Raw genomic sequence first — 144,179 nt, forward strand, 5'->3', positions numbered from 1 at the left:
CATACCTCTTACAGTTCTTAAGATATAAGATGTGACAGACGGACATACAGACAGACAGACACCGGGTAAGGTGATCCCTCTGCAGGCGAAACAAAAAAAAAATATTCATATGTTTCAATTATTTTATCTTTTTCATCGCTATCGAGTTAGAAGTTTCGAAAGCAGTTTCACTGAGACAGAAATATGTAGGCAAAATCATCTCGCCATATAATTCCGTCACGCTTTGACCTCTGACCCCCTAAAAAGTTCTTACAGAATTGAACATCTTTTCTCTTCAATAGGTTCCTTCAAGAAAAAAATTGGCAAATGAAAATATAAAGACTTAACCATAGTGTTCAAATACCTGCATTAAGTTCATATTCAAAGGTTAGATGTTTTGGCAGAATTCTTCTACATCAAAAGTCAAAGTTCCTTTAGAAAATTCCATATTGTTGCAATCAATGAGCATATCATTTACCTTTCAAATTTTATAGCGTTCAGAAAGTCTTGACCTTTTTCCCCCTCTAAATTATCTGTTGAAATAAGCATTTGTATAACTGACTTGAGTCAACATAACTCTGAAGAATTTGGAATTCAAGTTCCAAGATGAGAAATGGGATGTCATATTGAAACCCAAGGAGGAAAAATATAAATGATTTGTTAAATATTTATTATAAATATAATCAATTAATATTCACAGGAGGACACTGTCATAGTAAGATGGAGTTAAATTTTTATCAAATTGATAAATTACGGGTTTAATCAAGAAACAATGCGTACCATATCTTAAACAAGTAATTATGACATTTTGGTCATCGTAAACGGGTAAAAATGAATTAGAATACGCTCAAGTATACAGACAAACAGAGGGCTGATGGCCATTACCTCAGTTCAATCTCCATCAAGAAGTTAGCGATTGTTATTCAAATTGTAACCAGTGCCATCTCTATATAGCGATAAAGGTTCACTTAGCTGTAAATATTCCATTATAACACTTGCTTGCAGCCAATCGATGCCTTATTATTTCGCTTTTCGATTACATGCATCTCTCGTTGTAACATGCGCGTGCTCTTGGCTGCCCAAGGATGATTGGCAAGTACTTCCGTTTTTGTAAACTACTGGTCACGCGCTTTCAGAAAATATCAACATCTTGAATAAAACAGGCGATTATCGCGCGTATCTCATAATTCTTAAATCAAGCGTTCTCTTTCTTCGAGGATTTTCGCTTTGTGATTTTTCTTCCGTTTGCTTGTTTTTATCTTGGATTTAAAATTAATTTTCTTGAAAACTTTCTGTTTGACGAAACCGTTCACATTTATTTTCAATACTGGTCGTTGAGGATCACGAATTAGTATTTGGACTACGTGTGAAATGAAACTCTCATTCTCAAAAGGTAGGTTTTGCAACCTTTAAACTCATTATTTTTTTTCAGGAGAAATATCGTAATTAATAAATTCAGGACAACTGGAAAATTACAAAACATATCTATTGAACATTTGATAATATTTTTTTTATTTAGGTAATTTATTAGAGGTTAGACCAGCAATAAGTGTGATCTAAGGATCTTGCTATATCAAAATGTTAGCTTACAGGATTTGGGGTTAGGATTTGTAAATGGAATGGACGCTTAAGGGAGCCGACTGGGGTTTTATTGTGTGAAAACTACTACAGAGAAACTTTTTAATTTTGTACCATATGTACCTTACATTGACTTCGGTATACATGCCAAGTTTAGTGAAAATCTACCGTCTGGTTATTTTTAGGGACCATCTCAAAATACAGGTACATTTACTATAGGATTATATAGGAAAATACCATTTTTTCGCACTTCGGAGCAAATTATACAAATGCTACTATAGACTTTTTGCTCAAATTATATTATTTGATGGGTAATACTATATTGTACATTTTGTGCAAGAAACACAAAATTCTACCGTCTGGTTTCCAGAGGGGGATTCTCAAAATGTCAAAATTCATGATATTTTCCTGTTTTTATGGAGTACAACAAACCATGACAGATACCACAGTTTTACATAAAAAATAATAAAAATGATTGTTAGATTCTCAATTTCCTATGTTAAAAATTTCAAGAGCATGTATTTTATACTTTTTATTTTATGGCATAATTAATTACCCCGCTTAAAGAACTTCGGATATTCATAACGTCAAAAACACACTATTACGACGTCTATATCTACTCATCATTTGAAAAATCGTTTAAAATATCAGTAATTTAAAAACTTAATTAGATATTTTAACCTGTGATTTCCTAAATTTGTTAATTTTTATAAATTATGTAAAAATAGTTGATTTAAAAGGGTAAATACGCTTTATTTTACTATGCTGCGCGAAGTATTGCGCAATGAAAACCCCAGTCGGCCCCCTTAAAAGCGTATTTTAAGATATTTTATAAAACATTAAAATAAAGTTAACGATAAGGGTAATGTTGCTATCAAAATTTAAACTTATAGGCATGGATCAAACGTGGTGTGTAAGCAAAAAAGTAATTTTGTTTGTTCTTCAATCATTTTTATCCAACTGGCTCGTTTGCATTTTTTTTTAAAGGTTATCAAATTCGAAAAACAATCTCTATATTAAAATGTTTTATTGAAGAAACCGATCGATTTCAAAGAACAAAACACAACATAAACAAAAAACTCAAACAAAAGGAACAAAAGCAAAAAGGGGGTTTAAAAAGTGTCACTGTAATAATATATTAAACACATGTCTCTCATACTCTCTCTCAAACTCTCTCCAACAAAGGCACACCCAGGGGGATCTGAGGATGTATTTGAAAAAAGTGAAGATATTCTGCAGTCGTCTTGGATATCGAAGAACTTTTATTGTTGAAATCCATACACTTGCAAATGGAATCTAAAACAAGTTTTAAAAACTTGCTCGATCAGAAATTCAGAGAACTGCTCTGCGGTCTGGTTACACTCCAGTCAAAACAATTAATGGAGATGTTAACAATAGGGCGCTAGAAAAAGGAGATGTGTTATTGTTTTTGTTAGCACTACGTAAAATAATAATGATTGCTTATAAGAGTTGCTTGAAGAACATTATTATCAAACTGTTATGGTATATGTTTGGCGTAATAATCATTTGAAGTTAGAATGAACACATATGCGTGATGTTACATGAGGATGTTACATTGAGGGTTAGACTTAGAATGTAGATTTTGGTGTTATGATCATGTGAAATTAGAATGGAAACATTTGTTTTATTTCCAGATCATCTTTTGAACTTGTGTTTTTATATTTAATTTTAATATCAAATATTGACTTATAGCCTTATGTTTAGTATCAAGGTATCAAAACTCACGTTTAGCTGTTAAGGTTGTGTTTTGCCATTTGGCAAACCTTAAAGACTATACTTGAAAAATCATTACATTTGTTCGTTCCCCGGTTTATGGCTTGGTAATGGTATGGTTGATGCAGTATTGGTGGGCGATTGAAGTTCGACATTTGGAAGACAGCAATGTCACTAATAAATTCAATCACCGCAAATATATTGCTTATTTAAAAGCATTGAAATGTGATCTATTTCAATATTTACTTGGAGGACAGACAGTTATGTCTTTATATTGATTATTGTGAATGTCATACATGTTTTATGAAGTTTATCTTACGGAGAAAATAGACCGCCTGTAAGATTTCGCCAACAATAATTCAAGTGAATCCAAATAAGACAAAGATCATTTTCTTATTGTGTAAAGAAATGAGAGGATAACAAATAGTAATCATGCTCAAAAATCTATTTAAACAACAAAAATTGTGAGCAGAGCTATTACAGACCTCTGATAACAGGGATAAGATCACGTGCCATAGACGAGTAAGCAAACCCCTCATGTGCTCCTTGTCATGATTGGGAAAACGAAATATAGGTAGACAATTCCGTGTGAAAATATTAGCCTAACAATTTTGTATGAAAACTTCAGTAAACATTCCACGACAGATTGTATTTCCAAACAAGGTCAATGTATCAACCATAGAATATACGACATGTTGACTTTAATAGAGATTGTTGTATCATCAGCTTTTTTGTCAATAGCCTGTCTCGTTTTAGAAAATTTGTACACAGAACATGTTCTTGCGCATCGAATCAACTGGGATATATAATCTTATTATGCAGGTAGCAATGATATATTCCTACATGAATAAGGGAGGTTGACGATAGAAAATTAAAGTCATCTTATTTATTATCAAGTTTAGTTGTTAAGTTGCCATCAAAGTCTTTCGGTAGTAAAATATCCATATATGAAGCAGATGTGTCCGCTTCTGTGGAGTCTTTTTATGCCGAGTTAAATGGGATGTATCAATCAACGTAGGAATGAAAATGAACATTGTCAATTTATAAAACGTCATATAGCTAGATGTTGAATTGAACGTCACAGCAAGAGACTTCTTTTCAAGTAGAAGTTTTTAAATAAATTCTGCTTCATAAGAATACAAAACAGGTCTGCAAATATAGGAGCACAATTGTTACCCATGGGAATTCCCACAAATTCTTGAAATACCTGGTCTCCAAAGAAAACTTAGGTATTGTCTTTGAAAAACTCAAGAATATTTTGAATATAAACTTCAGAGTACTTGTCTTTAGAATCAAAATGATTTCTAATAAAATACGTCTGCAGATGACCAATATCAAGGTAAGTAAATTACGATTTCCATTTTATTAAAAATGTAGTTATCTAGGGCGACAAAAACCTGGTCTTTAATTTATATGGAGGTGTTTTATAAAGTGATGAAAAGTCGTATGTTTTGAAGCTATCGTTTCTAGTATTAATTTGAGATTTCGAATTCTCTTTTTTTAATGGAATTATGTATCCACATTTGATTAACACAACTTCTACAGAAATCTTTAAGTTTTTTCTTCACTGTTGTCAATATTTTCGTGAGGAGTAAAGACAAAGGTTTGGTAGAATATTTACTAGAACCCACTATGTTTTTGTTTGTATGGAATTTTATGAAGTTAAGGAATCCATTATAGGTATGGTAATTCGTGTTTAACTTTTCTAAGTTACAATTTTTTTCTCTATCATAGGGTATAAATAAGTACGTTTTCATCGGGTATAACTACTAGTATATACGTTCATATAGATTAGATCTATTATTATTTCACATGACTGTTTACATTGGGTATTACTATAGACATTAGGTTCAGTGGATTTATGAGGTTGATCACAGTTTGTTATCTTCACCTTTTACACATTGTATGTATTACAAATTGATTATTATTATTGTTTTAAAGTTATCATTTTGGTATAGCTATAAACATTCACATTTGTGACAATATCAATCGCTTAATACTTTATGATACAACAGATCATTTTCTCATTTTGTCTAATTATTTGAGTTGGGTTTAAATAATTACGTTTTCATTGGGTATAACTACTTATATTTTCATGGGTTATAACCATTTACGTACAGTGTTACTATTGACGTTTAATGTCATCAAAAGGAACAAAAACGGAAGAAAGTGTAAACACAAAGTATTGATGTCAGATGGGTCTAAACAGTAAACCTGACTTAAAGTTAGTAAATTTAACTGTATCAGTCAGCAGTAAATTGTAAAAGTCAGCAATAGCCACGACCAGTACTGACTTAAAGATAGTACTGTAAACTGTAACAGTCAGCAATACAGTAAGAGAAATAGTCACATACAGTACTGACTTAAATTTAGTACTGTAAACTGTAACAGTCAGCAATACAGTAAGAGAAATAGTCACATACAGTACTGACTTAAAAATAGTACTGTAAGCTATAATAGTCAGCAATACAGTAAGAGAAATAGCCACATACAGTACTGACTTAAAGATAGTACTGTAAACTGTAACAGTCAGCAATACAGTAAGAGAAATAGTCACATACAGTACTGACTTAAAGATAGTACTGTAAACTGTAACAATCAGCAATACAGTAAGAGAAATAGTCACATACAGCACTGACTTAAATTTAGTACTGTAAACTGTAACAGTCAGCAATACAGTAAGAGAAATAGTCACATACAGCACTGACTTAAATTTAGTACTGTAAACTGTAACAGTCAGCAATACAGTAAGAGAAATAGTCACATACAGTACTGACTTAAAGATAGTACTGTAAACTGTAACAATCAGCAATACAGTAAGAGAAATAGTCACATACAGTACTGACTTAAAGATAGTACTGTAAACTGTAACAGTCAGCAATACAGTAAGAGAAATAGTCACATACAGCACTGACTTAAATTTAGTACTGTAAACTGTAACAGTCAGCAATACAGTAAGAGAAATAGCCACATACAGTACTGACTTAAAGTAATTAAAGTAAACTGTAACAGTCAGCAACACAGTAAGAGAAATAGCCACATACAGTACTGACTTAAAGTAAGTAAAGTAAACTTTAACAGTCAGCAACACAGTAAGAGAAATAGCCACATACAGTACTGACTTAAAGTAAGTACTTTAAACTGTAACAGTCAGCAAAACAGTAGGAGAAATAGCCGCATACAGTGCTGACTTAAAGTTAGTACTGTAAACCGTAACAGTCAGCAACACAGTAAGAGAATTTAAATAGCCACATACAGTACTGACTTAAAGTAAGTAAAGTAAAAAGTAGCATTAATCAATAAAATTAAAAAAAATCACATACCACTTATATATGTGAAATACGCACATACCACTGACGTAGTATTGGCAGTTGGCAATGCAGTAAGCGAAATATTCACATATCACTGATGTAGTGATGTGGTATTAGCAGTTAGCAATGCAGTTAGAGAAAAATCACATACCACTAATGTAGTATTAGCAGTTAGCAATACAGTAAGAGAAATAATTACATACTACTGATGTAGTATTAGCAGTTAGCAATACAGTAAGAGAAATAATTACATACCACTGATGTAGCATTAGCAGTTAGCAATGCAGTAAGAGAAATAATTACATACCACTGATGTAGTATTAGCAGTTAGCAATGCAGTAAGAGAAATAATTACATACCACTGATGTAGTATTAGCAGTTAGCAATACAGTAAGAGAAATAATTACATACCACTGATGTAGTATTAGCAGTTAGCAATGCAGTAAGAGAAATAATTACATACCACTGATGTAGTATTAGCAGTTAGCAATACAGTAAGAGAAATAATTACATACCACTGATGTAGCATTAGCAGTTAGCAATACAGTAAGAGAAATAATTACATACCACTGATGTAGTATTAGCAGTTAGTAATACAGTAAAAGAAATAAACACATACCACTGATGTAATATTAGCAGTTAGTAATACAGTAAAAGAAATAATCAATCTTCTAGTACGTTCGGGAAACGTATCCACCTCTAATTTCCTGCCTTGTGTAAGCCGTAAATATTAGGTAGAATTTAATATGTTTCTTCTTTTTTTTTTCTTTTTTTTTTTACATAAATGGTATTTACTGAGTTGAGATGACATTCCCTTAGTAAAACTTGTTATATCCCAACAGTCCTTTTCTCGTGATGTGTTGTTATGGCGCTGCCGTCTAAATTTTTAAATATGTATGAAAACAATTAGCAAAACAGAACAAAATTATTTCTGTAAAAGTCACAAAATACCGGCTACATTTGTCTCCTGAGAATAAGTACATGTACCTAATATTCTCATTTCTAGAAGATAATTCAATACGTCTTCGCCATGTTTAAACTTTCCATAGATTGTTATTACAGCACTGATTGTCACGTAATATGGTTTGTCTATTCAGGGAGTGACTCATATAAACAATTTGTGTAATTGTTGGTTTTTTTTTTTTTTTTTTTTTACATCAGCATAAGCTGCTTAAATAAATATCTAACCATATTGTATTCATGTTTACAAATAAAATAAACACTGAAATAAAGAAGTTTGAAAAAAAAAATTATTACATAAACACCTAAAAATCTTAAGTCTGCCTTGTATGATATGAGTAGCAGTTTAAGAATTTCTGTCTGTTAAAGAAAATTCTGAACTTTATTTTTGGTAATGGACGCGCTATTTACCTTGAGAGTGTGTTTCTGAGTTAACATAAGAAACGGCAAATACATGAAAAACGAGACACGAAAAGGTCTAATTAATGTAACCAATTACTCCAGTAGATTATGAAAATCGAGAGAATTGATTTCATGCGTTCTGTAGAGGCATTTTTATATAGGTGATACATTCCTTTTTGATTTGTGTGAGAAATTATCCAATTCAGATGAAATGCATATCGGGATATTGATGACAGCACGGCCATTTAGCGGCGGATTTATAGTTCCATTGTGTTTGTACGGGACTACTCTATAGGGAATGGTAAACACCTAATTTATAAAAGGAATGTATAATATTTCAATTTTCTGTGACATTTGTTATCATTCTCTCAAGCAGGAACAATTCTTTGGACCATGATAAATGTTATCCAAGGCCAAATGTCCATTTAATCCGCGAGATTTTTCATGGAAGCTAACCGGTGGGAAATCTGTACAATTGTGATATCCTCACGGTTACCGAGTGCAGTATGTCTCCACTAAAATGATGAACATTAATATTTATTAATCATACTTCACTTGGTTAACATTACACATACTATAATTATGTTTTTCAGTAAACATCATCTCTGGTACTCTGTATCCTGTTACTATCTATAAAGCATAAGTAGATTTTAAAATGTAAATTGAACTTGAAATTTCATAGTTATTTTCTTTATTGAGTTATTTCCATAGCATAGAATGCAACAACTCTTTTCAAGGTAAAAGACTCTGTTTATCATTTATTCAAGTGAACGTAACTTTATTGAACATACCTCAAAACATACAGGTAGAATCACAAAAATAAGACACCTTAACACAAGACAGATCTTTGATATTTGTTTGGTACAATAATGCACAATCTGTTGAAGAATACTTACGTGCATATGATACTGAGAAAGCAAATACGTCCCTCTGTTGATATTGTTCTGACTTAGATTAAGTGAAGGCACTTTCATACTATTTGGTCTAGCAATAATGACACACAAAACAATAATAATACTATCTACTTTTACATATCCGATGTGAAAAAGCAAACAATTCCATAAATGAATAAAGCAGGCAAATTTTATACAGTGTAATTACAACTGGGGTTTTGATCAAAGTATTTACGTCTTTATTTACTTTAAAAACATGCGGATCATTAAATATCAATTGTTGAAATGTAGCTAATATTCAATAAATAAAGTCTGTTGCATTAAAGGACAATTCATTTATATGATGCATTTTCCTAAAATCTATACAGTAACATCATAATTGATCTTATTTTCTCTTCCGAAAAGAACTGACCATAAATCTGTATTATGTTAGGGTTTGATGCGTGCTTGACTGCTTTCGATCTTGTTTACCCGATGTGTATGAGTTGTCTTTAATTCATATGTCATTTCTCTTTGAATTAAAAGCATGGCTCATTATGGTATACACAAAATCTCACAAACACTTTCTTTAATTAACAAACATCCAATAAAATAGTCTACTTAACGATATAAGATAATAATTTGACCTTCGTTTTAATGATAAAAGTCAGCTTTGGACCAGATTATTCAAAAAAGCATTTCTTTGTCACACAGATAAGCCTGACATAGTGACATACATGACAGAAAATTCCATGGCTGCCGTGTAGAAAACCTATCACCTCTCCATTCTCTGTGTAATCCATAGCAGATCCAGGAGATTAGGTCGGTCAGAAACAAATGATTATTACAGAGGCATGTATTTTGCCTCATAATGGACTAAATTGTATTTTAATCTGACGTTATTTCACGTCATTTTATCGTCAATCCCCGCGTGTGATTACCCAATGATTTGATTTTGACGGAGACAAATACCCACAATTCCTCGAGGAACAAAAGATGGCGGTCCCATGATGTTCCTTGTCATAAAGATTATATTTAAATGCTGCATCGGCGACGAATCATAACCAACCAAATCAGAATGTGATTTCTAAAAAGGATTTATTAAAATTGATTCCCCATGCCTTTTATTGAATATCAATTTAAAGTATTTTAGAAAGCAGTCATTAAAATTCCGGCCTTTATCACGATTTTAATGGAAGTATAAAGACATTTTTCTTCTTAGAGAAAGGGGGCTTAAAGAGGCTTTCACTACCCACAAATTCTTACCAGATCCATCGTGTTCAACTAATTGGAAAAATTTAAAGTGAACTTTATTCCACATAAGCAGGGAATGATACTGATAAATTCGGGGTTTTTATACATGTGTCTTATTCAGGTGTCTTATAAATATATTTTTTATCACGAACAAGGATGCTAATATTTGCACACCTTAGGTAATTTATATCAGTGTATCGTCCACTTTTGTTCTGTTCGCTCGTCTTTGTGACAGGGATTGAAGATTTTGAAGAATGTGATGTTAATAACTTCATTAAAAAATAAAAATAAAAAAGTCAGACAATTCCTGATTTTCGAAATGATTACCGAAACAACCGTAATAATATAAAAGAAGTCAATATTTTTTCCCCTGGATGAAAATAAATACCTAACTTACAAAGCATCGTTATCCAGATGTACAGACATTTTATTTTATTTTTTTTAAATGTTTTATTTGCCAGTAGATTTCACATGGAATATTTCTGTACATTTTCAACACTTGTTAGCAAAGTCTTTTTTGAATACCTAAGACTAGAGATGTCAACGAGTCCCCGGTTAACCAGTTACTCGATCGAACGTCCGAGTATCGAATGCTAAAATTTGTTATTCGAATGTATGTTTTTAGGTCACCTGAGTCACTCAGGTGACCTATTGCTATCCGTTTTCGTCCGTCGTCGTGCGACGTGCGTTAACATTTGAACATTTTTAGCTTCTTCTCTGAAACCGCTCAACCAATTTCACTAAATTTGGTATATAGCATCTATGGGTGAAGGGGAACAAAAATTGTGAATTTCATGGTCCCTGCCCCCCCCCCCCCGGTGCCTGAGGAGTGGGACTAAAACCACCAAAATTAATGCAATCTTTAAAAATCTTCTTCTTTACTCCCGGACATCAAGCAGTCAAACTGTTGGCATGATTGTAATAAGCATTGAGCCCTCTACCAAAATTGTGAAATTCATGGCCCCTGGGTCAGGGGTTCAGGTGTTAGGGTGGGGCTCTATTGATTATTTGCATGAATTCTTTGAAAATCTCCTATTCTGCTCCTGGGTATTAAATAGACTAACTTAGTGCATAGTTATGATGAGCATGGTTGCCTCCTCCGGAATTGTAAATTTCCTGGCCCCTGGGTCAGGGGTTCTGGTGTCAGGGTGGGCTCAAATGATATATATAGTGAAAATGCATTATTTCTTTGAAAATCTCCTCTCTCCTGGATATTAAATAAACTAAGTACATAGTTATGATAAGCATGGCTGCCTCCTCAGAAATTGTGAATTTTGTGGCCCCTGGGTGAAGGGTTCTGGTGTTAGTTCGGGGCTCTATTGATTATGTAGGGAAAATGCATAAATTCTTTCAAAATCTTCTTCTCTGCTCCTGGGTATTATTCAAACAAAGGAAGTGCATGGTTATGATAAGGAAGAATGCCTCTTCCAAAATTGTGAAATTCATGGCCCCTGGGTCAGGGGTTCTGGTGAAAGGGGGGTATATTGATTTTATAGTGAAAATGCATAATTTCTTTCAAACTATTTTTTCTACTACTGGTAATAAAGCAAAGAAACAAGTGTATAGTTATGATGAGCAAAGTGCTTCTTCCAGAATTGTGAGTTCATGGCTCCTGGATAAGATGTTCTGGTGTAAGGAGGGGGGGGGGGCTTTATTTATTTAATAATGTAGTGAACATGCATTTCTTTGAAAATCTACTATGCTTCTGGACATAATCGAGGCAAACAGAGTAAAAGTTTTAATGTGCAATGGTATTTTTACCAGAATTTTGAACACATGGATTATTTAGTCAAGTGTTCTGGTCCTGGCAAGGGCTCTATGAACTTGTATTCTGCTGAGCAAAGTTATTCCCCTTTGCCATTCAACTTTGATAATTAATCACTGTAAATAATGTATTTGAAAGGTTAATAGAATAAGAGAATTACGCAAGAATATTTATTGTTTAATACAAAAAGTACTTTCATAGTTTTAATGATCAGGTAGACTTGGAAATAATAGATGAATAAAAGTTAGGCAAAAATAACTTATCTTTTTCAATGTTCTTCAAAGGACAAGAGAGACCAATGTGAGAATTAGTAATATGGGGTTAAAAATAGACATTTTGATAATAGTCTGCATGGTAATAGTGATAAATAGGGGACAGATAGATTCTATACCAATTATTTTGTTGATGCTTATCATACTATTTTTCTTGCTTTTGGGCAACGAGGCTTTATCTATCAGTTTTTGGATCCTCTAAATTATTGTATTGTACTCAGGTGACCGTTAAGGCCCTTGGGCCTCTTGTTCATATTTCAAAGTACATATATTTATCAAAAACGTATCAAAAATAATTTAAATATGCATTGTCCGTGTCGATACAATAATTAACGTGCCGACTCCTACATGTACGCCAGTAAAACCCGTTATAGCCTATGGCTAGGTATATACCGTGACTAATCACCCGAGGCCTGTTCAACAGCGCGAACGTTCGCGAGCGCTCGCGAACATTTCTGTTGGAGGGATAAGGGATTTTGGCGAGCGCTTGCGAACGTTCGCTCTGTTGAACAGGCCTCAGGTACATAGTTGTTCTCTGCATACAGGGTTTACATCCCTCAGTTGACGTTTTCCTGGCAAAAATCGACCAAGCATCCGATTATCAAATATAGACCGATTTGACATCCCTACCTAAGACATATCTAAACTGGTCCCTACGATCTTGGCCAAAATTATTCTATTTCCTAGTATAAACTACAATATCATTAATGTATTAATCACAGTAACTCCATTCTAAAATAAATCAGAAATTTACTCAGATTTAGAGAAAATTGTTTTTTCCAAAGGCCTCAAGTTCATTGCATAGTTAGCTTTATAATATGTCATCATAAATTTCTAAAAGGATCAAATAAAATTCTTTGTTAACTAGTTTTTCACTTTTTTAACACTTAAAATCCATTTTCTTAAAATAAGATATAATTAATGACATGCTTTGTGCCTGAGCATCTGATTTCATCTCTGGTTATCTCGGGGTTCGTGTTTTGTGTCGTTTTTACACCGTTTAAGAGATTGATCACTGTTCTTTATCTAAATGATCACATTAGCTGTTAACGTGTTCGTACAGTTAGCTTTCTAATATCTCTTTACATTCTTCTATCAATATCAAAAAACACGCAATAAAGGAATCTCATGGCGTCTTAGAAACACTGCTACTGTACAGTACCGTATGTCTTCTTTTAGCTGCAATAATGTAGCCCTCTCCCTTTTTTTTGGGGGGGGGGGAGGGCTACAACTCCTAAGGATCTCCGTAATGGTGCAAGTGCGGGAGTGATTCACTCCTGCACGAATTTCGGCTTAAATTATCAGTAAATGGCTATTTAATTGACATTTCTTACCTGAACTCCAAAAATGTAGTTATGCAAAACATAAATCAATCCAAACATACACAGAACAATCCATATATCGGTTATTTTTCGTGTATGTCAACATCACAACTTGAATTTATCCGCCATGTTTACTGACCTTGATCGATTTTATTTTGGGACAGCCAATGAGACTAGGGATCTCTAGGGAGCGGATCTCTGTAGGAATTACCTTATTTTAGGCATAAATATCGCTGTTTACGAAAAAATGTCACATGGAATAGTTTTATTTATAAATATTTAATGATGCCATACAGCATAATCATTTAGTAACCCCGAAAATCTACTTTACAAAGTAATTTATAATTTTCAAGCGCAAGTCTCAGTGCATCACGCGAGAACTGTCATGGCTTCTGATGAGAGCGACTGGTAAACAAGCAGATTTATTTTATCTGGTTTTCGCGTTTAACGGGCTATGTTGTTGACAGTGAATAAAAATTTCGCCTTTATAGAAGTAAGTTGAATGTAAAAACAATTTATTTTGCCTGCAGTCGCCCGTATTTAAAAAATATATTTGCACCATTACAGAGATGCTGTGGAATTGTAGCCCTCTCCAGAAAAAATCAGATAAAAAAAAATCGGAGAGGGCTACATTATTGCAGCTAGTCTTCTTTAGAAACACTTCTACTGTACAGTACCGTATGTCTTCCTTAGAAACACTTCTACTGTACAGTACCGTATGTCTTCTTTAGAAACACTTCTACTGTACAGTACCGTATGTCTTCTTTAGAAACACTTCTACTGTACAGTACCGTATGTCTTCTTTAGAAACACTTCTACTGTACAGTACCGTATGTCTTCCTTAGAAACACTTCTACTGTACAGTACCGTATGTCTTCTTTAGAAACACTTCTACTGTACAGTACCGTATGTCTTCTTTAGAAACACTTCTACTGTACAGTACCGTATGTCTTCCTTAGAAACACTTCTACTGTACAGTACCGTATGTCTTCTTTAGAAACACTTCTACTGTACAGTACCGTATGTCTTCTTTAGAAACACTTCTACTGTACAGTACCGTATGTCTTCTTTAGAAACACTTCTACTGTACAGTACCGTATGTCTTCCTTAGAAACACTTCTACTGTACAGTACCGTATGTCTTCTTTAGAAACACTTCTACTGTACAGTACCGTATGTCTTCTTTAGAAACACTTCTACTGTACAGTACCGTATGTCTTCCTTAGAAACACTTCTACTGTACAGTACCGTATGTCTTCTTTAGAAACACTTCTACTGTACAGTACCGTATGTATTCTTTAGAAACACTTCTACTGTACAGTACCGTATGTCTTCTTTAGAAACACTTCTACTGTACAGTACCGTATGTCTTCTTTAGAAACACTTCTACTGTACAGTACCGTATATCTTCTTTAGAAACACTTCTACTGTACAGTACCGTATGTCTTCCTTAGAAACACTTCTACTGTACAGTACCGTATGTCTTCTTTAGAAACACTTCTACTGTACAGTACCGTATGTCTTCTTTAGAAACACTTCTACTGTACAGTACCGTATGTCTTCCTTAGAAACACTTCTACTGTACAGTACCGTATGTCTTCTTTAGAAACACTTCTACTGTACAGTACCGTATGTCTTCTTTAGAAACACTTCTACTGTACAGTACCGTATGTCTTCCTTAGAAACACTTCTACTGTACAGTACCGTATGTCTTCTTTAGAAACACTTCTACTGTACAGTACCGTATGTCTTCTTTAGAAACACTTCTACTGTACAGTACCGTATGTCTTCTTTAGAAACACTTCTACTGTACAGTACCGTATGTCTTCTTTAGAAACACTTCTACTGTACAGTACCGTATGTCTTCCTTAGAAACACTTCTACTGTACAGTACCGTATGTCTTCTTTAGAAACACTTCTACTGTACAGTACCGTATGTCTTCCTTAGAAACACTTCTACTGTACAGTACCGTATGTCTTCTTTAGAAACACTTCTACTGTACAGTACCGTATGTCTTCTTTAGAAACACTTCTACTGTACAGTACCGTATATCTTCTTTAGAAACACTTCTACTGTACAGTACCGTATGTCTTCCTTAGAAACACTTCTACTGTACAGTACCGTATGTCTTCTTAGAAACACTTCTACTGTACAGTACCGTATGTCTTCTTTATTCTCGGCATCATAATTCAAATTACTGATATGTTTTTGTTCTCTGTGTACTTCTGGTCCTCAAGAATAAGCAAATTTGTGTTCTCAGTGTCAAGTTTATTTCTAGCATTATAGGGTTATCAATTCTTTGTTCTCAGTGCCAGGTCTTAGTGCTATTTCTTGGGTTTTTAAAACTACAGGTAAACATGGAATCTATATGATAATATATATAATACATGTATGTACTTGTATATCTAAAAGAGGGTTTTTCGTTATGAATAATATTCTTGTATTCTACAGGGTAAAACAGATGTTCTCAGCTTTCATCTATCTAATAAGGTTGGATAATGGATCGTTCCTCAAAATCAGAATTCTACTAGACAAATAAGTTAGGCAATCCCTTATCTTCATTGCCAAGTGTAATTCTACTCAAAAGGGCAGAAAATTCTTTGTTAAAAATGGGATATTTACTTCAAATTTTTAAGAGCATACCTTACTTTTTTCCCGCGTTTTTTTTTTTTTATACTTTTGTATCCAAGAAAAGACCGTTCTTTTTTCTTAACTTAGTGTATCTTTTTAGCTCACAAGGATATGGAAATCTTTCTTTCCAGTATCAGGTATTCTTCTAATTAACAATAAGTCTTTGTTCTAAGCTAAAGAATATACTTCCAGTCTACAAGGACAGGAAATCTTTGTTAAAAGTGTCAGGTATACTTCAAATCAATTCCTTGATATCTAGAGTCAAAAGTTCTCCGTGTTTTCATAGGCAGATGTAATTTCTTCTCAGTGTCAAGGATACATGTCGTTTACAGAGGAACGTATAACTTACAGAGGAACGTATTACGCATATTGGCGAAAACTGGTCTCTGGTGGGATAAGGTTTAATAACACAATATGTGAAATAAGAATCCGTTGTGCTGAAAAAGGTGTGGTTAAAGCAAAGGCTCCTGATCATATCTATCATATAATCAATACGTGTTTATGTTTCTGAAAATAGTCATATTTCATTGCAATTGCAGACAAGACAATTCAAAGAACTGTGGTCCCCCGCTTTCGGTGTCTGGGTGGTTGGAATGCAATTTTTAAGGCATACTGTAAACTGCCTTGTTTGCATTTCCTGTCTTGTCTGTCCATCATACAAAAAAATATAAAATTTTGAATCGATAAACTGAAGCGTCTCAAAATAGCTCAAGATTAAGGTCATGAGGTCAAATATCATAAAACAATCCGAAAGGTCTTGTCACATGTGATGCAAATTTGAAAAAAAATATGATACCTCTTTCTCTTCTGTAACAATAGTTAATATTTTGATAATTTTCCTAAACTTCTAGGTCAACGTCATGAAGTCAAAAATGATAGGTTTTTTTTTTTCCGTTTTTTCTAAAGGGGATTTCATAAGTATTGTACATGAAAAATATGAATGCCCTATCTTCTCTCATTCAAAAGTTATTACCAATGTGAATGTTTTTTTTTTTAAAAATCAATGTCAACTTCAAGGTCAAGGTCACAGAGTCAAAAATCACAGAACCTTTAAAAAGGCCTTGTCACAGTTAATGCACATGCCAAATATGAAAACCCTATCTTTTTTTCATTCAAAAACTATAACCAATGTCATAATTTTGGAAAGTAGGTCAAACTTCAAGGTCAAGATCCTGGAGTCAAAACCATAGTGTATTTGGAGAGGTCCTCACACAGTTAATGTACATTTGAAATAATACCCTAACTTTGCTCATTTAAAGTTTTGAACAAGGTAAAAGTAATGTTAAAAGTTATAAGTCGGTCAAAGTTCAGGTTCATGGTCACGGGGTCAAAAATCATAGTCTATTTGGAAAAGTCTTGACAAACGTAGTGTAAATATGAAATATAAATGCCCTGTCTTTTTTTATTCAAAAGTTATAACTAATTTAACATTGTTGGAAAGTAGGTCAAGCTTCAAGGTCATGGGGTAAAAAGTCATAATGCATTTGAAAAGGTCTTGTCACGTGTAATGTATATTTGAGATATGAACACCCTATCTTTGCTCACTCAGAAGTTATGACCAAGGTTAAAATAATGTTAATTTTTTTTAAAAGTAGGTCATGGTATATTTGAAATGATATTTCCACAGGGTAATGTACACGTGAAATATGAAGCCCTGTCTTTTTTCATTCAAACGTTATGGCCAAGGTTTAAGTTTTTGTGACAGACGGAAAGACTGATGGACGAATAAGATTTAAGCGGGGGCCAATTATCTACGGTCAATTTGTGACCGTACAATATGGAAATCAAACCAACTTTCAGCAATTATTCAATTATTTTTTGGGGGTTTCTAAAGCAGAAGACATTAGAGGGTTTCATCTGATCAAACTTTGTTACATTTTCTTCCGTTAGAGATTGATTATCTTCGTTTGTTTGACCTCTGTCCTACGTCATTTATTTACAAACATAGACGCCTATTAACGCAATAAGATTTCTTTTTAAAGCAGAAAACAATAGCTTTGATTGGCAGATACTTGAGTTTTCAAGCAATCAATTTCTATATCAGGTTCCTGTCTCACTGTCAGGTTACTGTCCTGTCTTTAACTCATTGAATGGAACGGACAGCGTAATAAGTAAAATCTGATCAGATATAAGCTTAGGCTAAACGAAGGTCGTAGGAGGGCTGAATGTAATCATCTACTGCCGTCAAACAATCTTAGTTCGAAAGCAAGTTCTTTGCTAAATACGAAGTATAATATATATATACCTAATGTAAATCAATTATTCGTACAAGACTTTCAGAAAATCATACGTTTCCTTGATATAATAGACCAGCACCAGAGACGGATAGGCTATATTTGGGGCACTATCTCCAGAACTACCTATTTTCCCGTTATTCTTTTATACTTTATATTACTGATCTCATTGGAATTATTTATCGAAAATTCAAATATTGATCATGACTTATTTGCCGACGATGCTACTTTAGATTTGAGTCTAATTCTGACTTGTGTTCCGAAACACAAAACTAAAATATTTAAAAATTCTTTTCAATTTTCTGGAGCAATTTCCTTTGCATATAAGAATGTCTCCAACACTTCAAGATTTTAAATCCAAAACAAGAAAACTCATAATAGACCAACGATCAACTTAAATTTTAAAAACTGTAAATCTGTGTATGAACTGCACATATTCTAATGTAATGTTGTTTATGCCCTGTACACAGATTTGTATTGTCTGTAGGTTTTTTCAGATCGATCACTGTTTGTTATCTTCACCTTTTTTCATTTGTAAACTGAGGCAAGCTACTGACAAATAAGTTGATATTACAAGGATATCAATAACCCCGTTTAAAGTTAACTTTTCGAAAATTTTACGGTTGTCATAATGGCTTTGTTTCTATGTTGTATTTTGTCTGATATGTTTCATACCATTTGTGAGGTCATTGCTTTTTTCCTTTTGTAATAAATTTAGCTACGGAGTACTCAGTCTACCTGATCAATACATAGGACTCCAGCGGATGTGACCGGTACAGGGCATGTTTATTCCTCTTAGGCACCTGATCCCAGGGGTCCGTGTTTTTGCCCTTTTCACGATTTATTTCGTTTACTGGATTTATTTTCACTTTTAACCTAATGAGAAATTCACAAAGCAACCAAATTATTTTTTGATGTTTGTTGCAATTGCATAAAATCGTCATTTGGAAAATCATCGTCTTTAAAAATTATATGACCAGATTTTATTTGTGAGATTTCAATAAGAAACGTTATACAAGGCGGCTGTTTAATATAAGGTTCTTTTGCTTTATTGCTGCCTGGGGTAAAAGTCTAGCAAAGCTAGCTGTATTTCACAAACAAATAATAAATGCGTAATAAGATATCAAATGCTTATCGACAACTATAGAAATTGTGAAATCCTGTAGCGTTTTGCTAAGGATGTAAAAATACTTGGTTGTGATCACGTCAGAATGAGCCAACTTTGAAATTACTTTTACTATCTTTTATAGTTGAAAATTGGGGTCACCTTTGGCTTTAAGCTCTGTCGTTGAACAATGTCTTAAACCATCTTCTTTTATTGTCGCTAACATATGGAAACAGATGTTTTTATTCAAATGGTTAAAATCATTTACTAATGAAATAAAATTAACTACATATTTTACTTATGAAGTTCAAAAGTAAATACCAAATCATTTTTTTTGGAATACCTTCTAAATACACGAACAAACCTAGGATTTTTTTTACAAAAAAATCAGAAGCTCCTTTCAAAAAGTTGTTAAATTGTTATTCGTCTTTGGAGAATAGTCTTTCAAACGATCTCCAGTAAAACATTTTCTGCAATAGTTTGAATACCTCTTGATTTTACTTTGAAATGGAATAGAGTAAGTCAATTTACTTCCCGAGGTAATGTCGAAGGACAAGTCTTTCTATGAAAGGGTGTATAAAGAAAATTCTCATTTATTTCGATTTTATACACTCTGTATACTGTTAACTCTCGTATAAACTTGACTGTGACGTAATCATGATTTTTATTTAACTAGTATAATGTTCTAAATTTACAAACAATCCAATATGCTACTTTACTTACCATAAATTAGAAAAAACTGAACAAGATCTAGAATTGATATTTAAAAAGATAAAATATCACATGGAATCCTACATATAATATGTAGCTGTAGAGACGTAGTTCATATTGAGTTCGACAACCAGAGTGCTACTGTCGGTACCATTAAAATGTGTATACTTTATGCCCACAAAATGCGCACGATTCAGAAAGAAGTCATACATTTTATGTCCGCAATTTTAGCCTGTCATTTCTGAATGTCACTAACCGAATGTTCCTAAAATTAATTCTTGTCCAGTTCTGTTTTTGTTGTTGGATTTCCAACACTATGGTAGACAATGGCATCAGTTTGTAGTGAAATACCAGCTTTGGTTGTTGCTTTCAGAAGAAGGGCTCATAGTCCTATACTGTTCTAGTATCCTAGACATTCTTGTCTCTCTACCATATCGCTATAGGTCAACGATATTGTGGAACAGGTTTTTATTTTCCTTTTACATACCCTAAAGAAAAAATATTATATATAATTAACTATAGCTTACTATAGATAACTATAGTTAACTATAGTAAATCAAAGTGTCAAAGTGATCACTGTAGTAAATCAAAGTTTTCAAAGTTATCACTATAGTGTCATAGTTATCACTATAGTAAATCAAAGTTTTCAAAGTTATCACTATAGTAAATCAAAGTTTTCACCATAGTAAATCAAAGTTTTCATAGTGATCACTATTATAATATGAATCAAAGTTTTCATAGTGATCACTATTATAATATGAATCAAAGTTTTCATAGTGATCACTATAATATGAATCAAAGTTTTCATAGTGATCACTATAGTAAATCAAAGTGTCAAAGTTATCACTATAGTAAATCAAAGTGTCAAAGTTATCACTATAGTAAATCAAAGTTTTCATAGTGTCAAAGTTATCACTATAGTTAACTATAGTTAACTATAGCATTTTTTGTCAGGGCACTGGCAAGTTTCCTTTTACATACTGACAAGTTTATTGTTGAGGGTCTGCTTTGGCCAATTGTTTTGCCACAAGTTTAGCAATTTCTTCATCCAGGGTCTTTTTTGCGCTATAATCTATATAACATCCTCTTTAATTACAACATGCAGAGGACTTGGGATGGTAGGGTGTCTTGGTGTGAAAGACGGATGACCATTTAACATATGTTGTAGAGGTGTTTGTTTGTTTGTATGTTGTTTAGCGTCCCTCTCGAGAGTTTTTCACTCATATGGAGACGCCACCATTTGCCGGTGGAGATCTGCAAATTTTGTCCTATACTCGGCACTTACGGCGATTGAGCAGTGAGGGGTCTTTTTCGTGCCACCACCTACTGCGACACGGGACCTCGGTTTATACGGTCTCATCCGAAGGACCGGTCTCCACGTCCCACAGTGGGATTCGAACCCGCGACGTAAGGATCAACTCCTTACTTCGCGACTCTAGAGCAGACGCTCTAACCACTGTGCCACGCGGCGACTTATAGAGGCGTAGACAAAGCTTAAGATGGAAAAGGATGGGTCTGCACTGACATTACAAGGACTGATAGAAAGAAAACCCTCCCTTTGTTTTTAGAGGAGTTTGTAGACTCCGAGTCTGATTGAGACTGTGCACTAAAATTTCTATTGTTGGTTATATAGTTATTATTACATAATGCTGCGTTTGTAAAGACCTAGTACTGTTTGGTATATTAAATGTTACACTCAATGTGACGCAGTAATTTTTTATCACAAAGTAAGCTCAGACCGTAAAAGATTGAATAAAATCTATCTTTATGTAAACATGAAATATCTGTTAATTGGACGGGGTACTCTCAGTAAGCCTTCCTGATAATGTTTAAATAGGCGAAACTACAAAGTGTCGTACTTAAGATTTATGAACTGAATGTACTGACACTGACATTTAATACAGGAAGATCTCAGTAGACGGTAACTATGCATAAAAATTAATTTCATTAAAATACTGTAATTATAAGAAATGATCACCATTATTACATTTTCAACAATGAAATATTGTAATTTATTTATTGAATAAAAGTGATATTCTCTAACAGTGTGAAAGAATATCTAAGTGATATTCTGTCACAGTGTGAAAGAATATCAAAGTAAGTAAAAATGATTTCTGGCTTCTAATAAGATAGAGATAGTAACTAAACCATCTTGATAGAGACTAAAACTGCCAATTTCTTCCCAAATATGCCGCTAAAATCCATGTTACAACATTTTCAATCTCACAACTGCTAAGTAATGACCTTTCAACTATGACGTCACAGCCTATGACACTGTGTTAAGAAAAGACAGAAACAAAGGTAAAAACAAAGGAAATGTAGAACCCCCCCCCCCCAAAAAAAAAAAAAAATTCAATGTTTTGTAGCTGAATATGGAATTTATTACACTCCTGAGACAGGATTTTTGTTTTTATTTTCATTTGTGCTTCGCACTCGTGAAAATATCAAAATATTCTGTCCCACTCGTGAAATAAATTCCACCTCCAACTACAAAACATTGAATATCCTCTATATACTTCTCTCATAACTGCATACTACGGCCAATCACCTGATGCCATGCTTAGAATTAACTCCAATTGACAGAATATATACCACTCAACGAAGGCAGCGAACTTAACATATGACCCATCACCAGAAACCAAGCACAGAATTAACAACAATTGACGGAGTATCTACCACCTAACGAAGGCAGCAAACTTAAAATATGACCCATCACTAGAAACCATGCACAGAATTAACTAGAATTGACAGAGTATCTACCACCTAACCAAGGCAGCAAACTTAAAATATGACCCATCACTAGAAACCATGCATAAAAATTAACTAGAATTGACAGAGTCTATACCACCTAACCAAGGCAGCAGACTTAAAATATGACCCATCACTAGAAACCATGCACAAAAATTAACTAGAATTGACAGAGTATATACCACCTAACCAAGGCAGCAGACTTAAAATATGACCCATCACTAGAAACCATGCACAGAATTAACTAGAATTGACAGAGTATATACCACCTAACCAAGGCAGCAAACTTAAAATATGACCCGTCACTAGAAACCATGCACAGAATTAACTAGAATTTACAGAGTATATACCACCTAACCAAGGCAGCAAACTTAAGATATGACCCATCACTAGAAACCATGCACGAAAATTAACTACATTCGACAAAGTTGTACAACCGAGTAAGTCCGACCTAACAAAGGCAGCTAACTCAGAACCACACTTTATGGTGTCAAATATTTTAACAAAAGAAAATATGTCGCATCAAATAAGTTTATGATACAAGGATATCAACAATCTTGTTTAAAGTCAACATTTCGCAAGTTCTATGGTCGATAAAATGACTTGTTCGCAAATAAAATCTGTCGTTAAGTCAACTGTTAACGGGCATCTTTCATACAAATTGTTAGACCATTATTTTTCGACTGAATTGTCCACAGATTTTTCTGTTTACCAGATATTACAAAGGGCACTCGGCGGATGTGACCAGTCGACAGGGGATGCTTACTCGTCCATGGCTCCTGATCCCACCTATGTTTTCAGAGGTCCGAGTTGGCTCTGCTCATAATTTGTTTTGAGTAAATTGACTTTTGAGAATGATCATGTTCGCTGCTTTCGCATTTTATTCATAAAAATTTTTGTGATGTTTCTTAATTTTGATATCATTATGCACTTGACTTGTTCATTGATAGAATATAGGAAACCAAATAAAAAGAATATAGGAAACCAAATAAAAAGAATATAGGAAACCAAATAAAAAGAATAAATAAATAAAGATAAATAAACAGCCTCGAAATCGATCAATGTGCAAAATAACAAGATGTTGTCCACATGCAGGACTATATCCAATGATACGATGGAAATTATGTTTTAAGTAGAAGAAACTACTAAACTGCTCATTCAGTGACAGACATAATGGAGAGTTTCAAACCTCTTTATTAATGAGGTACATTTTATAGATTTAATTTAAGGTTAAAGCTGGTGACATGTGCGCTTTTTGAAGGATTTAGAAAGAACTCATAGCGTTTTATTGGCATACACTGTGAGTAGCCGGTGAGTTGTTTAGTAATTTGTTCTGTTTTCCATATATGTTACAGATAAGATCAAGTCCCAAACTGGGAATTCTCAGTCCTTGATCATGTAAAGTACAATTTTCCCATTGTCCATATTGATATTTTATAATCTTATAATGGTAGAAAGATTTCAGATTTCTATATTCCCACGTTGATCTATGACCTACAACATGATAGTTCTGATTCCAGGAAGTCCTTGATTTCCCCAGATATAACAATTATACAGAAGATTTATGGTATATTAATGATCGCTCTTGCGGACAAGTTACAGAGGAGAAAACTCGTAGGGATTTTTTAAAACTAATAGATAGTTTCTTTTTTTATTTTGTCAAAATAAGAACGCACCAGATCTCTTACCGCCCACCTCATACTATGCAACCAAGGAATACGTGTAGAAAATACCTCCTATATTACAGTATACATGAAATTTGATAAATAGCATGGCAGATATATTCCGCCTACATGATTTTTCTTAGGGTATTCGGAATTTCAAAAGAACTGGCCTATATATATAGTAAAGAGCAATGTTCTGGAAAAAGTCACATTTCAAAATTATTTCATTGGCTATTTTCTACCGTATATATATCTAAATTTTTAAAATTTGCATTTTGAACCATAATTTGTAATTTCAAAATTAATTTCTCCCGTAAATCACAGATTTTTTTTTCCATGAGTTTCGACCTGGAAGCTCTTCAGGGCAACCCTCCCCCTAAATAAAATAATATGATGATAATATTTTGATGTGATGTGATCTAAGGAGTTATCTGATGTAGGATGTATTTAGTGGCACATTTGCCCTAGGGTTAAAAATCATTCAAAAAATCTACAATAAGTAAAGAAACTTGTTTTTTTGACAACCTGGTTTGTATTTATACCGATTTATCATATAGTCAGAATAGCTCAGAAGGTAAGGCTGGCTCGGCTCTTATAGCCGAAGTTACTTTTTTAGGGTTGTGGTTCGAATCCACCTGGCGCCACACTTGATGGTTTTAAAAACTTGCCTTTTCAAAAACTATTTTAATTTTTTAATAGGAGTTTGTGTATTTTACTTTATAATTAATTAATTCATTTTTTTATATAAAAGACATTAAAGCTGAATACTACTCATAAATAGGCACCGTCACACAGGTATATAAACCCCTCGATTTCTTTACACCCGACTGCACACTTGAAACTCGTGGCCGACTCGTAGTTACTGTATTCCTTTCATAGTCTTAGAATTTGTGTGTTTATTCCTTGTTTTATGTTCATTTTCTGTTTGTAAATTATGCACTGAAAAAATGTGTAAAATTTGATAATTTCATCGTGACCGAGTAACACGGCAATGCAAGATGTACGTCCGCACTGGTTACACCTCTACAACAAAATACTTTAAACTGTTAAGGGGTCTACGGCTTTGGGGTTGTAGGGATAGCGACAATGAAAGGGAAATATGGCGGACAATGCCTTTTAGGAGTAGTGTTCAGCTTTAAACAGTTAAAGAGAAGCAAATCGTAAATTCCACGTAATTTCTATGTAACTTAAACGGAGTCAAGTGGAACTACAACCTCACTGTAACCTACTTTCTTCGAGGTCAAATGTTCATTCTGTGTTACCCGAAACAGGTGTTCTCGTCTGCAATGGGCTGCGATGGATTTCTGTTGTATATATATTTTGATTCATTTGATACCTTAATTAGAAATTCACCAATTCTACTGTACTACTGGTACTTTTCTATTGAGGTGGAATGAACATGTAGTGTTTATATTAATATTTGAGTTAAATCTAGTATTTTCAACTTTTGAAGTTAATGGTCTAAATTCAGATCACAATATTTAAACGGTAGGTATTCTGTCGCTCACTTCGAATAATTACAAGTTTCAGCAGATAGATAACGGTTTATTACAATCCGTAAAAGCTACAAACAAAATACAAACAAACATTAAAAAGTGCGATAACAAAATAAACTGAAAGTAAACACACGTGAATGTACAGATGTAAACATTGGTTATAATATTTATCGAAGAACACTGCTATAAATTCACTTAAACAGATGAAACGTGATATACAAAGGTTTCTTTAAGTTATTCATACTAAATTACTTACACTGTGAGGGCACAGGCACTTGTTTCAGTAATAAATTTTTGACCCATAGTATAATAATAACAAAACTTTATTACAGAAACAAGTGCCTGTGTGTGAGTAAAGTGCAAGAAATATGACAAAGAAGGGGTAAGACGATGCCTTCTAGAATTTGGCGCTAGATTGTCTGATTATGGAAACACATATACAGTCATGTACAAACATCGTGATAAAGCTAACAATGCGGATATAAACGGACCTGACAGGAACGGAGAGCATTCCATTACAGTAGGGCTACGTATAAGGAACTGCACTCCCTTGGATTTTATCTATTTAATTTGTATACATCAATGATATGTTTTTATTATTTCCGTGGAACTGAGTTGTTAAATACACGCGTATCAAGAGGAGAATTATTACCTTAGACATGCTCATTAAAATAAAAAGTAAAGAATAATATAAAGAAAGCTTTTTAAGATAACAAGCTCAAATGTGTTAACAATATAAAGCTACACAGTAAAGTCTATGAAAACATGCCTCCTGTCTCTACAGTCTATATGCATTGACTAGAAATAAAATGATCTATCTAACTACAGGTATTTAGCCTTAAGTCATTGACCGGAACGGAAATTGATAGTAAGATTTTTACGTCACCTGAATCACTCAGGTGACCCATTGCTATCCGTTTTTTAACTGTCGTCGTCGTCGTCCGTCTTGCGTTAACATTTGAACATTTTCACCTTCTTCTCCGACACCGCTCAACCAATTTCAACCAATTTTGGATATAGTATCTATGGGTGAAGGGAAACACAAATTATGAATTTCATGGTCCCTGCTCCGCTGGGGCCTGAGGAGTGGGGCTAAAACCACCAAAATTAATGCAATCTTTAAAAATCTTCTTTACTCCTGGACATCAAGCAGTCAAACTGTTGGCATGATTGTAATAAGCTTCCCTCTACCAAAATTTTGAAATTCATGAACTCAGGGTCAGGGGTTCTGGTGCTAGGGTAGGGTTATATAGATCATATAGTGAAAGTGCGTTATTTCTTTGAAAATCTTCTTTTCTCCTGGGCATTAAATAACTAACTAAGTACATAGTTATGTTGAGCAAGGCTTCCTCTTCCAAAATTGTGAATTTCATGGCCCCTGGATCAGGGGTTCTGGTGTTAGGGCTGGGCTCTATTGATAATATAGTAAAAATGCATTTTAAATTCTTTGAAAATCTTCTTCTCTGCTCCTGCGTATGAATAAAACTAATTAAGTACATAATTATAATGAGCAAGAGTGCCTCTTCCAAAATTGTAAATTTCATGGCCCCAGGGTCAGGGGTTTAGGTGTTAGGGTGGGGCTCTATTGATTATATAGTGAAAATGCATTAAATCTTTGAAAATCTTCTTCTCTGCTTCTGGGCATTAAATAAACTAAGTACATAGTTATGATGAGCAAGAGTGCCTCTTCAGAAATTGTGAATTTCATGGCTCCTGGGTCAGGGGTTATGGTGTTAGGGCGGGGCTCTATTGATTATATAGTGAAAATGCATTATTTCTTTGAAAATCTTCTTCTCTGCTCATGGTTATTAAATAAACTAAGTACATAGTTATGATGAGCAAGAGTGCCTCTTCAGAAATTGTGAATTTCATGGCCCCTTGATCAGGGGTTCTTGTGTTAGGGCTGGGCTATATTGATTATATAGTGAAAATGCATCAATTCTTTGAAAATCTTCTTCTATGCTCCTGGGTATCATTTAAACAAAGGAAGTGCATGGTTATGATGAACAAAAATGCCTCATCCAAAATTGTGAAATTCGTGACCGCAGGGTCAGGGGTTCTGGTGAAAGGGGGGAGGAGACACATTTGATTATATAGTGAAAATTCATAATTTCTTTCAAAATATTTTTCTACTCCCTCTATAAATCAAAGAAACAAATGTATAGTTATGATAAGCAAGGATGCTTTTACAAATTTTTTAAACTTGTATTCCCATGGGATCTGTTGATTCTCCGAGGGAGGGGGGTCTCAATTGATAATATAGTGAAAATGTGTGAATTCATTGGAAATCGTCAACTAATTGCATAGTTATGATGATTAGGGTACCTCTTCCAAAGGTGTAAATTTCATTACTTTGGGTCATGGTTTCTGGTGTTAGAGTAAAGCTGTGTTAAATCTGTAGTGAAAATGCATTATTTCTTTGAAAATCTTCTCTGCATGCTCCTGGGCCTATTGGAGGCAAACAGAGTAAACGTTTTAATAAGCAAGGGTATTTTTGACAGAATTTTGAACATCTGGACCATTTAGTCAAGTGTTATGGTCCTGGCCAGGGCTCTAGTAATTTGTATTCTACTGAGTGAAGTTATTTCCCTTTGCCATTCACCTTTGATAATTAATCACTGTAAATAATGTATTTGAAATGTTAATAGAATAAGTGAATTATGCAAGAACATTTTTGTATAATACAAAAAGTACTCTCATAGTTTTAATGATCAGGTAGACTTGGAAATAATAGATGAATAAAAATGAGACAAAAATAACTTATCTTTTTAAATATTCCTTAACTTTAAGCGAGGCCAATGTAAGAGGTAATAATAAGGAGTTAAAAAATAGATACTTTGTTAAAAGCCTGCGTGGTAATAGTGATAATAGGGAACAGATAGATACTAGACCAATTATTTTGCTGATTTTAATGGTACTATTTTTCTTGCTTTTGGGCAACAAAGCTTCGTTTATCAATTGATGGATTCTCCAAATTGTTGTACTCAGGTGACCGTTATGGCCTTGGGCCTCTTGTTGTAATGACTAAAACCAATGCCGGCCCTATTGGTCTGGTGTCCATTTAAAATGATGTGATGCTTTTGCGATATTTTTAGACACAACTTTGGTCTCTGCCAAATAAAGTTTTTAAACATACAAAGTATATGCATGCGCAATGGTTATTATTCGGCAACTGTTGCTTTAGTTTATGCTTTAGGTTTCGGACTGAATTTTAATGAGTGGTTGATTGTTAGCCATCGAGTAGCTGAATGTTTAGGGTTTCTATGGAAACTTAAAAACACGTATATTGTAGTATATTGTAGTGAGTTTTTGAGAAAATCTTTCCTGAATCGGTCGTGTTTGTAAATATACAGTGAAATACGAAGTTTAAGTGTTGCTTCTATTTGTAACTTTGGTCTTGTGCTGATTACAAAAACTATTCATCCCATTTCTCTTGACTGATATAAGTTTGATTTCTGTACTCTGAAGTTATGTGAAAGGGATAAGATACAGGCAAGCCCTCTCCTCACATTTTCAGATTGCGACGTTTACATTTATGTCATGTTGTAAATATTGAATTTACTGGCTGGGAGTAAAATGTTGTAAATTTTGCATTTACCTCTACCCAGTGAATTAAGAAAATGATATTTATCCAATTTTTAAAATAAACTTTGCTATTTTATCCTCAGAATCACACATTTAGTATTTCTATTTATTTACTTATTTTTTAGTCTCTCTTTGTGTGTTGAATTCACACATTTAAAATCTTATTGAATTAAGCACCTAGTCTTGAGGCTTGTTTTTTTTTTTTTTTTAATTTTTATTCAGTAATATTTGTTACAATAATTTCCTGCTGTATCATTAAGAATCAAGACCGTATCCCGCGTCGACAGAAAGAAGTAAGTACTACTGTCAAAACACGGAAGTTACGATCAAGCTGAGAAGCGTAATGACGGAACACTGCGATTGTTATAGTTAAAGCACGACTGTGTAATTGACGGACACGTTCTGGGGAAGTTACTGTGTAAAACACCTGTAGATTCACAGGTACCATAGATCAATGCACTCAGATGACGATAATGCTAGGCACCTGTCCACCGACGTAACGCCGCGGAAATCTCCCTTATGTCGGGTAAGTCAAACTATTGCTAATTCAATTTATCTAAGAAAGGTGGGTATAAGAGGGAAGGGCAGAATCCTCCTCAATTTTTGTCTAATAATTGGAAAATGCATTCAAAATTTTAGTTCCTCGTCAATATAAACCGATATTTCAATAATCATACCATTTAAAGAGGGTTTAAGTTTTTGTCGGTCGCATTTGTCATATATGTGCCTGTATTATGTATATGAGCAAGATTTATTTTATTTTGAAGAAAATAATGTTTCTAGACTTAGACCACTGGATGATTTAATTTTTTTTCATTTATTCATTTATTATTTAACATTTCATTACCTCTTAGTGGTTTAGTTTCCTATAAAGTAGAGGATTAGATGGGATTGTTTGTGTACAAATTAACAACAAGTTTATAAAACACTTGTATTACCTAAAGCCTGTTTTATCGTATGTTTAAGAAAAAAAACAGTATCGATTAAATCCTGCATAAAACACGTTATCTTCCAATCAACTAACACAATGTGTATACAGAGACGAATAGTTCTAATGTTTTGCAGTTCTTTAAATTGCATAATGTTACTCTAAAGTTTTAAATATACGCTAACTGTACTGATTACTTTTATTAAAATGTTGGCTAATTGTAATAATAAGCTATCATATGTTTCATCTTGTCAATTTACAATTTATTTGCTATTATGGGTGTTATTACAGATGGGAGCAAACTTTTTTTTATTTTAATGAAATTTGACGCGCTGTGTCATAATCCCCTGCTTACATGTCACTGATGGTTTTGCAATAAGGGGGAAATAATTCTTACACAATGTGAAATTACGACGTTGGTTATAGATTGATTGTCTTTTATCATTAAAGTTATATTGTGTTACATAAATGTATGACTACCTATTAAACAATGGAATGAAATAAATTCTTTATCCCAGTTCTTTAATTTCCCCATTCACATTAACAGTGGGGATTTATTATATCTATAGATTACCAGAGCTTTTTTGTCACCAAAAAAGAGAGAAATTCATAGAATTATCCACCGAAGGCAGATTCCATTAAAGCGAAATAAATACGCAAGATATTTGAAAAAAAAAACCCAATAAGCCTCGGATGAGCTCGTAGAAATTTGACACGAGATGGAAATACTAACAATTTATAAGGAGTTTTAATGTAGTCTTATTTTGTTACCACAAAAAGGCGTACATATTCAGACTGATATTCCACGACCTATATATATATATATATATAGAAATAAATAAAAAGTTTAAAAACTTCTCTGGGAAATGAAGTGGGTCGGTCACGTGATCAAATCCTGTGAAGGCCGATGTAAAATTATTACAAAGCATCAAATCGGCCGCAAAACAAAATTAGTTTTATTTTAAACTACTTTCACAGAGAGGAGTCCAAGAAAAGCACAAGGTATGTTAGACTGTCTTCAACACGGAAGGCTATTTCTGTACTTCAAAGCAAAACAAGATGTGATTGTAAAACACTGAGCCCCGTATGGCAGCTTACTAGTAAATAATGCCCCAAAATGTTCGATTACGGGGGCATAAAAAAGGCACAAATTCACAAATTGCAAGATAAATAAAAATGGCAAGTGCTTTCAATACATTTGGAAATCAAATTGATTCATCGCTATGAAAATCAGGGATAAATGATACAAATGAATTGTTATATCGCGCTGATATCCTAGATCTTCGATGATGCCGATGATTTCTGTAGAATATGCAATAAATACAAAGAAAAACATCATTGTGTCATTCGCAGTTGTAACATATTCAAAAAAACATATTTTACTAGTTTTTAACAATTTTTCAATTTTCATTCATCCCTTTTGCCATTGTAGTATTAGTATCCGGAAAATCTGACTATTTGCGTTCATTTCTCACACATTCCAATGTTGGAGAGTACCTATTGTAAACTCTTTTTATAGAGTAAAAAATTAATGATTCTCTGATGAGAAAATGAAAATAAAATTGATAAATATAGCAAATAATTTAGGCTAATTTTCCCGTGTGCACATTTTAACACAACCACAAATAGATCGATGGCTCTTGCGGCCGATAATAAAGGAAACCTTCATTTGAAAGGAACACTAAAAAGGAGTACATGTAGTTCTTAAAAACCTATATAGGATCCACTTCACCAGAGTACACCCGAGAGACCGGACGTATTCCATAGCGGTCCGGATTTCTTTCTTTACAACTGAGTGCTACATGTAGTTGTTTTTGTTTTTCTATTTCCTTTGTTTTTATGACTTCTTAACGTGAGGAAGGGACAGGGTGTCCCAAAAATTTGACAATTTCTGTTGTTCGTGTCGTTGGTCACTTTTAGTGCTTTATATAATTTTTCATCCTTGACCTTGTATCTATTTAGTAGATCCGACACTTAGGATATAGTGTTGTTGGTTTTCGTAGTGCTCTCTCTCTCTCTCTCTCTATATATATATATACAAGGCCATCTTTAAAAAATTGTTTGGTTGCCCTCTCCCCACCAACTGGCAAAAAATGGCCCGACTCAAAAACGTTTTATGGCCTCCAGGAAGCAATTTTTTTATGCATTCCGGAAAATAGATTTTCAAAATTCAGCATTGATAATGAAATTTTATGGGGGGGGGGGGGGGGAAGGAATTTTTCATCTACCTACCGACCCAATTTTTTCATCCTGAGTCGGGAGAGGGTAAACAAACATTATTTTAAAGTTTGCCTAGAAAGGACAGAGAGATTTCCTTTATAAGAATACTGACTTTTGTGGGGTTGAACTCTAGACCTGCAGAATCTGTCTCCTAGCCATGCAGGCCTAGGAACAGCGCGCTAGACTACTTGGCTATCTAGGCAAGTCAAACGACTTGCTTTAGATGCCGATGGAATTCTCAAGGTGCAGCCTACTCTACACAGTCTTTTGAGAATGGAACTGAGAAACAGCTATTTGGACGTTAGTATTATTAGAAGAGTGTGGAGGGAGAGGGTGTTTGTAATGTAAAAACAGATACAAATCTTGTAAAGGGTTTATTTAGCCTTCATTTATACTGTATTACGGGATTATTTTCAATAATATCGTTAAAAAACTTTTTTGGTGAGGGAGGGGTGCTCCTTAAAATCAGCCAGTTAACTAGCAAATTCTTCACTAATTGGCGTACGATGGTATAAGGCATCACTGTACGTTTGTCAAACTGCTGATATCATCAATATGTGGTAATTTGCGCGTTAAGCCGATCCTTCTGCAGTCTGCAGAGATTTATAGATCTGGGAGCCATTGTATTAATGGACGGCTATTTATTTCTTATGATTTATGTAATATGGTGAACGATGTCTCATCTGTTTACTAATAATGAAACTCAGCACAGTGGACTGTAAATTACGTAAGAGAACAAAACATTGTTTTCAACTTTTTTCTGCTCGCTTTAACTGGCTTCACCATTCAATCAGACTTTGTTTTCTAGGAGTTCTTGGAAATAATTTTTCAGGTTCTCACCACGAAATTAAGGATGACGTTTACTCGGATGACAAAAAAAAAAATCCATTGATAAGAAAGAAAACTCACCTACTTTACATTGTAAACCTATGATTCTTGTGTTATTATTCACTTTCATATAATTAGGTCAATGACCTCCTTTTCATCAGGGCTGGGACGATATATCGAGATATCGATAATATCGATTCTGTGTGAGGATGATACGCATATCGATACGTAGGACGAAATATCGCAAAAAAAAATTCTGACTTATGTTTTTCTTTGTTTACTTCAAGTTTTGAGTTTAATATATAAAAGAAATATGCTAAATATGAATATAGATATGAAATACATAATCATGATAATAATGTACACCACTTGTGTAAAATAATTTTGTTTTACAACAAATATACAACTTCTTTGAATAAATTATTCTTATTTGTGAAAAAATATTTTGTTCATTTCAATACAAAAAGAAGATTTATAACCAATGAAACATACCGTGATACATATCCTATCGTGGCTCAAATATCGGGATACCGAGTTGTATAGTCCCAGCCCTACTTTTCATGCTAGTGGCTCCTGAGTATTTCTCGAAATATCACACTATGACCAATATTTTCTTTACTCACAAAATACTTGATACCTAAAAAAGACGTACCACACCTATATACACAAACTCTATATATAGGTGTGGTACGTCTTTTTTAAACGTGGTTTTTCTTGACTGAAAGTTTCAGAATCTCTATTTTAACAACTTTTAAATGTATTTAAAGAAGATTCAAGATTTTTAAAATTTATTTTATATTTAACAATCCGGAAAACAAGCCCCTATGGTTGTGTTAGGGTTTTTTTTCTACAAAAGAATAAATAAGAACAATATGTGGCTAAAAAGTGGCTTGTGATTTGTGAAACATACACGACTCTTTAGGCCCAGCGGCCTCTAGTTTCTTCGGTTTCTTGAGGTTTGTCTGTTAAGCACAAGAGGAATTTATTTATGATACAAAGTTTAACATCACTTCTGTCTAAACATTATATACACATGTATTTGTAAACTTTGTGGCATTTGTCAATAAAAAGAAGGGGTATTTATAACATATTACATTTTCCGAATACTTTTGTTTGGCCCCTGCCTTGTGACGGATTCCACAGTAGAAGGGTATCACGAGTCTTAAAGTAGTCATCAAGTGTCACGAATTGGTCCTCAAGGAGCACGGTTATATACCTAAGTTCTGTCAAATTTCTTATCTCTGCGGTAGTTTATGGGTTTGTACCCCTCAGCTCAGCTATGAAGTTGTATTGAAGGCTTTGTACTTTCTGTCATCCTTGAATAAAACAAACTTGAAAAATGAACTCAAATTAACATGGCTTTTGATGTCACTTCTCATCAAATTATACTGTATAGCTTTGTGTCAAATTCAGTGTCTCAATATGTGCAATGATATATGCTAAAAATATCAGTAAAATAAATCAAATAGAATCCAGAGAATCTCTCTCTCTTTCTCCCTCTCTCTCCTATTAAGTATTTTACAAGCAGATTAAATTTACTGAAGGTTTTAATTCTGTTATTTTCAAGAAGAATTTTCGTCAATGTACATGTGGGAAACAAATAAATCAATTGTTTTGAAATTCTTAAGTACGAGGGCCGTTCAAAAATTACGCGGACTCTGCTATTATTTACTCTTACAGACGTCATATAGAATTGAAGTTTCACAGGAACATATTTCTTAAAAATTCCAATAAATTCTTGGTAAAAATTTTTGATTTTATTTAATATCTCACAAAATTATTGCCGTTTTGATACTGCTGATGGTGATATACGGAGCACGGCAAAAATGTAGAAAAACAAACATGCGATATCCAAAATATTATTCATTTATTTTCCATATTTCACGATATTATTCAACAATTTTCTCTAAAATTTCTTTTTACTGTTTTATTGTTAAATATTTAGATTTCTGGCGAAATATTTGAAGTACTAAGAAAAATATTGTAATTTTTTTCCGATGTGACCCCTACGAAATCAACTGCAAAAATGACATCTCGTGATTTGACGGAGCAGCGCACTTTTAACAAATCATGAATCATGCTGGGAAAACGCAATAGAGACCCATAATAATCCTAATGAACATGTAGTAAACCAGCGGAATATCCGACACATCTCTACAAAATGTAAAAAAGAATTTTAGACTGAAAGACCTTAGTCAAAAGGCAATCCGGGAGGAATGGAAGAAGTTCATCGACAAAACACTGATCTGGGCTGTTAAGAATGTGATTGAGATCGACTGATGTCAAACTTTACTTCAGAAATATTTGCAGTTTTGGGGTTCAACACGAACTAAAACACACAATGATAGTTTTATAGTTTTTAATCTGAATCGGAAATGGTATATGGATGTTTATTCTGAGTAGATAAGGTAACCAGAACTATTCAGTATCAAATACTAAGGGAAAACATTGAGAAAATGAAGCTCCCATTTTTTTTTAAATGCCCGTGACGTTGAAAGTTTTACTGCGCCGTGACTTCTTGAGATGTCCTTTAAAATAACTTGAAATTGATACCAATTTACAATATTTTGATATGAAATTTTGAGGATCATATATGAAAAGATTCTTTTATATTATTTATGACCTTTTGCTTGATTATGTCGTCAAATATATTTTCTGTGCAACAAGTCCGCGTAATTTTTGAACGGCCCTCGTACATATACATTTAATGAAGCGCGAGAATCCACGAGATCTCTGATATAAGGTAATGTAATGCACCTTTATGGTTAATTTCCTCGTGTACTATTATTATCACTTAGTTGAAAAAAAACCCTGATCTTTAATTTCAGTATGAGCAGTTAAAGTTCAGAAAGGTAGCTTTTAAAAATCTGCTTAAAGTGCAACTTAAAAGACATCCTAAGTGATTTTACATCTAGTAATATTTGAATCATTAGAGAGTTATGTGATATATTGCATGATTTGAAGTGCATATTTATTAAGCAGATTTTCGCTACATGAAATCACTATTCAAGTAAGATATTCAATAAATCTGCATGTACATCAATGGGGAAAAAAATCTCCTTTTAAGCCAAAGTTAAGTGCTTCTTCGGAATTACAAGATCAGATCCCTGAATTTCAGGAAAAGGGGAATTTAAGTATAACGTCGTGTCTAGTATTATAAAGGGTCGAATCGAAGAAAGCCATACCAAAACACTGTTAGCAGAAAAAAATTCAAGTTTTAAGAAAATTAGAATTGAAAAAGCCTGATCGTTCACCATGTTTTAACTTTTCGTCGGTCGGATGTAATAGATATTGTCACGCGAGGTCGTTCAATATTGAGATCATGTTATGAGAAAATGAACCAATGAACAAGATCACGAACCGGCCTTCCAATATTAAAGATAAATTATTCGAAATTGGGTTAGGATACATGTGGACTGACCAAGAAAGAATTTGTTATAACAGCCATTTCTTGATTATAAAGCAAAGAATTATTGACACCTATATACAGAATCTCCTTGCAGATATCAATAGTTCATCTAGATGTATGTTATTTAAGAATATTATTGACCACTTCACACTGCAATATTATTTGGTAAAACCTATTCCTTCCATTTATAAAAAGCAAATTAGCAAGATAAGACTGTCATCACGTAATTTAGCTATAGAAAGTGGACGCCATAAAAATATATCACGCGAAAATCGAATATGCGAATTAGGTAGATGTGAAATTGAAGACGAATTCCATTTTGTTTTAAAATGTCCTCGGTATAGGGATTTACGAGCAAAATATATCAAAAAATTTTACTGGGAAAAAGCATCCATGTTCAAATTCATACAGTTGTTATGTGCACACAATGTTAAGGACCTTTGTAATTTTGGAAAGTTTCTGTGCCATGCTTTTAACTTACGTAATGAATGTCTCACTGTCTTATAAACAAATTGAATAAAATGGTTTGTACATTCTCCACCATTAAACTGATTGTATAATTATTATGCTGTTAAAAAAACCCTGCGCTATGCCTTACTGTTTTTATGTTATGAATTTATATTGTATACAATAAGAAGTATGTCTTACGTAATAAATGAATTGAAAATATGAATATTCATAAAATCTTTGTTTATCAAAATGCTTTGTATAATTCTTATCTGTATATGTACCTGTCGAAATGAAGGAGATTTGTTAAGAGAGTTTTTATCATACAATGTATATCAACCTTTTTTTCAACATAAGTCGCATTGTCCAAAATACACAAAATAAGATATTCATGTGCGAGTCACATCACTATAAGAATGGGAGTTTGGTTATTATGTGAGTTTGGTTATTATGTGAGTTTGTATATTAATTTATGGGGAATGTTTTTTTTTATTGCGATCGATGAGTGAATTACTGCAGATTTTATTTCATAATTTTTTTAATTAGATTTCAGTTATAATACATGATTTAATAGATAAACTGTTTGAGTATTTCAAATAAAACCATTAATTTCAAACTATACTCAACAAAAAAAGTTAAGGGCCACTTAATTTTTTTAAAAATTTTAAAAACTATTACTATATTATGTTGTATCTTTTGCCTTATTTGGGTTTCCATACATGTTCATGAATTGTTATTCAAACACACTCTTGAATTGTGCTCTTTTCTCGAGATTTTCGGTTATTGAAAGTTTGGCATTATCCACATTCCTGTGATATTGGTTGTCTTGTATACCCACTGACAAACTTCAAAAGGAACAAGATTCGACTACATGTATTTGTTTAATATTACTTGCTTTTTGCCCTTTAATAAGTTATCATGCCTCAAAGAAGACATCTGACAGTAGAGGAAGCCGCAAGGGCCATTGGAATGCTAGAATCTGGATGCTCACAACGTCAAGTTGGTGCGCAACTGGGTGTAAGTCATTCTGTAATCGGACGTTTGTTGGAACGATATGAACAGACTAATAGCGTCAAACGGAGACCTAAAAGTGGTCGCCCAAAAAGTACAACTGTCAGACAAGATAGACAAATAGCACTACTTGCCAAAAGAAATCGAATGTCATCAGCAGTTGCACTCAACAGAGAGCTGACAGTAGCAACAGGTATACGGATCTCCGCACAAACCTTACGAAACAGACTTCATGATGCGGGATTACGTGCCAAAAGACCTGCAGTGCGCCCACCTTTGACCGTGGGACATCGCAACCGTCGCCTCCAGTTTGCTCAAGACCATGTCAACTGGGACCATCATCATATCCAAGGAGTGTTATGGACTGATGAATCCAGATTTTGTCTAGATTTCAATGATGGCCGTAGGCGTGTGTGGAGGAAGAAAAACGAGCGATTCAGGGACTGTTGCGTTGCTGAACATGACCGGTTTGGTTGTGGGTCAGCCATGGTTTGGGCAGGTATAAGTTACGACGGTTCCACAGACCTCTATGTCATAAGGAATGGATCTCTCACCGGTGTCCGTTACAGGGATGAGATCCTTGCACCTATTGTAAGACCTTACGCTGGCGCTATCGGTGATAATTTCATTTTGATGGATGACAATGCCAGGCCCCACCGTGCGAGAGTGGTCAACCATTATTTGGAAGAGGAAACAATCGAGAGAATGGATTGGCCAGCAAAATCGCCTGACCTTAATCCAATGGAGCATACATGGGACATGCTCCAGAAACAAATTTTAGAAAGGCAAAACCAGCCTAACACGCTCCGTGAACTTGAGATTGCTCTTGTTGAGGAATGGTCAAGAATTCCCCAGGATAACTTCCGGAATTTAATTAACAGTTTTCCAAATCGATGCAGGGAAGTGATAAGGGCTAGAGGTGGTCACACAAGATACTGAAAAGAAAGTTTGGACTGTTCATGCATTAAAACCCTCACAGTCCTGTTTGGTTTTCCTTTTGAAATCTTGTGTTGATGGATATTCTCCTTGTTTTTCCAACTGCATGTTGTTCAGTTGTTCATTATTGGAAATTTATTATTGTTTAATGTTTAATGTATCATTTGTTTCCACTAGATTTACGAAATATCTTGCATAAAATAAATTTCTCTACTTCGCCCTTAACTTTTTTTGTTGAGTGTATGAAAGCTCAAATTCTCTCTCTCTCTCTGGCTTTTTTTTGTGCTGTTTACATTTATATTATAAGGGAACTAACAAAGCTAAATATGTAAAAAAAAAATAATAATCAAAGTATCATCAATAAATAAAATACTTTTTTAATAGCAAAATAACATGTTCTGCAGTAGAATATCTTAAAAGATACGCTATATAATTGTTTTCCTGGTAAATTATATTGCATACTTTTTTATTTCTTTTTCATCATTTCACCTCTCAATCAGAGTGTCAGCTACAAGGTTTGATTATATATATCTACATTTACTGATATTAAGTCAATGATAAACCTGTTAGACCTGAAAGTATGTAGAGATATGCCGAAAAGAGAGGGAGAGGAGGAGGGGTCAGAACTCGTGTGAATTACATCTTAGACATATTTATTATTGATGTACTTAATATCAGTTTTGATACCACATGTTATTACACAACGTATTATGTTTATAATAAATAAGACAATAGAGCTAATAATATATACCACATAAGTATCAAAATCATTTTTTAGTTGCCTGGATGCATATTTGTTTATACCGAAATGTATTTATTGGTCAATTTGTGATAGGGAAATGCAAGTAAATGTTTTAATTACCATTTCCTTCATTCATCTTTTATTTCCTCCGTTACAGAGATTAGAATTATACATACAACGAATAAATTACAATGAACAAAGAAAAAAGTTATAAAGTGGAGATTTATATATGTACAAATATGTAGTGAGAAAGAATGAATTACATGAAAGGTTGAAATTATTTAAATATATTTTGAATATAAGAAGGTTTTAAATAAAATGATTGGAGCTGTGAAATTGAGCTACCCAAGGAGTCTGACGATTCAATGAATAAATATGTTGACAACATAATTGTTCGTGGGGATATTAATTTTACGGATAAGGGTGACCTACGAAATCCACGAACATTTAACCCCCCCCCCCCCCCCCCCGATGATTCATTCACATTCAGTTGGGATGGGCAGCAAGTACGACTAATTCCTTTACTTAAGTTGGAGTTACTGCTCTTGGCACATTTCATGTTTCCGACGAAATCATTCCGGATTGAGTAGTTACAGCGTGAGTGACAGAAGACCTCTGTTTGGTATATTTAAATGCTCCCTGTATCCTCGCTGATAACGCCTCTACATTGTCTTCATTGTGTCTGATGTAGATAACGTACTAAATTGTCTCATTTTGATTTGAAACCTTTCTCTTATCAAAAATTAATAAAATTTACTGTGTCTCTTCAGAATAGAATGTATTAAATTATGTGAATGAAAGTTTTATGCAATTTTTTAGCTTAAAAAAATTAAAAGTTGACTTCTGATTTTAAATTCACTACAACTATAGAGAGCATAATAGTTAATTTCCCATTTGTTCGTAATATTATTATTATACTTCTGTTAAAATGTTTCCTATATAAAGTTAAGAAGGTAAAATTACTATCTTTATAGTCTCAAAATTTTCACACATAGCAAAGCTATACCCCGGGGTATAGTTTTTGCTATCCACCCCTAGGAAAATTTTCATGCAAATTTTGCCGCCAATTTTGATTTCCTGTAATCAATCTATAGATTTTAAAAGATGTCATCCTGACTTAAGTAGCATTGTGACATCATCAGGATTTCAGCTCATTCTAGCAGTGTTATCTTATTCCAAATACTTGTTCAAAACATTTATAATTTTTTTTTTTCATGTTTTTACTATCGAACTGTAGTATCAGGTAAATCCAACCCTCAGAAATTATGATATACATCAGTATAATAAAACGCTTATCCACTGGCTGTGAGTGGGATAGCTCTTTCATCAAACCCTTGACAGGAACTATTCCCCTCGGGCAAGCCCTCGGGGAATAGTTCCTGTCGCGGGTTTGATAAAAGAGCTATCCCACTCACAGCCAGTGGATAAGTGTAACTATACCCCGGGGTATAGCTTTGCTAGGCGTGAAATTTTCAGACTATAGAAAAATAGTTATTTTACCTTCTTAACTTTATACAGGAAATGTTTTAACAGAAGTATAATAAATCATAATAATAATATGAAACTATAGTATCAGGTAATCCAATTAAAACTCAGAAATTATTATTTACATCAGTATGATAAAACGCTTATCCACTGGTTGTGAGTGGGATAGCTCTTTCATCAAACCCTTGACAGCCAGTGGATAAGTGTATACTATATTATATGAAACATCTGCTTAATTTATATGCGCGGTCGCGACAGTTAGCTAAAACAAAATTACCACAAAGAACAAATATAAAGAAATTCTGCTACTTTTTTCAGCTTTGAGTTTCTCTGAGGCAGTCAGTATAAAGACGAATAACCCCCGAAAAATGACCCTTTTGTCTGTAGAAAAAGTGTCATCACCATTACAATCTGCATGCCCTACGTGAAGAAAAATGACCCCGTAGAAATGACCCCTTGTAGATCTTATAAAGGATTGCATTTTTCGTTTTGGCTAAAAAACTTGATAAATAAAAGGCTCTTGGGGCAAAATGCTCACCTGAGCTTAATTTAGAAATAAATAACAAGTTTAAAAACTTCTCTGGGAAATGAAGTGGGTCGGTCACGTGATCAGATCCTGTGAAGGACGAAGGCCTTCTCAGAAGATTTGATCACGTACCGACCCACTTCATTTCCCAGTGAAGTTTTTAAACTTGTTATTTATTACATATATATACATTTGAGACGGACAATCGAATATAATCGAATATAAATATTGCACTAACTGTTCGTCGTAGATTTTGACAAATTATGCAAGGTGTAAATCGGCTTGAAAAGCGGTTACGCTTCAAATTCACTTGGCAAAGGATTCTGTTTTGAAAGGAATATTCTGTGAAAGGCTACTTGTGATCAATTATAGTGAGCATATTGGTGTCTAGGAATTTTTGTATTCATGAGAACCCATATTCGATGTTTAAAAAACACAAGAAACACGTCCGATGTTTGATAATAAAAAATTGGAGGAATTTCGGTCGGAAAGGGATGGATGGAGACACTTGTCCGGACCAGGTTTACTTGAAATCAAGTTAAAAATTTGATCAGAAACATAAAATCTACAATTTCAGTAAGGCATATTTATTATGATATTGACACGGAGACACTGGCGACAGCTTAAATTGTTACATGTAAGACAACGATCTCGGTGATGGAGGTGCGCCTATCGAACTTCCGAAGTGTTTGTCAGCTGTTTGTGGCGTGATTGCATTACATAGATATTTTCCGACAGATTTTCAAATTTATTATGAGTACAGTTTGATGAAAAAAAAAAATTATAGCATTCAGAGGTCTACAAGAAAAATAACGTTAAACGTTGAGACTATGGAGCTCAGACATGAAACTTATAACACGTAGTTTTCTATTCTCTATGTAAAATCGATCAAGAACTGTATTAAATACTTGTTTACATTGTAAATAAAATGATTATTATTTTACTTGCGTATTTTGTACATTTTTGTACATGAAAAGCATGCTATATTGCTAAGTAGAGTAAGTCTTTTTATGTAGATATTACTGCGCTGTGTAATTAGGTCACGTAATGACCTATGACCTTCTAAAAACTGCATACAGGTATGAAGATATTTGCTCTCTGTATGTTTATATAATAGAGAGATACCACAAATGTATATATTTGAGAATACAGGGATGGAGTGTTGGTCATACATCCTCTGGCCACGGTCAAGTTTTAATAGCGTCTTTCTATAATAAATGATAATCTGGCGATTGTTCGTTTAACGCTGTAACATGGTCACGTGTGAACTGCACACTGAACTCTACTCACAATATTTTAAGAATGGCTAGGGAAGACCAAATAGACTGACCATTGAACACAGGTATGGACTTAAGGGGTTTATTTTGTCGGTAAATATATCAAATTACTTAATTTAAAGTACATTTATCATCTCGTAGACTATAGATGATATTTCGTCATTTTCAGGAACTCCCTTAATTCTATTCATTGAGGTTGTTGAAAACCCAATAATTTTAACTTATTTGTTTGTTCCCTGCCTCTGTTTAAAAGTTGTTCGCGATCGAAACATGCTCTGCAAAAACTGTAGTTGAAGTCATCCCAGTTTTTAAATATAGTTTTGTTGTTCGTTTACCATAATCGCCTTTAATTAGTAAAATATCCAAACATGAAACAGATGATCAGGAAGATTAACACTTGTAACCAATAGCCACTGTGACGTATCTATTGTGCGATTTTTGTTCTGTGCTGAAAACACGTCAGGGCCTTAGATAGAAACACATGTAATTGTAACAGGGTTTTCTTGTAAAAAGAAATAACTGTTGTGGCTCAGGCTCTGTCAATTTACTAGGTTGAATGCAGTATATCCGATTGAGTACCCGGCATCCGAATAACCGAGTACCGATTTTAGTATAAATTCAATACTCGGACGTTCGATATCGAGTACCTGCTTAACCGGGTACGCGTTGACATTCCCCATATATATAAATAATCCTTTAGCATATTAAATTGATAATATTATTCGATAATCACAATAAATGTATAATAGAACAGTAAGAGTTATTCCCCTTACATCACATACATATACACTCAACAAAAAAAGTTAAGGGCGAAGTAGAGAAATTTATTTTATGCAAGATATTTCGTAAATCTAGTGGAAACAAATGATACATTAAACATTAAACAATAATAAATTTCCAATAATGAACAACTGAACAACATGCAGTTGGAAAAACAAGGAGAATATCCATCAACACAAGATTTCAAAAGGAAAACCAAACAGGACTGTGAGGGTTTTAATGCATGAACAGTCCAAACTTTCTTTTCAGTATCTTGTGTGACCACCTCTAGCCCTTATCACTTCCCTGCATCGATTTGGAAAACTGTTAATTAAATTCCGGAAGTTATCCTGGGGAATTCTTGACCATTCCTCAACAAGAGCAATCTCAAGTTCACGGAGCGTGTTAGGCTGGTTTTGCCTTTCTAAAATTTGTTTCTGGAGCATGTCCCATGTATGCTCTATTGGATTAAGGTCAGGCGATTTTGCTGGCCAATCCATTCTCTCGATTGTTTCCTCTTCCAAATAATGGTTGACCACTCTCGCACGGTGGGGCCTGGCATTGTCATCCATCAAAATGAAATTATCACCGATAGCGCCAGCGTAAGGTCTTACAATAGGTGCAAGGATCTCATCCCTGTAACGGACACCGGTGAGAGATCCATTCCTTATGACATAGAGGTCTGTGGAACCGTCGTAACTTATACCTGCCCAAACCATGGCTGACCCACAACCAAACCGGTCATGTTCAGCAACGCAACAGTCCCTGAATCGCTCGTTTTTCTTCCTCCACACACGCCTACGGCCATCATTGAAATCTAGACAAAATCTGGATTCATCAGTCCATAACACTCCTTGGATATGATGATGGTCCCAGTTGACATGGTCTTGAGCAAACTGGAGGCGACGGTTGCGATGTCCCACGGTCAAAGGTGGGCGCACTGCAGGTCTTTTGGCACGTAATCCCGCATCATGAAGTCTGTTTCGTAAGGTTTGTGCGGAGATCCGTATACCTGTTGCTACTGTCAGCTCTCTGTTGAGTGCAACTGCTGATGACATTCGATTTCTTTTGGCATGTAGTGCTATTTGTCTATCTTGTCTGACAGTTGTACTTTTTGGGCGACCACTTTTAGGTCTCCGTTTGACGCTATTAGTCTGTTCATATCGTTCCAACAAACGTCCGATTACAGAATGACTTACACCCAGTTGCGCACCAACTTGACGTTGTTAGCATCCAGATTCTAGCATTCCAATGGCCCTTGCGGCTTCCTCTACTGTCAGATGTCTTCTTTGAGGCATGATAACTTATTAAAGGGCAAAAAGCAAGTAATATTAAACAAATAGTCGAATCTTTTTCCTTTTGAAGTTTGTCAGTGGGTATACAAGACAACCAATATCACAGGAATGTGGATAATGCCAAACTTTCAATAACCGAAAATCTCGAGAAAAGAGCACAATTCAAGAGTGTGTTTGAATAACAATTCATGAACATGTATGGAAACCCAGATAAGGCAAAAGATACAACATAATATAGTAATAGTTTTTAAAATTTTTAAAAAAATTAAGTGGCCCTTAACTTTTTTTGTTGAGTATATATATACATCCATAAGTTCAAATAAACCTTTTACCTTTTACCGGTCCTTCGGATGAGACCCGTGTCGCAGTAGGTGCTGTCACGAAAAAGATCCCTCACTGCTCAATGGCCCTGAGTGCCGAGTATAGGTCTAAATTTGTAGCTCTCTGTCGGCAAGTGGTGGCGTCTCCATGTGAGTGAAAAATTCTCGAGAGGGACGTTAAACAACAAACAAACAAAAAACCGCTTGAGGTTTTAATTAGAAAAGATAACCTACGTGAAATTGATATCTGTGTTTGTGAGGGAATATACAAAAACAATATAGAAACTGATTTGTCAAGAACCTGTGCTTTAATTCAAATCTACTGCAAAAATTAGGCTGATCTAACCACGGGATCTATAAAAATTATCACCATAGAAATATATAAACACAGTCACAATTTTCAATTTAAGGATACATGTATTTGTGCTCAGTTTTTCGAAATGTAAAATGTAACATTTTTTAAAAAAAAATCTTAAAGAACTTTACTCTGATTTATAAATTATGGATAGCTGAGATAATTATATCCCTTAACATAACAAAATGATATACCTGGACGTGTCTACTAATGGGAACATTAATACGACAGTTTTTGAATGTGAACATTTTGCCTATCAGTTAGGTAACATGAACATTTTTCCTCACGATGTATATAATGTCTTACTGTTTGAACAAACTCCTCAGCAGTGTCGTATGAATTTTACATTTTCTCTTACAGTGTCTTAGGATGTAAACATGTTCTCAGGCAGTGTTTCATGACGTAAACATTTTCTCTAGTGCCTTATGGTGTAAACATTCTCTCTTGCAGTGTCTGAGGATGTAAACATTTTCTTCTTACAGTGTCTTATGATGTAAACATGTTCTCAGGCAGTGTCTCATGACGTAAACATTTTCTCCAACAGTGTCTTTTGATGCAAACATTTTCTTCCACTGTGTCTTTTAATGAAAACTTTTTCTCTCACGGTGTCTTTTGGTGTAAACATTTTTTTCTTGCAGTGTCATTTTATGTAAACCTTTTCTCTCTTTTTTTCTTATGATGCAAATATTTTCTATTGTAGTGTCTTTTCATGCAAACATTTTCTCTTACATCGTCTTTTGTTACAAACAGTTTCTCTTGCAGTGTCTTAGGATGTAAACATTTTCATCTAGTGTCTTATGATGTAAACATTTTCTCATGCAGTGTCTTATGATGTAAACATTTTTTCTGGCAGTGTCTTGTGATGTAAACATTTTCTCTTGCAGTGTCTAAGGATGTAAACATTTTCTCTTGCAGTGTTTTATGATGTAAACATTTTCTCTTGCAGTGTCTAAGGATGTAAACATTTTCTCTTACAGTGTTTTATGATGTAAAGATTTTCTCTTGCAGTGTCTTATGATGTAAACATTTTCTCCTGCAGTGTCTAAGGATGTAAACATTTTCTCTAACAGTGTTTTATGATGTAAATAATCTCTTCTACAGTGTCATACGATGTAAACATTTTCTCTTGTAGTGTCTAAGGATGTAAACATTTTCTCTTAGTGTTTTATGATGTAAATATTTTCCTCTACAGTGTCATACGATGTAAACATTTTCTCATGCAGTGTATTATGATGGAAACATTTTCTTTTGCAGTGTCTAAGGATGTAAACATTTTCTCTTTCAGTGTCTTTTTATGTAAAGATTTTCTCTTGCAGTGTCTTATGATGTAAATATTTTCTCTTGCAGTGTCTTATGATGTAAACATTTTCTCAGTGTCTTAGGATATCGACATTTTCTCTTGCAGTGTCTTATGATGTAAACATTTTCTCTTGCAGTGACTAAGGATGTAAACATTTTCTCTTGCAGTGTCTTATGATGTAGACATTTTCTTTTGCAGTGTCTTATGATGTAAACATTTTCTCTTGCAGTGTCTAAGGATGTAAACATTTTCTCTTTCGGTGTCTTATTATGTAAACATTTTCTCTTGCAGTGTCTTAGGATGTAAATGTTTTCTCTTGCAGTGTCTTATGATGTGATAATCGTTGGTGTTGTCTGTGGCGGTGTAGCAGCTATAATACTTATTGCCTTAGTATGGCGGTACTGCACCCTAAAACGGAAGCGACAGTCAACCTACGAGCAGATACTTCCAGACCGGAAGCAGAGTGTTCACATAGAAAACGGAACCCTGGTAGTGAAGTAAGACTCTTTAACTTTATGGTAATATAAATATTATTCATATGTATTTGTCGTTCGTAATGGTATTGCTTAAGTTCGAAACTTTTGAAAATCCAATGAATTACATTTAATTATTGAATAGCAGTATGTAAGGAAATCCTTAGTACATACATAATGAATCCAGACGAGAGAGAGAGAGAGAGAGAGAGAGAGAGAGAGAGAGAGAGATAAATATACCTGTATACAACGGAGCCTCGTTTATCCGGACGTTTTTACCTTCCAGACTTCCTACTTTGCATTATACCATAGTAAACCAAATCTTTTTGAGTTTATGTAAAGCCATGTACATGATAAAAAAAAGGAAAAATTTCAGTAAGCATGGCGGATCTAGGATTCTTGAAAGGGGAGGGGGCAACCAGTTGGGGGTTGGAGTGAAACTGGGTCAAAAATATTGAAGAGGCAGAAAACCACATAAAGATATAGAATATGACAATAATAAAAGTAGCATACTATTGTATAGTGTAAAATAGGTGGCTTGAATACAGAGGGTACCAAGGGACGATGCCTGTGCACATGCAGTCAATCTGGCAAACCTGTACTCAAAGTATTCAAGACACTCATTCAATATACATTTAAAAGTGATAGAAAAAAATTGTAATTTACAAATAACTATATACTTTACATTAAATCGACCTTAATGAATTGAGTTACTGATATAAACTCTATCTGGACCAAAGTTTCATGGACGATGCATCTCGAGATAAACACTACCAAACACGCCTCAGATGCAGCATCTGACCTGGAAAATCTGATTTATATTTTCAAGATGACTGAAACAGATTAAAGTTTTGATACATTCACAAGACACTATAAAACCTATCCAGACCAAACGTGCATGGTTGTTGATTCAAGATATACAAACTACCAAAACATTTAATTGGTGAGAGACATAGCCTTCACTTATAGATAACATTATGTCGATTGATTGATTGTTTGTTGTTTTACGTCCCGTTCGAGAACTTTTCACTTATATAGAGACGTCACCATATACCGATGAAGGGCTTCAAATTTAGACCTTTACTCGGCACTCAGGGCCATTGAGCAGCGAGGGTTCTTTATCGTGCCAACGCCTACCGTGACACGGGGCCTCGGTCTTTAAGGTCTCATCCGAAGGACCCGCAACTTTCACTTCAAAGTGCCAAGCGCTCGGCGAAGGAGCAGCTGCTATCTTTTTTTATTGACTTAGGTCAGTAATGGCCGTGATTCGAACACACGACCTTCCGATCACAAGATAGGCTTTGTAATCTTTGATTACCTATGTTTATTTTTAAATACAGGTGTAGTATTTGATTGTTTTCATATACTATAGTACAACATACTTTGTTGTGCTTAAAGACAAATTGAATAATTTAGAAAGTGGTCTGCTAATATCAGGAATGATATTTTTAATACTTCTGAAGAGATTTCATCAGACTAGTTGGTCAAAAACGTTCTGAATTGAAACGCTAATAGAATTAATTTGGGGGAATAGGTTCTTGAAGAGGTAATTGGGGTTGTAACAGAATCCGCCCAAAAGAATCCGAATTTCAACTTATTACATTTCAATGTTTGGATTAAAAAAAAACCGTAGAGTATGCTTTAAAACGTGTAGGGCAATGGTCATGATGAGTGTACATTCAAAATTAAATTACAAAAGAAGATGGTAACGTGCATGATGAAGTACATGCAAAATAAAGTTGCAAAAAAGAAGATTTATTCTTTCACGGGTGCTTGTAGAGACAATCCCCTCCCCCGGTCAAATACAACCCGACACCCGTTATTTTTTAATCTATTTTATTAGAAATTAGGAAATAATTTAAAATGAACGTTATATCATAAACCATTCGTTGTTTTATAAATTTTTGTAAAAGATAGAACATATGATTTATTAATGAAAAATTCATCTACATTATTTTTTTCACAATTTTGATTTTCTTTATAAACTATTAAATTTTGTATTGTATTTTTAAATGATTTGTAAACATGTGCTAGAAAAATAAATAATAAAAATAAAACAATGAAAACTCCCGGGGTTGGACTAAAACCGGGGGGTTTTGTCCACAGGCACTTGTTTCTCTAATATTTTTTTTACCCATAGTGTTATTATTATTCCATGGGTCAAAAAATTTATTACAGAAACAAGTGCCTGTGGTTTTGTCCGCTAGCACCTGTTGAGGTACAACTACATTACTATCTATACTTTATGTTTTCCTGCTTCCAACCTAATGAAATAAAAATTTACATTTGTTGATTTTAACTGATAAGTTAACTAATTCTAAAGCTGCAGGTTTGGCCGATTTAGGTCATGTGACCGTAATAAGCCGCACTATAAATCAGTTTATCTATAATTGTAACGACCCCTTGGGAGGACTACCTCGAGTGTCTAACATTATTTTAGACATATTTCATGCGCTATATACCCCAAGTGGTTTGTTAATCACCAAAATTTGTAAATGTATTGACATGATGACTCTACTGTCAATCGATGTGAAACCGTCATAAAATGAAGTAATTGAATTCACAGTACCGATACCTGAGTCACAGCAGTACTGAACTACAACTTAGTCTCTAAAGCATGATAACGAAAAACAGGTTGTAGGGTTCGTGTTGATGTCAATCTAACATCACGCTATCATTCCCACAAAGGAGAAATCTATTCACTTCTATTATTGTTACACCAGCACTCTATCCATTTTTATTGCGGTATGTATATATCATGCAGTATGTTAAATGTACTTCTTATATACTTACATATACACAGTTCATCATAATTTACCTATAACCCAATTACTGCTTCATTCATTCATTGGTCTTCAATCTAAATGTATGAAAGTCTTGTCTCAAGGGTTCTTAAAAGGAAAACAATCTGCATAGATCCTTTTGGAGGATATTGTGTATTATGATAGATTTATGTAAATATCGGTAAACTCGCGGCCTATCGCCCCATCTCCCTGTTTGTAGATAAATAAGATCTATTCTTCTGACGGCAATTTGATTCCCAGGATGCCTAGTTGACTTTGTCCTCAGACACAACTCGATCAATCACCAGGCTTTGTTCATTTCCCTGTTTGACTTCTTGGTTTAGATTTTACTGAGGAACTGGGGGGGATTTAATTAGCTGATCTTTGTAAGACCCCTCACTGAAGGAGAGCTACCGCCTTTGTCGCTGTAATAAGATGTATGGATGAAAAGAAAACAGTAACTACCAACATGTAAATTTTAGACAGACATTAATTTCCACTGATACCCATGTCCTCCTCCATTACAATAATTGGATCCACCTCCAAAACAAGAATTTCCAACACCAACTGATGGTTTGCTTAATGTATTTTAAGTCTTTACTTTATTAACCTAATTAATAATTTCAAAATAGTTCGTTTAAATCACATGATATAAGTAACTATTTCAAAAGAAAAATGTTTAAGAAACTTTGTAAAAAGAAAATATTTGGTGAACATTGTTAAGAAATATTGAAATAAAATGAACTGATACTGTTGTGGGAAAATTCACCAAAAGACTGATGATATTCTGTATTACAGAATATTTTTTTATTACATTCGCATTTAATGATCAATATTTGAAAAATTGCAGTGTATTAAAAAAGTAAGTGTTAAGGTATAAATGATGAATTCGATTTTTTTCTTCATTTGATAAAGAAATTTAATAATTACATATGTACATTAAACTTTGACCTTTAAGAAAGAAAGAGAGGGGCGTGTACTTTCCCCTGTAAATGCACCAAACAACATTCTATGTATATGAAAGCTTTGGGCGTATTTTGTGTTCATCCACCCCTTCAGTAGCAAGATTTCTGGATCCACCCCGAATTCTTTCTCGTAAAGTTCTTAATAAAACTTAGTATATTCTTAACTTAGTTCTAGTGGGAAACTTATACACCTCGGGATCAACATCGAGTTGTTCCATTCATGAGTCAGTTTTGGGAAAACACCTGTCAGTCTACATATAATAAACTGGCATAATATACGTTTGTAAGCAGAGTTTTTATATCTAACAATTATATTATTTTCTACAAGCTACAGAATATTTTGTCTTTTTTAATTTGAAGTAAAAAGCATTTTTTTTCTTTTATTGTGACATGGATGAGGTAGGACTGTTATTGATGACGTCACCAAGTTCTTCTACTTGGCATAATAAAAGAGGTGTTTTGTCAAAATCTCAAAAAGTGTCCTCACAGTCGTAAATTAAGAAAATTAAAACTAACAGCTTCAATATATACATCTGAATGAGTTGCGATTGTAATTTAGTGTGCGTAATGACAAAAATAAAATAACCTGAACAAACCACACACTTCTCATTTGACATAAATCTAGTAAATCATCATTAGAAATATTTTAATAATAAAGATCCCGTTCAAATCTGTATCGATCACTTAGAGCCTTGTAAATAGTTCGACAGTTTTCCGTATCACTACTATTCATTTTGCCAATAAATAAATGTCTAATTTAATTGCTCATTTAATTATTTTCAAACATTGACGATTGATTTTGCTCATGAGACGCCGCGAACGGCATTAACAGCCGTATAATGGACAAACATAGCTACATACTCAAGGTCTTCGTCCGTCAGGTAAGAATAGAATATTCTAAGGTACAATGTCTGAGTACAATGAAAAGTACAATCACCAATAAGTGTCTAAATGTAAAGTACAAATACTTAATTAGTGTCCTAATAAGGAAATACATACTAGTTATAAAGAACAAACTAAGTCTAGTCATTATACAAGTCTGCCTTTCTTATCTAGTATCAGGTTAGTAATTTGGTATGTAACAAATTATTCTTGTCTCTCAGACATTGTAGACAAAGTGACGTCACACAATTAGAGACAAGGAGATAATGGACCTTAATTGTCAACTGACATTTATGATATAACTTTTCAGGAATATTTTCTTAACACGATCCCCTAAAATCTCTCTCTCTCTCTCTCTCTGCACAGAACAGAATTGCAAACTTCTCGTGACCTTGTCAAAACAATAGGAATTTCCATACCTTCTCTTGTCCTTGTCAAAACAATGGGAATTTCCTTCATTTTATTGACCTTGTCAAAACAATGGGAATTTCCTTTATTTTTATTAACCTTGTCAAGGCAATGGGAATTTCCTAAAATCAGGGTATGACTGTACATGTAGTCAGTTCTTTATTAAACTCATTAGTGCAACTAAATAAATAACGTACATGTACAAGTAGTCAAACAGGTGAATGTAATGGCGGTGTACATGTATATATATATACAGTATAAATACTTTTAAGATTTGCCATACCTTATCTAATTTTGATGCGAAAGTAGATATACCCAGCTTGCGTATTTCGTTTATATTTTTAGTATTGGATAGTTGCAACATTTTTTTTCAGTGATAAGATTTGGTATATTTATTTTAGGAATAAACTAAGGTAAATGATACTCGTCTTCAACATAATCTGGACACCAACACCAGTGTCTATATTGACTATCTCTGTTATTATAACGACCTGTTTCTATCGCTAATTGGTGTGGCGACAATCTAAATCTAGGCATGGGATTCCTCAAATAAATTTGAAGATTGCGAGTATGAAAGCAGACCTTTGTATGTAAACGCTTAGTATTTTTTGTATTTATAGTACTGTTCATACGCCCAACAGACTTACGTAATTGGGTTGTGTTGTGTAGTTATCGAATGCTTTTTATTAGGGGAAAACAAAGTAAATATTAGTATTCAAACACAAATCATTCCCACAACAACAAAAATTAAAATCATTTTACAACAGAATTTTGAACAATTTTCAACATATGGTCAATTTGGCCTCAACCTTTGGGACTCTTCGCCGATGACTCAAAGATATTAAAGTTTACATTTCGGCTGTCAAAATAATAATTAGTCCTTGTAGTCGTTCAAACATATTGTGTGCCGAATATTTACAATGAAAAAGAAAAGGACAGGATAGGCTAAGACCCCTTTTTGGCCCCTGGTTTGGAGTGTCTTGTAGAATGATGGAACAGTTTATCAATCAAAACCTGTTGTCACCCCTGCCACAAAAAGTATTGGATCTAAGTTATGGTATACACAGAGGTCACAGGAAGGTCAGAAAATATGCCATTTTCCGAATTTTCTCATTTTTATGCAGCTTTTTCACTGATTTTACAACGCATTTTGTTTCAGAAAACATAGAGCACAAGCTTGCCTATCAACCAAATTTATATATTTCATACACTAGTATGAGATGCATCTTATGTATAAAAATCTCAGATAGGCAAGCTTGTGCTCTATGTTTTCCGAAGTGAAAAGTATCTCAGAATTGACGAAATTCCACCAGAATTGAGGAAATTTGGGAAATTGTTCTACTTCTGCACCCTCTTGTGGCCTTCATGTAAGCTTTAAATCAAAAATTGTGCTGGTTTTAAAACAAGCATCATTTTAAGTTCCTAACTACAAACTATCACAATTTTAACTGTGTTCTAATTTTTACATCAGATAAGGGGCCAGATTCGGCCATTACCATACTTTGTCCTTTGAACGATGTAATGTATTTTCCAAATCTGATCAACTCAGTCTCTGTATCCAGGAACCATGATTTTTGACAGTTTGACTGCATGAAAGCCAGGAGTAAAGATACAAAGTATTTTCAATATTTGACGAACTTAGCCCCATCTTAAACAATAAACCCATGGGTCATACAGGTATTAACTATTAAAAAGCTAAATATTTCGTAGTTCAATATAAGTATGCATAACTTTGACTGTAAGGTGTCAAAATGCTAAAAAACTGTTTGTTTGGTCCTTCATTCATAGACATCATGCTATAAAAAAATGTCTGAAAACTGATTTGTGTGGCAATGTACAAGTTCAATCACATTGCTAATTGTAGCTAGCATTGGGTCACCTGGCCTAATGATAAAGGTCATAAACACATTATCAACATCCTTATAAAGGATCACTTATGTTCAGATATAATTCTAACACTATAAATAATGAAATACGTACATAGATTTAATAACGTGAAAAACATGATAAACAAGAAAGGAAATATTTTAACTTATTTCCTTTCAAATTAACTTATTTCAAGCAAATATTCATTTTTAAGACAATGAACTACTTTTTTGGGTTAATCAATACCGTAGACAAGGAAATTCTTAAATTTGTGAGGGAAATTTATTAAAAATAAAATGTTTGTAGTATTTATCAAATATTTTAACACATTGCAATAATATTTTCACAGTATCATTGTCTAATGAACAATGTTACATATACATGTATTTTAGTTTATCCTTTGGGATGTCGTTTTTTTGTAATCATTTCATATTTGTCAGTTTGTGAGCTATTTCGTTCTATTCTATTGCATCGTAAATGATATTCTTCCAAAATTGTTTCAAAATATACAAAGTATATTAAGACAACTTTTTGCCTTCCACATCCTATAAATATATAAGGAATACATTATTAAACTTTAGCATGACTTACGATGAGGCCCGATTTGGAATGACATTCTCTATTTTGAATTAACAGAATATAAAAAAATTTACACGACGTCATATGATACCAAATTATCCAATTGAATGAAGTCAATATTGTCTGAAGTTGAAGAGGTGTTAATTGATTATGGTTTTATCTGATCCCTATTATAATGTAAGAGACACGATCTATAATTAATTGAGTATGGTTTTATTTGATTACTATAATTGTAATACAAGATGTGTTTGTGAAACACTGATGCCCCCGTATGGCAACTCATAACAAAGATTAAAACTTTCTCAAATCAAATATGTTGGTACCCAAAGTAAGGTCTTGTCTCGAGGAATATACCTGTGAAATATGAAAGCCCTAGCAGCAACCATTGAAAAGATACGGAAAAGGTTAAAGTTTTTCAAAAGTAAGTCAGACATCAAGGTCAAGTTCAATTGGTCAAAATTAATGGTGCCCAAGGAAAGGCCTTCTCACAAGAAATACACATGTGAAATACGAAAGCCCTAGCACCAACCGTTCAAAAGTTATGGCCAAGGTTAAAGTTTTACAAAAGTAGGTCAAACTCCAAAGTCAAGGTCAAAGGGTCAAAGTTTTTGGTATCCAAAGGAAGGTCTTGTCACAACAAATTCATATGTGAAGTATGAAAGCCCTAGCACTAATCGTTCAAAAGTTATGGCCAAGGTTAAAGTTTTGCAAAAGTAGGTCAAACTCCAAGGTCAAGGTCAAAGGGTCAAAGTTGTTGGTATCCAAAGGAAGGCCTTACCACAAGGATTACATATATTAAGTATGAAAGCCCTAGCATTAACCTTTCATAAGTTATGAGCAAGGTTAAAGTTTTTTCAAAAGTATCAAACTCCAAGGTCAAGGTCAAAAGGTCAAAGTTGTTGGTATCTAAAGGAAGGTCTTGTCACAAGGTATACATATGTGAAGGTTGAAAGCCCTAGCACCAACTTTTAAAAGTTATGGCCAAGGTTAAAGTCTGAAAAAAATTTAGCAAAAGTGGGTCAAACTCCAAGGTCAAGGCCAAAAGGTCAAATTTTATGGTACCCAAAGAAAGGTCTTGTCACAAGGAATACACGTATGAAATATGAAATCCATAGCTTCAACCAATCAAAAGTTATGGGCAAGGTTAAAGTTTTTGCGGACAAACAGACAGACAGACAGACGGACGGACAGGACAAAAACTATATGCCCCCGAATCTTCGATTACGGGGGCATAATAAGAGACATGATCTATAATACGGATCAGCTGATACACTGCTGGTGGAAGAGGAGCATGATTTCCATTCACCAAGAAGGGGAGGGTTTTTTTTTAAATATTATATGTATCTGCTAATACTATAAGGTTATTGAGATATTGGTGAGTATTGGCACGAGCTGGCTGTACAAATGCACGAACTTGCTATACATGTAATCTTTAGAAGAGAGGGCGAAAGTTCTAATAAAGATCAGCTCATTCACTATAATATAAAACAGAGAAGATCGAAGCCCTGATATAAGCCAGATGATGTAGTATTATCATATTGAGGAGAGGGATGGTAGCTGAAATATAAATCAGCTGATATACTATGATATGAAGTAGGGAGGGGGTGGCCTTAATATATAAATCAGCTGATACAATATGATATGAAGTAGGGAGGGTGGTGGCTCTAGTAAATAAATCAGCTGTTACACTGTGATATGAAGTAGGGAGGGTGGTGGCCTTAATGAATAAATCAGCTGATACACTATGATATGAAGTAGGGAGGGTGGTGGCTCTAATAAATAAATCAGCTGATACACTATGATATGAAGTAGGGAGGGTGGTGGCTCTAATAAATAAATCAGCTGATACACTATGATATGAAGTGGGGTGGGGGGGGGGGGTGGTGGCTCTAATAAATTAATCAGCTGATACACTATGATATGAAATAGGGAGGGTGGTGGTTCTAATAAATAAATCAGTTGATACACTGTGATATGAAGTAGGGAGGGTGGTGGCCCTAATAAATAAATCAGTTGATACACTATAATATGAAGTAGGGAGGGTGGTGGCTCTAATAAATAAATCAGCTGATACACTATGATATGAAATAGGGAGGGTGGGGGCCCTAATAAATAAATCAGCTGATACACTATGATATGAATTAGGGAGGGTGGTGGCTCTAGTAAATAAATCAGCTGATACAATGTGATATAAAGTAGGGAGGGCGGTGGCTCTAATAAATAAATCAGCTGATACACTATGATATGAAGTAGGAAGGGTGGTGGCTCTAGTAAATAAATCAGCTGATACACTATGATATGAAGTAGGGAGGGTGGTGGCTCTAGTAAATAAATCAGCTGATACACTATGCTATGAAGTGGGGTGGGGGTGGGTGGTGGCTCTAATAAATTAATCAGCTGATACACTATGATATGAAGTAGGGAGGTGGTGGCCCTAATAAATAAATCAGCTGATACACTATGATATGATGTAGGGAGGGTGGTGGCTCTAATAAATAAATCAGCTGATACACTGATATGAAGTAGGGAGGGTGGTGGCTCTAATAAATAGATCAACTGATACACTGTGATATGAAGTAGGGAGGGTGGTGGCCCTAATAAATAAATCAGCTGATACACTATGATATGAAGTAGGGAGGTCGGTGGCTCTAATAAATAAATCAGCTGATACACTGTGATATGAAGTAGGGAGGGTGGTGTCTCTAATAAATAAATCAACTGATACACTATGATATGAAGTAGGGAGGGTGGTGGCTCTAGTAAATAAATCAGCTGATACACTGTGATATGAAATAGGGAGGGTGGTGGCTCTAATAAATAAATCAGCTGATACAATGTGATATAAAGTAGGGACTGTGCGGTGGCCCTAGTAAATAAATCAGCTGATACACTATAATATGAAGTAGGGAGGGTGGTGGCTCTAATAAATAAATCAGTTGATACACTATGATATGAAGAAGGGAGGGTGGTGGCTCTAATAAATAAATCAGCTGATACACTATGATATGAAGAAGGGAGGGTGGTGGCTCTAGTAAATAAATCAGCTGATACACTGTGATATGAAGTAGGGAGGGTGGTGGCTCTAATAAATAAATCAACTGATACACTGTGATATGAAGTAGGGAGGGTGGTCGCTCTAGTAAATAAATCAGCTGATACACTATGATATGAAGTAGGGAGGGTGGTGGCCCTAATAAATAAATCAGCGGATACACTATAATATGAAGCAGGGAGGGTGGTGGCTCTAGTAAATAAATCAGCTGATACACTGTGATATGAAGTAGGGAGGGTGATGGCCTTAATAAATAAATCAGCTGTTACACTGTGATATGAAGTAGGGAGGGGGTGGCCTTAATAAATAAATCAGCTGATACACTATGATATGAAGTAGGGAGGGTGGTGGCCTTAATAAATAAATCAGCTGTTACACTGTGATATAAAGTAGGGAGGGTGGTGGCTCTAATAAATAAATCAGTTGATACACTATGATATGAAGTAGGGAGGGTGGTGGCTCTAGTAAATAAATCAGCTGATACACTGTGATATGAAGTAGGGAGGGTGGTGGCCCTAATAAATAAATCAGCTGATACACTGTGATATGAAGTAGGGTGGGTGGTGGCTCTAGTAAATAAATCAGCTGATGCACTGTGATATGAAGTAGGGAGGGTGATGGCCTTAATAAATAAATCAGCTGTTACACTGTGATATGAAGTAGGGAGGGGGTGGCCTTAATAAATAAATCAGCTGATACACTATGATATGAAGTAGGGAGGGTGGTGGCCTTAATAAATAAATCAGCTGTTACACTATGATATGAAGTAGGGAGGGTGGTGGCTCTAATAAATAAATCAGCTGATACACTATGATATGAAGTAGGGACTGTGCGGTGGCTCTAGTAAATAAATCAGCTGATACACTGTGATATGAAGTAGGGAGGGTGATGGCCTTAATAAATAAATCAGCTGTTACACTGTGATATGAAGTAGGGAGTGGTGGCCTTAATGAATAAATCAGCTGATACACTATGATATGAAGTAGGGAGGGTGGTGGCTCTAATAAATAAATCAGCTGATACACTATGATATGAAGTAGGGACTGTGCGGTGGCTCTAGTAAATAAATTAGCTGATACAATGTGATATAAAGTAGGGAGGGTGGTGGCCTTTAGAAAGAAATCAGCTTATACAATACTGAGAGAACTGAGAGAGATGCTTTAGTAAAATGTGTTTTACCTAAAACAAGTTGTTTATTATAAGATGCACATAAATTGGTATCTTACAGTTGTGGTCTTTTATACAAAATAGCTGTAATGCTATTAACTGAGTTTGAAGTGGCATCTCACCATATGCTGGAACGAGGTCAAAACCAATCACAAACAAAATATTTTTTTCAATTGCATTTTTATGCTTGGACAAAACTTGTTCACTTATACGTTAAATAGAAATAGCAAGACGTTATGCTGAATCACATATTACGACTCATCGTTGTCAGAAAGTGCCAGAGACCAAATGTCAATTCGTCCGTAATATGGAGCTTATTATTCTGGAAATTGCAATTTACTTGACTTTCTTAAGGCCAAACAAGACGAAGATGAGAAAACCAATGCTTAATCGATTTTTCTATTTTTTGCATTTTTCTGAAGCAAGGAAGTTACAATGAAAGAATGCAACTGAGTACTGTTCGAAGTGACTGGCAATGCTTAGTTAAGGGTATTAAATGGCAATGCTTAGTTATGGGTATTATAATTAAATGATAATGCTTAGTTGTGGGTATTATAATTAAATGGCAATGCTTAGTTATGGGTATTATACTGACATGATAATATCCAGTTCTGGGCCTTGTACACACATGTTAATGCTCAATTTTGGATGTTATATTTACATGACTATGCTTATTTCTTGGTGTTATACTGGCATGGTAATGCTCCATTCAGGGTATTAATACTGAAATAGTAATGCTGAGTTCTGAGTCTCATACCGACATGGTAGCTGGTGTTATACTGACATGGTATAGCTTAGTTCTGGGTATTATACTGACATGGTATAGCTTAGTTCTGGGTATTATACTGACATGGTATAGCTTAGTTCTGGGTGTTATACTGACATGGCAGCTTAGGACGGGTGTTATACAGAAATGGTTTTGCTCAGTCCTGGGTGTTATACAGACATGTTATAGCTAATCTCTGTATGTTATACTGAAATGGTATAGCTCAGTTCTGGGTGTTATACGGACATGGTATAGCCTAGTTCTGGGTGTTATACTGACATGGTATAGCTTAGTCCTGGGTGTTATACTGACATGGTATAGCTTAGTTCTGGGTGTTATAATGACATGGTATAGCTTAGTCCTGGGTGTTGTACTGACATGGTATAGCCTAGTTCTGGGTGTTATAATGGCATGGTATAGCTTAGTCCTGGGTGTTATACTGACATGGTATAGCTTAGTCCTGGGTGTTATACTGACCTGGTATAGCTTAGTTCTAGGTGTTATATTGACATGGTATAGCTTAGTTCTGGGTATTATACTGACATGGTATAGTTTATTTCTGAGTGTTATGCTGACATGGTATAGCTTAGTTCTGGGTATTATACTGACATGGTATAGCTTAGTTCTGGGTGTTATAATGACATGGTATAGCTTAGTTCTGTATGTTATACTGACGTAGTATAGCTTAGTTCTGGGTGTTATACTGACATGGTATAGCTTAGTTCTTGGTGTTATACTGACATGGTATAGCTTAGTTCTGGGTGATATACTGACATGGTATAGCTTAGTTCTGGGTGTTATACAGAAATGGTATAGCTTAGTTCTGGGTGATATACTGACATGGTATAGCTTAGTTCTGGGTGTTATACTGACTTGGTATAGCTTAGTTCTGGGTGTTACACTGACATGGTATAGCTTAGTTCTTGGTGTTATACTGACATGGTGTAACTTAGTTCTGGGTGTTATACTGACATGTTATACCGGTAGCTAAGATCTGTATGTTATACTGACATAGTATAGATTAGTTCTGGGTGTTATACTGACATGGTATAGCTTAGTCCTGGGTGTTATACTGACATGGTATAACTTAGTCCTGGGTGTTATACTGACCTGGTATAGCTTAGTTCTGGGTGTTATATTGACATGGTATAGCTTAGTTCTGGGTATTATACTGACATGGTATAGTTTATTTCTGAGTGTTATACTGACATGGTGTAGCTTAGTTCTGGGTGTTATACTGACATGGTATAGCTTAGTTCTGGGTGTTATACTGACATAGCATAGCTTAGTTCTAGGTGTTATACTGACATGTTAGAGCTTAGTTCTGGGTGTTATACTGACATGGTATAGCTTAGTTCTGGGTGTTATACTGACATGGTATAGCTTAGTTCTGGGTGTTACACTGACGTAGTATAGCTTAGTTCTGAGTGTTATACTGACATGGTATAGCTTAGTTCTTGGTGTTATACTGACATGGTATAGCTTAGTTCTAGGTGTTATACTGACATGGTATAGCTTAGTTCTGGGTGTTATACAGACATGGTATAGCTTAGTTCTGGGTGATATACTGACATGGTATAGCTTAGTTCTGGGTGTTATACTGACATAGTATAGCTTAGTTCTGGGTGTTACACTGACATGGTATAGCTTAGTTCTTGGTGTTATACTGACATGGTGTAACTTAGTTCTGGGTGTTATACTGACATGTTATACCGGTAGCTAAGATCTGTATGTTATACTGACATAGTATAGATTAGTTCTGGGTGTTATACTGACATGGTATAGCTTAGTCCTGGGTGTTATACTGACATGGTATAACTTAGTCCTGGGTGTTATACTGACCTGGTATAGCTTAGTTCTGGGTTTTATATTGACATGGTATAGCTTAGTTCTGGGTATTATACTGACATGGTATAGTTTATTTCTGAGTGTTATACTGACATGGTGTAGCTTAGTTCTGGGTGTTATACTGACATGGTATAGCTTAGTTCTGGGTGTTATACTGACATAGCATAGCTTAGTTCTAGGTGTTATACTGACATGTTAGAGCTTAGTTCTGGGTGTTATACTGACATGGTATAGCTTAGTTCTGGGTGTTATACTGACATGGTATAGCTTAGTTCTGGGTGTTACACTGACATAGTATAGCTTAGTTCTGAGTGTTATATTGACATGGTATAACTTAGTTCTGGGTGTTATACTGACATGGTATAGCTTAGTTCTAGGTGTTATACTGACATGGTATAGCTTAGTTCTGGGTGTTATACTGACATGGTATAGCTTAGTTCTGGGTGTTATACTGACATGGTATAGCTTAGTTCTGGGTGTTACACTGACATAGTATAGCTTTGTTCTGGGTGTTATACTGACATGGTATAGCTTATTTATGGGTGTTATACTGACATGGTATAGCTTAGTTCTGATTGTTATACTGACATGGTATAGCTTATTCCTTGGTGTTATACTGACATGGTATAGTTTAGTTCTGTATGTGATACTGACATGGTATAGCTTAGTTCTGGGTGTTATACTGACATGGTATAGCTTAGTTCTACGTGTTATACTGACATGATATAGCTTAGTTCTTGGTGTTATACTGACATGATATAGCTTAGTTCTTGGTGTTATACTGACATGGTGTAGCTTAGTTCTGGGTGTTATACTGACATGGTATTGCTTAGGTCTTGGTGTTATACTGACATGGTGTAGCTTAGTTCTGGGTGTTATAATGACATTATATAGCTCAGTGTTGGATATTATACTGACGTGGTATAGCTTAGTTCTGTGTGTTATACTGAAATGATATAGCTTAGTTCTTGGTGTTATACTGACATGGTATAGCTTAGTTTTGGGTTTTATAATGACATGGTATAGCTTTGTTCTGGGTGTTATACAGACATGGTATAGCTTATTTCTGTGTGTTATGCTGACATGGTATAGCTTAGTTCTGGGTGTTATACTGGAATGGTATAGCTTAGTTCTGAGTGTTATACTGACATGGTATAGCTTAGTTCTGGGTGTTACACTGACATAGTATAGCTTAGTTCTGGGTATTATACTGACATGGTATAGCTTAGTTCTGGGTGTTATACAGACGTGGTATAGCTTAGTTCTGGGTGTTATACAGACATGGTATAGTTTAGTTCTGGGTGTTATACAGACATTGTGTAGCTTAGTTCTGTGTGTTATACTGACATGGTATAGCTTAGTCCTGGATGTTATACTGACATGGTTATGCTCAGTTCTAGATGTTATACTGACATGGTTATGTACAGTTGTAGGTGTTATACTGACATGGTTATTCTCAATTCTAGGGATTATACTGACATATTTACATTTGCAAATGTTTTCTTTTATATACAGTGCAGGAAACTAATTTTGTTACAGCATCGATGCTGATTTGAATGCTTCCTTTGCTTGCTGATTTGAATGCTTCCTTTGCTTGCTGATTTAATGCTAGTAATCCTTATCCTGATGCTGTTTTATAATTAGGTCAATGCTACCGGAAGTAGCATCATGCTACTGGAAGTAGATAATGAATTTCAGCATTGCCGTTTAAAGCAATAAAAGTGCCTTTTACAATTATTTGATCATAATATCTCACTATGTATCAATAATGTGAATACTTTAACCAACATTCTTTCTTTCTTTTTTGATTTTTTACTGAATTAAAACTCATTGATTTTCTGATGCTAGTAGGATAATGCTGATTTTATGTAGGTCAATGCTGGTTTTATCCTTTGCTTGCTGATGCTGATCCTGGTAATGCTGTTTTTTAAATGCTGATGCTGATGCTAGCTCGATCCTGATGCTACTAATGCTTATGCTGATGCTGGTTTTTGTAACAAAATTAGTTCCCTGCACTGTAACACCATTAAAAGCAACGCGTATATACATCCGTATAAACACTGGTTCCTCGCGTCATAAACGTTCGACGTTATTTCTCAGTGACGTCATAAAGGGTCGACGCGCAATCAATAGATCAAACTTGTGCCGTTGAGTTTGAAAAAATGAAACATTTCACGCGTTAAAGGTAATAATCAGGCTAATATATAATATGAATAAGTCACAAATGTAAATATAAGTAATAAGGTGTCATTTTGAAACGTCTATCGGGATATAAATACGGGATGGTACGAGATCAAATTTACCATAAAGCCCTTCGGGCTTTATGGAATTTGATCTCGTGACCAACCCTTATTTATAGCCCGATAGATGTTTAAAAATGATACCTTATTTCTTAAATGGTTATGCTCAGTTCTAGATGTTATACTGACATGGTACAGCTTAGTTCTAGATGTTATAATGACATGGTTATGCTCAGTTCTAGATGTTATAATGATATAGTAATGTTTAGTTCTGGGTCTCAGTTCTTTACTGTTTTTCTTTAATCTGACTGATAGGACATAGTTGCGTGACAGCTCATTACTTTTGTATCATATCCCTAACAATTTTTTTTATAGTTTACAATAGTTAACTATAATAAATACTTTGATACTTTGTTTTACTATGAAACTTTACTCTAGACCTTTTTGAGGTTTTAAAGCTTAAAATCTCTAAAATTCGATAACAGTGATGTAAAATTTGGAAATAATAAGTGGAAATGCAAGTAATAGTTCCATTTAATATAAAAAATATGCATGTATGAATTGGAGAACATAAAATATAACAATCTGAAATCCATAGTAAAAATATTTTAATTTATTATAGTAAAACCTTTGATTTACTATAGTAAAACCTTTGATTTACTATAGTAAAACCTTTGATTTACTATAGTAAAACCTTTGATTTACTATAGTAAAACCTTTGATTTACTATAGTAAAAACTTTGATTTACTATAGTAAAAACTTTGATTTACTATAGTAAAACCTTTGATTTACTATAGTAAAACCTTTGATTTACTATAGTAAAACCTTTGATTTACTATAGTAAAACCTTTGATTTACTATAGTAAAACCTTTGATTTACTATAGTAAAACTTTGATTTACTATAGTAAAAACTTTGATTTACTATAGTAAAACCTTTGATTTACTATAGTAAAACCTTTGATTTACTATAGTAAAACCTTTGATTTACTATAGTAAAACTTTTGATTTACTATAGTAAAACCTTTGATTTACTATAGTAAAAACTTTGATTTACTGTGGTAAAAACTTTGATTTACTATAGTAAAAACTTTGATTTACTATAGTTAAATCTTTGATACTATAGAAAATAAGGTCAATTATAGTAAACTATAGTTAACAATGGTAATTTTTGTTAGGGTATGTTGCTTACTGTTGAAAGCTCGTTACTTTTGCGGCAGACAGGTGCATATTTGCCTAAGGTGTTCAGGTGTATTTCTGATCTTTTCGTAATATCAAACTCGAAACATCTATCTACATGCATATTGTTTTCTTTCTGGCCAAAGTAATGGTGATTTTTGTAACTAAAAAATTGTAAAACGTCAAAAATCATGCAAAAAAAGGGGGAAATAATGAATTTTAAAACTGCGAGTATTATGTGAAAAGGAAGAAAAAATAATTTTAAAACCTGGAATGTCATGTAAAAAGAGAAATAGATTTAATTTTAAAACCAAAAAATATCTAGCGAAAAGGAGAAAAAAAAATTATTTTCAAATTATCCGTTCAAATTTTCAATTTTCACACAAATGGGGGAATTTTTTTTAATCTTAATTCCTTGAATATCATGCAAAAAGTAAATTAAATTTGAAAACCTCGAATGTCAGAGATGAAAAGGGGAAAGGACTTATGTTCAATTTGGTTATCGACGTACAGCTCTTGCTTTAAAATTAATAAAAAAATATTGGCAAAACAATGAATACATAGAAAAAAATACCACTTTGAATAAAAATAAAAACAAATTTCATGCGGCATATGCCATTCAAGTATACCCACTTGTCAGTTTTAAATATTCATAAGATATTTTCCAACATACTTGTAAAATGCATGTAAACCTGATCTACGTATCCAAATTAAAAAAAAATGTCAATTGTAAACATAGATAAACGCTATTTTCAACTTTAATTACAAAGTTAAAATATGCAATTTAATGGACAAATTTAGCAAATGATAAAGCCAGACTAACACATACTGGCTACGTCATTTCCTATCTGATCCTGTACATCAGTTGTTGCAGACATAAGAAATGCTGTGTTTGACATATTTAGGATACACAGAGGACGAGAGAAGTAATTTTAGTTATGTCGATAACAGATTTTCTTTTCTTGTATTTACCGCATTATAAATGTTATATTGATCACAATGACATAAATCCACCACAATTAAACAGAAAGAGAGAGAGAGAGTTTAAAATGTATGAAATTTATATACTATAAATCAGTATTTTATTTCCACTTTTCTATTCCAAGGCGAAGAAGTGAATACAACCGATGAATAAACTAACAATTAGTATTATGAATCATTATTTGCTAGATCTTAATGGTTAATATAAATGTTCCGTTAATCAAGCTCTTTTACCAATCGCTGGTAGCGATTCATCATTTCAAACCATGTACGACTCGGTATTTATTCTGGATTCCAGACTTGACGCTAAAACACTTAAATCAAACACAAAAAAATAAAAATGTAAAACAAGATGAAATATTACTGTGTCATAAGGCGAGCTAGGAAATCAATGCTGGTATTAATGGTGATGTTAGTATTACGATGTTTTATGAGAAGCAGCATTCTGTTTATGAACAATGTCAGTCGCTGTAGAAATTATAGCTAACTTTATGTAAAATAAACGTGAATAAATACAAAAATAATATATTCAAATGACAGAAACTCCAGCGTCCTGAAGCCTTGAGGAATTCTCTTTATTAATTTTAAGTGTTTTTCCAGGAAAGCGGCTTACAATTTGAGGCAATTTGTTTCCAATATTACAGATTAATTTTGTCGTGATTCACAAAAGGAGGAGAATCCTTATTCCAAAGAACATCATTACAGGCTAAAATATGTCCAATATCTGAATAATTGTCTTAGTAAATCTTATTTTGAAAGCTGAGGTCGGCACAGTCTACATACATACAAGCCACTTTTCATCAAAGACTACAGGGAAATGATTTCTGTGAAATCGAGTTCAATGTTTTACTGACTATTGGCAATAATGGCCAATTTCAAAATAACTAAACAAATGGGATGACTTCAGCTTTTCTGTCGTCAACTTCCCTTATTTATGTGGTAAAATTCTAACATCACCTGTATATCGTATTCATAACTCCAAACTGATTCGATACGCATGCCCTGAAAACAATCACTTAAAACCGAGGCAAGCTACTGAATAATAAGTTGATGTTACTAGGATTTCAACAACTTCGTTTAAAATAAGATTTTTGCAAGTTTTACTGTTATTATAATGACCTAGTTTGCATATACAACCCATAATTGGGTCGTATTTTTCTGACATGTTTAATACCAATTGTTGGGTCATTGTTTTTTAAAACCAGATTTGATTACGAATTACTCCTTCCACCAGGGTTAGGGTTACCCTACTCTACATGCACAGGTTACTGCATTTAAAAAGAAAAACAAATCAAATGAAGTAATGCCCGTCATACATGTATAATGCAAGTAATTATCCATTTGCCGTAAATTTCATATAAAAAAGTTAAAAATTTAAATTCAAGATGGAGTCGCTTCCTATTTATTAAGCATTGGAAAGACAGAGTTAAAAGTCACCTCTGTAGTATATTTTAGGTAATATCTTTACATTCAATAAAGTTGAGCTCCAAACTCTGCAGATAAGAGGTCTCCCTACATTTATTTCAAAATTTATGAAAAGGGGGGTTGTCATGGACGCCTACGTTACACATTCGAGGTTGTTTTTCCGCTTGTCGGAAAGGCCGGAGAAGTTTCGATTGCAGCAAAAATCAAGCATTTATGCCCGTCATATTTGTACAATTATCTGCATTTTGCCGGACATTGCATATCGGATGAAGTTTTGCAACTGCGCCCCTTTAATTACTTGTACACTACCGACATTGCAAATCGAACACAGCAGTACTTAAAGGTGCTTCACCATCTGCTGAATACTTGATGTCGCATCTTCGCACACATTCGCGACTTCGCTTGCGAAAGTGAGAAGTTGCTACATGTAGTGTCTCCATCGAAACACCAAGAACACTGCATATCGAACGACCTTAGTTATATGGTTTATACATTTATTGCTCTCGACCGTGTGATGAAGGTTCTATTGTTCATCCTATACTCCCCTATCCTTTGAGGTTAGGTTGTCTTTTTTGAATTACATTATACATTCTGCAGGAAAGTAGGATAATTTTTTTCAATGAGGTATTTCATATGTAATGTTTTAATTCAATGTGGTGTAATGTTAAAAAAAAGAAACAATAAAAGTATAACTCTCACTAAACATTTTTATCTTCTTCATTATCAGAAAATATTATTTTCTCCGACCAAATGCCAATAGTGGTGGGGAAGTCCATTGTTTTTGGAATTAGCCATTGTAACTCGTGGTTTAATTAGCATACACCCAGGGAATATAGCTCTGGATGAAGTAAATCCCTAGACTAGTATCACATTCTGTCTGCATCAAAGTCTGATCCAATATTGCCATATCGAGAGCCATTCTGTTAGACATTATTATTCCAATGTAATGTTTTCTGTAAATCTAATGAAGTGAACGCCATTAATAGCTTTAACAGAGGGAGGACACAGGAATGGTCCAAGTTTCTCCGAGCTTGAACTGTAAATTCGCATCGTCTTACTCTCCCATAATAGTCAGTAACTGTTAATTGTTGTAATTATACACAATCTCGCGAGAATTTCTGCAACAAACCCAGGCGCTTATTGTTCTTAATTCTCGCGAATTCTCATCACTGGGGACTTTTATGCCGGGTATCGAATTGAATGAATTGACTTTAATGGGAGTGCTTTGTCGGTGTGGTTTTCATGTCTTTAGTGTTTAAGCATCATTTAGTTGTGTTATCAGTGACAACAGACCTGCGAACCAGATCTAAAAGACGGAGTTTACAGACTGGACTAAAAAATGGACCGGTGAGTCTTCATTTCCCAATCATTTCACGGGATTTAAAATAAAGAGTATACGAATTAATGCGAATCCATCTTAAATGGCCATTGTATAGATATTGACACTCTACAGCCTTAATTTAAGTTTATTGGCATATTAGGTCAACTTTCTTTCGATCCTTTAATTCAATTCAATTTATTCTCGCATTGTGTTTGTGTTTCCGAGTGTTTACTTTTTTGGGAGGAAAGGGGGTGTCTTTAAGCAAATTAAATAACGTACTAAATTAGTATTTATCACAACATCTTTCTGCAAGAACTCTTCTAATGGATGGTTCATTATCAAGGGTACATGTTTAAGGATCCTCTTTCGTGTTTCCAAAGCAAATAATCCAGGACATAATATGGCATTTGTCTTCTTTCTGTATGAATTTGAAAGTGGTCAAACATTTTTAATCATATTTTTTTTTACAGAAGCTGAGTTGAGCTTAATCCTCCACTGTATTGCTTTTGACGCTATATTATAATAAAAACATTGTAATAATGAAATTAGGTTGTGTATGTCATTGAACTTTCTATACGAAACTTTGTATCTCGCATATTTTTATTCATTACATAAAAATTGTTTAATTATAGAGAATAAAAGAGTATTCTCGGTTAATTAAGATTTTTATTTCCCTTTTCCCATATCTAAAGCGCAAAAGATTTTCCATTTATATGGACCTATAAAATTATCTTATTAACACACACGGAGATATATAGTTGTTAATTAGTCAAAAATAATTAGTTAGTTCTAAACAGTCGATGCGTTGATTGCTTCATTAATTATTTACATCTATTCCATTTAAGATGACTATTTTCATTCATAAATGCAAGTTACCAAGTTCCTGTATCTTTAGATATTACTCTAGTTTTCCACGAATTCGTTTCTTTTACTGTAGTTTTAGTTTGTATTTTATACTTAAATCACTGTACCACATTACGGGATTTTTGTATTGAATCAAACCTCTAAAGATAATCATAAAAGATAGAGGATCTACGAACAGTAATCTACTTAATACCTGTAATTGTAGTCATAAATAATAGAGGATCTACGAACAGTACCTAATAAATGCACTTCGGTGTGCGTCTGGAAATATCTATGTTAATTCCATTATTTTTTTCCCATCAAGTCTTAACTCGAAATCTGTAAAATGGTTGTAATTCAAATCTAACTTTCAACTAAATATTTTTCCCCAAATAAATTAGGTTCATTATTTCGAAGGTATATATATACCTTTTTCCTCGCGTTTGGTCTTCTTAATCAAATTATACATTGTAGGTTTGCACAGCAATAAAGTACAATTTGATAACGGGAGCAGGAAAAAAAATATATATACCAAGCAGAAAGCGACACTCAATATATAGAATTACACCATTAGTTATATTTTACAAACTAGTTATTTAATAAAGCTTTTATGCGTTCTTTATATGTGTTTTCTATACAGTTTTAAAATGTTACGCCTATCAAATTTAGTTTGCCACTAAAATTCTTGAATTATAAAAATTCTACAAAAAGATCTCTTGGGAGAACAAGTGCTTATTGCAGCTGGGGTGCTCTATACATATAAATTTAAAGCAATATGAGCTGCATTTTTGAGAATTTTATTTTGATTTTAAAATGTGATATTATGATAAATTTATGTAATTTAAACCTTTTTGATCAATGAGACGGAAATAAAGTATCAAATTGTTTCAGAAAAAAGGATTCTGTTCAATCAAGTTTATAGTATTATACAAGAAATCAATATTGTACAGGACGACAATAATTTAATTTTGCTTCAATCAAAGCTTATGAATAGTTCTTCCATTGCAAATATGAACAACAGAAGTTTATAAAGGTTGTTTTTTTTTTTTTGGTCATTGAAATAATTAATTACAATTTTGCAACAAAAATTTCTGACATCAAAGTTGCAGCTCATATTGCTTTAAGTTTTGGTGTATGGGATTGAGGTGGGAGAAGTTATTCAGAATTAAAGGTTAACTATACATTAAAAAGATTATACATCAGAATGTTCTTTCCCTTTATAAATTATGAGATACGCAATACATTTACTTTCATGAAGTACATCTTTAAAAATATATATATATTTTTCATATGTAATATACAAAGCTGCTTTTCATTTACTATCAACAAAATGACAGGTCCTTTTTTTAGAACATTAAATTTTTCTTATCGCATAAAAACGTACGTTACACAGTTTGTGTTTTATATTCATTAAGTCAAATATATTTTTGATGATAGTGATACATGTGTCTGATTCTAATTTATATTTTATGCAGCCAACAGTTACTTGAGGAAATGATAAAGTTTGAAACGGCTTCGTTTTTGTTCGACTTTCATCGGATTAGAAGCTTTCAGTGAATCTCGACTATAGTCTTGATCATTCAGACGCATGCCTTTATCACCCTAATCGAAGCGGTTTGATGATCAAGACTAACTTCCATTGTTAAATATTCCACACATTTTGAGGTCTAAAGGTCCAGGGTATGTTTATACATGTATAAATATACATATATATAAATAAAGTAGTAATAGTAATTTCTTAGTTGTAAATATACAGGACTATATGAAATCAATTACATTCAATCTGGGAGATCAATATTCTTGATTAACGGGTGTTGACAGATTAACCTCTAGGACTATAAATGAAAAAAGACCATTCACTTAAGTTTTATTTTCACAAAAAATGATGCCCTTGGTACCTTGCCTCAAGACTAAATTTAAGAATATTGGAATTTTACTTCATTTATTTCCCGGGCGACAATTGATGACAACATCAATGTTTTCTTGTTTGTAATGTTAGAGTGGTAAGTCTATATTTGTTGTCAGAATCCTTCACAAGACTGGTTAAGTCCATTATCTTAATCAAAAGCCTGCACACTAGACAGGGAAGTCTTCATTCGTAGTCGAAAGCCTACACACTAGATTAGTAAGTCCATATTCGTAGTCGTAAGCCTACTAGACTGGTAAGTCTATATTCGTAGTCGTAAGCCTACTAAACTGGTAAGTCTATATTCGTAGTCATAAGCCTACCAGACTGGCAAGTCCAAATTCGTGGTCGTAAGCCTACTAGACTGTTAAGTCTATATTCGTGGTCGTCAGCCTACTAGACTGTTAAGTCTATATTCGTGGTCGTCAGCCTACTAGACTGATAAGTCTATATTTGTAGTTGTAAGCCTACTAGACTGATAATTCTATATTCGTAGTCAGAAGCCCACTAAACTGGTAATTCTATATTCTTAGTCAGAAGCCCACTAAACTGGTAAGTCTATATTCGTAGTCATAAGCCTACCAGACTGATAAGTCTATATTCTTAGTCAGAAGCCTACTAAACTGGTAAGTGTATATTTGTAGTTGTAAGCCAACTAGACTAATAAGTCTATATTCGTAGTCGTAAGCCTACTAGACTGGTAAGTCTATATTGATTTCGTAGTTAGAAGCCAGCATTAGACTGACTATTAAGTCTACATTCATAGTCGCACGCCTACACACGGATCTGGAATTTTTGTTCATAGCACTGTAGACTACAGTTTGATATTTTACCGATGCTTCAAGATGAGTCCCTATACTGGGTTAGCTATATTTGTCTGTCTGTCTGTTCATTAGATGAACGCCTATAGTGATTTAGCTATGTTTGTCTGTCTGTCTGTTCATTAGATGAACCCCTATTCTGGGTTAGCTATATTTGTCTGTCTGTCTGTTCATTAGATGAACCCCTATAGTGATTTAGCTATGTTTGTCTGTCTGTCTGTTCATTAGATGAACCCCTATAGTGATTTAACTATGTTTGTCTGTCTGTCTGTTCATTAGATGAACCCCTATAGTGATTTAGCTATGTCTGTCTGTCTGTCTGTCTGTTCCTTCACATTCTCAAATAGGCTATTGTGGTTTGGATGCCTACTAGTAATACCATTACAGGTTTTTTTCATAGAATAATGCCTTTCAACATGTAAAAGAAGATTTTTTTTATTCGGAAATAGTTTTGAAGCTTTTCTCATTGTTTCCTAATGATATGTAGTTTTCCTTTTGTTTCTGACGTCATACATTTAACTGCATTACAAAGGACCAAAGCTGTACAGGAGTCAAGTGTGAGTGAAATATTCCTCATCCGATCTTCATTGTTCTTGAGTCCACTCCAATGGGCTTTTGTCTCAGGGGTAGTGATTTTTGTCTCAGGGGTAGTGATTGGAACAGATTTAATTTACAGTAATAAAATTGACTACTTGTTATTTAGTTTAGAAAAGTGTTTAGACTGCGCTTCATATATTTTACATGACAACATGTGCTCTGCTTCCTACATGGAAACGTGTGCTATTGTCCCTAAATGAAAACATGTGCTCTGGTTCCTACAGGAAAACGTGTGCTCTGGTTCCAACACGAAAAGATGCGTTCTGGTTTCTACAGGAAAACATGTGCACTGGTTTCTACATGAAAACGTATGCTCTGTTTTTTTTTTTATGAAAAACATGTACTTTTGTTCGGCTTTGAACCATACTATGATTTTTTTTTTTAAATAATGTGCATTCATAAGAAAATGAGATATGCTTTGTAAACCTCTCCTCTACTCAATTACTCTGTCTTCGAGTTCGGAGATTTAGACTAGCTTTCTTGTTCTCGTCATTTTTCACTCAATGTTTCTTCATTAGATATTTTCCCCTATCTTACACTTTCCTTTTTAGACAAGTTCTGTATATTTTTTCATAAAAGTATGGATCTTATATCTTTCTATATGCAGTGTATATCTTCACTGATGAAGTGTGGCTTAGAGAAAACACTTTAATCTGAGTCTAAGATTTCGTGAAATACAGAAAGCAATTGAGTTATAAAATTATTGAATAAACATAACATATACCAATCTTTGTAGGCATTAAATTCCTTGTTACAGATTGGTTACTAATGTTTACCAGAAGAAAGCTTTTTAATTGGATTTTTACGAGTACAAATGTAATTCTGTGCCATTTTACGCCTTTAAAGGATAAAAGCAATGTTGCTTCTCTCCTTTCAAGTTTAAAGTCGACATTCCTCAGACTGATTTCTGTAGTTCGCGGCTTGATCCGTGTTTTTACAGCAATCTTAACTCCACCTATCGCTGGGTAGTGGTCGATATAGGATTAATGATGCATCGGGTGGTAGCAAGGTAGGTCATGTTTTCTTAGGAAACGCAAAGACCATTTAAAGATTTCATTTCTGTTCATAGCCGCTCACTTGATTTAAATTTATATTCATTATATACAATAAACGGAACTCATTATACTTAAAAATCCTAAAGACTCAAAATTTGGAATTCCAAACTTTATTTTATAAAGAGGTTTTATTTATCCAGGAAAGAGAGACTGCGGGTAAAAGAAAATGTGAAGAATTATTGGATATGTACAATTTAAATATATAAAGTGTCGAGTATATATGCCGGGATATTAGACAATGTAAATATATAAATAAACCGTCTCTTTTGTTTCAGTTCTTCGATCAAATTAAGCCACAAAGAAATCGAACGCAACGTTACAAATTTAATGTGTATGTCTGGGTAGAGAATAAGCAATACTCATTCATCCTTCCCACTTAAATGACCATTTGAATGAATATTTTAGAGAATTATTAATTTGTTTTATTCAATACTTATGTACCTGCGTATACTTGTCCATTTTGCTTTGGTAGTACAATGTGAAATAATTTAGAAATATTTCAGACTCTTTTTAAAATTTAAATTGTTTAAGATATTGGTAAAATTTACTAAAGTGCAATATCAATCCAATAAAAAAAAATCCTATCTATTTATGCTTCGTCAGATCCATCTGTACAATAAAAGTCGATATAAATCATACTCAGGTGTAAGCTTTAAATAAAGGAATAACATAAAAGGCGAGTTTAGGTAAGTAACATTGGATTTAAATAGTTGAATGAACGCTATATAAAACATTTTAAATATAAAAGGGAAAAAAAGGGGACTTTACTCCTGTTGTACCCAAAGATAAAATTCACGACATGTGCCTTAGAGAAAAGACGCTGATCTTAATGTATTTTCCCCTTCACGGGCGATTACGGCGCCGTCTCCATTTCACAGACATGTTTAAATACGACTTGTATAACAAGATAAGACAGCGGATTGTGTTTACAGATCTTTAATTCCTTTCGAGTCAATAGTAGACTCCAATCAAATTGATAACATGTAATTAGACATTGTTTACTGGTGTACCTGGCCGCAGGCTCTTTGATGGCTTTCTTTCTTATTTCTGTGATAAGTAATATTGATGTCTTATCAGAACTGCCTTCACTTAATCATAGATTTCATTCCTAGATTTGTTATTTTTTCATAGCACAAGAAATTCACAGCAGATTTTCGTAAATCTAGGGGTGGACCTAATTTGTTAAAAGGAAGTGTTTTGAAATAACCCCTATTTTATGATTTTGCATTAGATGACAGTTTAGATAATATTTACAATGTGATCCTTTTATGATTCTGCATTAGATGACAGTTTAGATAATAGTTACAATGCGTTTCATGATATTCACTTAAAGACTCCTTAATGACCGTTAAGTAAACTGAGGCATTATTTCTAATCTCTTTATACCAAAGATAAGAAAACTAATTCAGTGTGAAATAATTATACCGTAATTGATATTACTGATGTTAATGCTGCCTCCTTTGTAACCATTAATGACTGTTCACTGTGTAAAGCACTGCCACCTTCTAGATCATTAAGGTTGCATTTGCTGTGTGTTTAGCGTTGCTTCTTATCGTCTAATTAAGGTTCCTTCTTGACTTGTGATAATGTGTGATTACAATTGCCAGTATTTTGCTATATCGGTTGCTCCTTGCCACGTGATTAAGATTGCTTTTTGCCGTGTGATTAAGCATAAGGGTTGTTTCTTGTCTTGTGATTAAGGTTGTGATTAAGGTTGCTTTTTGCCATGTGATTAAGATTGCTTCTTGTCGTGTGATTAAGGTTGCTCCTTGCCATGTGAATTGCTTATTGCTGTGTGATTAAGGTTGCCTTTTGTCATGTAATAAGGCTGCTTTCTGTCATGTGATTAAGGTTGCTTCTGGCCGTTTGATTCAGGTCGCTTCTTGCCGTGTGATTAAGGTTTCTTGCCGTTTGATTAAGGTAGCTCCCTGTCATGTTATTAAGGTTAAGGCATTCTTAACGTGTAATTAAGATTACTTTTCATCGTATATTTAATGTTATTTCTTGTGATGGTATTAATTTTGATTTTTGTTATGTGATTATATTTGTAAACTTTTTGTGATTAAAGTTATCAGTATCTCTACTTTTAAGGTTGTAAGCGATTTAGTTTGACACATGGCCCAGTGAATTCGTTACATGCTTTGTGATTGATGAAGTTTTATGGTTCCTTTCGGAACCTTTGTTCCATGTAGATCGTTTTTCTTTCTATCTATAGATATCTCGAAAATCTATGTTAAGCAAAATACTCACGTAAGGCAATATTTTCCGTATTATTCCATCCGACTGAGGTTAGCATTGTGACCAATGGGTCACTTTTTCATTAATTTATAATCCGTGTGGTTATATGCATTCTATTTTCCAATCCATCACTTTAAAGCATCGTTATTTGCTATTCCCTATACATGAATTCGATATTGTATATATTAAGTATATATTAAGTAATCTATTTTAAGGACTTTTATGATGATTTGGTCCCTATGTATAAATTTGAAACGTCTTTCATTCTGATTATTTCACGAAAATTCATCTCACTTAAAGATCTGAAGGTAAGTATGATTAAAATGTAGTTTGTTCAGGAACCCAGATATTGTAGACAAAGTAACACTAAGGAGATAATGGAAGTCCTTTTGGCCATTTATGTCAAAAAACTAAGGACTTATGTCAGTTTGATTTACATTTTATAGAAAACTAAGGACTTACGTGAGTTTGATTTATATTTTATAGAAAGCTAAGGAATTATCTAAGGGCGCTAAGGACAGATTTAAAAAAAAACAATTTTTTTTATTTAAGGTTCAATTATTTTGAAATTCTTTTAAATCAAAGAATAGTTTAAAACTAGCTAGATCAAGACATGTCTAAATCTTTGCTTTAATATATCATAATAATTGAAAAAAATAAAATAAAATAAAACAACTGACAAAGGATAAAGCCACTTGGTGGCCAGTGATCGTGTTTTTTGCATATTATGACAAATGCTGAAGTGGGGAGTGTCTGTATTTAAGATGCTAAAAAAGTCAATGGCAAGGTCAGTGACCAATAAATCTTTGTGACGAACAAGCTATAAAGCCTCAAAGTCTTGGGTCTCCAACTTACAATGATATAGGGTATACACAAGGTATTAAATATTTCGAAGATCAGCTGCGGCCGTTTCATCAGTTTATTCCATTTAAGACATCCGACAGATATACCCATCTGCGCGCACTCGACGCGACAGGCTTTTTTCTGCGCGTTTTTTCCAGTATCATTTAAAGTATTTCATGTACAAAGGAAAGTGTTTCATTTCATTGAATATGTGTCATATATATTTTAAAAATGATGTTGAAATAAATTGTCTATATGTACTCTTTTTTTAAAATCACTTCTGAAGTGCGCGTCCAACATGAGTGAAAAATGTCCGATAAACTGAAGCGCGAAAGTACCTTACTGCGAAAAATATTCAGTGTGTTAATTTTATCCATATCTTACGAAGGATTTAGTTCATTCGTGATATATGGCTTATGATTCTTTGTTATCTCCTTAAGGATGTTGGGGAGAAGTACTAATACTGAGTTTTACTTGTTTTACGCTTTCACCGCATTTCCTCTTCTTTTGCTGAGGAAGTGTATCAACATTTTGTAAGGTCAAAGTCAGGTGGCACTCGTAAAAATAAGGAGAAAGCTTAATCTCAGTACATTGTCTATCATAGAGAATTGAAGATTAAGATCAATATATTGTCTATTAATGTTCAGAAGAGGCACGGTGTGACAGACAGACGAAACTTGGTATTACTTAACATTACGGGGATCACTGATACAGAAATGAGATCTGATTAATTCTGATTTATAACGTGGCTGTGAACTACAATTATGGCCTTTCTTTCTGACAAGAGATCGGTAAAAGGCCCTGTCAATGCTACAGGTAATAGAGATCAGTAAAATGCCCTGTCCATGCCACAGGTGATAGGGATCAGTACAAAGCCCTGTCAGTGCTACAGGTGATAGGGATCAGTACAAAGCCCTGTCAGTGCTACATGTGACAGAGGTCACTTTAAACCTTATCAGTGCTACAAGTGACAGAGGTCAGTAAGAAGCCCTGTCAGTGCTACAGGTGACAGAGATTGAAGACGAAACAAATTTAAGCCGTTAAGACTTTTTGCCGTGAGGTGAACACTCCATTGCATATCTCTTTTTTTTTTTAAATCCAATAAAATTTTAAGTGCAAATCATTTTTGATTTATACGTACAATAACTGGCTGGAAGAATATAGTTTTCTTTCAGACTTTGACTTGCTTTGCAGGATAGATTAAAGTACATTTTATCCCTAATTTGAAATTAGTGACACAATGCTGATATACATTAGGGAATTGATCGTTATCACCTACTAAAATTGATACCGGTAAACACTTTATTACACAAAAGAAATAAACGCCGTAAGAGCTGGCAAGATCATATGAAAATATAAAATGCAGGATTCATTGATATGTTCATGCCTACAATACTCTAGGTTTAAACCTGTTTATGAACAATAGGCCGAATGGCCTTACTGGTCCCAAGAAAGGCGTGTAGCTGTCATCCTACAATCCAGGAACCTTTCTAATGGCGTAATCACAAACTTGAAATATATGTGGGTGTGAATAGGGGACGGGAAGTGGATGAATCGAGTAAATGTTTCTCCTGAAACAGGAAAAAAAATATTCCACAAGGAAAAAAAGGGTTATTCAATAATCCTATACACTACGAGCGATTCTACATGCCTTATAACTACATGTATTTTGACCAAAGAGTGTGTACGGTAATTGTATCTTCCAGCATAGCTTTCTATGTTAACGGAAAGGACTTAGTAAAGCATAAACAATGTCATTTCCATCAAAAATCTTACATTGTTGGGATGTGTTTATTATCCCTCCACCCCGGTGACTTTGTCAATGAATCGTCTTGCTTCTTTTATTTGTACAAACCTTAAGACTTTTATCAATTTCAAAGTGACATTGGATTTGCTGTAATCTTCTCAAGCCTGGCAAAAAGCGTGATCAAGGATATTTTCTAAGCATGGGCCTTATTTTATTTGTCTACCTTGTGACACAGTTTAGTTAAAAGCAGACTTCCTATATAGATCCGTGCCGCATACACTTTGCGAATACACTCCTTGGTAGAGTGTATACGACGCGGATCTAAGAAGTCTGATTTTAATTAGATTGCCTTGTGACCCTTAGGTTTCAAACTTTCATTTCTTTTATTACTTTGACCTTCTCTTAAAGATCTTAGGTCATATTTTAGACGTGTCATCTTTCATTTTTTAAGTCGAAGGACAGATAACTCTAACTGCATAAAAATACCACAAAATTAGAATTCTTTAGTGTGAAGCGTTTAGAGGGTCCTTAAACATGAATGATTCCATGATTTTCAGTTGCAAGGAAATCAAGGCCTCCCCCCTCCTCAATGAAACAAAACTCCATCAATAGACACATTTTACTGAATTATTAGAAATTGTAATCACCAACCAAAGACCTGAAATATGATGACGTCATTGTGTTTGTTGGGAAATAGGTCTGTCAGTAACATGTCTGTTTCTCCACGTGAGGTCCGTGTTATCTGGTAGAAATTGACACGCGAGGAGTACAAGCAATATACATCTGTCTTCAGCACGCGCTCGAGTTTGTCGGCCTCAGAGACACATATAACTAATCTTAATTAAAATGTCCTAATGCAGATTTGTTTCTTATTTAAATCATTAACTTTTTTTTTACTTAATCATAAATGTTCAGAAGTTATACTCAAAGAATTTTGAATATATTAACATTATACCCTACAACAGTTAGTATTGCGGTCGGGCATTATTAATTTGCTAAAATTAACCAATTCATTTCAGATTAATAGAGGGTATTGTTTGTAATGTAGTTGGTTATCAAAATATATTCTAAAGACGTGTTATCTGTGACTAACCAGGTGGTAGGTTTTAATTCATGTTACTAATAAGCGTTCAAGGTTTGTTAAAAATAACACTTTATTAAAATATATAAATTCCAGTGACGTCATAAGATGAATGTCAATTGAGAGAATCAAGTGAGAGATAATGTCAGTCTCACAGAGGGATCTGCGCTTTTAGGTCATCTGAGTCTCTCAGATGTTTACTGACATCTCATGCAGAGGACGGACCAAAATCATCTTTTCATGCAATCTTCAAAATATCTTCTATACTTCTTCACGTACAACAGCCGTCAGATAAGCTCAGTTGGTAGAGCGCTCACTCCGTGATTGGAAGGTCGTGTTTTCGAATCACGGCCACGACTGACCTAAGTCGATAAAAAATAGGTAGCAACTGTTCCTTCGCCAAGCGCTCGCCACTTTGAAGTGATAGTTGCGGGTCCTTCGGATGAGACCTTAAAAACCACGGTAGACGTTGGCACGATAAAAAAAAAACTCTCACTGCTCAATGACCCTCAGTGCCGAGTAAAGGCCTAAATTTGAAGCCCTTCACCGGTATATGTGTGAAAAATCTCGAACAGGATGTAAAACAACATACAATCAATCAATCACATACAATAAGCGACTTTTTTCTTGATTATGAGAAATGAATTTTCTACTGAAATTAAGAATTTTTTTACGTCTGCCATCGGTGCAAAAGGCTCATGGCGGGTGTCCGGTCGACTCGACATGGGATACTTACTCCTCCTATGCACTAGATCCCACCTCTGGTGTTCCAAAGAGTCCTTGCTTGCCCTGTTCACGATTGGTTTTCTTTACTAACTTTATAAGATTGATCACTGTTTCCAAATGGGGTTAAGTTGGTTATTTGTTGTAAAATACATTGCCGTCGGAAGGAGATGCATTGGGTACGATTGACCCCCCTTTAGAAAAGTACACTCGAAATTTTTTTTAAAGAAATGCAGCAGAACACAACAAAATAGTGACAGGTTATACGTTTTTGGGCTGAGAGGAGGGGGTTCCCCTCCAACACCCTCATTCGTACCCCTTTTCCACAATCTGGCAACGAACCTGAACTTTGACAATCTTCTTCTGTACTTCCGGTCATCTAGCAGTCATAATACATGTAAGTAGCTACTTTCGGTAATCTAGCAGTTATACTGTTTATTTTGTAACAAGGAGCTACTTCTGGTCATCTAGCAGTCAAACTGTTTTTATATAAGGAGGAACTACTTCCGGTCATCTAGCAATCAAACTTTTTTATGTAGTAAGGAGCTACTTCCGGTCATCTAGCAGTCAAACTGTTTTATGTAAGAAGGAACTACTTCCGGTCATCTAGCAGTCAAACTTTTTTATGTAGTAAGGAGCTACTTCCGGTCATCTACCAGTCAAACTGTTTACATTGTAATAAGGAGCATTTATCCTCCAGGGATCATGAAATCAATGCACCCCCCTTGAATTAGGGAATCATTATTTACTATTCATACAAGTAAATTTAAGAATTCACTCAAATTTTTAAGTCTTTTCTCATGGACATCTAGCCATGCTGGCAGCATTATAATGAGTAAATCCTTTTCAATAATCTTAAATTTCATGCTACACAGGGCTGGATTTCCTTTCTCAGTTTGTGTGCATTTTGGACATATTTTTATCGACATATCGAACTTAAGAGATGACCTTCATGGACCTCTTGATCATTTTATCTTCAGAAAATCATCTTACTCCATGTTTTCAGTCGTATGCAGTGTCGCAAACCTTAATGGTTATTATTAAGTAACAAACTCAGTTCTTTGGACCCAGGATGTTTACTAAAACAATTAACATACCCATTCTTTGAATTAACTGGCTTAATATATATCCTTTAATTTCAAATAATGGATGTGAAGTCTATATTTTTGTGGAAAGAATACCGGGTATATAGTTCTAAAACGGCACAACTCTGAAAATTAGTGTGATGTTTGTAGATACATGTAGGAAAACTGAAATGCGGTTATAGTTAAAATGTTTAAAAGTATTATATCCTTCATCATTTGTGTTATTTCTTATATAAATTTATTTTTCTACTCTATTGTAATTTTTTTGCCTCTTTTCTTTTGAAATTATAGTTGAACCCTTAAAATAAATGTGGTGGTGCAGTGGTTAGAACGTTTGCTCTAAGAGTCGCGGAGTAAGGAGTTGATCGTTTTAAAAGTCTCGTGTTCGAATCCCACTGCGGGACGTGGAGACTGAGGTCCCGTGTCGCGGTACTTACTTAGGTGCTGGCACGATAAAGATCCCTCACTGCTCAATGGCCCTGAGTGCCGAGTACAGGTCTAAATTTCCAGCTCTCCTCCGGCAAGTGGTGGCGTCTTCACACGTCTTGACACACCTAGATCACTATTGTTTCCCTGATGTATGTACTTTGAGTGTTCTGTCTCCAGGTATAGGGCAGAGAACGATTATAGTTTTAATAGATGTAAAAAAAAAATCATTGGTAGAAATATCTCTGACATTTATTTTGTAACAGGTTATTTATATATTCATAACGTAGCATTAAGTGAAATCGTGACACAACGCAGACGACATTCCGCGGACGTGTCACCAGGGAAAAATCAGCTTCCGATTAATTGAATTCGCTGATGATGTTCTGATATGGAAACATTTACTCAAATCAACGCATCCATTTTCATATTTTTTTCACGGAAGTATCAAATGCTGTGTTTGAACCTATCACAGAATAAATACAACCTACTCTAGCCGTCATGTCTGCTAAAACTAAACATTGGAGTCCGTTGACTACTGGACGGATGAGAAATTGGTCGTTAGATTTTTTTTATATGGAGGTCAAGCTAACCTAATTTTTCCCTGGTATATACAGAGAATTCCTGTCCTGTGAGAGCTTCCCTGTGTCCGCAGTCAGTTCGATTAGGACCACTGTAGCGAACACTCGCAACATCACAGCGTGCGCCTCTCCCACTGCCGGCTGGAATTCTAAAGCATATTAAAACAGGATTATTGTAGTATTGATTCAGAGAAAAAACATGAATAAGAATTAAAACATGTTTACAAGATAGCTTCAGTGAAGTCTGAGACAGTTTTACGTAGAATGTTTCACTGAAGATTTTACTTAATTTTGTGACATGTGTGGACTTCACGGTGATTTGGCGATGAGGCGCTATCATTCTATGATACTTCTTCCTTGTAGCATGAAACAAATCCCCTTCACTGTGCCAACTCAGACCACGTTAGGGAGGAGAATAGAGAGGGGATCCTCCGAGGAGTTCCGGCCCGGGGGAGGGGGATTATCGGAACCCACGTCACCACTCAACGTCAAACGACCTTCCGTTGAAATACCAGGTATTTCTTAACTCTCTCTCTCTCTCTCTCTCTCTCTCTCTCTCTCTCTCGTATTATTTAAAACTATAGGAGGCTTGTGATTGCATGTTGTTTCAATCTGTTTGACTGTGTGTTACTGCTGTGCAACGAAAGGTCACAGTAGCCGAGACACTCTCTCTATGTACATGAACAGTGCTAAATTGTTACTCCACAAAATGAATTATTATTTTGATTTATATAAATTCTGCAGTAAATATAATCTTTACAGGAAAAATTTGTTTAATAACAAATTGTACTGACCAAATATTCAAGATTTCGGTTTCCTTCGGATTGGTACTATTTATCTTGAATATCATTATTCTACATCATTTGCATTAAGCTTAAATAAAGACAAAAAATAAAGAGAAAAGGATATGATCAGTCTGTCATAATTGATACTGCATGTTTGCTCAAAAAATACATATCACTAATTTTTATTTTCATCAATGCTTTAAGTCTTAAAGTTTCTGTAATAATCGTTCGATGTTAATCATAGATGGTCATGAAAACATTTATCACTGAATTTTTCGACCAAGGCCTTGGGTCAGATTAAAATGTACACTCGGAATTTTTTTATACATCAGTTGTTTGTGTTTCGAGGGAATCCATCATAATTAAGACAAGTCTCTTCCACAACAGTACCTCATGAGGGGAAAAAAGTAGGGATCGTATATCTCGAGGAACTAGTTCCGGTGTAATAGGTCTCTTCAATCTGCCTGAATAGACATGATTCGAGTCGTTAAGGCATTCATTTTTATGCTAGCCAAGACCTACTAATTGAAGATCAGCACAGACAGAGACCCTGGGATTTTTTTAATTTTTTTCTAGGACTGTCCAAATCTTCAAATGTAACCATTTAAAGGTACATGACGCAATGGACTACATATACTTCTGGAATTTCTGGGGGTCCGGGTTAAATATGCCCTGTTCACAGATTTGTATATTTTTTTGGAGATCCATCACTTGTTCGTTATCTTCACCTATTTCATTTCATATCATATAATCTGTGTAGTATATATATTTATATTTTGTAGTATATATTTTTAATTCATTTACTCTGTGATATTGGCTTTCATAATGTACAAAGCAAGTTTTCTATATGGAAGTAAGGTTTGTTTTTTCATTTCTGAAAGCAAAATAAATGCACATTTAGTTAATTTACTCGTGACTTTTTCGTACATTTTTGGCTACTTCGTACGTAAAAAGATTAAACATTAGAATATATCTTAATTTTACACTTGCTGATTATCAATCTCCTTGTAAGGAATACGTGGTACTTGTTACAGCTGCGTCATATCAATTAATGAATCTTCGATTACGGGAGACATAAAAAATCATTACAACTATGCAAGTAACGATATAATATGCATACATAGAAAAGATTTGTCAGTTTTAGATTTCAATCTTAAGAAGGCCATCATGTAAAGCAAATGGATATTATCTTTGTTATTATTTCCGGTATTTTGTTGTTGTTGTTGTTGTTTTCTTTCTTTCCTTTTTCTTTGTTGGTTAAACAAAACCTGTTTGCCCTTGTTGAGCATATTTTCAGAAATTAACAATTTTTGATTGAATTTTTTAACTTTGTTTTAATTTGTTGGAGCCAAATTTCATAAATTAAGGACACAGGTTCTTCTTGTATAAGACATGACCTATATTGAAACATTGGTTGGTTGAGATTGGAAATTCATGTTCACAGAATTGCCCGTGACGTCCAGGAAAATCAAATCCACTCCAGATGTAACAATTCTACAGTAATTTAAAAAAAACGCACTGTTTAATCTAAATTCTCTCTTTTTAATCTTTTAAATCACGATTTTTGTTTACTTGTTTAAGTGGTGCAGCGTTCAATTTCATGCGCCTCAAGTTGAAAATCTCGTTAGGAGATTTGGAGTCTAAATTACAGTGATCTTGAGAGAAAGTCATTTTATCTTTGTTACAGTGCTTGACATGGCCCAATAAAGAATTCTCTTGACACAAATAAGGCTCCTGAGGTTTATTGAGTAATTCACTAATCTTCATCTTCTAAGCATATCGGAGGACCCAAAAGATTGATGTATGGTCCACTTAAACTCGTTAGCTGCTCTGGGCAGTTTTCGTTCGTGGCTTCGCTTTCCAGAAGCTTAATCTATTGTCCACTGATTTTTTTTCCTCCCCAGTTTAAGACGAAGCATCTTCTTTATAATAGACGCTTATTTTTTCTATCTTCTATAATGAGGTCTTACGAACAATAACTAACGTTCTAGGTTCAACATCGTTATTTGTGTCTATTACTTTTTCTAAAACAGAGAATATTGCTGTTGATTTATTCATTAATTCGCTTAAGTGAATTATAACAGTAAGATAATTCACAGAAGAATTTTTTATTTATTTTTGACGAATTCATTTTTGGTTTGTCAATGAAATGCCCCCTAACCATGGGAGGGTCATATTTTAAAAGTAATTGACATGCTAACTTTAGGATATTTGCTATTGTGCAGGATATGAAGTTTAACATGCTAAAAACTTTATTGCCACCTATCATGCTATAGGCAAGAAGTGCCTCTTAATTATCAAATTATGTCGACAAGCCGCCAATCATCAATCACTGCAGCTTCATTCATTGGTTTCTACTGATCGTTTGTCAGTATAACGGATAGACTTCATCTTGTTGATATGTATGCACGCAAATGTACACATTGTATCTCAGTAAACTTTGTAGGAACTTTTAATAATAAAATGAATTACAACAAACATAAACTGGATATTTCCTGTTTTTTTATCATTATTATTCTCGTTGTCCTCACTGACGTAACGTTTTGTTATCTTGATCGCTTTCAGACTCCTCATTTGTGTAACATGATTCATCCCCTGTCCTCACTTGTGTAATCTTTTAATTTTGTAATTTTTCTGACTCCTCACTTCGGTAACTTGATTCATCCCCCGTCCTCACTGGTTTTGTAATGTTTTGTAATCTTGATCCTTTTCTTACTCCACATTTCTGTAACTTGATTCACCCCTGTCCTCACTGGTTTTGTAATTTTTGTTGTCTTGATCTTTTTCTAACTCCTCACTTCCGTAACTTGATTCACCCCTGTCCTCACTGGTTTTGTAATTTTTGTTGTCTTGATCTTTTTCTTACTCCTCACTTCCGTAACTTGATTCATCCCTTGTCCTCACTGGTGGTGTAATGTTTTGTTGTCTTGATCTTTTTCTGACTCCTCATTTCTGTAGCTTAATTCACCCCATGTCCCCACTGGTATTTGACTTAATCGTTTTCTGACACTTTAGTTCTGTAACTTAATTCATGCTTGTCCTCACTTGTGTAATGTTTTTTTTTTTAAATCTTGATCCGCCTCTATTTCTGTACCTTGATACCTCAATGTCAGTTTGAACTTCCGATCAAGTTTCATGATTTTTCATTCTGGGAAAAAATAGTAATGGCTGCCAGCAGGCTTACTCCGATCCTAAGAGCGGCCAATTTTACCAAATAAACTAATCGATTTCAGTATTGTTGTATCATCACAAATACTTCTGACCTATCACGCCATTTTTGGATTATTTGCAAAAAATACAATTATAATTTGTGAATGACATATTTAGCATAAAATGTGATTGTTTCGTCAATTTGCTGCAAAACAGAAGCAAAATGAAACTCTTTTAATTCTTCTCACATTTTACTTAAAATGTGTAGAAGATTGGACTTTTTCGTCTATCTGAATAAATCGTGAAACTCGATACATAGGGTCTATCAAAAATAAACCTCTAGGAGATCTCTGATTTAGTAACATAACAGTATTCTATACTTTAATCCTACTCTGTTGATGCTCTGCAAAAGTACATCCTTTTTTTCTTTTTGTTTTGTAGCCAGACAATCGTTAAAATAGGTCCAAATAGTTTCTTTATCCAAGCTGTAGCTAGACTGTACTTCTATAAATAATTATATGATACATGAAAAAAGGAAGAATTTTGTCAGAGATGTAAAAATTTAAATTTTGACGAATGCTGCTGATGCTTTACTTTGAAAAGAATAATGTTTTTTCTATTTTTTATTATCATTTTTTAAATTATTTATTTTTTGAAATGTTTATCCTTTTTACAGTTTATGTCGGAATCGAACAAAGCTTAGTACTATTTATAGGTTATATATAAGTACACATTTTTATCGATGAAGGGTACAAGCGTTGTCAGTGGATCCCAAATAGAAGAATCTCTCTGAATTACTGCAAAATCCTCCAATAGTTTTGTCTGATCTAAATAAAACTTGATACATTTGGAAAATTTAAATTAATTTTTTTTTTTACCATAATCAACAACATCAAAACTTACGATTTTTCAACTTTATATTACAACCATTTCCCACGATAAATTGAAGCCCAGGCTTTTTGATATCATTAACAGCTGCTTATTCAATAGGAATGGAACTCGTTAATTTTCTTACCTTGTTATTAGTGATTTGCAAAATTATTTTGTTAAGAAGCATTCTGATTGTACACACAATTACTCTGAAGTTGATATTAAAAAGATGCTTGAGTTTCTGAATGACAATATCTATGTGGTTTTTGGAGACCAGATTCTCTAACAATCTATTGGAATTTCCATGGGTACCAATTGCGCCCCGTTATTAGCAGACCTATTTTTGTATTCATATGAAGCAGAATTTGTTCAAAATCTTATACGTGAAAAAGGGAAAAAAAACTTGCTGTGGCCTTCAACTCGACATTTAGATATATCGACGACGTATTATCAATTAACAATGTTTATTTCCATTCTTATGTCGATACAATATATCCCAGTGAGCTTGAAATTAAAGATACCACAGATTCTGACACAACTGTTTCATATTTGGATATTTTACTAGAAAAAGACCTTAATGGTAATCTAACAACAAAGCTTTAAAGTAAACGTGATGACTTTAACTTTACAATCATCAACTTCCCTTACTTATGCAACAATATACTTCATCACCTGCACACGGGGTTTATATCTTTCAGTTGATTCGATAGTCAAGAGCATGCTCTACGTATGTACAATTTCTAAAACGAGGTAAGTTATTGACAAACAAGCTGATGAAACAAGAATATCAGCAGTCTCGTTTAAAGTCGTTATTTCGTAAGTTCTATGGTCGATACAATGACTTTATCAGTAAATACAATTTATCATTAAGTCAAATGCTGACTGACGTTTTTCATACTTATTTACAAACTGAATTGTCGACGGTTTTTTTCCGTTATTTCCCGGTCATGACAAGGAGCACACGGCGGTTGTGACAGGTCGATAGAGGATGCTCACTCCTCCATGGCACCTGATCCCACTTCCGATGTTTTGGAGGTTCGTGTTTGCTCTTCTCAAAAATTTGTATTGTTTAATGGACTTTTGAGCTTGAATACTGTTCGTTATCTTCATATCATTTAGTGTGCATAAATATACATTTCCAATTTGTTTACTTTTGAATCGATAAACAATTGAGCTTCTGTTTAAAAAAATCCTACAGTTTTGGTCTGATTTCTGTATAATTTGGCACACAAGTAGATTACACTGAGATACATAATTCTGCCTATCGGTTTTTGATTTCGATGAACAGCTTTTTAATGGTTACTTAAAATAGAAATTTCTGTGAAATACTTTCAAAACACTACTCCGTCTACAGTATTTGGCCTGATATTAGTATAACTTGGTACACAAGTAGACTAAACTAAGGTACATTATTCTGTTTATCCTTTTTTTTTTTATTTCAATGATGGTATTTCTGTGGTTAGAAATTTCTTTCGAAATGCTACTCTTCCTACAGTTTTGGTCTGATTTCAATATAACTTGGCACATAAGTAGACTACACTAAAGTACATAATTCTGTATATTGTTTTTTTTTTATTTTGATAAATGGCGTTTCTCTGGTTACTAAAAATAGAAAATTCTGTGAAATACTTTCAGAATGCTACTCCTCCTACAGTATTTGTCTGATTCCAATATAACTTGGCACACAAGTAGACTACACTAAAATACATAATTTTGTACATCCTTTTTTGATTTCGATGAATGGTGTTGCCATGGTTTCAAAAAATAGAAGTTTTTGTGAAATACTTTCAAAATGTTACTCCTCGAACAGGTTTGGTCTGATTTCAATATAGCTTGGCATGCAAGTAGACTACATTAAGATACATAATTCTATTTATCTTTTTTTTTATTTTGATAAATTTTGTTTCCTTGGTTACTAAGAATAGAAATTTCTGTGAAATACTTTCACAACACTAGGCCTCCTACAATTTTGTTCTGATTTCAATATAACTTGGCGCACAAGTAAACTACAATGAGGTATAAATTTTGTTATCTATTTCTTTTTATTTTGGTGAACGGTGTTTCCATGGTAGCTAAAAATAAAAATTTCTGTACAATTGTTTCAAAATGCTACTCCTTTTACAGTTTTAGTCTGATTGCAATAAATCGTGCAACAAAAACAGACTAAACCCAACGATCATTTTTTTTATTGCTGATGCATAGTGACAAGTCCAAGTGCTACTTTTCTCTTCCTTTGTTATAAGTACAAACAAGTAGAGCTTAAGCCTCGTCAGAGACCTGGTTTTTATCTTAATTAAACTTACACAATGATTGTACGAAAAATTGACTACATAGAAATACATGTCGTTTTGATTTGTTTTTTTTATGATTATATGGTATTGCTGATATGTAAAAAATAAAAATAAATAATAAAAAAAAAACCCGACTCCGTCAAACAAACTTTGAGGTTCACAGAGATTAGTCGAATTTTTCTTAACATCTTGACTATGCGGTAATTACATGATTGTATGTAAGGTAATTATTTAAAACTTCTCTTCCTGAAGGATTTTTTAAATTCACGTTGTTCCATTCAATGATGAAATCCAACAGACAAGGCTTGTAACAGTATCGTCCTTGTTTGTAAGGCTCATTATCATAGCTGTATTTTAGAAGAACTTGGTTTTAATTCTACATCTGGGAGTCCAATTTATACTATTTATACTCATAGTTCACTTTCTAAGGTTGAACATATCAAAGTCATATTTCAGTCTTTAATACTTTTAACGTTCCAGTCAACGAAGATGAGTTCGATCAGTCCTACTTATACTTGATCCCCAAGCTTCATAAAAATCCTTATAAACAAAGATACATTATCGCCAGATCCAGCAAATCCTCTTCCAAGCCCCTATCTTTACCCCACACAAAATATTAACTGATGTAAAGGAGAAACTCAGACGTACTCTACTACAGCATATTCTAAAAGTGTTGTAAATCAAATGTGGAATCTTAAAAACTCCAAAAAGGTTTTAGAAAATAATAAAATTGTTCAGAAGTTAGTAACATCAAAACTTATGACTTTTGTACACTGTATACAGCTATTCCTCACGATAAATTAAAAACAGGGATTTTTGATATCATAGACAACTGCTTCTTCAATAAAAAATAAAAATCTGAAATGTTCATATCTTGGAATCGGTCATCAACAAATTACAAAAATCACTCTGAATCTACACACAAATACTCTGAAGTTGACATTAAAAGGATGCTGGAGTTCCTCATTGACATCTATGTAGTCTTTGGAGACCAGGTCTTTCAAAACACGGTTGGAATTTCCATGGGCACTAATTGTGCTCTTTGATCGAGCGACCTGTTTTTATATTCTTATGAAGCAGGATTTAGCCAAAGACTTCTACATGAGAAGAAGAAAATACTTGTGGCCTTCAGTTCGACATTCAGATAAACAGACGTTTTATGAATTAACAATAATTACTTCCATTCATATGAATTACATTCAATATTCCACGATACATGCTTTTGAAAGCCCGTTTTGGTTATCTGACAAACTGCTTACATTCCCTGTGACCAAATCATTTTTACTCGTCTTGATAAACATTACTGAAGCCATCGTTCGAAAGAAGTTACCCCTTTGTCAGGTATATAGCATAAGAAAATAGCATTTTTTTAATAATATTTTCGCATTTTTGCATCTATTTAAAAGTTTTGAAATAAATATTGAATTATAATATTTAATTTAAAAAAAAATCATCAGCTAACATCATACTGTGATGTCATACTCTATATCAATTTGCACTCACTCAGAACCAGGGATAGACATTAACTTTCAGATTCACTTGCCCTTCGGGCAAGTGATCTCAAACTTTGACTTGTCCGAATGCAAAACTTGGTTGCCCAAAATTAGGATGGAACTTGAGACGAAATTATTAATTACTGCAAACGCTATGAAAAGAAAAAATGTGACGAAATACACTACTGTCAATTTGGCAAGTTGAGCTACCGGGTACCTGAAACAATTTCGACCCTGCATTTGTACATAAATGTATACCGCTGTACTTGTAAATTTAACCTGTTAACATACACTGCCATGCAGCAATAACCCTCCGTTTCCTTTTTTGAAAAAAACATATTTTTAAAAATTAATTGCGGTAGGAGCATTTTGTGATTCGTGATTTTTAGCGATAACTGTGAAGCAACGCTTAAGGAAGATAGTTGCTACGAAACATACATCTTACCTTGATCAGAATACAACGTGTTACACTGTACTTATATTCTGTGCGTGAATAATCTAATTTCATAATAAGAAGTTAACAAAATTTTGTTAGACGTAGAGTGTATTTCCTACGAAAGAAAACAACAAATTCGATTTTTATATGAACGGTATAATCCAGAAACGCTACCAAGGAATTTCGAATGCAAAACATTGTCAGTTAGGTGCTTGGCGGAAATCAAGTGTTCAATTTATTGTTTTATTTATAAATTAATGTAAACTAAATAAATATGTACATTTGTATGAGAAAAATTCACTTGCCCGATCGGACAAGTATGTCGACAATTTCACTTGCCCGAACTGAGAATTTACTTGTCCCGGGCAATCGGACAACCGTTAATGTCGATCCCTGAGAACTTTACAAAAGTTAAGAGTATTTTTTTTTCCTTGAACCTGAATAATATGTATAAGATTGAAGATTTGTTTTTATTAGGAGTTATTTTTATTATACAATTTTGTACATTCTTTGTGAATGATTAAAAAAAAAAAAACAGCTGAAAATACTGATAACCAAGATTTTTCACCATGTCATTTTTGAGAATTGCTATTGTTACCTATATATTTATTTTCTGTTAAAAGTTTTCCTACATATACTACAAAACAGCTATTAAAAATAAGGAAGCATATTTCTCAAAAACAAACTTTGGCTAAAGTGAAGGCTGCGGTTATAGTGAGAGCAACGGCGTTTAAGGAATTATAAATGTTATTGTTGCGGACGGGTTCATAATGGAAAATGAAAGGGCATAGCAGATTAAATGACTTTGATTGGAATACAACCTATCGTTGAGTTGGATTTTGTCTATCAGTTGTCATTTTCTCCCATTACAACTACGTTTTTCATTACTCCCATACAGTAATTTTTTTAAGTTCTTGTTAGTAAACACCTATTACACGTATGAGTTACGTTGTGCTACGCCATATTGGTTTCTGAGTGTTTTGTACAGTTATTATGTATTATCTGTACTACATGTGTACTATGTGTAGTTTTAAGAATCTAAGTAAGATTTAAAGGGAAAAAGTTCCATAACTTGTGCGAGTTTTAATCGGCAAGCCTATTCAAAATTAAAATAGATTAGGAAACTCGAGCTGTAAAAAAAATTCTATTAGATTCTGATTACTAATGAATGTTGTAGTTGTCTACCTTTCGGGCTCTATAGATACCACGCAGTCTCTGTTGGATTGTGATTACTATATGAATGTTGTAGGTAAATACGCCTTATGGGCACTATAGATTCCAATCCATATAAGATTGTGATAACTGTATGAATGTGGACGATGGCGACACTCTAGGCTCTATACATATCCTAATCTCTATAAGATAATGATTACTGTTTGAATGTTGTAAGTGCCTACGCATTTGACTCTTTAGATCTCAGTCTTTATAAGATTTATTACTGTACGAATGTTGTATCCAACTCATACTCATAGTTCCATTTCTAAGGAGGAAAAAATTGAATGTCAGTTTTAAATATTTTTAATATTCCTAACGATCACATTGAATTTGAATTACTACATCGATACTGGATTCCTAAACTACATACAAATCCAAACAACAGAGCGGGCTCTAGTAAATGTTCCACCAATCCTCTCTCTCTACTCCTTACCAGAACATTAACAGCAATAAAGAACAAACTTCAGGAGAACTGTGCTACGTGTTCTAGAAGTCGTGTTAATCAGAAATTCCAAGCAACTTAAAATTTGAAATCGCAAATTGTTTACAAAAATCAACACATCAAAACGTACAACTTTTCAACACTTTATGTAACCATTCCCCAAGATAAATGTAAGTCCAGGCTTTTGACATCATAGACAGCTGCTTTTTCAATAAAAAATGGAACTCGTAAAATTACATAACTTGTCATTGGTCATCTGCGAAATTTATTTTAAAAAGAAAATCTGATTGTACAACACACAAGTACTCCGAAGTGCTTGAGTTTCTGATTAACAATATCTATGTAGTATGTAGGTTTTATTAGATCAAGTCTTTCAACACTCTGTTTGAATTTTCATGGGTACGAAGAGTGCCTCGAAATTAGCAGACCTATTTTTGTATTAATGTGAAGCAGAGTTTATTAAAAAAAATTCTACATGATAAAAGTCTCTTGCTGTGGCCTTCAGTTCGACATTAAGATATATTAACAACGTGTTACCAATCAATAATATTCATTTTCATTCCTACGTTGATTCGACGTATCCCTTTGAACTCGATGTAAAAAAGACACCACAGAGTCTGACACATCTGTTTCGTATTTGGATACTTTACTAGAAAAAGACACTAAGAGCAAACTTACAACACAACGTAATGACAAACGTGATGAATTCAACTTTTTTTATCGTCAACTACCATTATAATGTAGCAATATACCACTAACACTTGCATATGGAGTATATGTCTACCATGTGATACGATACATAAGAGCAAGTCCTACATTTCTATGAACAATTCCTAAAACGAGGCAAGCTATTGAGAAATAAGTTGATGATACAAAGATTTAAACAGTCTCCTTTAAAGTCAACATTTCGCTAATTCTATGGTCGATACAATGACCTTGTCAGCAAGTACAATCTATCGTTGAATCGAATGTTGTCTGACGTTTTTCATACGAATTGTATGGTCATTATTTTACACAATAAATTCTACGGGAATATTTCTGTGTGTCTAATCATGACAAGCACACGGCGCGGATGACCGGTCGACAGGGGATGCTTGCTCCTCCGTGGAACCTGATCGCATCTCTGATGTGTTTAGAGGTCCATGTTTGCTCTGATCACAATTTGTATTGTTCCAATGGATTATTAAGCATGATTACTGTACGTTATCTTTATATTCATTGAAGATGCCTACGCCTCGGGCTGCATAGATCCCTGTCTCTTTAAATTATGATTACTATATGAATGTTGAAGACTCTTTAGCCCCCAGTCTTTATAAAATTGTATTTATTGTATGAATGTTGTAGGTGCCAAAGCTTTAGGCTTTATAGATCCCAGTCTCTATAAGAGTGTTATTACTGTATAATGTCGTAGATGCCTACTCTTTAGGCTCTATTAATACAAGTATAAGACTGTGATTACTGTATGAATGTTGTAGGTGCCTATGCTTTGGGCTCTATAGATCCCAGTCTCTATAAGATTGTGGACGAGGATGATGATTATGAAATCCCTATGGATCATATCGGGAGAGTGTGGTTTGCTGTGGAGTATGAAAGGGAAACAGAAAAACTACTGGTGACACTAATGAAGGCAAAGAACCTCCCAACCCGTCAATATGGCAACAACAGCAGCTGTGACCCATTCATCAGGTTAGACCAGTAGTATATCGTATGCCATTGATATACCCCCCGCAAACGAAGTTTAGGGGGGTATATTGGAATCAGCATGTCCGTCTGTCTGTCCATCTGTCTGTAGACGAGATTTTGTCTGGACCATTTCTTGGAAACTGTTGCAAGGATTTGTCTGAAAATTTGTACACTTATTATTCGCCATATGAAGGTGTGCACCTGGTATTTTCATCATGATTGGATAATTTTTTGGCATTTTACAGGTGTTTTTTTTTATTTTTATTATGTGGTTTTGTCCGGATCTGTTCCCAGAGACTATTGCATAGATTTGTATGAAAATTTGTACACTCATTATTTACCATATGAAGATGTGCACCTGGTATTTTCAACATTTTTGATAATTTTTCTGCATTTTACAGGTGTTTTTTTTTCATTTTTATTGACTTAGTCATTTCGGGTTCATGTCTAAGGTTTGAGACATAGAATCTAGAACATCTGTACAAAAATGTGAACTACAGCTTAAAACTACTCATTAGAACTAAAAAAAATCACAAAATATTAAAAACAGCTTTTACATTACACAGCAGATAGTGTAAATCTATTTGTCCCTTTGGAGTAATGAGTGGACATGCATCCAGTAAAAGATTAATTAATGAGTTCAGTGTGGGAAGCTGTTAGGGCATCTCTGATCAAGCAGGTCTTATCTATATCTCCTGGGAATGAATTGGGCAGAAAGAAATAAAGATCTCTGTTGTCTAAGCCTCTTAATTGTAATTTATGTCTGTCAAAATACATAGTAACTGAAACCAGCCTTTTATTTTTAAAATGAGTATGATATAAAGGTATTAAGATCAATTTGACTTTGTATAATTAATTATGATATTTTTTTTCAACAATCAATTTGCAGAGTGTCATGTCTCCCAAAGATGACAGATAGTTGCAAACTATTTTTTCAATGTAATAAAAAACACTGTAATTATTAGTATTGATGTTTTATTAGGCTGCACATTAGTTTCATTCCTTAAAAAAATATAACGAGTAATTAAATTTTCACTCTAAATGTTTAAGCAAATTGTGAAGACCTCTCACATCTAGAAAACATTAGTGATTTGGTACCTTCTCTGAAAAACCCAGCGGGGGGTATTTGTCCCTTTTGGACAGTTCTAGTTTAATAATAGTTTATTTCATTATAATAACTAAAAGCTATGAGTTAATGTTTAACATTGCAGTATTCTTTGGTGAAAAAAATTGGATTTTTTTGTGAAACATTAGATTTTTTCGTTACCCGATCATGACAAGGAACACAGGCGGGTGTGAACTGTTCACAAGGGATGCTTACTCCTCTATGTCACCTGATCCCACCTCTGATGTTTTTAGAGGTCCGTGGCTCTGTTCACAACTTGTATTGTTTCAATTGACTTTTGAGCTTGATTACTTTTCGTTATCTTCAAATTTCATTTTTCAGCCAAGTTTTTTGAGTTGATACCTTGTTGATGAAAATACACTAATCTTCTAAAATTATCATAAGCTACATCTCTTACTGGGAGACACAACTAAACATTCTGTCATATTAACTGTAGTGTTTATATACAGTTATACCGATCAAAGTAGTCCAAAGATTGTACTGGTTCTCTGCCCAGATATTTCAGAGTCTTGTGAAGAAGATATTGATACCGTGCTTCGCGTCATGAATGATTTTTTTGGGACGAAACAGATGTTCCTTCTCCATTTACAAAAGTACAGGAAACAAACGATAAAGCATATTTGAAAAAATGTCAAACATATTAAATACTTTGTCTCTACTCATATTTAAATAATTAGAGCATTAGATACGCTTGTTTACTTAGGAAATGTTGGAATAGTCATCAAATCTTCACTAGAAACCGGCTTGTTAGGAATTATGATACTTGGCTCCCTTTCATACTTCTGATTAAGTCAAAACTTATCTTTGAGAAAAATTAAATAATGAATGATTTTTAAATACAATTACTGGATAATTAAAATATTGAGCAAAAAAGATTTCAGGAAGCACTGTTGTTTAATCTCACAGAGAAGTAGACACAATAGAAAATCAAAGTCAATTTGGAGAATCTTAATAATTCTGAATGTCGTATTCCGAAGAGACATAAACCATGATAAAGCTGCATCTTTCATGTGTGACATTTAGTGGTTACAGAATCCTCGTAGACGTCGGGGTTTATTTGCCGTCTCCTTTTATTCCGTTGTAAATCTAGTCACACATCCACAGTATCGACTTATAAAGACTGATTTATATGAAGGTACGGATTTTTGCTACAGTCTCGGGTTCTTTACCAAAAAAAATTCCTACACTTTTATAATATGAAACCATCTGTTCCACAATATGTTACAAAGTGTTGTTCATCTGAATATTTTATCTTTTATCATTTACACTACTGCGCCGGGGTGACTTTTATAATATTACTTTAAAAAAGATTTATTTTAGGTTTCTTTGTTACACGATATGTGTTTTTGAACTCATTTCACTTGTCTCAGAGTTGAAACAGGTGGCCCAGTTTGCTCTGCCAAATTAAACATAAAAATTATTTGTTTGTGCTATGATCCCACACAAACTTTACCATCCTTTATCATTATAAGTAATTTTTTACGACTTCTTACTATACTGGAATCCACCTGTTATCCTTTTTAGCTCTACTGGTCAGAGACCAGAAGAGCTTACGCGATAGTAAGGTGTTCGTCGTCCGTCCGTCCGTCTGTCCGTCTGTCTGTCCGTCCGTCTGTAAACAATTTTTCAAAACGCTACTCCTCCTACAGTTTTGGTCTGATTTCAATATAACTTGGCACATAAGTAGACTACACTGAGATACATAATTTTGTGAATCGGTTTTTGATTTCAATGAACGGTGTTGCCATGATAACTAAAAACAGATATTTCTGGGAAATACTTTCAAAATGCTACTCCTCCTACAGTTTTGGTCTGATATCAATATAACTTAGCAAACAGGTAGACTACACTAAGATACATAATTCTGTGTAGGGGTTTTTGATTTCATTGAATGATGTTGCCATGATTACTAAAAATAGAAATTTCTGTGAAAACTTTCAAAACACTACTTCTCCTACAGTTTTGATCTGATTTCAAATAACTTGGCACACAAGTAGACTATACTAAGCTACATAATTCTGTATATCGGTTTTTGATTTCAATGAACGATGTTGCCATGGTTACTAAAAATAGAAATTTCTGTGAAATGCTTTCCTACAGTTTTGGTCTGATTTCAATATAACTAAGCACACAAGCAGACTATACTAAGATACATAATTCTGTGTATCAGTTTTTGATTTCGATGAACATTGTTACCATGGTTACTAAAAATAGAAATTTCCTTGAAATGCCGTCAAAATGCTATATTCTCCTACAGTTTTGGTCCGATTTTAGTATTACTTAGCACACAAGTAAACTGCACTAAGATACATAATTCTCTGTACCAGTTTTGGATTTCGATGAAGAGTGTTGCCATGGTTACTACAAATAGAAATGTTCTTGAAATACTTTCAAAACGCTACTCCTCCTACACTTTTTGACTGATTTCAGTATAACGTGACATACAAGTAGACTACACTGAGAAACATAATATGTGTTATTGTTTTTTGATTTTGATTAATGATGTTGCCATGGTTACTTAAATCGAAATTTCTGTAAAATTGTTTTAAAAACCTACTCCTCCTACAGTTTTAGTCTGATTGCAATAAATCTTGCCACAAAAAGAGACTAAACCAAGGATCATTTTTCTATTTATTGCTGTTGCAAAGTTTCAAGTCCAAGTGCTACTTTTATCTTCCTTTATAAGTACAACCAGTAGAGCTACAATCTCGTCAGAGACTTCTGGTTTGTCGGGGGAAAGACGTTCAATGACATATCAAATTGTAAACCATAATGTGATACAACGTATATACACACATTTTAATCATCTCGTTACAGATTGTATTTAATGCCTGATGAACGTCGATATTTACAATCTAAATTCAAAAAGAAGACATGTAACCCAAAGTTTGAAGAGAGTTTTGTTTTTCAGGTAATGATACATAATTGTACATTTTGGTCAAAAACATATCATCTGAACATGGAGAATTTTCCTATTTATGATGGACTAAAACAATTGATAGTGTAAGTGCGGCCTAATTTAAGAATTGCTTTAAAAAATCCTGAATACTTTGTATTACCGTATTTTGGGATGGTTGGTATGACTACTAGCTTTCATCTATTGATAGGTATCCTATAGGTCGCTACAGGACCGGATGCTGAAAATGACTGTTTATGACGTAGACCGTCACAAACGTCATAATGTCATAGGTCATGCCCTTTACCCTCTCAAGGACCATGACGCAGAGAGCAATGAACGCCTTGTTATATGGAGGGACCTCGAAAGGGAGGTCACTGAGGTACAAAAGAAAGGAAACAAATAAAAAATGATAATTGGGCTATTTGCTTGTAGAATATTAATACAAGGAAAATAGATATTAGTAATGTCTTTTTGCGAGGCAGATGAAGACCTATAAATTTAAATACAAATTGCTTATCAATGTTGATATTTTATAGACGACAGCTGATAAAGGAGAACTGCTTGTAGCCCTCTGCTACAATAACCACCTGGAACGTCTAACGGTGGGGGTATTAGAAGCACGGGACCTCAAGTACGACAGCCAACCCAGTGGTGAGTAAATAAAGTAGTAATATGTTATAATGCAGAAGTTCTATATCCGGACTAGCCTACACAAGTTTGAACAAAATGGGTTATTTTGATTTCTGGTAAATATTCGCGACATGACAATTATTCCCTGACTTTTGAAATTGGTGGTGAATGAGAGCAAGTTGCAGGCTTGAAAGTCACGAAACTGCAAGTAATCTATAACCCATCAAATACTCGCTAAGGGATATAATCTGATATACAATAAGATCAAAAGAGTTACAAAAACACCGCTGTCGATCGGTGTTACGTAATTCAGGATTAGCATGGGAGGTTGGCCACTGAGTCTGCGTGTTTAGAGAAGTTTCACAAGAGCTTATTGAATTTATGGCTTCCGCTGTTATAGATATTGAATAAGAGATATTCTCAAAACCTACATGATTAACTTCGCAGACTGAAGGGGAAAGTTTTAGGGAATGTAAAGTTATTTTAAATGTAGAGAGATGCACGAATATTCGTGTTAAGGACCGGTCTCTACACGAGGGAATGAGTTGGGGAATCCGAGAATCCTATAAAAACACAAAGACGGATGCACTACATATACTCAAAGTTAGCGACTGATGATGTTCTAAAAACCACATTGATATTGTAGATTGAAAATAATTGTAAGTCGTTTGCATTAACATTAACCTGCATTTTAAGTAAGAGAAATTTCGAAAATAGCTTTTTAAATACATAGTGCACTTAAATTTCAGTGCATGGAAAAGAATCATCCATTTCAGTTTGGTTTACACTTCTATAATAGATGTTACATGATAGGTCATTTCCTTAGTTATCCTTGACAATCAGCCAAATTTATTTCTTTTTTTGTAGATACATATGTTAAAGTCAGTGTTCTAGTCCAAAACAAAGTGGTGAAAACAAAGAAAACGGAAGTACTGAAGAAAACAGAGTCTCCTAATTATAACGAATCTTTCACATTCAAACTTCCCGTTACAAGTCTAGACGCTGCAAGTCTAAGTCTAACCATCATGCAGCATTCCAGTGGACATAAAGGTTAGTTACGTCAATATTTACTTCCGGGTTTTCTAGAGCGTTTTGCATCATTTTATGTTATTATTGTGTCGCCTTCAGAGCTGGCCCCGGGGCCATAAATCTTAGATGATCTCACTTTTGATCTCAGTCTCATTTTTCCTTTAGTAAAAGTGAGACTGAGATCAAAAGTGAGCTCGTCTAAGACTTATGGCCGCGGACCCAGAGCGACACTTTGGGATCACTTTGCCCGGCGTCTGACTGTCTGTCCATCCGTCCGTCTGTCACACCTTATATCTTGAGAACTGTTAAAGGTCAGAATTTGATATTAGGCTGTATGTATTGCTTGGAAGAATGGCTTTTATAAAATACGACCTCGTGACCTTTGAACTTGACCTTTGACCTACTTTTCAAAATACACCAAAGTGCCGATATACACATATTCTTTATCTTTTTCGAGGCAAATTTATGCTATTTGGCAAGTGCACTGTTTGTCATAAGATATGTTAAAATATATCAGCGTTACAGGTCACCTGACCTTGACTTTTAGCATATTTCCACTGAACCGTTGTTTTGTCTTTTGAATTTTAAGAAGTATTGCTTTGTTAACTAACATTTATAATCATGTTTATTAGCTACTGATATTTTATTTCAAATGTATAAATTACTTTAACCACACATACTGAACTTAAATGCATTCTGTTAGCAATCGGAAATCACTCGACCTTTTCCTTCAAACACGTTAAAATTTCGGTTTTTCTCGACTTGGCAGAAAAGTCCGAGTGATGTTTTCGACTTGAAGGAAAACACCATTGGATTTTCCGATCGTTCTAATAGTTATCTTTAACAAAATTAAAACGGCATCAGTATACCGACTTTTCATTGTGAATTTGGGGTATTCTTGAAAACTTGTAATAATAATTTTTTTCGACTGGACAGAAAAGGTTTATATTAACTTTATTTAAAATTTTATGCATGAGAAAAAGAAAATTCTTGCTGTGGCCTTCAACTCGACATTTAAATATATCGACGAAATATTATCAATTCCCATTCATGTGTCGACACGACATATCCCAGTGAGCTTGAAATAAAAGATACCACAGAGTCTGACACATCTGTTTCATATTTGGATATTTATCTAGAAATAGACGTTAAAGGTAATCTAACAACCAAGCTTTATGATAAACGTGATTGACTTTTCAATCATTAACTTCCCCTACTTATGCAGCAATATACCCTCATCACCTGCATATGGGGTTTATATCTCTTAGTTGATTCGATACACAAGAGCATGCTCTACGTATGAACAATTTCTAAAAGGTGGTAAGTTATTGAGAAACAAGTTGATGAAATGAAATATTTGGAGATAACGAACAGTATTCAAGCTCAAAAGTCCATTAAACATTACAAGATAGGTGCAGAGCAAACACGGACCTCCAAAACATCAGAGGTGGGAAACAAGAATATCAACAGTCGCGTTTAAAGTCATCATTTTGTAAGTTCTATGGTTGATACAATGACCTTGTCAGCAAATACAATCTATCATTTAAGTCAAATGCTGACTGACATTCTTCATACTAATTGTTAGGCCATTATTTACCCACTGAATTGTCGACGGATTTTTTCCGTTATTTCCCGATCATGATGAGCACACGGCAGGTGTGGGCAGGGGATACTCACTCCTCCATGGCGTCTGATCCCACCTCTGATGTTTGAAAGGTCCGTGTTTGCTCTGCTCCTGATTTGTATTGTTTGAATGGACTTTTGAGCTTGAACACTGTTCTTTATCTCTGTATATTTCATTTTAACTTTAATTTTTATTGATCGTAACTTTTATGATATTTATCGCTGTCTTACTATCCGTGGATTTCTCTTTGCTTAAACTATAATGATAGTATAATATCTAAATGAAATTGATGACCAACCCTTAGTTTTATTTATGTCTGTGATGCTATAGCAGGATACACATGCGTTCCTTGGAACGCTTTAGTTTTGATCACCTTATGGTTCAAAAATACATGTAAACATTTTTAGATCAACTGAGCAAAGGCCACCGGGAACATTTCGTCTCTGTCTATTGTAAACTTTTGGCATTTCGATTTTTAGGTCACCTGAGTCACTCAGGTGACCTATTGCTATCTGTTTTCGTCCGTCGTCGTGCGTCGTCCGTCGTGTGTTAACATTTGAACATTTTCAGCTTCTCCTCTGAAACCGCTGAATCAATTTCAGCCAATTTTAGCATATGGCATCTATGTGTGAAGGGGAACAAAATTTATGAATATCATGGTCCGTACCCCCCTGGGGCCTGAGGGGTGGGGCTAAAACCACCAAAATTAATGCAATCTTTAAAAATCTTCTTCTTTACTCCTGGACATCAAGCAGTCAAACTGTTGGCATCATTGTAATAAGCATTGAGCCCTCTACCAAAATTGTGAAATTCATGGCCCCAGGGTTAGGGGTTCTGGTGCTAGGGCGGGGCTATATAGATCATATAGTGAAAGTGCATTATTTCTTTGAAAATCTTCTTCTCTACGCCTAGGTATTATTGAAACAAATTAAATACATAGTTATGATAAGCAAGAGTGACTCTACCAAAATTGTGAAATTCATAGCCCCAGGGTCAGGGGTTCTGGTGCCAGGAGGAGGGGGGGGGGGCTACATAGATCATATAGTGAAAGTGCATTATTACTTTGAAAATCTTCTTCTCTACTCCTGGGTATTATTGAAACAAATTGAATACATAGTTATGATAAGCAAGGGTGACTTTACCAAATTTGTGAAATTCATGGCCCCAGGGTCAGGGTTCTGGTGCTAGGGCGGGGCTATATAGATCATATAGTGAAAGTGCATTATTTCTTTGGAAAATTTTTTCTCTACTCCTGGGTATTATTGAAACAAATTGAATACATAGTTATGATAAGCAAGGGTGACTCTACCAAAATTGTGAAATTTATAGCCCCAGGGTCAGGGGCTCTGGTGCTAGGGCGGGGCTATATAGATCATATAGTGAAAGTGCATTATTTCTTTGAAAATCTTCTTCTCTACTCCTGGGTATTATTGAAACAAATTAAATACATAGTTATGATAAGCATGGGTGACTCTTCCAAAATAGGGATTTTCATGACCCCTGGATCAGGGGTTCTGATGTTAGGGCTGGGCTCTATTTATTATGTAGTGAAAATGCATTAATGCTTTAAAAATTTTCTTCTCTGCTCCTGGATATTTTTGAAACAAACAAAGTACATTGTTATGATAAGCAATGATGCCTCTTCCAAAATTTTGAAATTCATGGCCCCATGGACAGGGGTTCTGGTGATAGGGTGGGGCTATATAGATCCTATAGTAAAGGTGAATTTTTTCTTTGAAAATCTTCTTCTCTGCCCCTGGCAACAATGTACTTGAAAGGTTAATAGAATAAGAGAATTATTCAAGAATTTTTATTGTATAATACAAAAAGTATTTTCATAGTTTTGACTTGTAAGTAATAGATAAATAAAAATGGAACAAAAATAACTTGTCTTATTAAATGTTCATCAAAGACCAAGAGAGGCCAATGTAAGAGATTTCAACAAGAAATTAAAATACACTGTAGTCCAGAAGCACTGATGGGTTTTTAATATACTGGATAGTGAAAGTGATAAATGGGGAACAGATTAGAACCTAATTTATAAACTGTCAATGAATACTAGATTAATTATTTTGTTGATCCTGATCACCCTATTTTTCTTGCTTATTTTTGCTTTTGGGCAACAAAGCTTCACCTTTCATTTCATTTTATACTCTATGGATCCTCTAAATTGTTGTATTATACTCAGGTGACCGTTAAGGCCCTTGGGCCTCTTGTTTTTCTCCAGAACCGATGGACTAATTTCCACGAAACTTGCTAGAAAATATCATTGGGTGAAAAGAGTTCAAATTTATTCAAATGAATGCTTATACTTCCTTTCAAGGGCAGGGATCAAAGTTTTACAAAGGGACCTATAAAGAAAAAAAATCTTTTAATATTTTCTTGCCAACAACCACAAGGCCACTATTAGTATAATTGATATGCAAGATTCCAAGGTAATGTTTAAATCATAAATCCTGGTGGTAGGGCAAGCCACAATAAGAAACCTTACACGGGAAATATATGAATATATTTTTGTAAATCTTTTCTATAGTAGCACGTTCACACCGAATCATATAACAATGCAAGCTTTGTCAATATTCAAGTTTTACTTGTAGATACAGACCCTCAAGTTTGGGTGACATTAGATCGAAGCATATTTTACATAATGCATGTAAACTTTTGACAACCTTTCTCCAGAACAGTAAGCCATGTTCGTCAGAGATTTTAAAAATACCTATGTTGTGTTGATTCAAATTACATGTAGGTTAAATCACCACCCTTGGTGATAAACTTGGGCCACAATATGAGGTCAAAACACTTCCATGAGAACAATAAGGATAAAAAATATCAATTAAAAATTATGAAGAATAGCAGGGCTGAGATGACTGGTGATCATCAAGACTCGTTGGCCTCTTGGTAATGTTGTTTCTTCGAACTGTACAAAATCAGTGGATCGTATAGGAGTGACCAGTTTATAATGTTTTAACATCGGATGACAATAATCACTGCCTTGGGATGACTTGGAAGTCATTATTATGATTATTATTTTGGTCTAATTAGACATTTAACCCATTGTCTCAGTTTGATTTAAATGTTAACTTTGCAAGACCTACTGTAATAAATTATACTTGTCTGGCAGCTAGATTATCCGTTTTGTAATTATATTAATTTCTGTAACAAGATAAAAAATTAATATCCTGTGCTGTTTATAACAAAGTTAATGAATGTATTATGACTAAAACGATACATTCATCTAAAGATTGTTTAGGTAACTTGAATCAGATGACCTTTTTCTTTTTTCATCCGTCTTCATGCAAAGTGCGTAAACTTTTGAACATTTTTAGCTTTTGAACCAATTTCATCTATAACTTCTATGAGTAAAAGGAAACAAAAATTGTTGAATCCATGGCCCTGCCTGTCTAGGCCTGAGAGGTGGGGTCAAAACCATCAAATTTCACGCTATCTTTGAAAAATCTTCTTTACTCAAGGACATCCATCAGGGAAACTTTTAGTATGATAATGTTATGCCATCAAACTGTTAGCACTGATTATGATGAACCATGAACCCTTCAGTTTAATTGTGAAAGCCATGACCCTTGATTCCAGACTCCAGTATGGACCTAGGTTGAACATATATTGGAATTTCATCAAATCTTATAAAAATCCTCTCTTTACTTCTTCAAAAACTGAAATCCATGGCCCCTGGGACTATAATTCAGGCCTTATTCAGATTGGGCTTAATTGGATATAAATTGAAAACACGTTTTAAAAAAATTTTTTCTCTACTCATGGGCATTTAGCAGGCAAACTGTCTCTGATTTTAATAAATACTTTGTACTCTATCAAAATTGTGAAATTCGTGCTCCAGCTGGCCCATACGTAGTTCAGGTCCCAGGGAGGTACTACTACGGTCATGTATTTAAAATATGTTACACCTTTAGAAACCTTCTTATTTAATCATTTACATGTATCAGGCAAATTGTTATCAAGATTAAACTATAGCAAACTAATTATGTGATAACAATGAATACTCAACCCTTTACTCAAACTGTTAAAGTCATTTGCCATGAGTCCAGCTTTCCGGCTCCAGGGTATGGCTAAGTTTGTCATGTTTTGAAAATACACGATTGAATATCTTCTATCTTACCCACAGACATCTAATAGTCAAACTGGTCACGTAATGAACACTTATCCCTCTACCAAAATGGTAAGAATTCATGGACCCATGGATGGGGCTATGTTTCTTATAATTTGAAGATACATCTTTGAAAATATTTTTACTCAAGGGCATCTAGGAAGCAAATTGTTTGTCTGATAATAATGAGCAGCTAGCCTTTTCAATAATTGTAAAGTTCATATCATGGATCAGGCTAGGATCTGACTGTCTTACTACTCTGAACTTTTTAGGCGAAAAGTTGCATGATACATGAATATATATATTCTCGCCAATCAGTATTTTTAATTTTTTTTTTTAATGAGGCCAGCTAGGTTTCAGTTCCGGTTTGGGCTAAAGTGGAGAAATTCAAGATATATGTAGATGACCGTCAAGGCCCATCGGCCTCTTGTCCTTATGAAGTAAACACCGATGCCCCTGTAATAACAAAACTGACTCTTTTTTAAATTGCAGATAAAATAATAGGAAGAGTGATTCTGGGATCTTTCATGTTTGCCAGAGGAAAGGAATTGGACCATTGGAACGAAATGGTGGCAAATCAAAGAGACCAAGTTACTCAGTGGCACGCACTGGTGTGATCGTTTGGACTTGTGTGATTGTCTGATTGTGACACATGTTGGTTTAATTGTCTTTCTGTTATACAGACTTGTATGATTGTCTGTCTGTTACATGGACTTGTATGGTTCTCTCATCGTTACATGTATTTGTCTGTCTGTTACACGGACTTGTATGATTGTCTGTCTGTTTTGTACTGTCTGATTGTGTTTGGTGGCACAGGTTTGATTGACTGTACAAGGAGTTTTGATTGTGATTTTGTTTAATTTGTGTGTTTGCTTGATTGTAACAAAGGGATACAGACAGTGGGACTCACCTGATTGTCTCGGTCAGTGTTCAGATTGGTTTGTCCGTCTGTCTGTACCAGCTGCTTCATCATTCTATATGTTGCCTTTGCTTTCAAACTGAGAGTCCACTGATTATACACAAACATGATTGAACAAGTTATTTGATTTTTACGGTGCATGTTTTTTTTCTTAGAGTTCATCACAGTATATAATGTGGAATAATAACATTTGTTCCGTCTTAAGTGGTCGATTCCCTGCACTATGGGTAGGATTCATATTGTAAAATAGACATTTCAGATGCACACAGTTTTGTATTTTTTTTTGTTAACTTGTCTGATGGTCATAGCTCACAAAATAAAGAATTTCAGACTTAAATTTTATGTGTTTTTATTCACGATGACGACAACTTGCACTGGTCAGACATAATGATCTTGAAGCCTTACTTTTAATGCTAAATCCATTAGGGTAAATTCATTATTTAAACTAAATTCAAATAATTCCACATGAAGAAATGATATTAAAGTCTAAATTTAAAATATATTATTGCGCAACACATTCTTATAGCAAAAGTCAAAAGTATAAATCACAAGATCTGAGAGAGGTTGATGACAGTCCTAACATTTAGTCTAAATACAATGTGATATATATATAATATAAATAATGGTAAAAATACGTATTCTTGTTAGGTCGTGTACAAAATAGGCTTTAAGATTTTGATATCGTATATAGAGGAGGCTTTGACATTTTCTTATGGGTAATTACCGTCTTCCTTGGAAGACGGTATACAGAGTTGAAGTATTTTACAGTCTTCGGACTATGCACTTCCTCTCTTTTGTGATTGGTAGAAATTGCATGATGAGAAAATTTTCAATTATTTCATTGGTTGAAATGCTGTTCAAGGCAAGAGAGATAATTTTCTGATGATCTAATTTTCGTACGACTTGACAATTTTTCAAGATTTTCAATCGTAAAAAAATATGACAAAACGAACAGTGGATATTGGCACTAAGTAATTCGATTTCACATGCTAGTTTTTTTTTTTTTTTTTTTTTTTTTTTTTTTTTTATAGAAATTGCCAAAAAACGTTTCTATATTTTCATTGTTAACAGAATTGATCTTTATTGCATGCAAGCTTTAGAGCTTGTATGTATTCTTTTTCCCTTTGTCTAATCTCGGCAACACCTCGGCCGATTCGTACCTCATCACAAAGGTGACGGAATCAGCCGAGGTTTGCCGAATGATCTCAGCAGCCGAAGTTTCCGGAGACAGCCGAGCGTCTGTTAACGTTTCACTTGGTACAGCTTATGTCAGAAAAAACTAATGAAGAAATACAAAACAAAAATTTTTTCAAGAATTATACGACCCGATAGGTTTAGATCAGTTTATTGTTTAAGGCTGTTGCTAAAGACGGTAAGCTTTTTGAAAAAGCTCTACTTGTTTTCATGTTTTGTTATTGGTCATTTGCAAACTTACTTTAATCAAAACCATTCCGATTCTACACATTAGCACTCTGATGTAAATATTCAAAAGATCCAATAATCTGCTATAATTCAATTGGGTAATTATTTTGCCTTTATAAGAGGACCTGTTTCTGTACTTTTATGAAAAGGAATTTATTCAGAAACTTTTTTATGAAAAAGACGTCTCCTGCTACTTCAATTCCACAATTACATTATCAATATATCCCACTGAACTCAATATAAAAAACACCACAGAAACAGTTTCATATGTGGATGTTTCAGAAGAGATGGACATTGATGTCAAACAAACAATTAAATTTATGATAAACCTGATAACCTTAACTTTTAGACTTCTCCATATTTATGTAGCAAACACTAATGTTATCACCTGCATATGGAGTTTCTCTCCCAATTGATTCGATACGCAAGGAAAGATTGTTAAATTAATTGTTATGCCGTTATTGTCAAACTGAATTGTCTACGCATTACTTTGTTTTGACCGATAAGGGACTCACGGTAGGAATTACTTTGTCAACAGGAGCTGCTTTCTCCTCCAAGGCACCTGATCCCACCTCAGATTTTCCCACAGGTCTGTGTTAGTCTGCTCTAAATAAGTATTGCTTCATTGACCTCTGAGCATGAAACTTCGTATTTTTACATTTGATAACAGAAAAATCAAAAGCGATCGTTAATTTCTTGGTTGTACGTGGGATATTTCAGACAATGAGCCTTTTCTCCCTTAGAAAAATCTGCAATAATGTACTCCTTATTTTTTTTTTTTTTTTTTTTTTTTTTTGAGGGGGGGGGGGGGTCTGTAACTCCATAGGATATCAGTAGCAGGAGGTGGGCGAGATTCGGGAGTGATTCATTCCTGTAAAGGAATTGGGTCAAATCATTGATAAGTCACTATTTTAATATCATTTACATGTACCTTAACTGGACTCCGAAAATGTACTTGTGCAAGAAATATTAACAGCAGTGAAGGAGAAACTTCAGGAGTACTGTACAACAATATATTTGAGAAATGGTGTAAATCAGATGTGGATACTTAAAAACTCCAAGGAACTTTTAGAAAACTTGAAATCACAATATTTTACCAAAATCAATAACATCAAAACTTACGACTTTTCAACACTTTATACAACCATTCACCGCGATAAGTTAATGTCCAGGCTTTTTGACATCAATGACAGCTGCCTTTTCAATTAAAATGAAGCTCGAAAATTTGCTAACCTTGACATTGGTCATTTGCATCATTATTTTGTTAAAAAAAACGTCCTGATTGTACACACAAGTACTCTGAAGTTTTTTTTTTTTTTTTTTTAAAAGATGCTTAAGTTTCTAATTGACAATTTCTATGTAGTTTTTGGAGACCAGGCCCCAGGATTGTTAAGCCGTCTTAGACTTAAGTTAAAATTTGTCAACTTTCTTTAATTTTAACAATAGAAACCACGTGGAATTTGAAATGGTGTTAAAGCTCCTTTCCCTTTCATGCTGTTAATTTTAATTTTCAAGAATCAGTTTCTAATAAATATCCATTTTCTGAATAAATGAAATTCTGACTTAAGTCTAAGACTGCTTTATGATCCTGGGAGCAGGTCTTCCAACAATCTGTGGAATTCCCATGGGTTCCCATTGTGCCCGTTATATTATTAGCAAACCTATTATTTTTGTATTCATATGAAGCAGAATTTATTCAAAATTTTATACATGAGAAGAATTAAAAATTTGCTGTGGCCTTCAACTCGACATTTAGATATATCGGCGACGTATTATCAATTAACAATGGTTATTTCTATTCATATGTCGACTCGATATAGCCTAGTGAGCTTGAGATAAAAGATACCACGGAGTCTGACACATCTGTTTCATATTTAGATATTTTACTTGAAAAAAGACGTTAATGGTTATCTAACAACCACGTTTTATGTTAAACGTGATGACTTCAACTTTTCAATCGTCAACTTCCCTTATTATGTAGCATTATACCCTTATCACCTGCATATGGAGTTTATACCTCCCTGTTGATTCGATACGCAAGAGCATGCTCTATGTAGGAACAATTTTTAAACGAGGCAAAGCTTTTGGCAAACAAGTTAATGAAGGATACCCGATCCTCAGCCAGGAAGGATACCTCTTAAATTTATTATTTTATTTTAAAAGTCTGAAAATGAAGCTTGAAATTAAGATCTTTTTGTGCAACAATTTCCATTTTATGCATCTCAATATGATTCAAGATTCTGAAGTCTTAGAAACAGTCTTGTACAAAGTTGATAATTGTACCCCATAAAAGAAAAAAAATGAATTAATTTTTAGAGAAATTGAATTTCTTTTAGTATAGCATTAGATATCAATGCTTATTATCATGATATGAAATAAGACGTGATATGTGATGTCTAGCAATTGTAGCATAAGCTTTTTACGTTATGCATAATATAATTATTGAGGTAAAGAGAAGAACTAAAATCCTGCATAAGCATAAAAAGATGCAATTTTCTCCAAATGCCTGGATACATATATTTTTCTATCCTAAATTATATTTGTTGATCAATTTTCAATTAGAAAATGCATAGCTGGTGTTTTTATTTGCATTTCCTGAAAATATATTTGAGATTTGATAATTTTCCCTATATAATATGATTAACTATAATTATGAACTTTGAAGAAATACCATGGGTAAATTCACGTTATACTGTGTGAAATCAGAGACACTTTTGTGAGAATTTTTCATTACTTAAAAGCTGATTTTTAGAACTTAAGCTGAGGATCGGACTACCTTAAAGTGAACATTTCGCAAGTTCTATGGTCGATACAATGACTTCGTCAGCTAAAACAATCTATCATTACGTTAAATGCTGATTGATGTTTTTCAGACTTATTGTTAGGCCATTATTGACTACGGATTTTTCCGTTTTCCTGCTCATGACAAGGAGCACGCGGCGGATGTGACTTATCGGCAGGGGATGCTTACTCCTCCATGGCACCTGATCCCACCTCTGATGCTTTTAGATGTCGGTGTTTGCTTTGGTCCTGATTTGTATTGTTTGAATGGACTTTTGAGCTTGAATACTGTTCGTTATCTCCATATTTCATCCAAAAGTAAATAAATAAATAAAATCCATATTTTTTTTCTCGTGTTTGTGATATCATAACCTGAATAAGACTGTCATGTTAAATGATTTTGATGAATTTATTTTTTGGATCAATGAAAATTGAGGATCGGATCTTGTAAATAAAGATAAGAATCTTTTGACTTAAGCATATATAACTTGGTAAATGAACAATTTCCTTCTGGAATGTATTCAGTTATGGATGTTTTAGTGAAAGCATACGGCAACATCATTCATTTACTTTATCAAGCATGTCTATAATTCAAGCGTTAATCTCAGGCAATCACGCGAGACTTGTCATGGCTACTAAAAAAGGAGATATGGTAAACATGCAGTTGTATTTTTCTTCGTGTTAGTGTATAAAGTGCTAGGTTGCTAATCATGAATAAATATTTCATCTTATTCGAAGTCTGTCTCAAATGTAATTTATTTTATATCCTGGCTATATTACATGCTTTGTTTTTGATGAAAATTTAAGTAAAAGATGAAATGTGAAGATAATGAACAGTGATCATTTAAACAATACAAAATGTGAGCAGCCAGGGACCTATGAAGACAGAGGGGGAATCAGGTACCATGGAGGAGTAAACATCCCCTGTCATTATCAGATAAACGGAAAAATCCAAAGACAATTCAGTGTGAAAATAATGATCCAAGAATTTGTATTAAAGGTGCAGTCAACATTCGACCTAACAAGATTGAATTTGTAGACAAGGTCACTGAATCGACCATAAAATTTGCGAATGTTGATTTTAAACGAGATTGTGATTTCCTTGTATCACCAACTTATTTGTCAATAGGCTTTCTCGTTTTAGAAATTGTTCCTATTTACCCATGCTGTTGCGTATCAAGTGGGTATTATAAACTATATGTAGGTAATAATTATATATTGCTACATAATTAAGGGGCAGTTGACGATAGAAAAGGCGAAATCATCACGTTTATCATTAAGGTCTAGTCGTTAGTTTGTCATCAATGTCTTTCTCTACTAAAATATCCAAATATAAAACAGATGTATCAGACTCTGTGGTGTCTTTTATTTTTATATCTAAATGTCTGATTGAAGGCCACAACAAGAGACTTCTTTTGTTTTTTGCAGATGATCAACGACAAGGTATGCAATTTTCGGTTCCATTTTTTTTTTTTGTAGAAGCAGTTATCTAAGCCTGGTCTTTAAATTATTTATTAAGATTAACAAACACAATAAATTAAGTTAAAATATGTATCATGACTTCTCTGTTTTAACCGATAATATGAAAATTGAAAGTTAATTGAACTAATTTGATTGGTTATAACTTCATCTGATTAAATATTCCCACTGAATACGTGGGATGCAACAAAAGTAATGAGCCTCAAACTTAGTATTATTTGCGTCATTTTCAATTTTGGGGAAATTTTGTGAAGTGCGAAAGGGAATTTAAAAGGGAGATTAAAAGATAGTAGTCACATGATGCACTGAATATAGCGGGAACACCACATTTCCGCAAATTGATACATCTACAACCTTTCCGCAAAATGAAAGTTACTATTCCGCCAAAATTTTCACGATTCTGATTGATTGATTGTACATGTATGTTGTTTTACGTCCCATTCGGGAATTTTTCTCTCATATAGAGACGTTACCATATACCGGTGAAGGGTTTCAAATTTAGACCTTTACTCGGCACTCAGTGGCCATTGAGCAGTGAGGGATCTTTATCGTTCCAACGCCTGCCGTGACACGGGGCCTCGGTTTTTAAGGTCTCATCCGAAGGACCCGCAACTTTCACTTCAACGTGACTAGCGCCTGGCGAAGGAACAGTTGCTACCTATTTTTTTTATCGACTTAGGTCAGTCGTGGCCGAGATACGAACTCACGGCCTTCCGATCATGGAGCGAGCGCTTACCGACTTCACGATTCTGAAGAAACATTGTATCACGATTTCGCACAATATCTTTGAAATACACTCTAGACAAAATTGCGAACGCACCCCTTGTTATTCTTATTTGTGAATTCAACATTTGGCTGATCGGTACAAGTATATAATATGCCATCTTTTCCAATACAGTGGGATTGACATATGTCTTGGTGTCATGACAAGACCTTAAATGACCTTCTTGTCCGAAAACCAATTTCCCGAGGTGCACTGCGCTCTGTTTTTGCACAGATAAGACGTTGTTGATTACCGAAGGTGGTCCATGAGGTTGCAACAGAAGCATTTTCCCAGTTAAAAAACAAATAACATACAGCGATTGACTAAAATATCGCCTAGTTGTGATCCAGGGGCCCGTTTTACAAAAAAAAAACTTACGACTAAGACCAAAAACTTTAGTTGATTGTAAAATTTTTGCAAAATTAAGGATTCTGTTTAAAATTGCCAGCGTAAAAATTTCTTTCTATATTCCTTTTAAAAAGACTAAAGTCATTCTCAATTTAATGTAAATTAGAAAGTTAAAAGCAGAATAAAATTTTGGTCTTAGTCGTAAGTTCTTTTGTAAAACGGGCCCCAGCGCCTTGTTGTTCACACCCAGTCCATACCCAACTTCCGGTTGCCCCAGTTTTGTGGAACAATCTTGACATTTTTGTGTGGGGCTTACTTAATGCCGTTGCTACAGTATCTAAAGTAACATTTTTATGTTTATTAATCTATTTGCAACAAGTTTTCAGCAGAGGAATGTTGCAATATTCGATCTTTTCCATTTGTATTGTATAATTTTCAATTTGTATTGTATTTTTATTTGCATTATATAATTTTTCATTTGTATTGTATAATTTTTATTTGTATTATATAATTTTTATTTATATTCTATTAGTTTCTATTTGTATTCTATAATTTTTCATTTGAATTGTATAAATTTTCATCTGTATTCTATATTTTCCATTTGAATTTTTTTTTTTTTTAAATCATTTGAATTGTATAATTTTTCATTTGCATTCTATATTTTCCATTTGCATTGTAAATTTTTTTATTTGTTTTGTAAAATTTCCTCTTTATATTCGATAATTTTTTTTTATTTGTATTTGTATCCGATGATTGTTTATTTATTTCTTTACGAAATAAGGAAAACACAACTAAAATTATTCCTTTTTATCAGAATCTCATAATTAAATCGTTTATTTTTATTGTAATTATAAAATGGCAACACGATTCGAGCTACAAAGTATACAAATAAAACGCATGAAACCGTAAAAAGTTGAAAGACCTGCTTTAAAGTTGGAAAAGCCAAGATTAAAGTTGGAATTATACCAACTTACAAGTTGGACAAAATCTGTTTAAAGTTGGAAATCAACTTTAAAGTTGGAATTACCATCTATCAACTTTGAAATTTTTTTTTAGTAGTACAAATGTTTTTTTAGAAGACAGGTCGTTTTGGTTGATGTATTAATTACTTTTTGTGAATTCTATCTAATTTATGTGTTACATGATATATATGTTTGATCCTCTGATTATTATGTTTTTGTCTGTGCTTAATTATTCTTAAATTGTGACCCATTTGTTTAAATATATTTTATATAATTCACATGTGGATTTTTTTTGGGGGGGGGGGGTTATATAATCAATTTAACTGTCTTAAAAAGAATTATTGCATTATAAGATTTTTTCTCTAAAAGAAAAAAAAAACTAGAGAAGATAGAAAATGTTAATAGTTTTGGAAATTAAAGACATTTTAAAATTAACCACCATTTAAAGAATAACATTCGTCGTTATGATTTGTGTATTTGCACCCAACCAGTTCAATTAATATTTCATTAGATAATTTCCAAAAATCAGAACAGATAATCTTTGTTGAAACTCATAAATCTTCATTTTGATACGCTCCCCAAACATTGCACGTGTATGCACGTAACTTTCAACGATGTGGGAAGATAAGAGCGTCAGATGAGGAGGGAGGGGAGTATTTTCCTGGGAGGACAGAGCGCGCGGCTGGACCACTACCTCCTTAAGCTTCAGGGGACAGCTGACAAGATGGTACGTTTTCTCTGATTTCTGTGTAATTAGTTGAACCCGGTATATAAACGTATCCCACTTGACGAGCTTTTTAAGAACGAAGCATCTCTTTGTTTACAAACTGTTTTTCAATGTATATTGGGTGAGAGCAAAGACATCACATATCAATGTATCATATATCAAAATAGGAACCTCTGTGTAAAGAATGTGGTTGAGTTAGATGTATTATAAGTAAAAATGAATAAATATTGTAATAAGGATGAAAAGTAACCATATACAAAGGATATGGGAATGAAAACCTGGTCTACATTCACTAAAGTTATTTTTATCAACATTAAGCTTCCGACAGAGTTGGCATTGATTACTCAGTGATTAGAGCAGACGATCCCCCGCTGTTTCCCGCCACACACTGCGTCCTAGACACACCTAATGAAAAGAGATTTTATTGTTTGCTTAGCGTAATCTCCATCAAAGCACATATGCAGAAAGCATGCTTTTTAATTATCAGTGAAATGTGAATACACGCGAAAGCCCTCCGAACTAAAGTATCGTTTTGAAAATAAAGAGTCTATAGAAATGATAGAGTCGATTAAATTATATTCATTATTGGTTATACATATTTACAATTTTATCAAATTAAAATTTTCATAGATACGCTGGAAAATATGCAAAGAAAATTGCTGAGTAAAGAAAAAAGCCAGAAAATGTAACATATACGAGTAACGTGTACCCAAGTAATTTTTTTTTCTTTAAAATCAATGTTACTTCCTATGAATTAAATGAAAATTTACCAGGCAGTGTTTTCCTGTCTCAACATAAGCGCCTCTTCTTTTTTTCTTCTTCTTTTTTTGGTTGTTGAACATACATGCATATGGCTAAGCAATGAATTAAATGCATTATAATATTGATCATAGATATTGATCATTCAGACCTCATTTTGAGATTGAGAGTGGAATCAAATTTTAAAACCAAATTCAAGTTATTACGTTTATTGACGAGAATAATAATCTTTGTCTAAGTACGCTGGCGCGGATACTACATGTATTGTTTTCTTATCTACCTACATTTACATGCAATGTATTTAAGCTTAATCCATCGAAAATCTTAAGACTCGACTCCCTTAACATACTCTAAGGTTTCACGTGCGCACTAGTACTAAATTTTGCTATATACTTGTATATTATTACCAAAATTATAAAACTTTACCTAGACTTAATTAGTCAAAAACAAATTTCTGGAGAAATTTTTCAGACTTTGTAGATCAATCCTTTCTAAACATTTTAGAAAAAAAAAAACACAAAAAACTTATAGTCATCCAGAAAGGTGAGCCTGTTTTTTATTATCGAAGTCTTAACAGGTGCTTGAAAGTAGAGCCGGGCCTAATCACACCTTCCTTAAATACGACATGTCAAAAAAATCAGCAGGACTCGATCCTACGTACAGTTGTCGGAAAACGAACATTGATTTAAACCTAAGAAAATACAAGTTTGGCTTTCCAGAAAGCCTGAAATGTCATCTCTTTGGCTTCATTAATGTCACAGAATAAACAGTGGAATGTTATATTATTTTCTCAGCTATTACAAGCAGTAGTATCGCTTTTGAAAAAATGGGGGGTGGAGGACAAAAAAAAAAAAATCGACGATTTAGCTGAACAATCTTTGACAAGGAGAAAAGGGGGCTATCCAAACTCAACATTTTTTTTTCTTGGAAGGAGGGATTACAACTTTTCCGACAAACATATTTTATATTATAATACATTCTCATGGGATGATTTGACGTACCATACTGCAACAAAAGGTGGAAGAGGGGTCAAGGGTGCGCCTTTTCAATGTTTGGGGAAAAAAGTGGAAGGGGACGGCCCTCCTGGTGCTATGTGCCTGTATTATTTTACCTGTTGTAAATATGCTTTATTCAGGTTAAATATATTTTGTATCATGTCTGTGAAAAATTCTAACCACTGAGAAATATTCGTAAGAATTATTTAAAGTCATATATTACGTTTTTTTTTTTTAAAAATAAGTTCAGACTACCTAAGTTAAAAAGATCTTTCTATTTGTTTTATTACTTTATATAAAAATAGGACTTTCCTGTAAATTACACAATTTAAATCAATCACGTTTCAAAGATATTAGAAATTTAAAGCAAAAACCGATTTATTTACCGATTCAGATTTTAATTAACAGACACAGTTTAATTTTTTTTTTTAATCAGTCGAACTATGGAAACATGAGGTTATTCAAATTCAAAATCGGTGAAAAATTTAATTTCAACGTAAATAACATATATCATGTTTAGCTACACCCAATCTCGTATTTTTATTTTTTAGCTCAGATACGCCATATATAGCTTTAACAATTATTCCGAAAGAAGATGGATATAAACTTAGCGTTCCTTTTGACTTTAGTTCTTAGCCGCCTACTACGGCAGCAAAGAAGTTTTAAAGCGCCAACTTAAATTAATCTGAACCTGAATTAATTCCAAGACTTTCCTTATTTTCCTTAATCGTATCGTCTGAAGTGACTTGGCCATCGAGCCACTGGGATTTGATTGATTATCGAGCCACTCTGAATATCAAGGGGAAAATTGAGACACTCCTGCATCATGTCCTTCTGCTGCCAATATGCAGATTCATGTGTTAACGCTATATTATGTATAATATAAGTACATGTACATGTATAGGCTCCTGGGAAAAAAATCATGCATAGAAAGGTAATAAAATTGAAACGTTACCATTTAAAATTAAGTATTAACACATCGAAAAGAACCCCAATCTACCAACATCGATTTTATAGGCTGTTTCATGAGACACACATTTTATAATTTTGGCTTTATTTCAAGAATACGAGGAGTGATTTTTTTTTTACCTTTTCTCATTGACAAAAAACGCAAATTAGAATTGCATAAAGAAAATGATAACAGTTGCTTTGTTTATTAACTCTTAAAATCCGAGCCAGGTAAAGAAAACTGTATGTTTTCCTAATACTTTTCTACAGGGGCCGGTAAATTTAAATAAAAAAGAATATAGTGCACACATCCGAGAAAATACTTATATAATGATTCTTTATGATCTTTATTCCAATGCCTGCAGCACTGAGTTACTTAAATCAGAGGCATTTATGTTTCTGCCTAAATTGTGTTTTTAGGCAAAATTTCTTTTCTTCGAACTTTATTATAATTATTATTTTTTTTTTTTTGAATAAGTTCTGTTTTATTTTTCATATATACGGCATTAATTATCGATTGACTAAAGTACACATAAAAGTAAAGTTTTTGCCATTGTATTTATGCATTTAATGTGAGTTGTTATTTCAATGTTTTCACTGTTTTCTTTCGTCAGTAAATCTTGGATCCACGCCTTGGCTTATACATTCAATATGCCATGCTTTGTGTATTTTGATCCCCGCGCGCTGACCATCGTTTTACGCAATAGCCTAGATGCAATGTTTATGTATATAAACCGTTAATGAAGACCCACCACCACCCAAGTGATCCTACCTCTATTACTCTTAATGAACACTGGTGTAGTTTTACTTTAACTTTAAGATGGACCATTTTGTTTAATAATAATAAGAAGACTTTGGTCAATTTGGTTTACATCTCTATATTTAGAAATCGTGTCATCGTCAGTCCCTTTGCCAGCTTATCAATGGCAGCTTACACTAGGACTTTACTTCCGGTGATTCAAACTTTAATGTGTCATCTCCCGAGGGAGATGACAATAAGCGTCTGTTTCCTGTAGAAACGCCCGAATCCAAGCGGGGGGGGGGGGGGGGGGGATGAGGAATTAATTGCTTTGCTCATGTTCTGAACGTGTCAATAATTCAATATGTTTTTGTTTTGTTTTGGGTTTTTTTTTGGTTTGTTTTGGTTGTAAATTTTAAAAAAATACTCTATTTAATTGTTGTAAAAATATGACAATTAAATTACACTAAAAATGTATAAAATGTATTTAATTTTTTCCCCTCGCAATATGATTTATTAATTATTTGCATTATTTAACTGCTCTTCCGTCTAAAATTTCTACACCAGTTCTGAAAGGCACTATATTTAAAATAAAGACGAATCAAAATCAACATTTATAGGGGGAAAAAACAAACAAACAGAGAACGTAAATATAGGCTTTGAATTATTATACCCCCCCCCCGCTTTTTATAATAATGACGTATATGTATTTATATTGCACTATATACAAAATGCAGACTTAACAGTGCATCTTACAGCAGATAATGTCAATACATTCGTCCCATGGCAGTGATGAGTTGGAAATGCAAGGAGGATATAAAAGCCAAATTTCATTTGTCCAATTAAAGATTTATGAATGAATTTAATGTAGAAAGGCTGTGCTCTCCGACCTAGAGTTCCCATACTTCTTATTTATAGTAACGTACTAATTTCGTATGTTATTTTTCATGCGTTCCTTATTTATCTACTGTAGATTACCAAATTTTTGCGACACTTTTTTTCGCAAGATAGGTATTTTGTATTGATAAGCGAGACAATTTTTTTCACAAATGCTGGTAATTACTAAATAAAAGTATAAGCGAGAATGAAATATTCGCATGCAGACAGTCTCGAGTAATTACGCGAAAATACATGTAAAGTTCTTGCGAATAAAGATTGATTCAAAGTATTATTTTGCATTATGTTCTTATATTTACATCCACTGAATATTATTTCCTTTATTTCTTATAAAAACCATTGCCGTTAATCAGTCTATAAACAACACTTAGCAAGCCACCTGCATAGATTTCTTAAGCAACGGCTGTTCCATCAAATATGCATGCAATGACATACACGTCTCTAATACAATATTTAACATATTTAATTTTACTTTGAATGTTTTTATGCAGATATAAATATAAACAATAAAATGTCTTTCTTTCTTTGTTAGTAAGGGAATTAACGTCGCATCTATTGCAGAAAAAAATTATATAACCCGCTTACGCAGGTTATGTATTTATTCTGCAACAGTTGCCACACTAATTCCCCTACTAACAACCAAAGAAAGCCTTTTATTGTTTAAGTAATCTCTGTACACTATTGTAAAATGGTGATGAGATTCAAATAAATGAATGACCTGACCTGATCAAGCAGGTGTTATCCATATCTCTTGGGAATCGGGCAGGTCTCTAACGTTCTTAATTGCAATTGATAGCATCTGTCAAATCAAAACTGGCCAGCCATTTATTTTCAAATAAATTTTGTATAAAATTACTAACACTAATTTGATATTGTATGATATGATATAATAATTTTATTTTATTTTTATATCTCAACAAACAAAATACAGAGTGTTATGTGACCTGCAAATGACACCTGTCCCTCCACATTTATTAAAGTGATATATGGCGTATCTGGGCTAAAAAATAAAAAACACAAGATTGAGTGTAGATGAACATATTTGTTATTTACGTTCAAATTAAAATTTTCACCGATTTTGAACTTGAATAACCCCACATTTCTATTGTTTAATTGACTTTAAACTGTGTCTGATATTTAAATTCGGAGTCGGTAAATAAATTGGTTATTGTTTTAAATTTCTAATATCTATGACACGCGATTGATTTAAATTGTGTAATTTACAGGAAAATCTTATCTTTATACGAAGTAATAAAACAAATAGAAAGATCTTTTTAATTCTAGTTAGTCTGAACTTATCAGAAATACGCCATATATGACATTAAGGACCCGCAAGGATTTTCGGGTGCCCTATAGTAGTCATTCTCTCTCTCTCTCATTCTTCCGCCCACAAATTTTCTCTTTTTTTAAAATAACTTTTTTGGTATATTGGTTGAATAGGCAGTAAGACTTATTTGATACTAAGACAAGTTTGATTCTCTTTGTTATCAGGTTTGGAGCTGGGGTGGTGGGGTAGATTCCTAAGTTTATATAAAAATGAATGAGCAAAGAGAGATAACTGCTGAAAGTGTTCTTCTGAACTGTGAAAGCTGCAATGTTCGAATTTACACCTATATTTGTTTTGAAGTTAGGTCAATCCTGGATTTGTGTTTTCAAGGTAGTATGGAAGTTTTTTTTATGATGTCCATACTTTATCCTGGTTAAATACACATTTTATTGAATTATAATTTTAATATGGAATTTGGGAAAAATATCAATATTTTTATTGCTGGCTTATGTAAATTCAGGGAAACTATTACTTTTATCAGTAAGTTGGATAATAGTCTCATTCAATCACTACTAAAAATGTTGGAATAAAAGATTGTAAAATTAGAATAAAGGGATGAAATAGCAGTACAATTAATCCCCTGGAATTAATTACCTTGCATGCTGCAGAAAATTTAGAAACTATAATACGTCACATTAACACCTCTGTTTGCAAATGATGCTTGCTTTGAAGTTAAAGTCAAGCCTGAGTGATGTTTGCATTCACCAAAGGCTGACATTTTATGAAATGCATGCTTCATTCTGTTTAAATAAATGTTTAATTGAATTATTATAAAATATGATGTTTTACTGCATTATTTATGGTGACGTCTCTACATGAGTGAAAAATTCTCGAATGGACGTAAAACAATATACAATCAATCATTCGAAATTAATGACGATTTCTCAATTGATAAGAATACTTAGAATAATGCCAAATAGCAAATTATTTCATGAAATAATTTGACTCAGAAACTTCATCTTTGGCAATTTTTACAACAATGCGGTAAAATTAATTCTTTTTTCTAATGCATTTTAATTCTTTTTGTAACCATGGTAACTTTTTCACTGTTTTTTTCTTTTTAAAAAACAAAGCCTAAATAATTTCAAATGCCCAAATATTTCTACACAGTTTTTACCTATGATTTATCCTTGATTTTCTATCTTTTATATATTAGCGGGATAAAACTTCTTAAATGAAAAATAATTCGAATTATTGGAAGCTGCCTTACGTCACTACAGAAGGATGTGCACCTTCATCCTTCGTCATACATTGACAGAGGTGTATCGGGAGTAAAGAGATTATCACCCATAATGCAGAGTCTTTACACGAGAATTGATAATTAGGTGTAGAAATTGTACGGGTGACGTACATACAATAACACTGACTAAGTGGAGGTTTCCTCAATGATCCAAACCGTAAACAATGTGTTCTCGGTATTACAATGTCACCGGGTAAATTGGTATCATTTAGAAAGCATGATTCAGAGATACCTGTTACAATACTCAAGTAAGTGGAGGTCCGATTATTTTAGTTTCATTTTGAATTATTTACCCGCTTTCATACATGTATTTTTCTCTTTTCTTACAGGATACCGACTCTATGAAGACGATCCGGAATTGTCGTATAAATTCTAGGACTCTAGGATTTCTAGTATTTGTTATTTTAATCATTGGTTTAATACTCATAAAGAACTTTCACTTCCGGAACTCTGGTCGAAGATGGCGACCGGTGAATTTAGTTCCGGTAGAGAAATGTATAGGCAGCAAATGCGTCCAATCCAACGATACTTCTGCTGGAATGAAATACGCCTTGTATTTCCAACCCAGGAAAACGAAAGTAAATAAATTTGTTTATAGATTTATGAATCAACCGAAGAATGTATGTGATCCATACTATCCACCAGCTCTGATGATTTTAGTACCTTCTTCGCCTTCCCACGTGGAAGAGCGTAAAGCGATCCGTGCTACTTGGGGTAGTGTGTCCAATGGGGGTAAGTGGCCCCTTCAGTCCATCAAAGGAAAAGCCAAGCTTGTTTTCTTATTAGGCATCATCGAAAACATCACAACTCTTCAAACAATTCAGGAGGAGGTGATTGAATACAATGATATAGTGCAGTGTGATTTTCTTGACACCTATCAAAATCTGTCTCTAAAAATTCTGTCCGGAATCCGATGGACATACCTAAACTGCCCGGATGCCAAGTTCATTCTGAAGGCTGATGACGACACTTTTGTTCACCTGCCCCTCCTCATAGCTACTCTGGAGGGATACTACCACAAAGTAGATAGGAACGGTGTTATATTTGGAAATATTAATGGTGACGCTAAAGTCAGGCGGCGGGGGATGTGGACAGTCAGCGAGAACAACTATCCGTTTCCTCATTTTCCACCATACGCTTACGGAAATACTTACGTCATTTCCGCTAACATTGCCTCGCGAATATTTAGTGCTTCAGAATACATGCCCTATATACCTATAGAGGATGCCTACATAACAGGTATCCTGGCTAAAGTTATAGACGCTCGACACGTCTATGTCCCAGGATTTACATTTTGGTTGGATTACAAACCGAATTATTGTGATTTTGTCAATGATAATAGAATATCTGCTACCAAAGTTAATTTTAAATACATGTATTACCTTTGGGATAAAATACGCTCTGAAGAAACTGATTGTTGAATCCACTGGGTTATAAATAAAATTTTCATTGGATCTCATTTCTTTTTGTGTGATGCCAATCTCATTTATACATTCTCTCAAAAAACCATATGAATGGTACAATAGGTACATATATACATATTTAAATTAATTATGGACGAGCGGAGATTACAGGAGGACTGACAGTGTCAAAAATTTTGGTGATAAATATACTCAATTTTCTTAAGAATGCTGGATCAGTATTTGTCATTAAATTAGAAAATTTTATAACATTTGGATGTACATAGTATTTCGGTAACAAAAATTCTTTCCGAATATTACATAATACATTACATTCAAGTAAGTAATGAAATTCGTCTCCAATTTGATTATTATTACATAAATAGCACACTCTTTCATTTCTTTCAACATTATTCCATCTACCCACCTCTACTGGAAGACGATAGTTACTTGTTCTGAATTTTGAAAAGATATTTCTAAATTTTCTTTGTAAAATAGTTAAGTATTTTTCACATTCAAACTTTGTTTTAAAAAATTTCATTTGTATATCTTTACTGGAACTATTCATATCACTATACCATTTTTGTATAAACTGGTCTTTGAGCTTTTGGTTTATTGTACTCGCGATCCATTTAACAAGTGCTATGAAAAATTTGATCATTCCAAACATTACACTGTCCTGTTGTGTTAAGAACATTCTGTATGCAAGATATCCATGGATTACTGATCCCATTTTTGATATATCGATTATAAAGATGTAAATAAATAATTCTACAGATCTTATTCCAATTTCCATGTAAGAGTTTTCTCCAGAAAGATATCATTCTATCCAGGATTAAGATCAACAAACCATCATATATACACAGTATATTCAGATATATCAGCTTTCTGAGGGAAAACTTTCAGAAAATATTACACGTGGGCTTTAATTGTTTTCTCCCAGTTTCAATCACAGGTACTTGTGGACCTACCCACCCCTTTCCCATTTGATTTTCACCCAGGGGCTTGTTGGACATTTCTTCACAAATTACATTTATAACACTATCATTTTTATTACACAAAAATATCCCACTTTACATTATATCTCCTTTATATTGTTAAGTGGGGTATTTTTGTATGGAATGATTATTTTGCATTTTCCCCCGATTTCTCCTATAGTTAACATGATAGATAAGTGAAATAAATATAATTTGTGAAGAAATGTCCAACAAGCTTCTTGGTTGAAAATCGGGGGGGGGGGGGGGTTGGAGGGGTGTTCCTGTCCACAAGTACCTGTGGTTTAAATTGCTAAAAGTTGTGAGGAATTTGGATATACATTTTTGAAACTTTTTTAAATAATTCTGTAAGTAGAATCCATTAAGTAGAGATTTATAGAAGGAACATTTCTTCAAGGTCAGTCGGTAAAGCGCTCGCTCCGTGAACGGGAGGCCGTGTGTTCGAATCACGACTGACGTAAGTCGATAAAAAAAAAAAATAGGTTGCAACCTTCGCCAAGCGCTCGGCACTTTGAAGTGAAAGTTGCGGGTCCTTCGGATGAGACCTCAAAAAACCGAGGACCCGTGTCACGGTGGGCGTTGGCACGATAAAGAACCCTCATTGATCAATGGCCCTGAGTGCCGAGTAAAGGTCTAAGTTTGAAGCCCTTCATCGGTATATGGTGACGTTTATACATGTGAAAAATTCTTGAATGGGACGTAAATCAACATACAATCGATCAATCAATCAATCAAACTCTCAATATAAGCAAATATTTTTTGTTAAGCATGATCCGAAATCTTTTGTTTGCTATTAATAATCGTTTTTACATAGCTTTAATTTGTTGTTTACTCCAAACTTCACTTAAACCAACGAAGCTTTTAACATTGCACCAACCGAGTACAATACTTAACTATAGAATATATTGTTTTACACTACGATTACAAAATTAATACATCCTATAAAAGGTGTGTAGTATCAGCCCCCCCCCCCCCCCTTTCCAGAAAAGTTTTTTATTGATGGAAATTTTCATTCAAAGGCTCCTTTTTGTCAAAAAGAGAGAACAGCCCTTCTTTCTCTATCACGAAATACTAGTAGGTTTTATCAGTTTTTCAGGCACTATATAAGAAAAAGATGCTTAATTCCTGTATTGTTACTAGACAGTGGCTGGAACGATATGAAATATTCCTGATGACCTTGTCGAATTCTAATACACCACACAATATAACCAATATAAGACTTGTACTACTACAATCTCCTATGCAGAGTTGTCGTTCGTTCCTCTCTCAGACACCTCTGGGATTGGCTCACGTCAAGATTTTTGACATAACGTAAAAAACATGACATTCCAAGGATTATTTCAGATTAAACTAATAGCTCTAGATATACTTAGTAAATATCTACCTTAAAAGAGAAACATTAGTTCAGGCATTTAATTATGACGAATTTAAACAAACACACTATTTCTCGTGCTTATCACTGTGATATACGCGAGCCAATGACAGAGGTGAATGTATGAGCTACTACTATTCAGGATTTAGATCCTACATCCAAACTAGATACTGGGTCAAGTAACTTGAATTCATTAACATGAACACTTTTTAATGCAATCATAAATAAAAGAAGAGTTTGAGGAAGAAGAAAGTGTGACTGACGGACGAATGGACCATGCAGGGCAACAACAATATACATATTTTGTATTCAAGCTCAAAAGTCCATTACAACAAATTTTATCGGGAGCAGAGCAAATACGGACCTTCAAAAACATCAGAGGTGGGATCAGGTGCCATTGGGGAGTAAGCATCCCCAACATTCTTGGTTAAAAATTTCAGTTTTGTGCAAATATACAATGTAACTAACATACGAATGATATGACGTCATAATCTAGATATAGTGAGTCCGACCTTCCAGATGTGTCGTCCAGTTTGAAGATATTGTAAATTAAAGATTTTTGATGTTATCCTGCAATAAATACATAGCGCTGGCCCCATCGGTCATATATTAAACATCTACCAAACAATGCAAACAATATACATGTATCAGTCATTATCAAAGGAAGCAGGAGATAATTTGATGCTGTCAGCAGATGGCATATCATAAGAAGAATCAGTCCTTGTACGATTTACTTCTTGATCTCTGACTTCACTGTTAATTTGGACATTCCTGTGACGTAATATAGAAGAGTTTATTAGGTCTGGTACGCTTTGTATATCCAGAGAGCGTCCGATTGCGTTTTGAACACCTGTTTCTTGTACTGGTTCTATTCTGATTTGGGGATAACACGAAAACATTTCTTGTTCCAAATGAGATGAAGAAGAAAGGAACTGTCCCCCCCAGCAGAGACCACGTATTCTCGGTCCTGGACTCCATTGACAAATCACTAAAATGGTTAGATTCTGGAGAATAACAGCTACGACCAGTAATCTTTGTCTCTGATCCTGTGAAATTCATTACATCTGTCAACTCTAGCGACTCTAAAGAGGGAAACAATGCAGGTGCCTCAGCCAAATCATCAGATTCTTCATCGTCAAGCGTTTTAGCTTCAGTTTCCGAATCCAGGTCTCTCAAAACAGATTTGTAGTCATTTATTGAATCTATTTCCTTGAAATTTCCTGAATGTGCAATCTCTGACGCCTTATCAATTTCAATACATGCATCGTAGAATTGTCCTTTAAGTTCCTGGATTCGCGCCTTGGCTATGTAATACATCATTTCCCGTCGCGCCTCAATGTCCTTTAAATCAATCTCGTGCATATACCGCTCTGCTCTCTCCACATCTTCCTTAGAAATGACACAACCTGGGATACAGCGACCTTTGTTACTGAGTCCTATCAGACAGAAGATCATCCTCAGTAGAAACATCCTCTTCCACAGATTCCTTATTTCTTCCTCCTCTTCACTTAGCGCCCATAATCCTTTGCTGCCTTCAAACAGGAGAGACTCCTTCAATTCGTCTGTCGGGGCCTGCTCAAACTGCCACAACTTAAAGTAAACATCTATGTATATCATGTTGGCGATCTCCAGACACGGGCCAGTAAAGTTGGCGCAACAGTGAGCCTGCTTTACCATGTTTTCACCCTCGGAAAATTTTTTGGCAATTGCCAGTGCGTTGGCTTTCCTTCCGTAAAAAACGACCTCAGATATAGAGGCATCAGTTGATGTGCTGGCGAGAGCCTTCAGTTCCTCAAATATATTTTGGTCTGGTAGCGTTGTGTCATATGTGATTGCAATAGCATCGATTTCTGCCCCCAACAACGCTATGTATTTGTCCGTCAGAAACTGCCTTTTAGATTCTGTCCTTTCTTGTCCTATCTGACTCCGCAATTGACGAGCTTGTCTCCTGAAGAACTCCCTAGGATTCTTAAACTGTGCATTGTGAACTAAACGTTTAAGATTTTTAAAGAAAATGTGAATTGTCTTTTTATTTTGGGGTACTGATCGCTTAACAGTGACGAGGGAATTGGACTTGCATTCTGTTTGAATGTAATGCATATAAAGAATTCTGGCCAGATTGTGAAAACCATGGTCAAACAGACGTCTGGTTAAATTATCCACAGAATCAAAGCAGTGGACTCCAAAAATAAGAGTCTGAAATATCTCTTCTGGTGTGATTGAGTCTGAGTCTACACTCCGATCCAAGAACCCGATTGTTTGAAAAGCTTTGACCAAGTCACTTGTGTCCACATGTTTCAGAAATTCTCGCAAAGATTCCAAGTCATGTTTTCTGGGCATACGCGGTCTGCATCCTCGAGAAACTGAAATTGGCCCCATCCACAGAAACGGATTCATCTCTGAAAAAATATATAAGATAAGTATAAAATTTATGTATTCACTGAGTATTTTCTTTGAATTTTTCTTTTAATTCTATTCTACTATGCATTCAGTCGAGGACTTTTCCAGAGAAATGGGAGAAATATATATGGGGAAAACCTTATCCCAGGATCATGAAACAGATTTAGACTTAATTCAAAAAGAAATTAATTCATCTATTGGATATTTTTATTTCTTATGAACTGAAACTCCTAATTTGCAGACAATAGCATGTTAAATATTTTTAAACTGTCTGACTTCTAAATCATTTTACCACAATAGAGTAAGTTTTTTATGACCCCGGGGCCTGGAAACTCAAAATGGATTAAGTGTTTTAGAAATATATTAAAGAATCGTGTTAGAAAGTTAAAAGGCAATATGAGAACCATTTCTTTCCGTTTTCATACAAGATTCATTATTACAACTGTATTTTAAAAGAACTTGGTTTTAATTCTGCATCTGGAAATCCAGCTTACATGTATATACCCAAAGTTCACTTTCAAAAGACGATTTTTTTTTTTCAAAATCACGTTTCAGTCTATAAAACTTTTAACATTCCAGGCAACGAAAGTGAGTTCGATCTATCCTACCCGTACTGGATTCGTAATCTTCATAAAAATCCTTACAAATAAAGATACATCGCAGGGTTCAGCAAATGCCCTACCAAGCCACTAATCTTTATTTCTCAAAAAATATAAACTGCTGTTAAAGAGAAAATGCACACAAGTACTCTGAGATTGATATCAGAAAGATGCTGGAGTTCTCATTGACAACATCTATGTAGTTTTTTGTAAACCAGGTTCTTTCAACAATCAGTTGGAATTCCAATGTGCACTAATTTCCTTCCTTTGTTAGCCGATTGTTTTTATATTTTATTTAAAATATGAAGCAGAATTCATTCAAAATCTTCTACAGGAAGAGGAGGAACCTTAAGTCGACATATTGATACATGTATATCAACACGGTTTTATCAAAAGGGCTTGGTAATTATACCCATATTCCGATGTACTGCGGTTCGTTGACAAAAAATATTGTATTGCAATGCGTTTTTGCTGTACCGTTATACCGGCTAAATTTTCGACCTAGAAATTAATAATTAAAATATAATGTTTTAAATGTCAGAAAAATTTGCAATCGTATTAGACAGTTAGATTATTGTCTCACAATCGTATCAGACAGTTAGATTATTCTAACAGTTTGCTTAATGACTCATCTTCATTTCTATATTTTTAACTTAAACTTTAGTAAACTTTTATTATTTATTTATTTTATTTTTTTTTATATTAACAGTTATGTACTTATAAATTGAAGACCGGATCTTCCACGTTGGATTTTTATGTATAAATTATTTTACTGTTGTATAGATAATGTAAAATATTAACAACTGATGTAAGGTGTATAAATACAATGAAAAAGCGCTGTATATGTGTGTGTCGATTAATTACTATTTTTAACTTCGATAACATACAATCTATATACATGCATTATCAGCATGGCTAGGATTAATTATAAATTGTCATAGTTTAAGGAAAATAAACACTTAACTTTTTGTAACACAGTGAACACACGACATCCCCATCGGACCCCCCAACCCCACCCCACCCCCTATAAATTAGACCTTGACTTACCCGACTGCTCTTCCTGTCCCAGCCTCCAGTCTCTGGGATTTCCCATAAACAGAAATTAATTATCAGAAGTATGACGTTATATCGGAACATACAAATAAATACGGGCACCTGTCGTACACAGGACACCCCATCCTTTGAGCAGTGTCTGCGATATAAACATCAAAATACATAAATCGGAGAGAAAGGAAGGTACATACAATAAAGTGGAACCAATAAACTGAACAAAATAACAAGGAAAAATATTGAACGGAACTTCCAAGTTTCGATTTTAACTGTAAGAAAAGCTAGATGACTTGTAATAATGTTTTAAATGACAATATTGAAGGTATTTAAATATACTCTAAAGGGGTGCTTTATTTGTAGAAAATATAGCTACAAAATACAAAAGCCGTACGTAAGTCGACACTTTTTAAATACGACGCACAATCTTGACTACCCGAATTATTTTTTAATATACGTAAAATTTAGATTGATAGTAAAAGACCCTCTGTAGCGATCTATCGTCTCTGCCTCATTTGATTGGTCATTTTGCCCACAGCTTCTGTTTTCTGAATAAAGGAAATTACACGCATCAATGTCTACCAGTTCACGAGTCACAAACTCTGTAAGTTTGATCTTGTCTACATAATCTATGGATATCTCTGCTCGTAAGCAACCTTCCTGCCCAAAAATTAAAAATTAATATTATAAATATTTTTTAAATGGGAATATGTAATACTCTTTTGCGGTTGTATATATATATTTATTACATTTTCAACAGTGAAATACTGTGATTTATTTATTGAATAAAAGTGATATTCTCTCACAGTGTGAAAGAATACCAAAAATGATATTCTCTCACAGTGTGAAAGGATATCAAAGAAAGTAAAAAATAATTTCTGGCCTGTCATAAGATAGAGATAGTAACTAAGCATCTTGATAGAGCTAAAACTGCAAATTTCTTCCTAAATATGTTGCTAAAATCCATGCTATGTAATGTTTTCAATCTGACACACAACTTCTAAGCTATGACGTCTCAACCGCTCAACTATGACGTAAAGCCTATGACACTGTGTTAAGAAAAGACAGAGGCAAAGGGAAAATCAAAGAAAATGTAATAAACAGAAAATTCAATGTTTTGTAGATGAATATGGAATTTATTTCACTCGTGAGACAGGATTTTTTGATATTTTCACTCGTGCTTCGCACTCGTGAAAATATCAAAAAATCCTGTCCCACTCGTGAAATAAATTCCATATTCATCTACAAGACATTGAATATCCTCTATATATATATATATATATATATATATATATATATATATATATATATATATATATATATATATATATATATATAAAATCACAACACCGAAATAAACTCTACCGGTTTCATTTTCAATCTTCAGGAGTTTGACAAAATATTGCTTAGTTACACATAAATACAAAATCAATATTCTTACTGTGACGTCAAAAAGCGCTAATGTGAATTTACGCATTAGTAAAGATAATTATGACGTCATGACATAACGTAAGAAATTTAATACGGGAAATTAAATTTTCCATACAAATAATACAGATATAAATTGCGGGAAAAAGTATATATCTGATACAAAATATAATTATGTAGCATTTAAAACAGGTTTATATCTGTTAATAAAAAGTTTTTCTTTGGTTTCACGTTCTTTTTCTGTGGTATCCCTTCGAAACTTGTAAAAGGGAAAAACGGTAAAGTTGGGACTTTTATTCTTGGCACAGTTTCTAATATGGTCACTGACGGGGGTACATCGGTATTTTGGTTCCCTAATTTGCTGTCGGTGTACGGTCATTCTGTGTCTTAAGGTGTCTCCTGTCTGACCGATATAATTTCACCGCAACCGGCGCAGGTAATCACATAAATAAGATTGGAACTAGTGCACGACATGTTGGTTTTAATATTAAATTTACTTCCGGTTTTGAAATGAAATGTAGATCCTTCTGTCAGGTATGGACATGTACTGCATCTGGAATTGTTGCATTTATTGATGATGGCTGGTTCATGGTTGTTACTGGAAAAAGATGCTCTTGTAAGGATGGATTTAAGAGAAGGGCTTTGTCGCTTGCTTTTGATAATCTGTGAAGTATCTAATATTTTCTTCATGTCTGGGTCATCTTCTAAGATAGGCAGGTTATTTCTTATTATGTTGAAAATTTCCGGATTTCTGGGATTGTGCGTTGAAACGTATGGTATAACATTATCAACGGGTTTATTTTTCACTGTAAGAAGATCCTTTCTTTCATGAGATTTGGCTTTGTTAATTCCGTTTTGAATCAGTTGTTTAGGATAATGTCTTTGAGGGAGTAGATTTTGTAATTCTGTGAGACGAGAGTCCAAGATTTCCGTATCAGAGATTATTGTACAAAGACGCCTTGCTAAATTGTATGGAATATTATTCCTGGTGTGTCTAGGGTGACATGAATCAAATATAAGATATTGCTTTGTATCTGTTATTTTGTAGAAAACGTCCGTTATTATACGGTCTTCTTTTTTAATAACCATAACGTCGAGGAAGGATAACATATTTTTATCCGATTCCATGGTGAATTTCAAAGTAGGGCTCAAAGTGTTGAGAATATTGAAAAATTCCATTAATTGATCTTCACCTTTGTCCCATATGATGAAACAGTCGTCTAAGTAGCGTCTCCACGATTTTTTTTTTATAAGTTTCAAAGTTGTGACCGAATTTTTCTTGAACTGTAGAAAATAGTTTTTCTTCTAAGAATCCGAGGACAAGTGTAGCGTAAGTAGGTGCCACCTTTGTTCCCATAGCCGTGCCTAATTTTTGTCTGTAAATTATTTCATTAAAATGTATAAAGTTGTTTTCCAAGATGAATTGAAGGCTTTTTAAGATAAAATCTTTGGGAAATCGGTCATGCAAAAGATTAGGAAATCTGTCTATCCAATGTTCTATGGCGATCAGTCCTAGATCATGCGGAATATTAGAATAGAGGTTGGTGACATCAAATGAGACTAAAATGGATTCAGGGTTGATTTTCTCGGGAGTTGTATTAAGAAAATCTATAGTGTCTCTTATATAACTTTGAACTTTGGTAACATAAGGTTTTAACAGAATATCCAATAGATTACTTATCCTGTGAGTTTCACATGTTGGTCCTGCAACTATGGGTCTAACTGTAAGATCAGCTGGATTTGCAACACTAATGTACGTTGATCCAGAAATTTTGCATCTATCTTTTATTGTCTGGCTTTTATGTATTTTAGGCAAACCATAAAAGTTGCTGGTTTTAATGTTAAATGACAAAAGATATCCGGTTTCCTTCTCTGTAAGTTTTTGTCCGTATTTATCTATAATAGTCTGGAGTTTTTTCATGACCTTCTTACTTTCATATGTTTGTTGTTTTTCATAGTATGAACTGTTTTCTAGCACAGAAAGACACAATGATTTGTAATATTCACGATCCATAATGACCACTGCGCTCCCTTTGTCCGCTTCCTTAATGATAATGCTTTCGTCATTCTTTAAATTATCAATCGCATCCCACTCTAATTTTGTTAAGTTGTTTTTAATAGTATGTTTATTGCTAAGTTGTTCGAGAGGAAAGGTTTTAACTGTATTTATGAATTTATCTAAGTTTTGGTTCCTACCTTTAGGTGGCATAAAGTCACTTTTATTGGCTACAATAGATTCGTCATCATTCTCCTTATCTAAGAAAAATTCAGCTAGTCGTAATCTTCTACAAAAAGCCTCCGTGTCATTTGTAATTTCCTCTATGTGTTTTGAGCGTGGTGTAGGGGTAAATTTTAATCCCTTTTCAAGTACTTTAATTTCAATGTCAGAAAATATTCGATTCGATAAATTAATCACTTTTGGTTCGTGCTTTTGGTCCGGGTCCTTGCTTTGTGTTACGTTATTTGGTTTTGGTTTTGTCTGGGGCCATATCCTAAAAAAGAATTTCTAGGTGTTGTATAATTCCTTCGCTGTTTCCTGTTTTCTACAAAATAACAGATACAAAGCAATATCTTATATTTGATTCATGTCACCCTAGACACACCAAGAATAATATTCCATACAATTTAGCAAGGCGTCTTTGTACAATAATCTCTGATACGGAAATCTTGGACTCTCGTCTCACAGAATTACAAAATCTACTCCCTCAAAGACATTATCCTAAACAACTGATTCAAAACGGAATTAACAAAGCCAAATCTCATGAAAGAAAGGATCTTCTTACAGTGAAAAATAAACCCGTTGATAATGTTATACCATACGTTTCAACGCACAATCCCAGAAATCCGGAAATTTTCAACATAATAAGAAATAACCTGCCTATCTTAGAAGATGACCCAGACATGAAGAAAATATTAGATACTTCACAGATTATCAAAAGCAAGCGACAAAGCCCTTCTCTTAAATCCATCCTTACAAGAGCATCTTTTTCCAGTAACAACCATGAACCAGCCATCATCAATAAATGCAACAATTCCAGATGCAGTACATGTCCATACCTGACAGAAGGATCTACATTTCATTTCAAAACCGGAAGTAAATTTAATATTAAAACCAACATGTCGTGCACTAGTTCCAATCTTATTTATGTGATTACCTGCGCCGGTTGCGGTGAAAATTATATCGGTCAGACAGGAGACACCTTAAGACACAGAATGACCGTACACCGACAGCAAATTAGGGAACCAAAATACCGATGTACCCCCGTCAGTGACCATATTAGAAACTGTGCCAAGAATAAAAGTCCCAACTTTACCGTTTTTCCCTTTTACAAGTTTCGAAGGGATACCACAGAAAAAGAACGTGAAACCAAAGAAAAACTTTTTATTAACAGATATAAACCTGTTTTAAATGCTACATAATTATATTTTGTATCAGATATATACTTTTTTCCCGCAATTTATATCTGTATTATTTGTATGGAAAATTTAATTTCCCGTATTAAATTTCTTACGTTATGTCATGACGTCATAATTAACTTTACTAATGCGTAAATTCACATTAGCGCTTTTTGACGTCACAGTAAGAATATTGATTTTGTATTTATGTGTAACTAAGCAATATTTTGTCAAACTCCTGAAGATTGAAAATGAAACCGGTAGAGTTTATTTCGGTGTTGTGATTTTTTTTGATATACGACTACGTGTGTGGATTTATTATATATATATATATATATATATATATATATATATATATATATATATATATATATATATATATATATATATATATGGAGTTACCTGTACATCGAATTGGGCTAAGAGTTTTTTGCAAGTCAACTCGTTTTAATATCTCTGGGACTATTTTCCATAGTGTTAACCTTAAAAGGCTAAACCAGAAATGTTCAAAAATCTTGGGCAGCCAAAAAACAAATTTTGCAATAAAATATTTGATATACTCTTTTATTTTAGAAAAAGCCAATACAAATTTAGTAACATTTTCTTTGATCCCGTGTTGAGATTGGCCTTCTGAATGGAATTTCTATACACATATATGGATGTGCTGCTAGGAGTCCATTTTGCAGGAATAATACCACCTTCAGTCTATGAGGGTTCTAACTGTAGCTTCACGTATACACTTCAAAAATGGAATCAAACCTGAAAATGGAATATAGCAAGTCCTCATATCTGATGGATTAACAAAATGTGTGCGCCTGTACATAGTTAACACATCGTACAGAGAACTTACTAGATCCCCCGGTGCCTTTCTTGGACACGGACTCGTAGTCTCGGCTTCTTGTTTCCTTGTTTGACGTTATGATGATGTACCTACATTCAAATGACATTTTATGTTCGCCTGTGCCAGCAAATATATCTACTCTGAGCTTTATAAAGGCATGTTAGCATATGGAAATTAATTAATAATGTAGACATATTGATAAAGGGTTTAAAGACAATGAAAGTCAGTCTTACCTAGTAAAAAAACTTGTATACGGTTAGACCGGAAGTCCTTTACAGTATGAATTATATGGAGATATGTACATGTATATGAGAGTAACGGAAGTTAATGATTTTACACCTGACCTGGCGACTTGTATATACGGTCAAACCGGAAGTGGTAGACTGATTTGGTGATGTGTATATTGTAGAGCTAAAAGTCCACGACTGTATGTATAACTTACTTGGTGACGATTTGTATATGGTAAGACCGGAAGTTAATGACTGCCTGCACAACTTCATTGTAAGAGATTTTGATGTCCCCTCCGCGATTGTCTGCTGCTTATATTTATAACAGAGCAGTTACTTCCAACAAAAAACTTGGTAATGAAATTTGACAATAAGAAAGGTATTATAAAAACAGAACTCAAAATGGTGCTGAAGAGACGTTAACACCTTTATAATAGAGAACTCAGAAAGAAGAATAGGCGTCTCACCGTACTGTCTGAGATTGGTCTCTCTGGAAATCAACTCTATAAACTCGGCGTGTTTAGGCGGCATGTAGGAACGCATTTTGTTCAAAAACTCCTCAATATCTGTTATAATTATCAAACAGAAAATCGGTCTCGTGGAAAGGGAATAGGTTGGATTGTAAAATAATAAGGAGAAGATTATTAAACAAAATTCTAGAAGTCGTATTTTAGCAAACTGGTCACTGATTGAAACACTAAATTCATCAGAGGCATTTATATTTAGAATTATAAGCTCGTTGGAGTTCAACAAATTACTAAGTCTCTCAATCTGCATCTGTGCCATTTTTTTTTAAAATCTCTTAAAGTCTACCTTTATCGTGCTCGACCCCCAGGGCAGCGTCCACTAGCTGTAGGGAGCTGCTCTGTGCAGCACTACCCCCGATCATCTGAAACAGAACACATACGGGTTACCTTTCTGGAAGTTTTCCAAATTGTTTACCTTCAAGACTTTCAGTACATTCATTTTAGTCAACTTTCTGAAAATTACTTGTTTTCACATCATACCTTTTGAGGTTCCTCTGAGGCTCCCTCATAGATCAAACCTTCCGGGAGGGACGATCCATTCCCTCCCCATCTATAAATAATTACGGGAATTATGTTGTTAAATTGGTGCTCACCTATGGTTTTAAATTATATCAGGATACACAAGATTATGAAGGGAAATGGTAGATGTTATTTAACTTACCCGTTCAGATACGGGCGCAGAACATTATAAAAGACGTCTGCGTCTAATTCATCTAAATAAGATTTAATAAATCTGTAATTGTTTCATATTAATATCCGTAGAAAGTCTGCACCTATATTTCGATTCAATTTCATCTAAACTTGTAAAAGATTAGTGAGTGTGTGCAAAAGCAAAGTAAAAGCAAAAATTAACAATTTTCTAAGTGTTTTTTTTCTTCGTAAATACTTATCCTCAATTAAGAAGATTTTTCATTTTGTTAACTTCAGTGCAGTATACGACTAAAAGGTAGGAAAATTTTTCTCGTAAGTCACTTTTCCTAAATTTGATAGCTGTGATTGAAAAAATATGCCTTTACCATGCATTTTAGAGAATGTATTCTTCATTTTATTGACCACATCTCTGATTCCCGCCATTGATTTCTTGTACATGATGACGTCATCCTTGTCTGCAGCGGAAATGGCTTCCACGATCATCTGAAAAATAAACATTCATGTTTATATGATGCCCCAAATATTGCAATATGTTTTATATAAAACGAAATACAAAGTAATAAGTATATCTTATGAAAATATACAATTTTAGAAATAAAATCCTATTTGATCATGATAAAGTCTCGGTACCGTAATGGCGGGAGAGAAGTCGTGCTCTATCATGGCGGTGACGATAATGAACCACTCCGCCTGTCTACCCCCGGGCACCACCTCGTAAACACACTTCAAGTTACTAATTAAAAAAGCACACACACAAAGTTTTACAAATAATTCTGCAATCAAAAGAAAGTCGATAATGATTTTGGCATTTTATACTTACGACAAGTCGACGGGCCTTAAAAAAGAACAGAATTTAAATATCATATTCAGAAGATTGTTTTATTGTCATCAAATAAATACCAATCAAAAAAGTCGATCGTTTAGCTGGAGCAAAAGTTTCACCTTTCAGGGTCTTTGATTTTGACGTTTGCCAGACAGAATGTGGCGTGATTTATCACTGGTTGAAGACCGAGCCGCTTGGAAACTCCACACCACGGCACAGCCAGGGTCCGGGGCAACACCTAAAAATCGCACGGAACAGGGTTATATGTCTTTTGTTTTTAAATGTTGTCAAATCTTAGATTAAATGATATTTCATATATTATAAACACTTTACATTCGGAACTCCTTGGTCTCCTTCCTGCCATATGTATCCGGTAGCGATGGCGCACAATATGAGGTGGGCTAACCGTAGTTCACGATACGTGGTGAGGCGTTCATGGTCTAACAAAGGCAGCTAACAAAAGAAACGGAGATTTTAATTTAAATGCATCAAATATTCATCATCTTGTACAGAAATATGGTTCATTCAATTTTGATATACTATGTGGTCTCACATGTACATATTGCTTAACTTGATGCTCACTCCTCCATGGCACCTGATCCCACCTTTGATATTTTGGAGGTTCCTGTCTGCTCTGCTCCTATTTTGTATTGTTTAATGGACCTTCTGAGCTTGAATACTGTTCGTCATCTCCATATATTTCATTGATACCAGAATATATATTTTCATAAAACAGTTCAAGAGATTTCACAATACAAACCTTATAACTGACATAAAATGTATGTTGTTTTTGTGTTTTTGTATTTAATCAAAACAATAGTTCATTTTGTTTCAAACGTTATATGAGAGACAGAAAGTAATTGTTATGCAATTTCCCAGGCACCACTTTTTAAACATTATCATGAAAATCTTTATCCTTCCTTCTGTCAAACCACTTGTATGTTGACACCCTTTATCATAATACATAAATCTTTACCAGAGAAAAAAAAATATTTAGACGCAATTTTCTATCACACAATTAAAAAAAATCCTTGTAAGTTTTACTCAATTATTTTACTTTTACAATTAATCTTGTAAAAACAGAATTGTTCAAAGGATCCAATGTTTGCTATTAAATACGAATATTTTATTAGAAAAATGACACCGACTTCAACAAAATATGAACAGATGAAGCAACATCTTTGCTACTGCATGTAGTTGCAAAAAATAAAACTGAATTAGATAATTATTCCAAGATAGACATTCTGTATGCATATTACCTAAATTACCTTGTTCATTTTCTGACATTGAAATTCCAAACAATATTTGATTGATTGATTTAATTAATACAACATAAAATATATATAGAAAAAAATTAAGATGTGGATGTTTTTATTTGTAAATAAAACTTACCGTATGTACTCTTTCCCGTAGTGTTTTGTCACGGCTCGCTAGAATTGGCGCCTCTAATGCTAGCGAATTCCAAGACTCGAAGTATGCAGGAAGTTTTTCCTATAATTGTCATAAGTCTGTATTGTTTCGTACTAAAGTACATGTGTATGTAAAATTGTGAATTGTTTAGAAGACACGAAGATTAATTTTTGTACCCACCGCGTTCCCTTACTTTATTTCATCAATAACTTACTAATGGTCTGCTGAGGAGAAAGCCGAGCGTCGTAGAAATCCCGTAGTCCTTCAAATTGACCTCTTGGAGTTTGGCCATGGAGTCAAAAATCTTGCATCCTAATTGGTCAGTTACTCCATGGGTGACAAATGACAGATATTAAACATAGGTACAATGTTTTCCCCGACTGTCACATATCTAGATTAACAATAAGGGGCCCCCGGCAGGAAATTTATTTGAGACTGAAAGTGCACTCCTTTTCCTACGAAATTTTATAGAAACAGGATCTTGAAAAGAGAGTTATATCATTAGCTTGTTAGGTGCTTTATTGTGGCAACTTACTTCCGGATCACGTTTCTCGGGGCCTTCCTAGCTGTCCGTTTGTCGCAGTTTTAGACCGGCTAGAGATATATGCATGCCTGGATATACATATGTATTTTGTATAAGTATTGTTTGGAATGAGAGGTTTTGTAAAAATGTTTCTGATTTAATGACCTCCAACTTACTTTTCAAAAATATTTCATGAGGACAATATAGGTAGCTATACATTTTGCCTTTTCACCGGTGAGGATTAGGTCGAGATGTTTCACATGTTTAACCAATAAAATTTTTTATAGAGATTTCAAAGTTTTTTAAACCCCAAAATGATTGTATAGAGTTTTTACTGGCTTGGTGTAAAATGCGGAGGATGGAGTCTCCAAAATGGAGTGTCAGAAAGTGCAAGGGGTGGAGCTTCTTTAGTCAGGTGGTGCAAGGGGTGGAGAATCTTGTTCAAATTTTAGCTCTTGGTTATAGAAATCTGTCAACACAATTTCTTATTTTCCATAAGAACTTGCTAAAATGTCATATTATCCAAACAATAAAAAGATAATTCCTTTGAAGTTGACTGAATGAATTTATTTTATGCCAAAAGTCAATTTTGTTTAGAACATTTGACGATATCTTTTGGAGTATGTAATGAGAAACAGCTGTGAAACAGTGAAACAATTTATGACCTTCACATGTCAAAAAGGGGTACAGGTCTGCTTTGATTTAATTTTTTTAAGATAACAGAGGCTGAATGAAACAGAAACAACATCATAATTATCACTTAGTGTATTGTTGTCATTTTCTTTTCTCCAAATAATGAGAAACAATTGAGAAACAACAAAATGAGATTCAGTCAAAAAATGACCTTTATACATCAGAAACAATAGGGGCATACATCCTGTGCTTTTGATTTAAATTTTGTTCGATAACAAATGCTAAGTGCAAGGGAAACATTTAACATTGGTAAGATTTATTTCCCTCGCTGCTATCCCACGTATAGTCAGATATTTCGGACTATCCCACGTACAGTTACTCATGAAATCTGGACAGATTTAATTAGGTTTTAGGGTCCTAAACTGATAAGCATTTTTTTTTTTTAAATTGACGCAGGAGGCTCCACCCCTTGCACTTTGTGACACTCCATTTTGGAGCCTCCATCCTCAGCATTTTACACCAAGCCGTTTTTACTCTATTATAAAATACTGCTTTTGCATATACAATACATGGCCGTAGGAACCGGGGGGGGGGGCGTGCCCCCTCCCCCAATAATTTTGCCAATATATAGAATACTATAGAAAACATAGCTACTATACAACTATGCTTGTGCCCCCTCAATAATAATGTCTGATGTCCTTTTTTTTTCCCTGTCAATGTATTTTGGTAATTGATAGTACCCCCTCAACTGAAAATGTATGGTCGTGCCCCCTCAAAGTGAAATTGCTTCCTAGGGCCTAACAATAGTCTTTAAGATAAATCCAAAATTCTCAAAAAACCCAAAAAATATTCAAGAACTGAGAGCAAGAATCGAAGACAGTAAAACTGTAAGAGAGGCAACCAAGGAATGCGCTCCAGAAGTTAGTTTTTTTTCGGCAAACAGGGTATGTCATGCTTTGAGGGTATTCATGTCCCCGATCCGAATATGGAAGTACTTTTCCTCTTGGATATCTTCTAAATGTCTTGCCACCTATACGCTTTGTCGGTAGTTCTGTCCGTTGACCAATGAACCCCTACATGGCACCATCCTCCAATCAAGGTATACTCGTGATTGTAATACTCTTTTGGAATCAGTCCTCAACACTACAGGAGTTTTTACCTTAATTAATTTACTTAAATAAACAAACACATGTTACTTATATACTTCAAACTTCCCAATTTGTTCTTAGTTAAAAATCTTAATAGCAACTTTGCTATTTCCTTTCAAATTTTATTTCTTAGTATCGATGGGTTGGATTGTCTATTCAGATCAAATCCATTATAAATCAGTATACATAGAGTTCCTTGTACCAGCATCAAAATCCAATCTCTTCTCTCAGGATAATAACAGTTTATGAAATTAAGGTACAGTATCTTTAATTTTTATACATGCCCATCCCTGTTTAATAAACGTTTATTATATTTTACTGTCACTAACAATCATTACTTAATACTTATAACTAAAATGATGCTTTAACTAAATAACTAAAACGCCTGGCGTTCTAGGCGAGTAGGAGACTCAACTGCGTCACTTGGAGATCCCAGCGAGTATAAGCAGCGCTGTAGGAGACTCTCCTCAGCGTTCTGTGTTGTCATGGTCGCCACGGGATCGAGAGGACGCAGCCCTGAAGTGATAGGTGTCTGAACAGCTAAAAAGCGCAAGTCTGAACAGTTCTGTGCAACATCAGCCATCAGCTTGGGGTAACACTTCTAATTGCAAAACACCTTTGTTTATCATAGAAACCTCAATGAAGTTCAATATAAAGAGAAAAATTCTCAATAGCAACTTTGTCACCGTTTATTAGAAATGAGTCAACCAAATCATCCTGCATATTTGCCAAATCCTTCAATCAAATTTTCTTTAAAAAAGTTTTCTTTATCATTAGTTTCAACACCTTGAAAGATTCCTTGTTGTTATTTTGAAGACTAATTCACCTCCTCATTGCTACATTTCAATGACTAGTATACCTAATGCAGTGAAACCTGTCAAATATGCTATGCGCTGAGAGAAAAGATGAAGAACATGAAAAATAGTAAAATGGGAATAAAAAAAGGAATTCACAGTGAAATGGACAGCACAGGTGTTGGGTTAGTTTTCACTCTACATGTATAAAGTAACCTTGCCATTCACTTGTACCCAAATCTGATGATTTTAAACTAAGTTTATGAATATTCTATCTCAAGAATTACTAAAAGGATCGAGTTCATGTATAATGCAGGAGAGAGAACAATTCAATCATTCCACATAAAAATATTTGACATTCCTCATAACAGACATTTATTTTTAAGTTTTACATTTAATGTAATTACAATTAATGATTCCAAACACAAAACATGAAAAATATGTATTTCTGGGGAGCAATGATTTATATTTCACTATTACACTGTAAGTAAGGAGTGAATAACAAACACAGTAGTCCAAGACTGTCTC

General features: G+C 34.0%; 4 protein-coding genes and 1 pseudogene across 8 annotated transcripts in view; 2 read left to right on the forward strand and 3 right to left on the reverse strand.

The window, feature by feature from the left end:
• Nucleotides 1-1,188: 1,188 nt before the first annotated feature.
• On the forward strand, nucleotides 1,189-108,387 carry LOC133175081 (synaptotagmin-15-like). Of its 4 annotated transcripts, none has more exons than XM_061310202.1 (9): nucleotides 1,189-1,372; nucleotides 47,784-47,958; nucleotides 83,705-83,856; nucleotides 95,499-95,709; nucleotides 99,650-99,743; nucleotides 99,940-100,110; nucleotides 100,268-100,382; nucleotides 101,229-101,411; nucleotides 107,624-108,387. In XM_061310202.1, the coding sequence occupies exons 1-9, from the start codon at nucleotides 1,351-1,353 to the stop codon at nucleotides 107,746-107,748; spliced, it is 1,248 nt and encodes a 415-aa protein (XP_061166186.1). In that variant the 5' UTR covers nucleotides 1,189-1,350; the 3' UTR covers nucleotides 107,749-108,387. The 4 variants fall into 4 exon arrangements, with proteins under 4 accessions (XP_061166186.1, XP_061166187.1, XP_061166190.1 ...); XM_061310203.1 differs by lacking the exon at nucleotides 1,189-1,372 and adding an exon at nucleotides 29,981-30,149; XM_061310206.1 differs by lacking the exons at nucleotides 1,189-1,372; nucleotides 47,784-47,958 and adding an exon at nucleotides 69,136-69,421.
• An 8,030-nt stretch (nucleotides 108,388-116,417) lies between these two features.
• On the forward strand, nucleotides 116,418-124,896 carry LOC133175111 (beta-1,3-galactosyltransferase 5-like). The gene is made up of 2 exons (XM_061310243.1): nucleotides 116,418-116,532; nucleotides 123,767-124,896. The coding sequence occupies exons 1-2, from the start codon at nucleotides 116,443-116,445 to the stop codon at nucleotides 124,856-124,858; spliced, it is 1,182 nt and encodes a 393-aa protein (XP_061166227.1). The 5' UTR covers nucleotides 116,418-116,442; the 3' UTR covers nucleotides 124,859-124,896.
• Nucleotides 124,897-127,851: 2,955 nt separating this feature from the next.
• LOC133174888 (uncharacterized) lies at nucleotides 127,852-129,601 on the reverse strand (annotated as a pseudogene).
• Nucleotides 129,602-136,622: 7,021 nt separating this feature from the next.
• On the reverse strand, nucleotides 136,623-141,019 carry LOC133174834 (indoleamine 2,3-dioxygenase 2-like). Of its 2 annotated transcripts, none has more exons than XM_061309931.1 (14): nucleotides 140,768-141,019; nucleotides 140,536-140,634; nucleotides 139,477-139,596; nucleotides 139,263-139,381; nucleotides 139,141-139,155; nucleotides 138,951-139,053; nucleotides 138,686-138,803; nucleotides 138,331-138,382; nucleotides 138,150-138,219; nucleotides 137,956-138,031; nucleotides 137,610-137,708; nucleotides 137,358-137,454; nucleotides 136,925-137,004; nucleotides 136,623-136,833 (listed from the first exon to the last, which is right to left on the reverse strand). In XM_061309931.1, the coding sequence occupies exons 1-14, from the start codon at nucleotides 140,843-140,845 to the stop codon at nucleotides 136,775-136,777; spliced, it is 1,185 nt and encodes a 394-aa protein (XP_061165915.1). In that variant the 5' UTR covers nucleotides 140,846-141,019; the 3' UTR covers nucleotides 136,623-136,774. The 2 variants fall into 2 exon arrangements, with proteins under 2 accessions (XP_061165915.1, XP_061165916.1); XM_061309932.1 differs by having other exon boundaries at nucleotides 137,358-137,451; nucleotides 140,768-141,017.
• A 2,509-nt stretch (nucleotides 141,020-143,528) lies between these two features.
• Nucleotides 143,529-144,179, reverse strand: part of LOC133175073 (U4/U6 small nuclear ribonucleoprotein Prp31-like) — a 7,773-nt gene continuing 7,122 nt past the window's right edge. The window contains exon 12 of the mRNA XM_061310196.1: nucleotides 143,529-144,179. This exon is cut by the window's right edge and continues 282 nt beyond it. The gene's annotated coding sequence lies outside the window, so the exon portion shown is untranslated.

The sequence above is a fragment of the Saccostrea echinata genome, unplaced genomic scaffold (genome assembly GCF_033153115.1).
Source record: "Saccostrea echinata isolate AGI-Se365-2 ecotype Australia unplaced genomic scaffold, CSIRO_AGI_Sech_v1 ptg000060l, whole genome shotgun sequence".
In the NCBI taxonomy this organism is placed as follows: Eukaryota; Metazoa; Mollusca; class Bivalvia; order Ostreida; family Ostreidae; genus Saccostrea; species Saccostrea echinata.

Excerpts from the sequence above, each read along its gene's own strand:
- LOC133174834 (XM_061309931.1), bottom strand. The coding sequence starts at position 140,845 with ATGGCCAAACTCCAAGAGGTCAATTTGAAGGACTACGGGATTTCTACG. Across the intron at positions 140,635-140,767 it reads TTCTCCTCAGCAGACCATTA|GAAAAACTTCCTGCATACTT; the intron begins GTAAGTTATTGA and ends TGACAATTATAG. Across the intron at positions 138,220-138,330 it reads CTGCGCCCGTATCTGAACGG|ATGGGGAGGGAATGGATCGT; the intron begins GTAAGTTAAATA and ends AATTATTTATAG.
- LOC133175111 (XM_061310243.1), top strand. The coding sequence starts at position 116,443 with ATGAGGAGGGAGGGGAGTATTTTCCTGGGAGGACAGAGCGCGCGGCTG. Across the intron at positions 116,533-123,766 it reads AGGGGACAGCTGACAAGATG|GATACCGACTCTATGAAGAC; the intron begins GTACGTTTTCTC and ends CTTTTCTTACAG.
- LOC133175081 (XM_061310202.1), top strand. The coding sequence starts at position 1,351 with ATGAAACTCTCATTCTCAAAAG. Across the intron at positions 99,744-99,939 it reads AAGAGAGTTTTGTTTTTCAG|GTATCCTATAGGTCGCTACA; the intron begins GTAATGATACAT and ends ATCTATTGATAG. Across the intron at positions 100,383-101,228 it reads GTACGACAGCCAACCCAGTG|ATACATATGTTAAAGTCAGT; the intron begins GTGAGTAAATAA and ends CTTTTTTTGTAG.